Below are 144,179 nucleotides of genomic sequence, written 5' to 3' on the forward strand. Positions count from 1 at the left end.
TTGACAAAAAAGACATGATTAATCATTTAAAATCCAATTATTACAAAAAATATATGTAATTAAGTATAGATAGGTATATATTTTTAGAAACTTCTCAATTTCTTCAACAATAGGTTTCAAGAAACATCCTATAAAAAATATCTACTTAAATAAAGTTGGATTATCAACTTATCGTGCATCTTGCTAATAAAAATATATAAATTAATATACAGAAATATGATAAATTAATATGCATTTGTATGAAAAAACATGTATAACATCCGTAGTAAAGTTTTTTAGCCTTGTGGACATTTTATGCGGAAGATCGCACAAGTTATTATTTTTAATTAAAAAATATAGAACGGCGTATATTTTTTCATGAATATTGTAACATAATTAAAGAAAAACAGGAAAATTAATTTATATACTTTACTAGCACGACGCTATAAAGTAGCCTACAAAGAGCCGATTTTTCAATCCTTGGTTAAAATTTATACGTCCAATAAAGTTACAATATACGTCCATAAAGTTACAATATACGTCAATATACGTCCAAAAAATTTTTCTTTTTTTTTTTCTTTTCTTTCTTTCAATAAAGTATTACACGAACATATTAAAATGTCTCCTATAAACTATCCAATACGGACAATAATTACAATACATTTTTGAAATGGTAGTTTAATACGTTATTCGATGAATAAGTTTTAACCAAGGATTGAAAAATCAGCCCTAAGTAGACTCCGTTTTTATCTGAGAACTTTATTCCTCCTCAAACATTATCAAAAAATCTATAAATAAAAATAAATAAATTTTCCATGGACACAGCATAAAGATTTTATAAAAAGCTTTTCAATTTTCATCCTACCATTTATATTTCTTCTATAAAAATTAACCGCTAAATGTGCTGGTAAGCGCAAAACTCGAGAACGGCTGAACCGATTTCGATAATTCTCTTTTTATAATATTCCTTGAAGTACGAGGATAGTTCGGAGAGAAAACGTAAACATGTACCACGGGCGAATCCGGGGCAGATCGCTAGTTTATAATAAAATTAAAATCGCCTCTCTCCGTGTTGAACTATAAATTTACCATCAAAATGAACGCTAAACTGTGTCTCAATGTTAGTACTAAAATAATATATCATTTGCTGGTAATAGTGAGTCAGAATTGCGTCAAAATCCGGGTTAAAAACAATTATTATATCCTGAGCTTACTCATTGTTATAGGTCATCTTAAGTTTAGAATTAAGGCTACACTAAAGTGTATCGAAGTAGGAGGAACTAAGTAAAGCATGTTTAGGCAGACAGGCAATTAGTTTAGTTGTTTAATGTATGTCTAAAAACTTTATGGTTTTCATTTATGTAGGTATGTTTGTAAAATATTAAAGTATTAATGTGAAACTTTTAATACATCGTCTCAAACTTTTTGATCTGTGTAGCGCATGTCGCGTGACGCACGATACGTACGATAATTATCGTACAGATTCGATAATTTTTAGTTAAATGTCTATAGTGTGAAAAAAAGTTTCACTTTGACCGTGGTTTCATAAAACCACACAACATTTTTTAATTTTTTATATCAATTTATTGTTCTAAATTAAAAGAAAATTCATGTTTTCCTGAAAATTTTTTATTTGCCAAAAGTCAAATTCGTCAAACATAGTCGCACAAACTTACAAACTTTCTGGTAATATAAGTAAGTATCTATAAAATAGGATACAGGTTGGGAAATTTCATGTATTAAATAAATACATAATACCTATGTAAATATCAGTAAAGAGGATTTCTATAAGAATCACGACTATTGAATATTCATGTAAAAGTGAATAAGTAAAGGCAGGTACACATTTGCCCAGAATTAATTTTCAATTAATGATTTGATATTTATTACAGAATATTTTACATTTGAATATAAAGGTTTTCATAATCTAATTGTAAGAAATTAATTTTGATCATAACATGGATAAATTGATAATTAAGCTTATCGCTTCTTTTTTCTGTGCCAAAAGCCCTTATTTCAACGACGAAAACAAATTTGTATAAAATGCTTCCGAATACACATGCAACTTATCCCAGAAAACTATATTTAACAAAAAATTATATATTATATAAAAAATAGGTTAGCCAATTTGTTTCTTAATTTAAAACGAAATTATGAGTGGACTATAAACTGTTCAAATGCACGATCACCTTAACACGAACAAAATAATTTCAAATCCAATTAAAAATTATACCAAGTTTTAACATGTGCCCAATGTACGACCACCCTTAGGTACTTCATAACCCTTCACTAAGTTTAGTAACAGCTAACAGCATGAAAGCACATTCTTTGTGGATTCTTCACGTGAGCTAGCTTCGTGATAGAGGTGTGTCTGTGATGACTCAAATACTCTATAAACACAGAATATATTAAAGGACTAGTTGTGCCTCCCGGCTCTACCTGGGAAAAAAGCAAATATAACATAACTTGGTGAATAATAAACTTCCTGAAGGCTGAATAGTCGGTTGAGTAGATTTTTGTTCAAAAGAAAGATTGATTAAAAACTAACTAATTTAAATAATACCTGCTGAAAATTAACATGGAAATAAGGTACATCCTTATTATTTACACTAATAATATAAAGAGGAAAACTTTATTTGTTTGATTGTAATGAATAGGCTCATAAACTACTGGACCGATTTTGATGAAATTTGGCACAGACAATCTTTAGACCCTGAGAAAGAACATAGGCTACTTTTTATTGCAAAATATGTACCACTGGCGAAGGCGGGGCGGACCGCTAGTTCGTTATAGTATTCATTGGTATTCTGCTCAATTTTCTCGTAGCTTGATGTTATAAATATATGGTATTTATCGATTGATGACGTGTCCATCACAATTTTTTTTATGCAATTTCTGATATCAGCTCATACGAAAAAACTCTTAAGGGGCCGTAGACAAAGTAACAATTAAAAAACGTTAACGAAGTTAGAAAAGGAAAAATGTATGGGATTGACATTAGATAGACCACGTGATCTAACGCGGCGTTGATTTTTAATTGTTACTTTGTCTAAGGCCCCAGTTTTGTCATATTAACATTTATCATATTGTGCATCACTATTTACTTAATTTGCAATAAACTAAACATAAAATAAACTATAATATCGAAAGCACTCAAAACGTAATAAAATTAAAATTGACGACGTAATTTTGGAGTAGTGTATTTACAAACATCTAAACAAAGCATAATGTTCATTAAATTCTAACTTGAGCAATACTCCGATTTTATTGAACACTAAGTTAATTATTTAGAACATACTGGTATGTTGACGATTTTCATGACAATTTTTTTTTGCACGAGATAGAGCAAAATATATATTTCTCCGATGATATATTTTGCTCTATCTCTTGATATGATTATACGATGGATGTGTTTTTAAACACACACATCTTTCTCTTTCATGTAAATACTACTGAACCGATTAGAATAATTTAATAATAACTTGGATAAACACATATTTAGTAATAATTTGCATAACACAATAGAATAGGTTTTATCCCGGAAATCCCACGGGAACCGGTTTTTCTTTGATAACGCCTGCGAAGCCGCGGGCGGTAAACTAGTTATTTATAATAATAATTATCGATACATGATCAATCTTTTTGAACGTAAACTCAATAGCAAATAGAACGCATATGTAATACATGATTATATTACATAAGGTCCAAATGATTGTAATTTGCTTGAAGGTTGCGAGGGTCACTAGTTCAACGGATGATTTTGCAAGGTTAAGTGAAATGATTACGATTTAAACTGGATTATTTTTAACGTTGTAAATGTTAAGGGTATCTAGATATAATTGTATTATTAAGTATTCATACTTGAGTTACATTAAAATAAGCATATAAGGAGCATTATTTCACTTTATTACAATTTAAGAGTTCGCTTCAATACGTACGTATTTTAGGAACAAGTACTACATGAAAATTAATTTTTGTCTTTGTAAATAGCAATGCATATTTTCGTCTAGTTTAGTTGTAACTATTAAATCATTACTTGTTAAACAAACGGGAGCACAATTGCCGGAAATGTCGTTGAACTTTAAAAATACGTATAGACCTCTTCCTATTTGTTTTTGGAAGTCGATTAAAACATTGCGCGTTATACGTTTAACATACGTTTGTAAGCGATAAACTCAAAAACAACCGATTTTCATTATTTTTTTTAGAACAAGGCCTAAGCCGCGGAAAATAGGTTAGTTATATAATCCACTAGCTTACCGCCCGCGGCTTCGCCCGCTTTGTCTAAAACCTAATAAATTATATTCTAAAACCTTACTCTAGAATCACTCGTTCTATTAAAAAAAACCGCATCAAAATCCGTTGCGTAGTTTTAAAGATTTAAGCATACATAGGGACAGAGAAAGCGACTTTGTTTTATACTATGTAGTGATGTGTCACAAAGCGATTATGTAAGCATCGTTGTTTCCATATACCTACAATGCAGATTATTTTAATATCCTTTAGCTTTGCGAGCAGAGGAACGCAAATAAGAGTGATTACAATGATAAGGTCCTATTGCTATAGGGCGGTTCTTACTGATATAAATAACATTGGCATATTTAATTAACAGGCCGAGTATTATGTCAACACGAATTGGAGATGCTTTAATTTATAGCTAGCTACTAGCTTTTACTATTACATTGTATGTATACGTATTACGTGTATAAATAAATTACCATGTCAAAAAATTTTCCGGGATATAGAATCTGACCAGTGAGTAATAATGAATATAACACAATTTTTTTTTAATAATAACTGAACATAATTTCATACTCCACAATCAAACATTCTATTTTTCCCACGGATATAATTTTTTATATACAAAATCTTCAATTAGCTTTTTCTGAGATAGGTATATAATTCTTATATATAAAAATGAATCGCAAAATGTGTTGGTAAGCGCATAACTCGAGAACGGCTGAACCGATTTCGATAATTCTTTTTTTATTACATTCCTTGAAGTACGAGGATGGTTCTTATGTAGAGAAAACGTTAATATGTACCACGGGCGAAGCCGGGGCGGACCGCTAGTATATTATAATATTATTATCTAACTTGCATACAGTCCAACAGTGGCAATCAATCGCTATAAACATCTTCACGCTAAATCAAATTATAATAATCCATGCATAATAAAACATTTAATCACATGGAAGTCGTGATCGCAAATTATTGAATTATTTTAACCACTTTTACCGCTCTTCATGACTAGCAACTGATTGCAAGTCGAGCTTCTTTGCTTGTGACCTTTTCAATTGGCATCGGTTCAATCTTTTTAGGAATACTATACACGATGGAATATTATTATTTTTTTAGTAACCAATTTTTAAGGGAAATTAAAATGATAGTTGTGATGATGATACATTGGAGACGAGTTGGTGGTTTGAACTTAGTGGAACATTAGTAAACCGTTAAGATACAGAAGCCTTTCAGGAACATAAAATAGATAAATAAATAAAAATATATATTTCAATAACTTCTGATATTCAACGATGACCATACGTGAGATAAATACTTACAAGTCTAGTAGAGCTTTTCGTTGATTTTCATCGTAAAGTAAATAAAATCTATGCTCTTTAATTATTTTCATCATATTAATTCGATTCAATAACAAAAAAAAAAACATAAGTATACAGACAGTTACAAATCTGCTATAATTTTTATGTAGAGCAAACTTCGAGAAACACCATTAATTATTATTGTAATATAAATATAGGTAGGTAGGTATTACAATAAAAATTAAATAATAATAAAATATTACACACAGTTAATGCACATCAAGATAATAAATTCGTGTATAACCAGCCTTAAATATAAAGCAAATTTAGTTGCAAGTGAACTCTATTAAAATTTACAAGCTGGAACCTTGCACAGATTCTACATACATGTTACATAAATCCATGCGAAATAGTTGCGTCATTTTATCGATAATCTCCATCGATAGTCGATATTCAATAATGTCCAATGTTTATGCTATTGAAAGGAAAATTATACATCTAATGTAAATATATGAGATCTTAATAATCTCGTATATGTATAGTGTGGGTGTCATATTGTTTATTTTAGATCGATAATTTAAAGTGGGCTTGGTGTTTTAAAATGTAGCACATTAACAAATACATTTTTTAAACTGCATTTCGTTAATTGCCATAACCTTTCAGGACATAAAATAGTTAAAAGAATCTATCTTAGATAAACAGAGAAGATTGAAAATCTATGAAATATTATAATAACATCTATACAATATAATTTTTTTTATTTATTTATACGACCGTCTATTATAGCATAATATATTATGTAATGTTATTAATAAATAGAAATAAATAAATAAAAACATTAGAGCGTTTATAAGTGGCTATACTCATATCACATAATATATTATTATCTTAGAGAATATCCCTGACCGCTTGATGTCAAGTGTGAGAAAAACTTATGTAAAAAAGTAATTAAGCAGCAATTGATATACTTTAAATCCATTAATTTTTATATTTATAAGTACATGTATTTACAATAATATTGCAACAAGTAAGTCTAAGAAACATTGAAAGTTTCACAATTTTATCTGCATTATATTTTGTGTTAAGTTTAATATTTTATATAATTTTGATTCCTATTTAACATCTAGATAAGACAGTAGAGTACATTTTAAAATATATAATGCAAAAATCTTTAATATGAATATGTTTTAACAGCTCCATATAAATCCTGTCATACATATTTTCCACACCTACATTCCTAGTTCGAAGACGGCACTAAAACGGTCCATCGCACAAATTGCAATAATTAAACCCTTTATATTTGTGGATTTTCTGGTCACGATCGATTTAATGGTTCACCAGCTGTAAATAAGTAGTTGAGTTTGAAATTCTATTATAAGATATTAATTTTAAGTCGAAATACGATAATTAGTATTGACTTATTGACTGATTGTTTTAATAGAGATGTTTTAATTGTTATAAAGTGTGGTTTATTTATAAATACTAGCTTTCTGCCCGCGGCTTCGTCTATTTGGTTAAAGGAAATTCCTCATGAGGACATAGACACAAAAATATTTCGTAAAATCGCTTTTAACGTGAAAGAAAGACAAACAACACATATATTATATATAGTGTTAGTAGAATGACTGTAGTATAAATTTAAAGATATAAAAATTATCTACTGTTGAAGGAAAACGACTTTGAGGATAACTTTGTAGTTATTTTTTTTTTGTGTCCACTCACAATTGAAACACATCCAATTAATATATAATACTAGCTTACCGCCCGCGGCTTCGCCCGCTTTCTCTAAAACGATTTGAGATTTAAACTATCCTATCTCTCAAGTTGGATCGAACTGCACATGGTGTGTGAATTTTATTATAATCGGTTAAGTGGTTTAGGAGTCCATTGAAGACAAACATTGTGACACGAGATTTATATATATTAAAAGATAACAAGGTACAAAACTATTTTCAATGTGTGAATTATTAACCATTACGTGCTTTCTAAATGTTTCAAATTTCTCACCCTACAATTACGCAAGAATACGAATAAGGGCATAAACAGATTATTATTAAGATAATTTTAATTCATTTAAATACCATCTTCACGGATATCTTGAATTGCCAGTCATTTTAATTGCTCGCTATTATGCGTAATTAGGCTTTAGTAATTTATTGTGTATTAGTTTATGTGGCAAGCGTATTCAGCCGGGTTCAATATAATATGACCGCTTGTAATTTTGTAATTATTTTTGGTTATTTTAAAAGGTGTATTTATGATAAGAAGATAATATTAAAAAAAAGGATTTGACAAATGATAAAATCAACGTTATTTTGTGTAACAAAAAATGGTTTTACAAAGGCATTTACGATAATTATTTATTTCAAAGACTAGCTCCCACCCGCGGCTTCGCCCGCTTTGTCTAAAGCCTAATAAATTATATACTAAAACCTTCCTCTTGAATCACTCTATCTTTTAAAAAAAACCGCATCAAAATCCGTTGCGCAGTTTTAAAGATTTAAGCATACAAAGGGACATAGGGACAGAGAAAGCGACTTTGTTTTATACTATGTAGTGATAGTGAAGTTAGCGTTACGCTGTTGTATGTCGTTTTTATTCTATACTTACAATTAATAAATAATTAGTCATTAATTTAAACTTAAATTCCAAAATTTAATTTGTGAAAGCTATAGAGCTTTTAAGTTTTATGTTTATTTAATAATCCCATAACTCTAAAACCTATAGGTCAGTATTTTGCAACTTAGTATGCTCCCAAGAGAATGTGAAAATAGGTGAGCCATAAATGACGAATGCTAATTTGAATAGATAACTCCGGCTGTAATCGTAATTAGGATGCATCCATATCTAGACGAATATTATTTTCGAATGTTAAAGGTTTAAATTTTATGAATATATTATGTACCTATAATAATAATATTAAGGTGAAGAATTTGTTTGTATGGACGCACTGATCTCGGGAACTATTGGACGAAGCCGGTTCGGACTGCTATCATGAATTTAGCGCGTTATTGTAGGTTAGATAACTGATAAATAACGTAGGTATTATGCAGGAAAGAAATAACCATTTTTATTAACTACGAAAAGTCTAACCTTCACAGAGCTTTCAAATAAAAAAAATGTATTAAAATCATTCCACCCGGTAGAAAGTTCTGAGGCAATATACCTAAAACAATACAATTGACTTGAGAACCTCCTTTTGTTGGAGTCAGTTTATTTACGTCTAAATAACGTTTTTACCACTGCGTTCACATTTAAAGAGCCCCAGAAAACATTTGCATGTTTAAAGAGCCCCAGAAAACATTTGCATGATCCACTGAAGTACTAATGTCAAGGGTCAGGTCCTTTCTATGTTTCACAGTAATTAAACGAACAAAAAGTTTATTGTGCCCTCGGCGGACGGCCGACATTTCATACGTTGCAACATTTAATTGAATCTTCGTTATGAAAACATGTTTATTGCAATAGTAAATTGAGGATTTAGACTTGCCTATATGCCTATAGCAAGATTGATTTGTCTTAAATTTAGGCACAGTTCAATAAGTTTCAAGCAGCAAAGTTTTGATTTTTGTTATTTTTCCTCTTGAACCTAGCTTAGTAGAAATAAAAAGAGCGTGTGTGCCCAGCACATGTGTCAGAAGTTAAACTTCTTTGGCAAGATTCAAAGATATCAAATAATTGTCGTCTTATATGCATGATTAGATTTATTTATTGCCATGACACGATCTCGAAATTTTACTCTCAACGCACTTGAAGAAGTTTCATTTCTATAATGTCATATGCAGCAATATAAAAAGAGCAATTCAAGTTCAATGATTTCTATAATATATAATAATATAATGAATCTTCCTATTTTGTTTTTTCAGAATAATTTATAAAACATATCAATAAAAAATTAACATTGAATCTTATTAGTTCCTCCTGTGAGGTACAAAAAATAGAACGTCTACTGTCAGCCTAGACGTAGCTTAACTAAGTATGAACTATATCAAATTTTCTTGGGTTTTTTCAAGGTCGATATAGCGCTCATTGTCCATCCTCTTTTGGTGCATTTACATCAAACGAGCGAATGCTCACTCAAACCCCTACTATTTCAAATTATTTTAGTGTAAACAGGCGTAGAGCATTCTTTCGTTGTCCTTAGTTCGTTCGAAAAATATTATATGCAATGTTCTAATATTGAGAAACACTGATATATGAGTTCGTTTACAATAAACGATCACGAAAGAATTCTCTTGCTCTAGCTCTAGCTCTATGTTCGTTTGATGTAAATGCACCTTTATAATGATTCCAAATTGAACGTAGGTACTATACAAATAATTGTCTAGAGATTGTTCAAATTGGAAAAAAATATTTATTGTGAGACAAGCTATTCCACATAATTATTTTAAAAAATATGTAGTCATTTAGATTTCTATGATGTAGTCATTATACAATCCATTAAATGCAATAAAATTTTACTATATTCTATGCTTTTCCGGGTACCATTAACCCTAGTAACGAAATTAAGACCTAAATCATCAGTTGCTACGTAGTGACTGTGTAGTGTCACACCCCGGACACTCCATACAAAATTATCGTTTTGACAGTCACACTGTAGATACTGCAAATGTGTGTGTTAACGCTTTATGGTTGGCACATTTTTGACTAGCGTAAAAAAAATTCGCGTTTTTCTGTAGAAATACATCCGTAAACAGCACAATATCTAACCATTTTCTACGAAAAACGATAATCACAAATCCAAAATAATAAAATTACTTTAAGTCAATTTGATTAATGTTGTCAATCTTCGTTGCGTATCGTCCCTGTAGAAAAATATGGACCATTTTATGTCTGATCGTGCGGGGTGAGGTAAGTGTTTAATTTTGGCGGGAGGTGGAGAGTGTCCGTTCTGTAGCGTTTAGCTACTATTATGTATTCTGTGGTAGTGTGTAATCTAGACTTACTTTCTATCTCGAATGTCAATAGCTTGTAATATTATAGTTCGGTATAATTAGTGCAAATCGTCTGCATAACCTTGACGAACGCTCCCTTTAGTTAGGCTTCACATACATTCAATGCATTTAAAATTTAATACTACGACGTAATTCGATATGAAACTTGTTGATGTGAATTGAAGTGTAAAAATATTTTTTGTGATGATGATAAAACTAAAAATAATATTAAGGAACTGGGTTGATGTATGATAACAAGATCTTCAATTGCGGCTTCGCCCGCGTTTTCAAAAAAAAAAGCCGCATAGTTCCCGTTCCTGTGGGATTTCCGGGCTAAAAATAGCCTTTGTACTTACTATTTTGGGTCTTCAGCTACCTACATACCAAAATTCATTGTAATCGGTTCAGTAGTTTTTACGTGAAAGAGTAACAAACATCCATCACATCCATGTACAATATGGCAACAAACATGGATAATTTCCTTACCTGTAAATTAAAAGTGATCAATATTACATATTATTGATTTTATATCTAGGTATGTGTAATGTGCATTTCCCATTATTCTCAAAGTCTTTATAATTTATGTAATTTCTCTGTATTCTTCGTAAATAATACAGGGTGGTTCTAAATTACGTTGACAAATTTCAAAATAATAAATTTCAAAAATGGGACATGCTGCGTTGCTATTGTTTTTTAATTATTATTTTCACATGTTTTGGCACCAATTTAACGTTATTTGTGAAGAGAATAAATTTAAAATTAGTCATTTTTTACTATGTCTGCTCAACGAGGTGCAATGATATCCTTGTATGAGGCTGGTAAGTGGCAGTGCGAGGTAGTGCGACTTCTCGGTATCAGTCAGCAGTTATTTTCTTCTGCTATTAAACGCTTCGATGAGCTTGGCCATCTTGGTGACCGTCTGGGAAGAGGCAGAAAAATAACTGTGAGGATGCCTAGGCTTCGACATATCGTCAAACAAAGATTGACCCGCAATTCACAAGCCGAGGTAAGAAAAATGGCTCGAGACTTAGTTGTAAGTCATTCAACGTTACAACGAGTTGTTAAAAATGAGCTCAAGTTAACAGCATACAAGCTGCGAAAAGCACAGCGGTTGGATGATAAAGATAAAAAAACACACCTTGAAAGATGTCTCTTACTGAAAGCGCGCTCCGCTGGTGAAGCGTGGAAAAATATTTTTTTCACAGATGAAATTTTTTTTCAAATTGAGCAGTCTCATAACCGCCAAAATGATAGAGTTTACTCTTCTAGTTGCCGTGGAGCCACAGAAATTATCCCCCTACGGAAAAAACCGGATTCAGTCATGGTTTGGCGTGGCATTTGCTCAACAGGCAAAACTCCTCTCGTTTTCGTAAAAAAAGGTGTGAAAGTGAATCAAGAAATATACCGACGCGATTTTTTGGAGAGTGTAGTTCTTCCTTGGAGCCAGCAGCACTTCGGTGACCAACCGTGGACTTTTCAACAGGACTCTGCTCCATCTCACAGGGCCTCAAATGTGCAGTAGTGATGTATGGACCATTTCCTAGAGTTCATAAGTTCCAAGGAATGGCCTCCATTTTCACCAGATCTTAATCAAATGGATTTCAGCGTATGATCAATTCTAGAGGCGAGGGCCTGTGCAACTTCACACAGAAGTGTAGACACGCTGAAGGCAACACTTACTTGTGAGTGGGACAAAATATCTGAAGAGGAGGTACGGAAAATCGTCGAAAACTTCAGAAAACGTTTAAGCCTTTGTATTAAAGCTAAAGGTGGTTATTTTGAAAATAAATAGATATTTACATTAAAATAATACTGTATTTTTATTATTTAGTAGTCACCGTTATACTGTGTAAAAGAAAAATAAAATAAATCGTAAAATAAGTTGTCAACGTATTTCAGAGCCACCCTGTAATATATCATTAGTAAATAAGTGATCTACCAAATTACCCAAGTCATTTTACTGTAGATCTAACTACGTAGTTGTAATTTTTTAGGCAATAGAACATAATTATAGTAATCTATACTAATATTATAAAGATGAAGAGTTTGTTTGTATGTTTGTTTGTTTGAACGCGCTAATCTCAGGAACTACTGGTCCGATTTGAAAAATTATTTCGGTCTTAGATAGCTCATTTACATCACGCTAACACCAACAGGAACGGAGCCACGCGAGTGAACCCGCAGGGCGCGGCTAGTCTCATATATATGTAAGATAACTTTTGTTATAATAAAAAGGAAAGCTTATATTGGTTTATGTTATTAAATTAAAAATAAATACATATTAATATTTTATTTCGCACTAGCTGTGCCCGGCGGTTTTACCTGCAGTGCTCCGCTCCTGTTGGTCTTAGCGTGATGATATAATAATTATAGCCTATAGCTTTTCTCTATCTAACACCGAAATAATTTTTCAAATCGGACCAGTAGTTCCTGAGATTAGCGTGGTCAAAGAAACAAACAAACTCTTCAGCTTTATAATATTAGTATCAAAAAATGTTAATTTTCCAACAAGTGAATGCACACCTTTATAGGATTCACATCAGAAGCGACATTACGATCACTTAAAATGCGTCAATGATATCCAAAGGAATTCACTTAAATACGACACTTTTTATTTTAACCTTTACTTCGGAAACCTTTGATTTTGTGAAGGTATCATTTGCCCTCCAAAACTTCGTATCGACATTTCATTTTATCTGGATTTATAATAATGTTATACTTATACAAAATAAAGAAAAAATAATATAAATTCATGTTTTGATTTCAATTTCAATTCATTTCATAGATCGAATGTTAAATTCTCACATTTTTTTAGTAAGATGTGTTCCAACAAACACTTTTTACTGCTAGCCAACTTCAAGAGAGGACAAGATTTTATTTTCAAAGAGTATCTTCGGTTTGATTCCCGGTGGATACTTAACCGATGTTTAATGCATATCTATACCTGGTAATTTACGACAAGACATGTGATTAAAATCCCTTTAATATGCTTAACAAGCCGCGCTTCGCGGTTTCACCCGCGTAGCTCCCCTCTTGTTGGTCTTAGAGTAATGATATGTAGCCTTTCTCGATAAATATGGGCTATCTAGTCTATCTATACAGGGTGTTATCGTTAAGTGTGCACAGGCGATTATTCCGTTACTTCAGATTATTCCGTTATTGCAGATATCAAAAAACTTTAAACTGATATCGAAAGCCCTTTACCTAATGAGTAAAATAACAATAATAACTTTTTAAATTATTTGGAAAATCCAAAAGTGCATGACTCATAATGCTCATTTAATTATGAAATATAAAAAAAAAATATATATATATATATATATATATATATATAATTATATAGATATACAGTCTTGTAGTTTTCGTTTTTTATTAATTGCAATTAAACGACACTGAATTAATTAATCATTCGCATTCAGTGACCTACAATCGTCGATTAGAATATTTAAAAAAAAATTTAACTCAAATGATGGATTTTTTCACAAGTAATAGTGTTTTCAGGTTTCACACATGACGGACAGGAAAATTTTTTGACCTATTTCGGTGTTTTTTTCCAATTCTATTGAAGTAAATCAATTTTTAAAAAGTATGGGATTAATCTCCATTAAATTATCTCGACAATAGTATGCAAAATATCTTGATTCCGTGAACTAACAAGACTATAATAATAAGAATAGCTGCAAAAATTAACTGCGTTAAAAACAACCGACTTCAAAAACGGAAAAGTAAAAAATAAAAAAGATTTGATATTATAAATAACTACATATTATTTAGATGTGCTATTTATTAAATAGGTTTGATGTCGGTGCACGGGCTTAATACTAAGTGCTTAGTGTTTGGCACCGACTTCAAACCTATTTAATAAATAGCACATCTAAATAATATGTAGTAATTAATAATATCAAATCTTTATTATTTTTTACTTTTCCGTTTTTGAAGTCGGTTGTTTTTAACGCAGTTAATTTTATTTAATACTTTTTAGTGTAATTTTCAACACGAATCAAACGAGCCCAAACTCGATAAAGTTGAGTCAATATATTACTGAGTTCCTATGGCCACCTTCCGATTCCATCATCAAATCAGCTCTATGTCATGATAATGTTTCATCGCTATCCAATTTACATACGTATACAAAATTTCAGCTCAATCGGTTACCGGGAAGTGAATCAAAGTTACTTGCTACATTCCAATTAAGTCATCGAGTACAGACAAAAATGCTCATAAAATAAAAACTACTGGGCCTAGCCGAATAAAATTTTTATGGGACCAATTCGACACCATCCCGCATCGAACAAAAAAAGAATCACGTAAATCGGTTCAGAAACCTCGGAGTAATCGGTGTACATACATAAAAAAAAAAAAAAAAAAATATACCGGCCGAATTGATAACCTCCTCCTTTTTTTTGAAGTCGGTTAAAAATGAGGCGAAAAAAATTTTTCGATCGTAAAGCACTCTCTGATGCTTCGCATCGTCGTGCAAAATAAAACGGGAAATACACGATTACACCCTGTATAAATGGACCAGTGTTTTCTGTGATTAGCGCATTCAAACAAACAAACAAACTCTTCAGCTTTATAATATTAATATAGATTACTTACAAATTAATAGGAAAATGTAATATTTTGTTCTTAACCTTTTTGAGAAAGCAACTTAATGAAGATTAGGCAAACGAGCGTTTTGAGCTAATGACTCTACCTGAGGGCAATCAGCTAATGAAGGCTTTAATAAATAGTTTTAAATGCTACGTTACATCATATTACGCATGTAAATTAACCTATAGGTATTTGTATTATTTGTATACTAATGAACAACCGCGACATTTTTTTCTTATGTATAAGCTAAAAAAATATTAAATGGCCATCCAAACATTTATGCTCACGAACACGAAATTTATTTTAGTGTTCACCCTAAAAAATTAAAAATATTATCTCATCACTATTCATTACTTCATGTTAACAGGCATTATGTTACCTAACGCGAGATACCATTGCCTGAAATTCAAAAGAATCTTATCACTACATCTGCAACTTTCAATTAGCTAATGAATGTGCGATCGCAAACGCATTATCAAGTCCGTTGTGTACCTACAGTCAACAAAAAAGGTAACAACATAATTACAACCAAATTGCTGGACGCAACGTTGTAGCAACGTACATCGTCCCACGCGCACTTATGTTATAGCAATCTGACCTCTTACTTTCATCAGGCTTCAATCAGCTTAATCATCGAGTTAAAATGCAGGTCAAGATGTGTCTAGCAGCTATTTGGATTGATTATAGATGCGTTAAGTTTTGAGATATAAAAATAAAATAAATCTTTTCCACAAAAAATGTCGACCGAAAAGGTCAAAATCTAGACGACATCAATTTTCTATCTAACATAAAAATAATTAGGTACAAAAAAAGCATGATGATGTATGATTTAATTTGTTTAATTGAAATTACTGCACTATTAAACTAATTTCCATTAAAATTAATTATCTATTTAATGATCACCATCTATTGCAATAAAGATTGACATACATACATAATAAAAAGCTTCATCTTGACGGCAGTCTGCATTAATTGTAAGTTATTATTATTCCTGACTAGCTTTCCGCCCGCGGCTTCGCCCGCATTTTTAAAGAAAAACCCGCAAAGTTCCCGTTCCCGTGGGATTTCCGGGATAAAAACTATCCTATGTGTTAATCCAAGTTACCCTCTATATGTGTGCTTAATTTCATTGTAATCGGTTCAGTAGTTGCATGCATGCAACTAATTTATTATGCGAGAGTTTTCACGGCTATGGAAATAAATTGAAAAACAAAGGTTAAATAAGCCATTATTTTTTTCAAAATTTCTTATCTATTGGGTTTAAAAACGGAAACAAAATTGTTGAAGCCATTCGGGTTAAGACCTTTGATGCAAGTTTCACAGGCCTTAGATAAAATATGTTAGGTATATCTAAATAGCCGCTATAAAAAGAAAAAATCGTTCATCAAGTCTGCATTGATTTTGAATCAAAATCAACACAAACATACACAATCTTCTTGAAATAACCTAATTTGCATAAAATGCATTAAACTGGGTAATTAGGAGACTGTAATGAACAAGTTCACATCAAACATCCATACATGTAGCTCATGATTTATTAATGAAGACATCTTTACTCTGATTAGGTAAAACTGTAATAGTATTGCCATATCAGAAAGGTCGTCTGTTACCAAATGCAGTAGTGTTGACATGCATAATATAAACGCATATTGTTTAGATGCATCGTGGTATTTATTAGGTTTTAATTTGATTGAATTTTAAACTAAACTGATAGAAAAAACTGCACACTGCATTATCTTCCATATTATGGAAGCTTATCCAAATTTACGTAGTACGAGATAAAAAGCTAAAACTTGGTAAAGCACCTTTACTATTGGAAAGATGTTTCGAAGTATAATAGTACCAAATTAATTAAATATGTTTGTTTAATATACTCGTCCATTTACATTCGGTTTTATTACACGATTCATGGATTTTACATTTTACACTGATTCTTAATACATATTTCACAGCGAATTTGGTCCCAGATAGACTTCATTATCGAATGATGTAGAGCAATTTAAGTTTCAATGAGTGTCACGGAGATAATAAAGTGTTTTAGAGCGAAGCAGCGTGTGTAAAGCACAGTTATAATACTAGTGTTGATCTTGGAGCTAGAAAAGCCGTTTCGTTTTTCATCACGAGAAATTAATGAATGGAAGAAGAAGAAAAAAGAAGAAGAAAGAAACGTTTATTTAATGGCACATTTTTTTATGCTATAGGATAGCAAACGAGCAGACGCGTCGCCTGGTGTTAAGCGAAACACGCCGCCCATAAGCATCCACTCCACTGGGAAGAGGATGTGTTGCTGTCCTCAAAAAGGAAAGAGAGGGATATCACGGGAATTTATATTTTATCCACACAAGGACATTTTTGTATTTTTTTGTTTCTATTCCGAAACAATTTGGAATGAGGAATGTATCTACTAAACTGAAATTCTTAAAAATCATGCTTAAATATCCGATGAGTAAGGAATAATAAGGGACTGGGTTGAAGTAACTTTATAAAAACCTTCAAATCAAAGGCAGAAAGAAGATCACGTCATCGATGTAGTTTTAAACCATTTAAAGGCAGATAAATTGATACCTTGAATTATCGACAAAAAAGACATAAGTTCTGAATTCTGAACATTTAACGGTAAATCGATTAGTTTCATTTAATTTGTCCTTGTTACTGCCAATTTTATATGATTAACCAAACGATTTTAATGACTCAAAAGATTCTCAGCTCTGATTTCAGATACATTTTTGGAATGTTCTTTTTTTTTTTCATTTACAAATAGGCAACAATTAATTTATCATGCCAGTAGTAACAATAAATCCCAGACTAATACTGACTAATATATGAAAAAATAAATAATAATTTTACACTTAATGACTGAGATTTGGTTAATTAAAAAATCAATTTTATCTATCTATATTTTCTTTCAAATTTGAATTATAAAATTAGGTATATAAGATTGAATTAAAAATTGTTTTTATGCACTTTATATTATAAGACTAGCTGTGCCCGCGACTTCGTCCGCGTGGAATAGCGACTGCATAGTAGTTACTACTTTACATACAATTATTTAGTAAACACGTACTACCATTAACAATTCATAGAATTGTTAATAGAATTTATTACTAATCTAAGCTAAAAAACTTACGTACTTTCCGGAAATCTGGGGATATCCGGAAAATGCCTGTAAAATATCTGGGAAATCCCCCGGAAAATGTGTGAAAATGTCCGGGAAATACCCGGAAAATATGCGGAAAATATCCGGAAAATGCGTAAAAATGTCTGGGAAAAGCGTGGAAAGTGCCTGGAAAATCTCCGGAAAATGTCTGGGAAATGTCTGGAAAATATCCGGGAAAAGCGTGGAAAATGCCTGGAAAATCCCCGGAAAATGCGTGAGGAATTGCCCGGAAAATGTCCGGAAAATATCCGGAAAATGCGTGAAAATGTCCGGGAAAAGCGTGGAAAATGCCACTTCAAATTTGCGAAGTAATTAAAGCAGACAACCAAAAAAAGAAAAAGAAAGCTAAAATCTTTCATATTAAATGTTTAAGGGATATTCATATTTCATATGTACTTAATGTAAGGGTTTAAAGATATATTTTTTGATATTTCTCGATTTATTTAAAAAAAAATGATTACGGCCATTATTAGGTTAAGTACTTTCGATATCAGTTTAAAGTTTTTTGTTATCTGTAATACTTACAAAAAAAAAATCGCCTGTGCACACTGAACGATTACACCTTGTACATGAATGCCTTAGCAAATGTTCGCCGTGATTATTTAAATGATCATAATTTTTTTTTATTAATGAACCAATTGACATGAATTAAACACTAAATGACAAAAAAATTAACTACAGTTTTGGGTTCGGGATCAATTTAATAATTACACCTGCTAATATTTTTTTACATATTTTCATTGTATAAAATCGTAACATAACTTCCTTTATGTATTGTTCTATTAACACATAGATAATATCTTCCCAAGGTACTAAATTTTAATAAAAAAGTTGTTTTTGTTATTTATATCTAAAAAAGAGTAGTTATATTAGACAGAGATAAACATAAAATTTTTATAAGTTTTATGGAAGCTGAATGTAATGCAAATGGGCAAATGTAAAAGTAAAATTAGGTTTTTAAAATAAATAAATGAAACAACTACCAATTACAGAAAAACTTCTTTTTCGGTTGAAAATTGCTGGATCATGAGTATAATTCTTTATCTCTTACCTTGGGCAGTCTGGAAGAGATCGCTAGTAAGCGATAAGACCGCCTTATGTACATACCGTGTTAATCCATTTGGTATGATTGTAAATATTTTACTTGGTGTGGTACGTATATTAAATTGATAAATAATATGTACTCTGATCCCAGTACTATCTGTACCGCGAAAGCCATAACGATAATAAAACAACAGTAAAGCACGAATAAAAATCATACTTGTACAGTAGTTGTGAGTGCAATATTTACGTTGCAAAATAACATTTTTTTTGGTACTAAAACGTAGATTCTCACGCACGCACGCTGATACGTGGTTGGCTGCCCCTTTTCTCATTCCCGAAAAATATCCTCTAAAATTACCCAAGATTCTTCCAATGATTGTACCATACGTTGGAAATTAACTTTAGTCAACAATTGACCACGCGCCAGGATACTTATTTCTACTACATCCTCACGCAAATCGTTAATTTTTTATGAACATTGAATCTGTAAATAAAAAAAATGAAAAGATTACTTTACCTTATTTTATTAAAAAGCTACTAACAAATAAAATTCTATCAAGAACTTAAGTGACCTTCTTTGGGCGTATAATATAGTCTTGTAAAAGTTATACATAAAAATAAAATTTCATCATTTTCTTATTTTGTCGTAACTTCAATTCTAATTAAAAACATGAGTCTAACTATATAATTAATTATGTATAAAGAATAAATATAAAAGCCACATTTTACCTTTTGTGGGAACGCAAGAAGGATTTTTTAAAATGTCACAATTAACTGTTAATGGTGTCTTGTTTGACATCAAATAATAAACATCTACCCTCACTTGTAAAATTTTATTTAGTATATTCACATCATATAAGTCACAAAATATAAGCACCTGAAGTGGACTCTGGGAAGACATGGGTTAAAAAGTTAAATAAATAAGTACAATTAAAAACCCCACCAACATCATATTATTTAATTCTTAATTATAAATTTGCAAGAAGCGTTAAATATGTAAATTGATTTGATTTTAATGAAGTCTCATAGATGGCGCTGTTTTAAATTTGTCTTTATACTACTAAGATTCATTAAACTGTTTCTCTGCCAAAATTACGTAAATGACGTAGTTTTTATAGTGTAAAGCTAGATAATAGCGTGGCTTACCCAAAAACAACATTTAAACATGAGTCTTTAGATTGTACGCTGTGTAATAAACGGAATACGTTAGAAAAATAAAGGTTCACAGCTCCTCCCCCGGAGGTGATAGCATGATAATGTGTATATAAAAGCCTCACCCGACCTGTTAGTAATATTCATGCAAAATTTGAAGTCAATCTATGCGGTACTTTTCGAGATTAGCTCGGACAAACATACAGACAAACAGACAAACAGACAAACCGACAAACAGACAAACAGACAAAAATTCTAAAAACTATGTTTTTGGCTTCTATATCGATTATAGATCATGGATTATGTATTCTTTTAAAAAAATATTCAATGTACAGTTTTGACTTTCCTACGATTTTATTATATGTATAGATTTATGTTAACAGAAAATCTAGAATATAATGACCTACAAATTCATGGCGTTTTGCACTCATGCCACGACTTTTGATAAGCTTAATCTGTAGTTAGGTGTTATTATAGTATTAGTATTTGAACTATCAGATCACCTAGGACACCATTATTTCTTTATAGCCCTTTGTTCTCACATGATGTGTAAAATTGTAAATACCAAACGTTTTCGTAACGTTGTCAATATTTTAGGTAATTTTACTATAAACGATAATTAATATATTAAGGACGACAACAGTAATAAAATATGTCATAAAATTTAATTTTGAAACATAATTTAACTTTAAATTGAAGTAGTTTAACTTTCAAACTACCGTTATGTTTTCATGTTCAGATTTTCTTATGATTTTTCATTTAGAATTAACTTTTAATTTTCCGAGAATTCTCAGTAGTAAACTGTCTGCTTGTTGCCTTTCGATGACACATAAACCGCTTAACGGATTTCGAAGATGGAGATGGATAGACGTTATAAGATATTTCTCGTTAAATTCAGATAGGATTAAAAATAACAGAAATTAGGTACTGTCGTAAGCTTTGTAAAAAGCTCGATTGATTCTAAAAAGTGTTCGTAGTTTTCTAAGCCACTAGTAGTGCCTGTATGTAGTTGTCTAAAATTTAATATATTAAACTAGCTGACCCGACAAACTTCGTACCGCCCAGTAAATAATTGTTATAACAATAAAAACATTTACATTGCTTTGTCGGTTTTATAATAACTTGTTGTAGACGTTGTTTAATGGCATTTCAAATACAAAAATGAAGAACATATTTTAATGTTATGTCACAAACATGGAAGTCATGTTCTTTATAACCTTCTACAACTGATTCGCGGTATTCAGTCCAAATTCCTTAAGCACAAAGCGGATAGGTCAAGTACCCTGATGTACCCATTTGGGTAACAATACATTTATTATACCACAATCGATAGACCTTGGTATTTCCTTAAATACGTTTTGATTATTGTTACTGTCATACATATAATGTTAACGCTTCGTAGCATTTTTGATTTGAAAAATTAGAACATGGTGTTCTTATTTGATTATGTGGTTATTATTGAGATTAATAAGATTGAACGGATCTAAAATGTGATTCATTGCTGCGTTCCCAGTTTACTGTGATTTTTTGGGAACGATGGTATAAATTTTATGATGAACACATTATAACTGGCTAAGTCTTTTATTTCATTACTAGCTTTCCGCCCCAGCATCACCTGTGATAAATATAAAAACTAAAACACATACTCATAATTATCGTAACGTATACATCCAACGGTGAAAGAATTTTTGAAAGTTTAAATGTTTGTCCAGTAGTTTCTGAAATTAGCGTATTCAAACAAGCCCATTAACTTTATATTATTTAATGTATCTATAGATTCACAAATATGATTTTTCTCCATGAATAAAATATTATTGTCATATTAAAGCAGTAGTGTTTGAAAAAAATAGGAACTTCAACATCTCAATCAGAAGAACTGTGTCTGTAAATAAAAAATAAACTACTTAATTATAGAAACAAGTAACCTTAATAATATAGTTTTTTATCGAATCACACACAAGTAGTGATCTAATCTAATTGCTCGAGTGTTTGTAAAAAAGTGAAGTTCTGTATTATACAGGATGTTGGTTACGTAATCTATTTAAAAATTGTTAGATATCATAGAAATGATTGATAGATATCTATGAGACTAAAATAAAAATAAAATTGAGAAAGACAAGTCTAAGGGCTGATTTTTCAATCCTTGGCTAAAACTTATTCATCGACGTATTAAACTACCATTTCAAAAATGTATTCTAATTGTCCGTATTTGACAGTTTACAAGTGACATTTTAAAATGTTCGTGTAATACTTTATTGGACGGATAATTAATTATAACCAAGGATTGATAAATCGGCCCTTAGGTATTCAAATTTTATTTTTTTTAGTTTGCAAGAACGAAACATTGATGAGAGACTTCGCATTCCTAATTAAAAATAAATTAATATGCTATGAATTAAAATGAAAATTAAAGCAGTAAAGTTTTTGTTTTACACGTATTAGGTACATTTATAATGGTATAAATATATAGTTAAATAGATTATATATTTTTCCCATTTCTGTTATATTTTATTTTTCACTTCAATAATTACCTACCAGACAAAATAAATAACATATAAGGCAACTATGGAACGATAAATATTTATAATATTATTATGACTATAAGTCTATACCTAACCAAATTAGAATTCTTCCTATATTACATTAGGAAGACTACTACTTTTGTCGAAGACTTCTAAAGAATTTTAAATCGCATTGCATTCATAAAAAACAAAGACTATTTTTGGCATCGTCACAATCCATACTAATATTATAAATGCGAAAGTAACTCTGTCTGTTACTCAATCACGCCTAAACTACTGAACCAATTTGCATGAAATTTGGTATAGAGATATTTTGATACCCGAGAAAGGACATAGGATAGGTTTTATCCCGGAAATCCCACGGGAACGGGAACTATGCGAGTTTTACTTTGACTGCGCAGGCGATGCCGCGGGTGGAAAGCTAGTATCATAATATTAATTAAAATGTTAAAGCGTAAGTTGCACTAAGCAAAGAGCTTTTACATAAATTTAGTTCAGCGCCATCTTTTGGTCGTTGGAAGCGATTTTACGCTCTCTATAAGGTAACTAAATAGTACCGATCGATATTGGAACATTATCAATCGATATTTGTATCATTCACTAGATGGAGTTGTTAATAATTTCCATCAAATTTAAATCTACGTATATTTTACACACAAATCCTGAAATTTAGTTACGAAAAATTCATTGAAAGGTAAGGTAATGTTACTATGGTAAGGTAAAGTTTTCTAATAATAAGTCTATTTCCCTAAAACATTAATAAATTTGCATCTATAAGTATAAACGATTTAATTTTTAGAAGTGCATGCAAATGGAAAAAAACGTGTTTAGGAAAAGCTCACCGAAAGGTCGGAGATTTAATAGGATAGGAAAAGAAAAGCTCATGTTGTCATAGAAAGTATTTATATTTGATTCAACAACAATGAATAATATGTATTAAGATTACAGTAAACAAAATAAATTATAATTCTCGATACTTTATTATTAATTAATAGTAATATCCCGTATTGGGATCAAAATTTTGATTTTGATTTGGACCACTGAAATCTTCTCTAAATGAGTTCCCTTCAGTAGGAGATCTATCAGGGAATTCAGATATATAGCTCTCGGTTCCTGTAAGCAATGTTGTTGTAACTGGTGTTGTAAAATATTCGCTTGTAGTTGACTTATAGATATCATCTTTGGGTGTGTTTGATTCATCCGAATCTGCTAAAATTCTAGAAGTATATAATCTTGTCACGAACGTAGCAGGCGTAACATAGGTTGATTTAACAGGAGAAATTGTGTTTTTATAGCCATCAGGGCTTGAAACAGTGTTGGACGTCAAAGAAGGAGTAGAAGTTTCATAGTTGTAATTTTGACTCGTCTCATGTATTGGATTACCAGAATATGCGTTATTACCATCTTCATATGTCGGATTTCGTTCAGTACTAATTTGTAGACGTCTTTTACCATATTCTGTATCCATATCTTTTTGTGGTGAATTACCAATTTTAGAGCCTTTTGCTTTGTGTGTCAAACGAGGCATGTATTTCTTGTAACCATACTTTTTATCATCGTAAGACCCTAGAAGATAATAAATTGTGAGTTATAAAACATACAACAAAAAAGAGCGTGTGCCGAACACACGTGTCAGAAGTGAAACTTCTTTGGCAAGATTCAAAGATACCGAAATCGTCGCCTTATTCAATGACGTGACAGTATTGCCGTGACGCGACCTTGAAATTTTACTCTCAATGCGCTTAAAGAAGTTTCCCTTCAAGAAGAACAATTAATAAAAAACTATCTTACCATCATCAAATTTTCCAGCTGCTTTATTTTTATACGCCTGTTCAATAACTCTTTGAATTTCCTTAGGTATAGGTGGTGAAGTTGGTAAATGATTGCCTCGAGGTTGAAATCCATTCTCATCAGCAGTATATTCTATTTTATATACCATACCGTCATCACCGATATACGAATACGATCCTTTTGCTTTTACTCCATTGTCAGCTGTTCCGCTTTCATCAGCATGAATGCCATTCGATGTATCAAAGCTATATGAAAAACCTCCTGGTATGTAATTGTTTTCATAGTTAAATGTTATTGCATTTTTGTCAATTGCATCTCGGAGTCTTGCTGGATATTTCACAGAAGTATCAATTCCCTGTGATGTTTGTATGGGAAAGACCATCGATTTCAAAGAATCTTTACCAATGGCAGAAAAGGGCATTTTTTGCGTGGAGGAAATATCGTAGTCGTGAGGTATTTTCTCAATAAAACCCTTTTCCATGCTATTAATCATCTTAGATGGTTCTATTTCTTTATCCAGGTCAGTACTAGTAGATTCATTTGAATGCATAGAAATTACTTTTGTTACTTTAGATGCAGCTTTGGGAATGGAGACAGATTGAATTACATCTTGAATGCTCATCCTAGGATTTGAGATTACGACAGGCTCATGTAACTCATGGTTGTATTGATAACTTGTTGGTGTTTTTGGAGTGCTAGTTCTATATTCTACAGGAATATTTGTAGTTTGAGTAAACATAAGCGATGGTATTGCTGTAGAAGAGGGATTATTATAAGTATTATGAAGAGATCCCGGTGTTGAAGTTACCACTTGTATATTACCGTCATAAATAGTATTTCTGTCATCAGGTGTAGTATTGAATGTAGATTCACTATCAATTGATTCATATGCATCGTTGTGGTAGTTATCCTTTGGCAATTGCAGTTTATCATCTTCAAATACACCTCCAGATAAATGAGCTCCAGGGGGTGGAAGGTAGCTTCGATCCAGCTTTTCTCCACCAGACAGACTAACAGCAACCAAAATCTAAAAAAATTAAACATGGTTTAATACATTATCGTTTCTTATGTAATAATTGGGTCGATAGATTTCTCCAGGGGAGATATTATGAACATTTTGACACAGTCTTCCATTTTTTTTAGGATTTTCAATTTCTTTACAAGGATTACAAACCAATAGAATCTTCATCTTTCCTCGATGCATTGGCATCAGATATCACGATTGATATGTGCCTAGTGTGATCGAAAATTGATATTTATAGTATCTTAATCATCTAATGTCTATGGATGCATTACGTGACGGACAGACAACGTGACAAAAATCTAATTTTAGCCGTCATACCTATAATGATGAGATAATTTTACTATTTCGTCAACGCATTGTCGTGATCATGAAAAGATGAACCTTGACCTTTTAATTTTTGTTCATTAATCTCGGATAAAAATTGTTTAATTGTTACACTAGGCGCTGATAATAATTAATAAAATTTTGTGTTCACCAAGACTTAGAAATCTCCTATGTGTAAAAGTTTAATAATAATTACAAGAACGACCGACGAAGCTTTGCTTGTGAGAAAATGTGCAAAAATTGTTGGAAAACGAGAATTAGCTGAACTATTTTTTTTATAATAAGGAAAATTCAGCTAAAGATTACAGGTCAGTGTTTAGTATTCTCTTATACATGATTAATTTTAATGTAAGTATCTAACATATTAAAATGTTATAATACAACAGAAACAAGTAGTAAGTGAATTAATTATTGAAAGATATTGAGATAAAACTGCAGATTAGCAGTTTTATTCGTAGCCTACATACTTTTAATACGTTTATTTAAAATAAAATATTGGATCAGCATTATTATTGCAATAACGGGCATTTATATATAATTGAGGTCAATTTAAGCACGATAGCATCAAAAGTTTCGTATTGTCTCCAATCATTATATTTTCGGCTGTTGATCTTTGACATGTCTTGGAGGCAAATTTCTTAATATTGAAATATCGAACTTATTTCGTCTATTGTTTGTATTTTTTATTATTTTAAACAGGTGGAAGCACAATGTAAATGAAAAGTGTTATTTACTTAACACAATTGTATGTACCTACACTGTACAGGTTCATGTAAGTGGTCGTTTTTATATTGGAGTAGGTAAGTAAGTGGTAAGTTTTATATAGGACTAGCTTTCCGCCTGCGGCTTCGCCCGCGTTTTCAAAGAAAAACCCGCATAGTTCCCGTTCCCGTGGGATTTCCGGGATAAAACCTAGCCTATGTTACTCGTGGATAATGTAGCTTTCGAATGGTGAAAGAATTTTTAAAATCGGTCCAGTAGTTTATGAGCCTATTCATTACAATCAAACAAACAAACAAACAAAGTTTTCCTCTTTATAATATTAGTGTAGAAGAGGGATACAGGGTAATCTAGATATTAACCAGCAAAAGAGCGGCCGGTGCACTTGATGTTGACTTGTCACTTGATGTTAGATGAAGTCTATAAATTAGAATATAATGTCAGTCTTTATTTTAAAGCATTGCTAAAAATAAATTATTAAGGTTCAATTGAACACAATTTGCACCTACCTGAATGGAAGATTCAAGTACAATATCCTTAAATATAATTATCATATTAATATAATAGATTTAATAATACAATTAAAAAAACATCAGCGTTCGACATATCGCACTATTGTTATGTAATCAAGCTAATATTGAAGAAACATACCATTTAAGTACATGTTTTGTAAAAAATCAATCTAATTATTAAAAGAAGATGTAAAGTTTACAAACTTTCTGACGTTATCGTGATCTTTCTGACTGAAAGGTTGATTTGACTAATTGACATTAGATAAAGCAAACTCAGCATGTTCATGAATATTTGTTTGACAGTCGATAATAACTTATCATTGTTCGCTGAAATTATCAGAAGTAGATCTTGAAAGCATGTAATGATGTGTAATTTTATACAAGTTGTATAAAGCCGGCTACTCACGTACCTACCGCTGGGGCAATGTTGGAACAATCTTGGTTGCACGGCGGTCGCAGCAATTTCAGCTGTTCTCTAAATCGTCCCTGCTTGCCTATACACAAGCCAATTAAGGGTGCAATTCCAATATTGCCCCTGCTGCAGATAGGTGAGAAGTCGGTTTAAATAATATAATGTTGATTCTACCAGTACTGTTCGTTAAAATTATCAAATCTGGTGTAATGTTTAGTACGTATTTGTTGTGTTACGAGTTTCTATGCCAATATTATCAAGATATATTTGTATTTTTGATGTTTGTAGTTAATAATCTCAAAAACAATTAGATGGTATTTAAATTTTCTTTCTCCGATGGATAGAGACAGTTTTTCTAAGGAACTATAAAAGCTGTATTTTTTTATCCGGAATCAATCTGAAGCGTTCAAAATTAAACTCATTTTGAACTATTATTTTAATATTGCAGTGTAATTTTTATGTAAGTTACTATCGGATTAGGTATACCTAAAGACAATAATTGTGATGAACATGGTGTGCTTAAAAATTAATTTAAAAAATGCATAGAGAATGTTGCAAGATATTAAAATTGATGCTATTACTTATTATTTGAAGGCGTATAAATGTAGTTACGTATGATGAAGTGCATGATTATCGGCCATTAACAGCGGGGTCAATTATTTTAGTCAATCATCTTCAATCTATTTTAGAAGAATATATTAAAAGTCTAATTAAAATTAGAATTAAAATCCAATTACCTAATCTACCTGCATCCTTTGGAAATATTCAATAACACATTTTATGGCTAAGTTTTATGGTCATACAATTTGGTTAAGAAAATAAAACGAAAAACTCTAAAAAATATAATTTATTAACTCTAAATCCGTGTCAATTCCAGTCTATTCAATATCTGTATCTACCACCAGCTCTAGGAGGTAAATAAGTCTTGGCTCCAGTCACCTGGGGATTCTGGAAGTCCTGTTCTGGAATACCATTCTGGGTTCTGAACGCAGCAGAGTCAGTGACGATGGTGTCGTCATTTTGAGGAATGTTGTTTATGGTGTTAGCGTTTGAACCACCGTTGTAGTTATCATAGACTTGTTGGGAGTCGTTCTCGTATTTACCTTCAGTGTATGAGCCTGAAAATAAATATGACGATTAGGAATGTGAAGGATATATTATTATATTTAGAATAGTGATTGTTTATGAATGTATTTTTTTTTCATAAGGAAAGAAAGACAGAAAGCTATATTAGTTTTCAGTGGGTATAATAGGGTAACTAATTCGATGAAGCTTAATTTCAAAAATTGTGTTTTGTCTACTGTTGCTTTCACCATTCGATTTAATAATTGTGTGTTCCATTAATTATAATGGTAGATACTGCGTAAGAATTTTTTTTAGATAGCAAAGATTTTAGATAAGTAGTTATTTTTACGAAAAAAAACATTTAATTTCATAAAAGAAAGAAACAAACCATCGTCATAGATGCCAGCGGCTTCATCTCTCGCGTTTTGTTCGAGAGCCTTTAAGATTTCAGCAGGGATTGGTGGTGGAGTAGGCAGATGGGCTCCCTCAGGACGGAAACCATTTTGGTCAGCTGTGTACCTGTTATTAAAAATAAGTTAAGACTTGAAGCTTTATTTACTGTACCGCTAGATGATTGTGACTAGACTTCTTCTGGAAGCTCTTTTGAACCGTCATTATATCTATAGTTTTATTTGCCGCCGAGAAGATAGAGATATCAAAAATAGTAGAATTCATTGATTACTGAAGTTATTTATCAGATAAAGTACAGCAATTAAAATTCTAACTGCAATGCAAAAATATATACAAACCTAATGCTGTACTGCACGCCATCATCACCAATATAAGAAAAACCTCCCTGCGCCTCTACACCATTCGTGGCTACACCATTCTCCTCAGCAGTGATCCCGTTTTCAGTTTCAAAAGCATAAGAATACGAATCTCCATCATTCACATTTTCCTGACGAAGAATAGCGGCATTCCTTTCAAAAGCCGCTTGTGTTCTTTCTTGTTGTCCAAATGCATTGTAATTGTTACCATCTCGGTTAATATTAGCTTGTTTGTTATCATAAGTGTTGTATTGACCGTTATTGGAAGGACCAAAGTTTGCGGAATCAGAAGATCTCAATCCAAAGTTTGGTGTATCAAGGAAGTTGGCACCGCCAGAACTTTGGGCGTAGGAAGGGGGTAGGTAGGTGTTGTCTAGCTTGTCACAGCTAGACAAGGCTACCACAGCAAGTACGATGAACTGTAAATAAAATAATAAAGTTTAGATTTCTTGGTTATATTATTAAGTAAAAGATGGGCACCGAATAGAGCAGGATGTTTATCAAGTCAATTTTTAAGAAATATTTCATGAACTTTCAATTTTCACATGAAGAACATACCTAATATAATAATCAGAAACTAAAATCCTTTATGGATGTAAACAGATATCTATAATATATTAATTAAATTTTACCAATTTGGAAACGATAGTAACATTAAAAACGAATATACAATTTTAAAATACGCACAGTACAGAACTACTTTTAAGTTTTATGCGTAACAAACAACTTAAACAATTATAAACAAATACTGCAATTCACAGAGCCACAAATCGCAAAGCATCCACAGTACCAATAAACTAAACAATATTATCCATATTGAAATAGAAAGCTTAGAAATTACCAGTTTCATGGTGAAGAAGTGACTAGTTGCTACCTGGTAAACGTCTATAGACAGAATGTTGTAAGAAAAAAATCATGTGCTTTATTTATAGTTGATGCTGATGTTCATATCGATCTATATTAATACGATGCTCTTTATTAAATCGTGCTTCGATGTTGTAATCCAAATAATACGCGAAATGGACGCATCACTACGCGGACGGTGTTATGCAAGACAGTGGAATATAGTTTATTTTCTATCTTTCAGACATTTGCTTATGATAATATTATGCTGTCAAATTGATAGCGATCTCAATTTTGCATGTGAAATAAAAATCTTAAATTTAGATAGCTTTACAACTTTCAGGTATTGTTTATTCAGTAAGTCGAAAGTCTTCAACTGCGCTACCAGTGGAATGTCGGCTTGCTCCGGAATTAACATAAAAAGATCATACATAGTTGTCCGATGATCTGCCTCGTTTTTTTGAGAAACAAATTCCTTACCTATATCATAGATCCGTCCGTCATAGATCATGAAAGTTACTCGAAGTTTACCACTATACAATAAAGACATTTATTTCTGCATCATTGTATTATTAACTATTATAATTATCAAATAATTTCAACATGAAAAAGGTTTAGTATACTAAGATTAAAAAAACGTAAGATTTTATATTTCTATAATAATTTAATTGTATACAATTGCATGTTATAAGTTGAAGATGGTGAAAGTTTTCAGTCAGCCAAAAAAAAAATTCAACTCTTAATTTCTGATTTGTACCCTTCTGCATAACACCATCTCCTAACAAATGTAACTCCTATGGTACTATTCAATGGCGACCTTGCCAATGTTCAAGCGACCTCAATCTAAAGCTCAAATTACATTAGCAATTAAAAGATGCACTCGTGATCTTAAAATGCAGTTTATTTGTAACAAATACTGTTCGCTATTTTTTAAGCTGACATTTGCATTAAATAGATATGATTATTTTCGTAATCAGTTTTTGAATGTCGGAATTTTAATGTTTTATGAAAAGGTTTATGCTAAATCGTGTGATTATATCAAGGTTTTTAGTTCCTGTCAGGACAAATAATAATACAATAAAATCATTACTATTTTTGAATCTGATTATCACAGTGTAGGTACTTAAATGTTTAACTATACTTTTCTGTATGTGTATGTTTATATGATGCAACTCGCTAACAATCCTAGCTAAGACATTTTCTCTACTAGAGGACTTTAAATTATTTCTTTCTTTCAATTTTGCACTAGGTCTTAAACTAATTTGTGATTGGAACACTGGAGTGCTTACTTGGAAGTAAGCAAATAAAATGCTTGTCATGAGGTTCTGTTCTTCCTTAACACTATTATAGAAATAAAATTATAAATACATACCTTAAATATAAAAGAATATCGAGATGTAACCTGTAATATATTTTCTACTTCAATCAAATATACTTCTTCAATAAAATATACTTTCTGTACTTCAATCAAGAGAAACTGAGAAACGTAAAAACGTACAAGAAAAGAGAGCCGTTAAGTACCTAATACATACATTAGATCCTGATTGAGTAATCCATACATTCGTATCCCATTAGTATAAATGTGAAAGTTTGTTATATTAATAGTAAATAATGTGTGAAGGCCGTTTCCAGCCTAATTCGTGACGACCTATGACAAATGAAGGGACGACACTATTTCGAGAACCGCATTACGTAAATATTATGTTTTTCAGTGTTTGTTTGAAGACGTTTAATCTGATAAACTTTACACATGTTTTCTTGTTATGTATCCTCATTATTATAAACTAGCTGTGCCCCGCAGTTTTACCCGCATTTCTCCGCTCCTGTTGGCCTTAGTGAGGTGATATACATCCTATAGCCTTCCTCGATAATATAATGGGGTATCTAACTCCGAGACAATTTTTCAAACCGGACCAGTAATTCCTGAGATAAGCGCGTTCAAACAAATAAACTCTTCAGCTTTATAATATTAGTATAGATACTGTAATATTGAGAAAGATTTGAATTAGACAAGTTAATGTAATAATGTACATGCGGGTCAATAGGCCCTTATTAACGTTTAAATTAAACTAATTTGTTTTGTTCATCTTTATGTCGTATTTCTTATAATTGTGAGAGATAGCATAGTTATACATTCAGTTATTTAGTCTTTATTATTAAGTCATTAACGATGGAAATATTATAATTATTATAATATACCAACTGGGCACTTTTTTCATTTAAGGTTAACATATCTTTTTTAATTGAAAATATCCTAAAATGCATCCTAAATGTATAATAGTATCCGAATTGAAAAAAAATAGTACAGTATTAGTATATACTGAAAAGCTTTTCTTTTAACTTCACGTGAATTATGATAACGGAACAAATAAGTAAATTAAAAACTTTAATTTAATAAATACCCAGAAACGCAAATGAACATTTAAACGTCATTAAAGCTAATATAGTAATCAAATACAACCAAAAAGTTCAACATGTTTCATATACTTAACATTAAATTGAACATCTAACAACTTAATTTGGTACGGTGTCTCAAATGTGCCCCCTTGGGTCATGGTAAATTATAAAGTTATTTATTTCTTTTTCAATTACTTTAATAATATTAAATAAATAATTGAAGCAATTTCAGAACGTACGTTGCGTCAAATATATCCTTAACTAGGTTTCCGCCCGCGGCTTCGCCCGCGCAGTCAAAGAAACCCGCATAGTTCCCGTTCCCGTGGGATTTCCGGGATTGCGTCATTTTCCCGGGATAAAAAGTAGCCTATGTCCTTTCTCGGGTATCCAAATTTCATGGAAATTGGTTCAGTAGTTTAGGCGTGATTGAGTAACAGACAGACAGACAGACAGAGTTACTTTCGCATTTATAATATTAGTATGGATGTGCAAAAACGTGTAATCCATCTTACACATATTTTAGAGTTATATAATTTGGCCTATATCTATCAAAATATGATGTTTGATGTTGTTTGCTGAACATTTTGAACTGTTTATTTTATAGTAACTACGCTGTACTTGAACTGAAATTTTAAAATGAAAGGATTTGGTTTATCGTGGCTTATTAGATTAGCATTAAAATAATTTAACCATTCAATAGCATAACTACTGACTAACTCGGGTAAGCCGCGGAAAGTTTCTATAACATTATAATAATATACAAAATGGTGGTAAATGTAAAAAAAAAATGTAAAGACGAATCAAAAATACTTCCAGTTAAAATGTAGAAGCCCTTCTGGCTAACATTGAGAGACACCACACAAACAAAAAAGCTTCTAGATGAAGAAGAAGTCTAATTGAATAAAAATAAATAAATGTCTAAAGAAGTCTAATAAAAATTTGTTACTAGCTTTCCTCCCGCGGCTTCATCTAAAACCTAATGAATTATATTCGAAACCGAAAACCGAAAAAGCGAAATTTTAAAGATTTAAGCATACATAGGGATATAGGGACAGAGGAGGCGACTTTGTTTTATACTATGTAGTGTCTAGCTGTCCTGGCAAACGTTGCTCTTATCACTTAGGCCTTAGGTGTATGAAAAATAACGCAATTGACTAAAAGTATAGCTAATATGATAACCAGGAGCATTGTACTATTCTTTTAGAATATTGATAGTAAGTTAGAATTTAAACGTAAGTATATCGATCCCTCAAACTTTATACATATTGAATTATTTTATAATAAACCGTAGAAACGTTATAGAAATATTATGTAAAAAGATCTGGAACGCAAAAATCACACAACCTTCGCACGCAAGCTGGATAGAGCTTAAAGTCAATGTTACAATCATTTCACGAAAAATCACGAACACGGCTACTTAACACATAACGAGCTCATTACTTCCACGCGTGAAGTTTTGAAACAATTTAAATTGCCGTTTTGTAAGCGTAATGTAATGCGATGGTACATGATCGGTAAAGTTATAGCCAATTTAAAAGTATTCAAAATTATTTATCATTACATAGTCAACAGTCAACAAAGTCGCTGTTGCTGTCTGTCATTCGCTATGTATGCTTATAGTAGGGGAGCCCAAGAGGGGATTTTGGGATTTACTCGAGCGCGTCAGATTACTATAAGGGACGGTACCTTAGCTATTCATTAGTACCTCTAGTCAATATGAGCAGTTATGGTTGGTGGGTGCGCTCAGGGGCCCCGCTGGAAAATTTGAATAATCCATAATTCCCTAAGGTTGAGCTCGAATCGTCAGATTAGCGAAATGGGGACTTCTTATATTGTAATTAACCCCCCCATATATTAATCTGACGCGCTCGAATAATATTACTTTAATTTTTTACCCTTTCTTCATAGCGATTAAATCGCCACTTAAATCGTCAGATTAACGTATACTATTTTCCAGTGACGTCCTGGAGCATGCAAAATATCAATATCTAACGCGCTTGAGTATTTCCAAGCCAATTTTTTTCTTTTTTAAATTAAAAAAAAATCAAAAAACCCTTCCCCACCGCTAAAAGTGAAAACATTATAGGACCTTTTTTTCTCGCTATGGTCTAATCTACCAATTCTAATAGGTTCCCGTGACGCTCGAGTAAATCCACATCCCACCAAAAACATAAATGTAAAAATTGGAGCCGAGTTCAATCGTTGACTTAATTTGCCAAAAAAGAAATGAGATCTAATTAATGTGTGCCAAGTTCTGCAGACAGTCCAGAAATTTATTTATAAAGATGTATTAAGTTCTTAAGTTGACTGAAAACTCAATTGTTTTATTTTCCCTTAGAGAACAATGTTTATTCAAAATATAACTTTTTAAATTTGAATAATATAATTATTTTCACAAAGCAAACAACTAATGACCTATTGAACCCCATAATTTGATGAGGCTAGTTTTTAGAACTTCACAAAATATAAACAGTATGTAAAACTAGCCTCATCAAATTATGGGGTTCAATAGGTCATTAGTTGTTTGCTTTGTGAAAATAATTATATTATTCAAATTAAAAAAGTTATATTTTGGAATAAACATTGTTCTCTAAGGGAAAATAAAACAATTGAGTTTTCAGTCAACTTAAGAACTTAATACATCTTTATAAATAAATTTCTGGACTGTCTGCAGAACTTGGCACACATTAATTAGATCTCATTTCTTTTTTGGCAAATTAAGTCAACGATTGAACTCGGCTCCAATTTTTACATTTATGTTTTTGGTGGGATATCATTACTTTTTGTACAGAAAATTACTCTGCAAATTTGATTTAGGTACTTTATGAATATAATACTTTATAAATACGATTTTTTTATATTTTTTCTTGCGGATTCTTTGTATGGTTTGTTTAGTATTATTTTCTATATTTTCTTGTATGTTATGAATATCAGCGCACATTGCCCCGTCATTATCTGCAATTTTTTAAACTCGTTTTCTGTTTAAAAGATTACATGATTTTCTAAACATCCAGCGTGAATATGTACACACACTATTACAAAGATGCAAAGATCGTTGTAGAAGAATCGTCGCTTTACTCCATGACGTTACGGTATTGCCATGACGAGATTTTGAAATTTTACTCTAAACGCGCCTAAAGATGTTTCACTTATATTAATATTAATATTACGCAAATTAAATCATTTCGACCTTCGACAAAGCCTTCTTCCATTACACTGAAATTAAAAATAAACTAAACACTCATAAATAAAGAATAAAGAAATGTGAATTTGTAAAATTATATGTTACTAGCTTCCGCCCACGACTTTGTACGTGCATCCCCGTTTTTCCCCGTTCCCGCAAGAATTTCGGGAAATCCTTTCTTAGGGGACGCCTACGTTATGACATCTACCTGCATGCCAAATTTCAGCCCGATACGTCCAGTGGTTTGGGCTGTGCGTTGATAGATCACTATATCAGTCACCTTTGAGTTTTATATATATAGATTTTTAACTGTATGAGCAATATTTTTATTACAATTTTCTTTTATTTTACGTTTAATAATAGTTTTGAATAAAGAAATCATGCAATCGAAGTAATCCGCCCTAGCGATACTAGCACGAGTGAGTGTGATGTCAGAGGCGCATCGAATCTACAGATGTTTCGCGCTAAAATATGTAAACTTCAATAATCTATATCTCAGGCATTTATTGATGGATTTCAAAATTTTTTTCGGCCACTGACTAGTTTTGATCTATTTTTTAAGACTAGTAAGGTGAATATACTATTTTCTATTTTTTTAAACTTTTCCATTTTTCCATACAAACAAAATTAATGTCATTGAAAAAAAAAATTAAATACAAATAAATTCAGTATTTTCTGATTTTTTCCTTTGTACACTCGCTATTACCTAGTTGATTACAAAATTTGAACTTTCTAGGTCATCTGGAAGTTGGTTAGGTTTTGTATATGTCTATAAGTCAGTCAGTCTTAAAAATTGCGATTTTTGGATATTAATATCTACGCAACTGTTTAATCTGTATTTATGAAATTTAAGGTTCTTGTTTATCTTGAGGTCCTCTTGATATGTACCAAATTTGGTTTATTTAACTTAAATAGTTTTCGAGTTATAAGGGGGTGAAAAGTGGCTCGAAATGGTTCGTGTAAATATACACACGGCTGCTGCTCGCCAGTTCTCTTCGCTTGAACTCGGCTTGACACGCTGCCGCGTGTCTAGATTTAGTATCCTGGGCTCCCCTACTATAAAACTAAACAACAGATTTTGATACGGTTTTTTCTAATAATGGTTCGCGAGGAAGGATTAATAATTGTACAATTTGTTAAGTTTTAGACATAGCAGGCGAAGCCGTGGGCAGAAAGCTTGTACTTATAGTTGCAATATGAGTAGGTAACTAATTTTCTTAGAAAAATATTAGCTAGCGGTAAAATAATTTTATTATTCAATTACCTATGCCAAATATCCATGCCGATTTACACAAATGAACTTCATAGGCAAATGATAAAATTTTATGTTCAATTATGTTCGTTAGAACGAACGCTTTGCGTCCATTTCACTATATTTCAGCTAGCCATTTATACGTACATGCTAGGCCTATTCATAAAATTTTATAGATTAGCAGCATTCCTATAATCAATTCATTTTATTAGAAATCCTTAAAGTATGTTGATCATCTCTATGTAAGTACGCAGTGTAAATGAAAGTGGTTTCTGTTGTTTGAGTAAATAGTCATTATATATTGGTCTATTTTAGATTTAACTTCGATTTTGATGTGCAAATTTTAATTGTAAGAGATTTTTTTTATATTATACTGTATTACTTTATTTGCTCAAATGCTCAATTAACTAAGTATAACAATTTGTAATATTATGCTGATACTAAAACGATGATTAAAATAAAAACGGAAGTAGGTATACTTACCTAAAATTGTATCGCACTTAAATAAATAGCATTTACAAGGTTAGTATGACTGTTTTTTAATCGGTTTAGACAGTCACTTAACGAGCACTTAATTTTTTTTTATTCTACATTAATTGTGCTCCAAATATGAGAAAATATGTAAGAAATTCTCATGAACAACAAAAGAGTCGTTCTTGAACTGTACGGTCAGGTCGTGTCGAAATATATTATGTTATATTCATATAAGTTAATTTTTAAAATAAGACACTAATACTTATAATAATAACATACTAGATAATTACATATAATTCTCTAATCTTCATTATAATATCATTATGATTGAAATAGGTAATTTTAATAAAACATAAACGGTTCATTTAAAATTCATTTATTCACTCGATCACATAGTGATCTGTAACACAATTCTATACACAATGTACAAAATATCTTAACATTTTTTTTTTACTTTTTACAATAATGCCCAGTAACTAAATTTATTCTAATATCATTTATTTACTAATACTTATATCCGTCCTGTTCGTTGAAGCTGGGTGGTTGACGAGGTCCTCCGAATTGTTCAGGGGTTTTAGCTCCACCTGATGGCCTGTTGAAGCCAGATTGAGATCCTTGACCTTGGTTAGAGTTCAGGCCTTGCGCTGGTCGGTTGTATTGGTATGGAGCTTGAATTGCTTCCTTGCCAGAGCTGGTAGCTTGGTTTTGTCCAGGTTTGTATTGCTGGTTAGCTCCAGAGAATTGGTTGCTGCCTTGGCTGCCAGGCTGGTTTTGCGAGCCCTGTCCGTTGAATCCGTTTGGTCTGTTCTGTTGATATTGCGCGTTTGATCCTTGGTTTTGTTGGTTGGAAGCGGGTTGGTATTGATTCACAGGTGCTTTTTGATATTGCTGGTTTGAAGGGCGATAAGAGCCGTTGCCCGAACCTGGCTGGTATTGACCTTGGTTACCAGACACTGGCCGGTTTTGTGTCTGACTTGAACTGGGACGAGCCTGTCCTGAAGATCCAGTAGGAGCTTGATAGTTATAACCTTGGTTTAAACCTTGTTGGTTTTGCCCTTGATTGGAACCAGATTGATATTGATTGCTTTGTCCGGAAATTGCGCTTGAAGGGCCAGTAGATCCAAAAAATGGCGATCCTCGATTAGGAGCGGAAGATCCTGATTGGTATTGCGAATTCTGTCCTGAAGGGCCGGAAAATCCGTTGGAAATTGAACCAGTTGGGCGACCATTTGTTCCTGGGAAGCCGCTACCGGATGTAGAAGGCTGATTATTAAATTGAGGGCGAGATGAGCCGGTGGGACCTTGACCATTAGAGCCTGAGCTATATTGGTTGTTCTGGGGACGATTGTATTCATAACCAGAAGCACCCAGTCCATTTTGACCACGTGGTCCATTATTGTAAGAAGCACTATTTTGAGCAGCATTGCTTTGTCCCTGGTTTTGTATTCCATTTGAACCAGCGTTTGATTGTGGATTTAATGCTTGATTTAAAGCGTCGCTTAAGCTTGGTTTGTTATTTTGTCCAGATTGACCAGATGGAACATTTTGTCCGAAACCTTGGCCTTGTGATCCGGATTGCTGATTGTTCTGTGGTTGGAAACCGAATGAGCCGCTTGTTGGTCTTCCGTTCGATGAAGGGGTGCCGTATTGCTGACTGGGACCTTGACCCTGGCTTTGTAACTGAGGTCTGTTGACCGGGCCGGAAGAATAACCTTGAGAATTATCTTCATTTTCATACTCTTCGGGTCGGTAAGCACCTGAAAATTAAACATTGTTATTCTTTTCTTAATTCATTTTTCTCAAAGTAATATTAGGCAACTGCTTAATTTATAAGAAAAAACATTTGCGGATATAAAAAATAAAATGGTGAGCACTTGAATTTATATTTTTTGGTTTTTATGGCATTCAAATGCTTTATATGGTGAGCACTTGGCAACTGATATATTTTATTTTAAAAGTTTATTATTTAAGTATTTGATAACAATTATTTTTCTTACGCATTATTTTCTGGGTAATATTAAACTATTTAATCTAATTAGATATATAGAATAATATAGAATAATAGTGATTTAACACTGAATCAATAATTAAGTTTTTAATTGTAATAATAAAATAATTTACCTTCTTGTGTGCCAGCTGCGGCAGCCTGAGCATTAATCTCAATAGATTTTAATATTTCTTCGGGAATCGGGTGCGGTGTTGGTAAATGTTCTCCCTGTGGTTGATAACCATTTTCATCAGCGGTGTATGTCACTGTGTAGGCTTTGCCATCATCACCAGTGTAAGAGAAACCACCTTGAGCTTTCACACCATCAGTAGCTACACCTGATTCTTCAGCAGATATTCCGTTAGAGGTTTCAAAGCTGTATTCGAATCTTTCACCGTCATTTTCATTAGTGTACTTCAAGATTTCAGCGTTTCTATCAGCGGATGCTTGAGCACGTTCGGGGGCAAAGTTCGTAGAGCCTTGTCCTTGAGAAAATCCTGCTCCCTGTTTAGGAAAGCCTGTTGATGCTTGTTGTTGATTGTAAGCATTATTAGAGGGTGACTGACCAAATGTATTCGATGGCGCAATATAGGCATTGGAAGGTCCAGATACAGCGTTTTGTTGAGGTCCAGCATTACCGCCAAAAGCAGCTTGATTGTAGGAAGGTCTGTTAGGAACAAATCCTTCTGAGTCAATTACAGATTGAGCTAGTCCATTGCTTGTAGGTCCTCTACCAGAAGCAGGTCCGTACACTGCGCTAGGTTGGCTAGGACCAGATGGAGCTTCGGAACCGATGTTAGCAGAAATCTGTTGTCCGGAAGGTCCAGATGCTTGAATTTGTCCGAACGGCTGCTGTCCAAAGGCCTGTTGACCGAAAGAGCCTTGAGATGATGGACCAGGAGCAGTTAGGGCACCAGGGCTACCTCCAGCTGTGCCAGCATTAGGAGGTGGAAGGTACGTCCTGTCCAATTTATCTCCATAGCAGTAAGCTACGATTGAAAGGAAGATAAACTGAAAAAAAAAAATCTTTTAATATTTCACATTTCAATTAATAGTAGCGTAGCACTAATTTCGTAGCTATGTTTGTAAACACTTTTAACACACTGAAGTAATATCGTGAATAGGTTCAGTAGTTCCCAAGAACATCGGCGCAATCCATAAAAATATACAAAACATTGTATAAATTTCGTATCCATATACAGTTAAAGTTAACAAATCGATAGTGGTATTTGTTTTAGCACCATAATATTTAGCTACGGCATTAAAATGTATTTAAATGTTTACCAGCTTCATGTCTGCTGTTACAAGTAAGGACAGACTATGAATGTACGGTTTCTTTGGAGGCATCCTATATTTATATCGTGAAATTCGTTCACCTTAGTTACTAAAGCGCTCACGGACCTAACCTTTGACTGTTGGTGAATCTTCATTTCGCTGTGTGAGTGATTGCACAAGTAACGATCGATTTTGTCGATACACTAATTATTGTAATCGTCAATCTGTGTGTTTTGTTACATTTAATTTTGATTTTTATTTCATGTGAAATTATGGATAATGAATGTCCAGTATACAGTCGCTAGTTGGTCTAATTTTGAAATTTCATGTCACTTCCTTTCATCATACACTTTTTTCAGGTATGGGTTAATCGGTACATTCTAAAACAATATGATATTTTATGAGTATATAGTTAATATGCTTCAATAATTATTGTGAAAACTGTTATCTTGTGTTTCTTTTTACGAGGAAAATAATAAATTTGAAAGTAAATTAAACCGATTTTATAAGCGCTTTCATTTGGTTACCTTTATCTCACATTAAATTCTGTTAGTATTACATAAAAACGCTGTAAGTGTTAATAGTCAAATAATATATTTTTATCTTCACATATAAAGTAAAACCATCGATTTTGTTGACTTACGATAAATCGCAGTTTTATCTACCGAAAAAAAACTCACTCTACATGACAAGAAAGCTGTGTATGAAACTTTAAAATATTATAATATTATAGCAAAAGCTTTAAGATGGTAAATATTATGAAGATCATATTATGTATGTAATGTGTATTACTGTAGGTGTAGAGAATACATTGTTATGTACCTATTACTCATAGTTATGAAAGTGAAGAATGCACTAATATTAAGTAGGTTGGTCGCACTGTGCGTGCAATAATCTCATGTTATTAACTTAACTTACAACTTAACAATCATAGAGGGCACACAAAAGGATTGCGTCAAATGTTGTTCCATTCATAGTTTTTATATACTTATATTCAATGCGAAAATAACTCTATCTATTTGTCTTTCACAATTTTAATAATTATATAAACGAATGTTTTGATTGATACGTAGATATATAGAAAAAATCTTGAAGATACGTTTCGTCGAAAAAATTATTTTATTTATTTTATTAATTTATTGTTTTATCATAATTCAACCTCTATTTCATTAGCTGTTCGTGTGAGAACCAAACATTTCATGATATCGACTAAAGCCGCGGGCGTAAATATATTAAAAATTATACCAAGTTCACACTAGTAATAACACTAATAACTGCTTATAAGTTATAATAATATACGTTCACTAATACCCTAAAGGCTCAGTGGTGTGAGCATTGCGACAATTAGGTTCAGAGTTCAATATATTCAAAGCGATAGAAAATAACAGCCAGTTTTATGTTTAAGATAAGAAATAATCGATAATTATTAATTTGTAGAATCACCTGTATGAACATAATATTATTGGGAAAGCGCGTACCATCAGACCACATCTTAGCTTTCCATCTATCAGGCTAGATTGTGGTCAAGCGCTTCCCTATCTACAATAAAAAAAAACCTATATGCATCTGCCGTCATAATAAGTGAATTCAAGGTTAAACTTAATATTGTTAAGTTATTAATATCTTAAATATCTTTCAAACTAATAAGATGAAAAATTCAAAAAACTTTTGAGTTTTTTTCTGAGCTTAATCCAAGATTAAGAATATAAGAAGGTGCAAATTGCATCTAGGTACTTTTGACAATATACAAAAAACAAAAATGAAACAACATATTTTATGAATAGGTACCTGGTATTTAATCATGTAGACCGTATATTTTGAAGAACATTGTTTTCAGGAACTTATTATGACCGGTGCATACCGATGTTCAAAGAACACGATCTTCAATAGAATAGTTTTCAATAAAATGTAATAAATAATTTATAATAAATAAGTAAGAACTACCTATCTACAAAACATAAATAGGTACCTAAGAACTGAAAAAGAAAAAAAAAACACAGAAATTTAATTCAAATTGATAGCAATTGCATATTTCAACCTATTATAATTTACAATGTGTTCCATGCAGTATTTGAATTTAAAATATAATGTATCAAAACCATTATTATCTTTATTTTTATTTAAACTTTAACTATTACAGATGGCTGTTTATGGAAGACATTACTTTTACAAGTTAAATTCGATTGAGGCCTTATTTGGTGTTGAACTCATTTAGATGTAGGTACATACATGTGTAAGCAGATGCGCTAGGTCAATCTGTCAACTAGTTTAATATTATTATTATTATCCTGTATTGAAATATATGGATTAACGACTTAAAATAAATTCGACGAGCTTATTCTCAGAATAAATTGAATTCAGAACAAACAAAACATATATTAATTTGGTCATTGTTTAAAATAACATAAGTTTAATCACATTGTCTTCTTTTAGAAATGAATAACCTGTTACTCCTATATCTTATATTAGATAATCTCGTGATATGTGTGAGTAATAGCACCTACCTGTAGTATTATTATTATTAAATAGTATGATTTCTGTGTCTGGAGAGTCTCATTCCCTTTGAATACACGGGCGAAGCCGCGAGCAGCAAGCTAGTGCTATTAATAAACCCATTAACGTACAGTCTGCAGTAATCACCGATTTTGGTATACAATTTGTCTAAAGATGTGATTAATCTAAAAACCAATTATCTCCACGCATGCTACGCTGGCTCATTAGACCCTGGTTAGATCGTGAGACCGCCTCCTTGGCATAGTGGTTGACGCCTGAGCGTAGATCCGAGAGACCTGGGTTCGAATCCCGGTGGAGACGAAGCAGAAAAAAATGTCTCGGTCTGGTAGGACACAGAAGGATGATCACCTACTTGTCCCTAAAGAAAATCGATCAGTGAAACAGATGTACAGGGTGTCTCAAAAGAAAGTTTATATTTTGTGGATGAATAAAAAGTAAGCGGTGTATTGAAAAAATGTTTATTAATTATTAAAGTGCATAATATGGGAATTTATTTCTTAAAAATAATATCGTCCAAATGCAGTCCATTGCGTTCACCATTATTCACGTTTTGAGACACCCTGTATAATGAATGCATCTGCCCCTTACCCCACTAGGGGACATTGGACTTCACGTTAGATCGTGAGAAAACTGAAATGAATTTGAAATCGCTCCCGACAAACATAAATGTCTGCTGCTTTATTATCCTATTGTTTGAAGAGATCATAATTTTCATCTTATTGATTTTGTAAGATAGGTATTATTTTTAAAGCGTTTCCACTGGCATAGACGAATATTTATAGCTTTGCAGTAGTTATTTCACCTGCCTATAATCGTTTCTATTAGCTATTGTACCTACATTTTGAATATCAACCTACACTGGCTGTGCTCCGCGGTTTTACGTGCACTGCTCTGCTCCTATTGGTCTTAGCGTGATGATATCGCCTATAGGCATCACCTATTAATGGGCTATCTAAATTTGAAATAATTTCTCAAATTCGACCCTTGGTTCGTGAAATTAGCGTGTTCAAGCCAACAAACAGGCTTTATAATATTAGAATAGTCTTTAGCCTAGCCTTTTTGCATGGCAAATTAAAACCCACCAAATAAAATGCGACCATAACAATACCAAATAGTTCATATCAAAATTAAATACTCCTACAGATCCGGTTATGCAGATAAGTGACAGATTTTCCATCAATTTTGTCATAATAGAAGCTTTTAACAAGAATTGTCTCGAAACAATTTAACATTATAATATAATTTATTATTCAATAACACTATTATAGTTAAGATGATGATATAAAGCGTTAAATATAGCATTTAAAGTGTAGAGAACGCAATTTAATAATATTTTAAGAACGATTAAAATTTTACGCGTTTAAGCTCATTACCGAGCCGTTAATAGCATATTTGTATCTACTAATTACCTCGGCTTAAGATATTTAATGTATTCCGAGTGCATATTGTAATTAATTTTTAGGGTTCCTCACCTTTGTATTAATAACCATTTTTTAATTTATCAGTTTTCCGGAAGAATAATGTAACGTTACAATTTTACGTAATCAAAGTCACACGCATAGTTTTCCTGTCGTTAATAATTAATTCTGTCGATAAGAATTGATAACCCAAAATTGCATAGAGCATCTTCCAATGGTTGTTTGTTAATTGAAAAGTAAGACGATTTTTTTTCTCTTCCTTCTACTCAATAAAAATTAAATTAAGAGATTGTACTTAAACTAAGTCGAATGAAAAATAAACAGTCACCTCTATTTTAAATTTTAAAAGCTCTATTTAAAATGCAATTCAGAATCCGAATACTTATATTATGTCTAAAAATATTTTTACGTTGTTCGTTTTTGAATTTAAATTCAAATAAAAACAAAAACAATTTTAACAGGCTTTATTTTTATTATACATACTAATACTTACTAATACTATAAATGCGAAAGTTTGTGAGGATGTGTGTGTGTTTGTTACTCTTTCACGCAAATACTATCTACTGAACCGCAACGCAATTACATTGAAATTTAGCACACGTATATATTATACACGTAGGGTAACACATAGGATAGGTTTTATCCCGGAAATCCCACGGGAACGGGAACTATTTGGGTTTTCCTTTAAAAACGCGGGCGAAGCCGTGGGCGGAAATCTAGTTATATATATTAATCTAGTAGATCAATCATCTAGTAGATGATATATTCAACAGAATATTTAATTATTTATAAGGAATAAAATAAAACATCAAGAGAACAGCAGCACTTTGAACAACTAAAAGCTCGATGACGTAACATTTACCAACACGCACTTAACTTAAACTATAGACCTTTTTATTTGTATAAAAATCTCGCATAGATATCCACGCCCCGCAGGGAAGAGGCAGCCGTGGGTTATATCGGACTCCTACCGACTAACCCCACTGTGTATCGTCGAGCTGTTTTCATGATGCGCCTGCACTAAAAACAATATTCATCAAACATAGAAAAAACTTTTCCCTGGTTTATAATAATATTTATCTCAAAATATCAAAACTCTTGAGCGAATTTAACCAATATTCGGTTTAATTTAAGCAAATGTCACTGACATTGACCCCAGGGCAAAACGTTACGGCTAGATTGACGTACCTTACACATCAGGTCGAGTCGCCCACGAGATCGTGAATTATCAAATTATAATGAAATTTCTTCGTGACCCCCGAGATTAATAATCAGGATCGCAATCATTGATTGAAATTTGACATTTATTGTGTGTTGGTATAAAGGTCATTTTGTTGTGGGGATGATTTTGAGAATTTAAGATAACCTAGATAACTGGAACCCCAGTTTTAATACGTAGCTGATCCCTTTACATCATAGTTAAACTACACATCAATTAAACGAAAGAATTAAGATTTGACCAATATATTAAAAAATGTAAATTACTCAGTTTTGAATACTTATCACATACCTATATTTTCATCTTAAGGCTATCATTTTCATTTCATGTGCGTTATTGCCACGTATAATATTATAGCCAGCTAGTTATCGCATCGGTTGAAGCACCTCAATGGTATTTTCAACCGACTTTATTAAAAAGAAGAGATTCTATTTCTATCTCCACTGTATTTTTTTTGTTACCTTTAACTTTCGACTAGGAAGGTGAACCGATTTGATGATTCTCTTTTCATTTGAAAACTGGAGCCTCCATTTAATTTGGATCTAGTTCTAATAATTTAAAGGCGATTTATTTTTTTGTGAACAATAATTATAGCCACCTATGTCAATAGTGTGTACAAAAACGAAAACCATCAAACCCACGACCTTTTATTAAACCATGCCATAACATAGGCGTATGGGATCACGCAACGTCTGTAATAACTATAAAAACTATAATTGAATTCGTAATAAATTACCCAAGTAAAATATTATAAAATAGCCCTTGACCTTCAAGTGTATCAACTTGTGTATTGTTAATGTGTTGTTTTATTGTTAAATTAAAATAAAAATAACTGCGTTAAAAACAACCGACTTCAATAAATACCTATTTAATAAATAGCACATAAAAATAATATGTAGTAATTAATAATATCAAATCTTTTTTATTTCTTACTTTTCCGTTTTTGAAGTCGGTTGTTTTTAACGCAGTTATTTTTATTTAATACTTTTTAGTGTATTTTTCAACACGAATCAAACGAGCCCAAACTCGATAAAGTTGAGTCAATATATTACTGAGTTCCTATGGCCACCTTCCGATTCCATCATCAGATCAGCTCCATGTCATGATAATGTTTCATCGCTATCCAATTTACATTCGTATACAAAATTTCAGCTCAATCGGTTACCGGGAAGTGAATCAAAGTTACTTGCTACATTGAAATTAAGTCATCGAGTACAGACAAAAATGCTCATAAAATAAAAACTACTAGGCCTAGCTGAATAAAATTTTTATGGGACCAATTCGACACTATCCCGCATCGAACAAAAAAAGAATCACGTAAATCGGTTCAGAAACCTCGGAGTAATCGGTGTACATACATAAAAAAAAAAAAAAAAAAAAATATACCGGCCGAATTGATAACCTCCTCCTTTTTTTTGAAGTCGGTTAAAAAAGCGTGTGTGCCGAGCACCCGTGTCAGAAGTGAAACTTCTTCGGAAAGGTTCAAAGATACGAAAATCATCGTCTTAATCTATGACGTGACGGTTTTACTTCAATAAATGGCCTCTATATTAATTGTCCGAATTGTTTAGGTATACTTTTTATACATTTCAGTAAGTCGTGTTACTAACACCACCTGTAAGTTAAGAACGGCTGAACGGATTCTAATGATTTTTAATTATTGAATTATTTATTTGTTAAAAATTAGCAAACCTCCAAATCTTTCAACACAGATGGAGTTCGGGCAAGCAGCTTGGTTCATTAAAATAAAGATAAAAACAAAAAGTAATACTTTTACATTATATTATAATATGTATTATTACCCGGAAATAACACTGGTCTTGTTCTTACTGGGGATTTGAGGTTCATTTAGTAAATAATTTATTATAATACTTTGATTACTTTAAATATAATTCAATTATTTTTTATGTTTATAGTAAGTACTTCTCGTTACCACAGTTTTGTATTATATCCTGTTGATATACCCCTTTTATGAAAACTATACAAAATAGGAAATTTTGAGTTATTCATATTCGAATCATGAAGCATTTGTTTTCAAGTAATATATATAAATTTTTTTTCAGATTAATCATTATCAGCTGATTTTTTTTTAATTAATTAGCTTCGTAACTATCAACATATTATAATATTATGTCATTTTAGGTAATAGCTCTTATTTATAGACTTAAAACCTAATTTTTGAACCCATTTATTTGAAGTAACTTAATTGTCAACCTATTATAAAATAGTTAAAAGCAAGAATTTTTAAGATAATGATTGACATCATAAATACACGACAAAAACGTTAAAGAATATTTTTATAAAAGCTTCTGTATTGCCATTAACCAGCTACCATTTTCAATTATTTTAAAACTACATAATATAGTATGTGATTTTAAAATTAATATAACAATAAACTTGAAAACATAAGTGCTCATTCAAAAAATTATAAATGGCAAGTGAGCAGTGAACGGTTTACGCATTGTTTTTGTATTACCTTAATTAGATCAAAACATACTTAAAAATAACCTTCGGAAAAATGTAACGCTATTATTTCCACGTTTTATTATAAGTATACAATGAGATCGTACATTATAAACTTACTAGCTTTGCACCGCGGTTTCACTCGCGTAGGTTGGATGGACCAAGGATAATGAAAAAAGTTTAAACTGTTTTTAAATGGGGTATAAATTGAGCTATTCTAACCCTATAAGGTTTTGAAAAAATCAGCCTATGTTTAATTTTGGGTCTTCCACTATTTTCTTTACAAATTTCATACAAACCGAAGTTTTGTGTTAGCTGTGAAAGCTTTAAAACAGACAAACTCTCTAATAAAAAAACAATATGTAAAACACTGCTCATATTCCTGAATTAAGGTTTTATAAACAGAAATAAATGTTCAAACTTATATTAATTATAATACGATTATGTTCAAATCATTAATATTTAACCAATGAATGATCTATCTATTATTACGAGCTATTATTTTAAATGACAACGAGGAAATTTAATCCTAATAAAATAGTATGTCGTAGGTACCATAATTTATGATTTATATGATAGGAATGTACATAATATTATTATAAACCTTAATTTAAAAAAAGGAGAAAAGTATGTAACAGTTTCATTTACTTACTCATATTACAATATGTCATATACTATGTATGTTCTGTTTCAGTATCTACTCGTATTAATTACGAAAACGCACATTCCAGCAATTTAATTGACGTACGGTAAGCGATCGTGATTGATGTGTGAATCATTTCTTTATTGTTATGCCCGCAAAATATTCTCTTTAGATATAATGATGGACGAAGTATTTATCAAGGTGAAGTGTGTATTGTACTGCATTACTACATTTTCTATTATAGCTTTGCAAATGTTAGTAAGATATATATAAACATTTTGATGATAACTTGTCTGATAACTTCGTTTTAGTTCACATTTTTGTGTGAGTGATTAGTGACTAGTATGTGTGATTATTATAGAAATATATTTTCGGTTCATGGGCTGTACTGCGTGAGATGGGCAATGGGCGACTTTTAGAAGCGTAACATAATATTATAATATTATGCTTATAAGGTCTAATTAAACAACTGATTGTATTTATTTACAAAATAATTTATTATTTATCATCATCCCAAAGTTTATTACATAATATCACGAAATATCTATACAATATTAAATTAAACTATTCAATTAATGGCACTCAGTAATGATAACCTGTGGAGTCGAAACTGGGCGGTTTTCTGTTTATTTCAAATTTCTCCGGACCTGTGAAAATTTGACTTGGCTGTTGTTGTCTATTAATAGTTTGAAGTGAGTTGAATTTATGGTAATTCTGAGTAAATTGAGCGTGGCCACCGCAACATGCGCTACCTAAAATTGAGGAGCCTAGCGGTAAAGTGTAATGCTTCTGACCTGAAATTCCTGCAATAGTATTTCCTTCGGGTTTTGAGATAGCTCCATTTTGTGGTAAAGATGATGACGGCTGTTGATTTGTGTTTTGCGTTGGTAAGGCAGCGAATGTATTTCCAGCTTGATCTCCAGATCCTTCTTCATTACTTTCAGATGAAGATGTGGAGGGGAGAGATTGTTCTGGCTTGTTGTATTGGTATATTTCACTGTCTGTGTTTACTGGCGTTGCTGCTTCGGAATTAGTTGTTTGTCCAAAACCCTGAGGAATATTGTTTTGTTGCGACGCAACCTGTTGGGTGTAAGCAAAAGCTTCCGCAATTGAGCCCTGGTGGGGGTTTCCTTGTTCACCAGCAAATTGAGTATTTTGGTTGAAAGGAAAAGATGTTGGTGAAGGCTTATTGTTTATGGAAGAAGTTTGAGCGCTCTGTCCAAATGATGAAATAGTGGCTTGAGTTAATCCGTTAATAGGACTTTGGAATGTATTAGTGCTCTGTCCCGTCACTAACATAGACGGCACTGTTGGTTTTGCAAAGGCATTAATAGGTTGGCCGGAAAATTCAGGACGTTGCGGTATTTTGTTGAATTGATTCGATTGTGACGGGAATTGAGGTTGATTAAATGGCTTGGCTGGTCTGTCATAATAATATGAACCATCAGGTCCTTGAGGTTGCGTGTATTGATTTTGAGTTATAGCTTGAGTTTGCAGGAACGCTGGAGATGTTGGTCGTGTCTGTTGGAATGAATTTTGCACGGGCTGCTGGTTTGCTTGTGCAAAAGGATTTTGGAAAGAAGGCACTTGAGTGTTGAAAGAATTTTGAGATTGTGTGTATTGGTTAAAACTTTGTCCTTGCGTACTTGGTTCAAATGTAGCGTCAGTGGGAAGTGTTTGTGCGAACAAATTTGTTGTAGGTTTATCACTTTCTAGATTCTCCGATTCTGCAGTGTTTTGCTCTTCAGAAGTTGTGAATGCAGTTTCTGTCTCTGTCTGTTCATATTGATTGTTAGTGGTTGTCACTGGTAATGAAGCATCCGTAGGACGGGCTTGAATAGAAGATATTTGGATATTCTGATTTCCAATAATAGGTTTCTGGAACGGTTCAGATATTTGTACAAATGCGCCATCTGGACCCTTGTTGTAATTTAAAGTCACTATGTTTGATGTTAATGCCGCGTCTGTTGGTTTTGGTTGTGAATCTGGTTTATTATAATTGTATATTTCTCCTTCGTATGTGTTTGAAGGTTGATTTGCAGGTGCATTTTCTTGCTCTGGAATTTGATTCAGCGCTCCGGTTCCTTGTGAAGAAGTCACTTGACTAATTGATTGAATTTGGAAAGAATCACCTGTTGATGGAACTGTGTTAGTAGTTACACGCTCATCATCGATATTAGTTGTCGGATTCATTTCAAATGGTGTTGTCAATTCTTTAGAAGGCTGGTTTGTGGGGACAATTGTTTGCTGATTGAATGAACTGGTAAACTGTTGTTGGAAAGAACCATCATTAGGTGAAGATGATATTTGAGATACGGTTGTAGGCAACGAACTATCTGAGCTTTGAGAACTTCCGAAACTATTGAATGCCCCTTGATTAATTTGAACTTTATTAAAATTCGATTGAGGTTTTTGTTCAACAGTTTCTTTCTGTGCATTTGAACTGGTTGAAACACTATCACTGATTGACGTATCGTATGAACTTGGCCTTGACGATGAAATAATTACACCTTGATCTTGATTTTGCAAATCTTGTTGTGATAGTGGAATATTTGTTGTTAGTTTATTTGAATCCTGGCTGTTCTCAGTATCGTATGAAGGTTTAGCTTCACCGAGGGTTTGTTGAACAAATTGTTGTTGTGGTGGTAAATATTCATTTGAGAAAGAGCCTTGAGGTATGTTCTGCTGGAAAGAACCTTGATGTGTGTTCTGCTGGAAAGAGCTATGAGAAGGTATATTTTGCTGGAAATAGGTATGAGAAGGTATGTTCTGTTGGAAAGAACCTTGAGGTGTGTTATGCTGGAAAGTAGCTTGAGGTACGTTCTGTGGGAAAGGACCTTGAGGTGTGTTCTGCTGGAAAGTAGCTTGAGGTGCGTTCTGCTGCAAAGAACTTTGAGGTGTGTTCTGCTGGAAAGCAGCTTGAGGTGCGTTCTGTGCGAAAGTACCTTGAGGTGTGTTCTGCTGGAAATAACTGTGAGAAGGTATGTTCTGCTGGAATGCACTTGGTTGTTGATTTCCGACACTGAATGAACTCTGACTGAAGCTTTGAGTTGGTATTACATTGTTAAAATCTCCTGAATTGCTAGACGATAGTGGTTGATTCTGCTGTTGAGATCCAGTAAACCCTTGTGGAATATTTTGCGAAATTTGAACATTGCCAATCGGTTGTCGCGTATCCTTATTACCGCTGATGAACCCAAATTGCCCATTATCGTTTGGTTTTAAAGCTTCATTGTTCTGATTAATGAATCCGCCGCTTATTTGAGCACTGGATCCAGGTCGGTTCGCAAATTTATTTGATTGACTATCATTATCACCGATCGCAGTGTAATCCCCGCCTGTATTGTACTTCTTAGCGTCGTACGAGCCTGTAAATAGAAAACGAAAGTTGGTCGATAATTTGTCAACGCCTCCAACTACTATTTATCAGGCGGTTTGCATTCATCGAAGCTTACAATGGGATTGAACTAATTTGTCCTGTCGCGGTTTTGTATGAATTTGTGAAGTATTAAATGTATTTGTTTCGGCTATTTAGCATTATGAAGTTTTGAATTGAATTATGTGTGCTAAATTGATGTCAATATTCAATTTCTAGCATTTTAACATGGTTTAAGTAGGTAACTTGAAAACGAAATCGAACCTTTCAAACGAATTCTCTTATCTAAAATTAATTAAATATTTTAATGAAATTATTCTGAACAACCGAATATTTTTCCGTTCATATTTACTTTGCTTTCGCTTAGTTGTTTTTAATTTCGTAGGTATGATAAGAACGCAAATATAATATGAAGAGTATTGAAAAAATCTGGGATTCTCCAATGAGGTATCGATTTGCGATAATACAAATATTTTATCCTTTAATTAGTTTCATTGATGTCATTAAAGTAAATAACAAGGTTAAATAAGGCCTTTCACTCAATATTTTTACCAAGATTTTTACCGACATATTACAAATTACGTCTTGACAAAACCTTATTGCGATAGTTTTTTACTAAAAATTAAGTTATTTATTAAATTGTAAATATGTTTTTTTTTTATTTTAAAGCTGTTTTAGCGCATGTTTTTTCGATAAATAGTGCAATTGATTTATTGATAATTATGTTAAAATATATGGAATAATAAAATATATGGATTATATGGAATATTTTATGGAATTAGTTCCTGATCATGACTATTTATTTGTTATTTCTTTATTTAACTCCTTAATAGTTGTACAAAATAGGAAACGTTATAACTACTTACAGATAGAACAGAGAAAAACTATTTTGGCGGCCTTATCACTTAATATTTTATTTTGACTATTTCTTTGAATATTTTAAATGCGAAATAAAATATATCTCATTAAGACGATTTACCAACTTCAATAAAATTAAAAAAATGAAGCATTCATGAAAATAATATAATAATCTTATCTAGACTTTTACCACACAAAAATAATTAGAAAGCATAGATACAAATATCTAAAACCAAATCTGTTAGACGATCTAATAAAAAATAACGATGTTACATCAATAGAATTCAATACAGTTACCTTTATAACCTAACAATTAATCTAACCGAAAACCGATTTTATCATGAAAACAATTCCGATTGCATCAATACAATAAATATCGGAAGCTAATGCTGCGTACACATCAAGGTAAAGAAGATCAAGGAATCAGCGTATTAGATACGCCCAAATCGGAAACCAATGAAGGTACACTAATAGCACAGTATAGTATCGAATGCGCGGAGGCTAACGCTGAGTACCGTTCGGCCTTCACTAATTAAGTGTGCACTCAGCCTTAATAAAATCGATCATATCTTAGAGGTCAAAAACCTTAAGCGTCATTAAGAGATATAGAGAATCGGTAAAATAGTGAATTTAACAAATAGCCTCAACAGTTATGGTTGAAATTGAATAACAGGTTTATTTTTGTATCGTATACGCATATCACTTTACTTTATTTTTTGGTGCAGTTTGTCATTGTTATTTTTAACCGAGGACCTTTCGCTGTGTATTTTTTTTTATTTAGTGCAATATTGTTTTACTCGTATCTTATTACATGTACGATTAATTGGAAGTGCTTTGTCTGAAACAGTACACTGTTCATAAACCTATGAAACAACATAAAAAATGAAGAATAAAACTTTAAGCTAAGAATGTATTGATTTTTTTAAATATTTATAATGAGATCAGATCAAAATGGAATAAATTTAGATATGAATTTACGATTTACATGCAGTATACACTATTATTTTGTGAGTATTTTAATACGTCATAGGACAAATTTGTTCTGAGAAATATAAGTTTCTATTGCATAAAATAATATGATGTACCAAAATTCGACAATAAGAAACCTGTCCTAACTAAGAGTAATAAATTGTGTCGTGTATATTGTGTTGATTTTAATGATAAATTTAATGATAAAGAAAAAAGAAAGAAACAGCAATTATTTGATGTAAATGACCGGACACAATACACTTAAAACATGATGAAATGATAAAACTACATAGGTAACTGATTATGCCAAATAAAGGACCTAAAATATCTGACTAGAAATAAAACATAAAATCATGCTCACCATCATCAATAATTCCAGCTGCTTCGTCCTTTGCATTTTGCTCCAACGCCTTCATAATCGCCTCTGGCACAGGAGGAGGTGTAGGCAAATGTGCTCCTACAGCTTGATATCCACCCTTATCCGCAGTATACATAACAGTGTACACTTGACCATCGTCACCCGTAAACGAGTATTGACCCGTGGCTTCAACCCCATTCGTAGCCACCCCAGTTTCACTGGCACTTATACCGTTACTCGTTTCGTATCCATAGTTAAACATGTCAACTCCCAAATCGCTTTCTTCTTTCACTGTCCTTGCTAAACTGTCACTGCTCGCTTGGGCACGCTCTGGTTTAGAGAAATCAACGAAACCTTGTGGAAGGAAGCTGGGACCACCTTGAAGGTGTTTGTCCCTGAAAGCGGCGTCTCCTACTCTGGAGTCTTTTGATCCGTAGGTAATTCTGGGTGCTCCTAGACCAGATTTGCCAGGATTCGAAGCTCTGGTACCAACAGCGGCATCGACTATGACGCCTTGGTGATCGTTCAGATAACTGCCAATAGGAAGATCTCCGGAAACTTGGTTATTTGTTCTAGAAACTGGTACTTGGAGTATGTCTGATGTGCCACCAGCGGTGTCAGCGTTTGCTGGTGGAAGATATGAACGATCTAATTTTGCAGCGGTGCAAACCGCTATGAAAGCGGCCAGGACAATCTGCAATAAAAAAATTATAGTCAATAAGGTCAATGATCAACAAAATTATTGATTTATCAGACTTATTATAACGTTCTTAAAATACTGAAAATATGAAGAAAGCATTAAAAATAATAAAGATCTATTTATTCAAAAAAGGAGCCTTTACTTATCACTTATTACTAGATACTATAATCAGACTATAATTATTACTTCTAACGTATATCTAATCATTAAAAAATCCTGATATCGTGCATTTTCGTAAACATTTAAAACACTTTTTTTAAACTGTTAATTAAAATCTAGATTTATAGCTTTTTAAGTCTCATTTAAATCACTGAAAAAACACGTATAAATATCACAGGACATTACCGCTTTCATCTTCCCGATTGGATAGTTCTACAATGATGGGGTATCACACACTGATGCCTTAAAACCCGACTTTTGCTTTTTATACCGAAACAAAACACATCTAAAAAACGTGCTTACAACTTTTCACCAACGCAGCTTTGCGGCTTGAATTTACCAAAATAGATTTATGCTGTCCTTGCTGCTATGTCGATAAGGTATAAAATTGATTGAGGATAAATTTATAAATATTCCGATAACGTAGCATGATGCACGCATAGATCCCAAGTTCAAGTATCAACAAAAATGCGATTTAAACACGATTTAATTGTAAAAGAATCAGTTTATTTCAATAATGAAGATCGGTTATGATGGGTGTCGTGAAATGTTACACTAATGGGTTAGCTGCTTGCTTTTGTGTCAAGGAATTTGTACGCATTATTAAGTTTATTTTATAGTTCAACAATAATTAGGCTGAAAAATGTTTATCATGTTTTTACAGGCATAGGTATTCATCATCTGTAGCATAAATTAATTAGATAGGTTGTCATTTTTATTATTTTATTAAAAAAAAAAACTATTATTTCTAGTTTATAGTATATGGTTTTCCTATAAATAATCCTATAAATAAAAAAGAGTTTTAAAATATCGTCAATATTAAAATAATAATAGAAACAAAACTCATTAGGTGGTACCTACAAAGTTCACCAGGTCAATTACAAAGGTACAAAGAAATATATCATAATCAAGAAGCTTCACAACCGTGTCAGATCAATATTTTAATTATCTTAACAAGGTGCTATCCGAGGCCTTGTTTTAAAAACTACATGGTTTAAATTGCTCGAATACACTTTTGTTGAAAGTTCAATTAAAGTTATACTAAAAGTGGCTAACGAGACGATCTGTCAAGTTGTGAAAATTAGAAGTTAATTGTACAATTATTATCTTTAAATTACTCTATGTCTCTTAAATAATATGAGGAATATAACATTTTGCCAGAATTTGTATATCAAAATTTACGCTCGTTCATTGTTAGTTTAATCTGTTTTTAATCTATAATTAAAATTTATAAAATTATGCGTGCAAAATTTTTAACACTTTGAACATAGAATAAATGTTCTTTCCTTCTTTCTAAATAAATATTCATGTTGATATTAATATTTCAATGCACAATGGAAACAAACAAGTCAATAACTGCGTTAAAAACAACCGACTTCAAACTTGCACTTGCAACATTTACAAATATAGACAAAAATGCTCATAAAATAAAAACTACTGGGCTTATCCGAATAAAATTCTTATGGGACCAATTTGACACCATCCCGCATCGAACAAAAAAATAATCACGTAAATCGGTTCAGAAACCTCGGAGTAATCGGTGTACATACATAAAAAAAACATACCGGCCGAATTGATAACCTCCTCCTTTTTTTGAAGTCGGTTAAAAATGCTTCATACTTTACGTTAATCTTTTCATCTCAACCGTTAAACTAGATGTCAGATATAAATTGCAAACGATGGTGCAATTAAAGATTTTTTGACTCGCATTAACTAGGTATATCACGTATAAGTAGTATTTTTTGTGATAATTGTATGACATTATTTACCTTATAAACAACTAGCCGCTTAGCCCGGGATGTCCCGGGATAACTATAGTAGGAGCTTGGGTCAATATCGGTCAATTAAGCAAAGCTGGCATGTTCACAGTACTCACACTTATGCAATTTCACTTACAGTATGTTCAAAAATAAATGCGACTCTAGTTTCATTTTAGAAAATATTCAAGTTTTAGACTGGCTTGCATATTCGCTCGTCTTTTAATTCTATTGAATATGCTTAGGATATGTCACAACTAAGCGCTCTAAAAGATTTTCCGCAAAATTTAATTACGGATCAACAACTTTACGAACACTTCCAAAGAACACATACCGCAATAAGACATTGGTATTCAATTTTAAGTAAGAACAACCGATATCGTTTGTAAATTAATGTAAATGGTGATAACTCTGATTATTAATTAGTAATTTGATTTTTGAAAAAAAAAATGCCGATTTTACTAAAAATTTATATTTTTCTAACAAGATCCTTATCATCCAAATTTCCACCTTGGTGAGAAAAATTGACATTTCTAATGAAAATGAACAAAAAATTAAATGATTTTATTAAATACTGTAAAATAGTATATAATTCTTCCATTTACTGTATCACAAAATTCTTCATAGATTTTTAGATATTCGTACTACACCAATTACATCATCCTGTATTTATAAACAATTGCAAAATATGACACATACATAGGCCGGGAGATACTGACACAAAATTTCGGGTCAGTTGTAACAGAATGGCGGTTCTACAGAGGTCTTATTACGCAATGACAAAAAGAAAAATGATGGTCAGAACGCTGGTACCGGCGGACTAGTCGCGTGGGCGTAAGTCACACTCGTCGGATAAGTAAGACCCCTCTAGACCGCCATCCTGTTACAAATGACCCGAAATTTTGTGTCAGTATCTCCCGGCCTAACATGTGCAATGTGTAAATGTGTTGACGTTCCAGCTCTTCTTAATATACTTATACGTGTAGGTACGTAATAAATTATGGTGTAAAATAAATAATATATTATCATTAAATATAATAAGCGTAAATATGTAAACAACAAATCAATGCTAATGGACAGTTCCGTATTTTTTCTTCTTATTAATATTTTTGCTACGAAAGTGACCGTAATATATTTTAATCTATACATATAATAAATCTGTAGAAGGGTCAATTCTGTACATTGAAAATATTGAAAAGCAAAATAGCAGGGGGTGTTCCTGGATCGATACCAAACCCAAATATTTGATTAAAAAATTTTTTGTCTGTCTGTCTGTCTGTCCGTCTGTCTGTCTGTCTGTCTGTCTGTATGTGAAGGCATCACGTGAAAACTAGCGGTTAGATTTCGATGAAACTTGGTATAATTATACCTTATTATCCTGGGCATAAAATAGGATACTTTTTATCCCGGAAAAATACTTAGAAAAAAAATTAATCTTAATTTTTCCGCGCGGACGGAGTCGCGGGCGGAAGCTAGTATAGCATAAAAATCTGAAAAATTAATACTTCCCACATATTTTGGAAATTCCACTTGGATATCTTTGCTTTTGAAAAATATACTGAATCAATTATTATTTATTAAATAAATTATGAATATGAGATCCGCAAGGGTACACTATTTCACAGATATTTTTTTTGTATCTATATAGAATAGTAAGGTATGTTTTTGTTAAAAAAATCGTTGTATTATATTATTTTCTCCATAGGTATATATTTTCTTATCCTCTGCTCTTGTAGCTCTATATTATTCCGAACCCTATATACATTATACATTATCATCAATATCAATAAAACACTAGGTACAAATATAGGTAGCTTATATTAAATAAACTGCAAATTTAAATTAAACTTTAATCCAGAATACATTTTATTAAACTTTATAGTAAATACTTAGCTAATTACTTTACTAGCAAATTTGTCTCTACCGTAATCACATTTCTAAAGACCTTTTACCCGAGATGCGGCACCACTTAACAAGCCATTATAGATAAATATCACCAATACAAGAACGAATATTCATCATTCTTAATAATTTCTTGGGGTTCCCATACCTTTTACCTTGACGGGTCCCGGATGCAAAAAGACGACAGAGTGCAAGCTCTGGTGCAAGTATCTGCAATTAGCTCGTACAAGCGTACAAGCTGTCTTGACATTTAATTGCTTGCTTTTTTAAATAAAAAAATAATAAAATAAAAATATCTTTATTTCACAACCTCAATTACAAAGTATAGAAAAAACGATGGTCCCGTACTAGACTATAGTCTGTATTACGGGTACCGATGACCTTCCAATGTTATAGTTGAGAAATATGTTGACGTACCTAATTTAAACAGAGATCCAAAAAAATAAAAAATAATATAATGTAAAAGTTTGAGTTTGTTTAAGTTTGTGTCTGTGGGTGTGTTTGTGAGTGTATGAGTGTGTGAGTGTGGGTGTTTGTGTATCATGTCTTTATGTGTGTGCATGATTGGATGAGTGTGGGTTCATGTATTGGTAAAGAGTATGAGCAGAATTAAACTCTCACGTTAACAGCGGGTTCTAGAAATTAATTACATTTTCTGTGTTATAGTAATTCTTCGAGAGCAGCCACTTAGTTATAGTTTCTCTACATTTGTATCTAGATAAATTAATTATTCTCAACTCCCTATTTATCACATTATATAAGTTTTTACATTACTTGTTCGAGTGTTGGTTATAATAATTTATCGGATTTTAAATGGAGCATGAATCTATTGATTGAAAAATAGTTAAATTATTGTAGTTTAGTATGACTGTTTAGCTGTTCTCCTACTTTTTTTAATTAAAATTTGCTTTGAATTGATATTATTTTACTTTAGTAGTATAATAAATATCTATACTTTGATTTAATATTCTTTTTGATTGAATAAATATTTACATATTTTTTTCTGGGATTTGTTTCTGCAAATGATAATATTTAAAAAAATGATGTAGATTTAATATTATACCTAAGTGCCTTCCAGATTCTTAATGTTTTTGTTGCTGTTCTACCAGTATAAAATGTTATCTTACACTAATGTAATGATGATAAAGAGAGGCGTATTGTGCCTATTAGTTACCCATAATACGAATTTAACATTACCTGTAATAGTAGTTAATTTTTACATACAGATAAATAAATAAACCCTTAATCACGTGGCTTGATTAAATCTGACAAGCGTTAAATTCGATATTATCGTTTCTAGTCATAAAGATGATTGCAATTCCGTAGTATCGTCATAATCCTAATTACTTTATTGTTAGAATTACCTCATGATTGAAGTATGTATTTTTGAATAATCAAGGATAAAACTAATCTTTAGATTGGCGTCAACCAATATAGTTTATTTTTGGAAAATTATTGTCACAGAAAAAATGTTTTAATACTTCGTTGTAATGGGCTGCAAGTTGCAACCCTAAAGGTATAAACTCTAATGTAAAGCATTGGCACAACTAAAGTGCAGGGTAAACGGTGATTCGCTTTCCGTGTAATAGCATTTCTTATAATATATTCTTTCACTATTGAAATTACACCATGGATTCATTAGAACTCGTTTTGTTTTTATAAAGTCGTTTTGCACTTTGTTGTTATATAAATTAGGAAGAAAGTTTTGATAACAATGATATTTAGACTGTATTATTAAGAGATAGCAATCTTTTAAGAGACGTTAATGGCTAGAAAGTATTTTTAGAATGCCTCCTTGGTACAGTGGTGAACGTATTTATCATCTACTCTGTGATCCTAGATTCATCATTAATCTATTCCTAGAGTTTAAACCGCGCTTTGAAATCGTCATAATATCTACATGTAAATTATAAACTTTGCTTTAAAACGGCACTGGTACCGTTTCCAAATTATTATAATAAATTATAATATTAACTTATAATTTTCTCTGCACACTGTCATATTGTTATAAGGGTTGCTTGCAATAAAAATATTTTAAAGCAGACATTTTTGTGGGCGTTACATTACAAGATCAAGAAATAATAATAACATCAATAATCATCCACACATGCCCGGGCGCATCCACACATGCCCGGCGGCATTTTCATTTCTTTACATGCGGGCACGCGCGGCTTTTGGTTGCCAGCGGCAGTTTGCTTGCGGCTTCGATACGGAGTGGTAGGAGTACGGAGTGGCAGCCGCCGGTAAAGCCGGCCGCGGCGGCCTGCATTCAGCGGCAAGGCGGTCTGAAACCCGGCGGCATAAGCCGGCAGCATGTGTGGATGCACCCTAAGACCACCTACTTACTACAATAATTGCTATAATATTTAAATTCATCTGTACATACAAGCTTATCTTACTACGAACAAAGCCAGGTTCAGAACTTGTCATAAATATCCTCTTTAATAGAGTGAGTGGGTCAAATCAGTTGACCAATTACTTTGTCATAAACAGGCAAAGTTATGAGTAAGTAATATATTTAAAACTTCAACATAGTAAGTTTCGTATTTAAAATATCCGCATTCTTAAGGTATTTAGCGAGCTTTAAAGGTCTTAAGTCCAATTTATAAAAAAGGAGAACAGAAGATAACTGTTAAAATCTTTTTTTTGGGCCTGTTTTTCTGCTTTAAAAAAAAACAATTTTAATTGGACTTGCATTTTGTAATAAAAAAATACGACTTTTACAAACTGTATATTTTCTTAACTTAACCATGTATCGTCGTTTCTACTACCTAATTATCTTAGAGTGTTACCTCCACGTATGGCAATGTTCTAATATCTTGGTAATGGTTCCTTATTACAACACAGATAATGTCAAATATTATATATATGTTTCATCGCAACACATGTAGGTACCTTTAAAGCAACCCAGATGGGGTGACGTACAAAACTTTAGAATAAAAGGTGTCCAAGGAACCTAATATACATAAGTGCTTGGATATATTATATAGTAAGGATGTAAACAAAAACATAATATTATCATTCTAACTATTAGAACATATTTTATTATAGTTAATAACACGCGTTGTACATTAGGATCTACGCATATTATTTTAAAGTCACGATTAATCTCAAATATTATTATTTACTTGGGTCACTGCATATATGCATTTAATAGGTGTATTTGGAAAATAATATATTAGGACTAATAAATATGCTTCGATGTTGAAGCATTTAATCGTTTGCAATAAACAACGGTTTAAATAGTTCTATAAATGTTTTTGTTCAAAAAATATACAAGAATTAATGCGTGCAACGTGAGTGCGTCTATTATTATGTAGATATCCTAGAAAAAATATAATTGGATAAAAAAAAAATAACAGTAAGGTATCAAAATAAAAATTATAAGTACCTACTCAATTCCTTTCTTCTTATCTAGAAATGTTTATTATGCAGATATCATATAATTTTCTTGGCTTTTACATTGCTACATTTTCAACAACAAAATAAACGTATCCAAATAATAAAATACATAATACATCGATGTTCACCTTTTGCCTTCTCCAAAGCGTAATCGTGGGCGGTCCACATAATGAAAGGGACATGTAACCACAGATGTAACTATTAGTATGTCCTCTGACTGACATTTGGCTGAAGAAATTGACTGTCGTGCGGTTGACGTCAGTTGCTATCATGTTACATAGCGCTGTGATCTCTATATTTTATCGATAGTTAAGAATGACCATTCATAAGCACTTGTGAAATGTTTATGAATAAAAAATGTTGAATTGCTCAGTAACTGTCACTCACAGTAGCCTATTGAGACGGTGTGGGTTCGCTGTTATCTCATGGTATTATAGGTAAGTAATTTTTGTCTGGTGTCTGGGAATATACCTACCTAATAAATGCATTTCGAATCAGTTTCTCTGATCGATTCTAATCACGAGCTATCAAGCGCTCCCATATTATAAACTTTTATTGATTTCATCGAAGAGCAAACCCAGAACCTCTGAAATATATTTGTAACTCGTAATCACTGTACTAACGCGATCTTCTGCAAGAGTGTGGTAATTTTCCCAATTCAAAACAATTCTAGTTCAACACCCACTCCCGCTAAACCACATTAATATTATAACATTACCGTGACTAAATCTTTAAGAAATCATACATCATGCTCAGTAATTCATAAGTCCATAGATCCATTAATATTATTATACAAATTACATCACATTGTTTGAACGTTAAGTTTGTCAATTAAAATATGCACGCTTGTCCTGATAATCATCTGACGAATACCGTACTAACGGATCTATGGTTTGACAAATTGGACAAACTGAAGTTCAACGAACTTTACTACAGTTTGATTAACTAGCTGATATATCGGGTGATACTACTACGTGCATCTATGTCATAATATTATTTTTGATTTGAATTATGTTCTAACTCCGCAAGTTCTAGGGAGTCAGTTTACTATACTGACAACACTGGTGTCTAACTCCGCAAGTTCTAGGGAGTCAGTTTACTATACTGACAACACTGGTGTCTAACTCCGCAAGTTCTAGGGAGTCAGTTTACTATACTGACAACACTGGTGTCTAACCCCGCAAGTTCTAGGGAGTCAGCTTACTATACTGACAACACTGGTGTCTAGTTCTAGGGAGTCAGTTTACTATACTGACAACACTGGTGTCGAGAAAATATTATATCTCTTGAGTCTTGAATCTTTGAGATATATTGAAAATGATGATGAATAAGCCTGATATTTAATTTATAAGATACCTTCTTGTTGTGGATATTTAACAGGAAGCTTTTCGCGTTGTCTGGGCGACGCAAACATGCTTATCAACAACGGACAATCGATATTGTGTATTTAAAATGGTACCTAATAATATTATAAAGATACGGAATATAATTTTTCAATTTTTATAACTTTGTTATATCTTAAGGGTAATCGTATAATATCTTAATTTCCTTGTAGGAGACATGGAATTTGGCCGTTAATCAACGCCTTTGGCAGTGTGGAAGGCGATAAAAAAAATTGATCATCATTATGCAATTGAATCCAATTTTTTAAGTGACAATGCACCAACGAAATATATTTTACGCTATCGTTTATTTTCTAACCTACCCTCACAATATAAATATAAATATTCCAAACATTTACTTTCCGAAACTAGGGCATAAATATAAGTACTAAGAATTAGGTCTAAAGCTACGTAATTTTGTGACTCACGTAACCTTACCTGACGGGCGACTCACGCTTCACTAAGTAGCGATTGATTTGAATAAAGCTTAGATATGACAGCCCATTACTGTCAATCTTAGCATTACTGAGGATTGAGGTGTGGAAAATATTTGAAAAAGGCTGCAGCCTTTTTCTACAGTTTTGATATATCTATTCATCTTTTAACATGATGTTTCAGAATTAATTACAGCTTTAAGTATTTGAACAGGTTCAATTAATATAAAGAATATAGAAGCAATGAAGTTATAAAAAACATAAAGAATACAAAAATATTGTTCACGAGGAGTGCAACCCATAATCAGCTAAACAATCGAATCTCTAACATTTTGGTTTTAAATGTTTGTACTCTTATACATAATAAAAATCTAATTACAGAACAAATCATTGATATAATATACCTCAATGAAAGCTTTCTGAACTCAATAAGTAATAAATAAATATTTTTCAGGACAATTTTCACACACGGCACGATCTGAATTCTGATCCCATACTAAGCTTTTGCTTGTGTTATGGAAACCAGATGGCTGATAAACATACGTATATAATTTTAAATAAATACTTAATGTAGATACTTAACACCCAGACACAGAGCAAACACCTATGTTAATCACACAATTAATATTTGCCCCGGGTGGGAATCGAACCCACGACCTCTGGCTTGGAATGCAGTGCGACTACCAACTAAGCCAACTGGTCAGTAATCAGTAATACAAACACATATTGTGTTGAAATCTTAATTAAAATTATGTTGTTATTTTAATTAGCCCATCTTTTGAGTTTATTTTTAACTTTTACATACCACAGGGCATTTTAATCAAGGCATTTTAATCGTGATTATTATATTTGGTATTGTAAAAACGTGACATTTTTAAATATATATATATATTGTTTCTCACTAAATATTATGTACTTTATAAAATAAAATAACTTTTAACACTTCATAATTTGCTCATATTATGTTAAAAACATTAACACGTTTATTGCATTCTTGGATTTCAGAAATATAATATGGCGCCAACATTCCATTCGTTTTTTATTTAATTCTTGTGATCAGAATATAGATTAAAAATGATTTGTTGAGAGCACATGCCTAACTTCGGTGTATGCTTAATTAAATTAGATAAACTACAAAACTGGTTTGTGGTCATTGAACGGTATTATATTTTAAATTAATGAGTTTGTAAATGATAATATTTATTGATTAAGATGAGTTATAGACTTATAGATTACGCAGATTCACAGTCAGATAAATATTTACAATAATTTATTATTTTAATAGAACAAAGTATCTAAAAGTAGGTACGTCTCTCTATTCTACTCATATTCAAAGGAGAAATGCAGCACAACAAGTTTGTATTTCTGTTAAAGCTTACACACGTACAGAAACCCAAATGCCGGCAAACATGCTGAAAAACTGAACTATAACACACCATATATTATATACATACATACCATGTTTACTGACAAATAAATTAATTTTAATTTGAATTTCCTATATAAATAAAATATTATGTCCTCAAACCAGAAGACTTTTAGATGAGAAATGAATTTATGATGTAAACTACCCTACCTTAACCATTTAGAAATCTAATGTTACCTTTAATATAGATATTATGTTTTATCTTTGAAGTTTGAATCCATGTCCTACTAAATACTAGAGATAACTAGCAAGCCACAGAAGCTACCATTGCACAGATAATGCATTTACATTTTCACGAATTTAATTAAAATTAAAATAGTTATTTAACGCAGTTTTAGGTCAGGGTTCACAAAGCTTCCGTGGAGCGTGATTGGCCATATTCTCACGGCGGACGATTGTAAATCGCACGTTTTGCTTTGCAATTGACGTTTGCTTGATTTAATTAGGTACTGGGTCGTTGGTGATACAGTTTTGGGAAATAATTTGACTTTTTTGAACTGTTTAGTTAATAAGCTGGTTGCAGATTTGCAAAGGAGACGCTTGCAATGTTTAATACTTATAATATTTTGGGGCTCTTGATCAAACATTTTGATAAATCCTTTAAATACAAAGCCTCTTGTATACTCTTATAATCACCGTAAGTAATGCGTTAATAATATTACATAACCAATTTCGAAATAAAAATACGACATAAAACTATTTGTATTTTTTTATCCGTTTTGACGGAATACTCAACAATTTCCTAAATTTGTATTACAATTTGTATTACAATTGTAAAATTCCAAGAACGTTATTTTTATCATACCTTGGAAGTTAACCTAAGCTCTCTTTTTTAACCGACTTCAAAAAAAAGGAGGAGGTTATCAATTCGGCCGGTATATTTTTTTTTTTTTTATGTATGTACACTGATTTCTCCGAGGTTTCTGAACCGATTTACGTGATTCTTTTTTTGTTCGATGCGGGATGGTGTCGAATTGGTCCCATAAAAATTTTATTCGGATAGGCCCAGTAGTTTTTATTTTATGAGCATTTTTGTCTGTAGGTATTTGTGAATTTTGCAAGTGCAAGTTTGAAGTCGGTTGTTTTTAACGCAGTTATCACTTGTTTAATCTAAATACTAACCACTCGACCAAAAGCTAGTTAGATAATATTGTATAAAGAGCGCTCGCGAAGACGCATCGCACGACGTAAAGTTATAGCGACAGTTGCTACACGCTAATCATAAACAATTCTTACTCTGAACGTGATGCTGAGCTTTTATAGAATGGATTTTCATTATTATCAACTATTTATGATGTAGGTACATGTAATAGAACTATGATCGATATTAAGAAAGTTAAAAGCTACTATTGAATTTCCTTGAAGTAGTAGACGATAGGTGAAAGAGGGTACCTAACGTAAACTATTTATTAAGTGGGTTCAATGAAAATTCATACATTATACGATGGAGGAAGCGCGCTATTTTCTAGCATTGTTACGTTACCTAAACTAAGTATGTGGGTATCTATGACATTGTGGACATTTCTTCTGTATTCTTAATTTTTTATTGAAGCATCAAAACACAAATCTTGGCTCTTTAAATAATATTGAAGAAATTACTTGATATGTATATAATATCGCATAAATTATGTACACTTTGCAAAGCGTTTTAAGTTCCCCTTAAAGTAGAAAATAGAAAAAAAAAGTGTGGCTCTCGGGGACTGCCGCGGTTAAGCTATTGCATAGCATGCCTTCAAGCCACACCTCCGCCCGTCGAAGTGGGGAACGTGAGGTTTTTTCGTTACGGAATTTCGGCCTGCGATAGAAGCTATGCAATAGCTTAAAATCGTAATAAAAAAATCTACGATAGCAAAACGCGAGTACCTACGTCATAACCTTTAAAAAGTACAAGTACAGTCAAACCTACAAATTTTCACTACCGCAATACAAATTCACACCCGCCCATAATTTAGTAAATTACATACTTTTAAACCAAATTACGTTATTAAATCGATGTATCGGTTTCGTGATCGAATAGAAACACTTAAACTGAGCGCATGTGACCTTAACCTGACAGCTTTTGGACGCTCATTCAATACTAATCATCGTGAATAAATACTGGTGTAATCATAAATTATATATATTTTAATCAACGTAATTATATCTTCCCTGATTATTTCATGTTCAACTTTAAATCAAAAGGTCGTAAGGTTACATTTTGTTTTTGGACCTCGCTAGATTTGATCAATGGTTGTCCGCTTGATATTTTTTATTGAAACTCAAATCAAAATCAAACTACTGATAACTGCACTTAATGACTCGCATGACAAAGTATAAGTATGTTATTTCAAAAGAAAAAGCTAATAAAAAGTGTTTATTGTGCTGCGCTTTTTAATAGAGCTTTTTTTGTTCGCATTCAAAAGTTCAGTAAAGCAGTTCTAGGGGTTGAAACTATATTATGACGTACCTAAGTACCTAACTTTTAGAATTTTACGTAAAATGAGTTCCAAACCAAAAATAAAATCGTACCGAAGAACTGCACTTGACTCGCATGACAGGCGAAAAATGCATCGCGTTCTATCTGCACTCGTTTGGAATTTCTAAATGCACTTTTCCCAACATTCAATGGCCTTGATATTTAGATCATTAGCTGACATCATGAGACCAGGATCCCTTTAATTGTAATACCATTATTAATGTGGACCATCGTCCTTGTGCGAATTTACGATGGGAAGGTAATTTTGTTACAAAATTGAAATCACGTCGTATGATTATGCAAATATCATGATTGGTCATGATGAATGTTTGTTTGAATCGACGATTTAATGTGAGTCATGTTTGTGAATAATTTATAATCGCGATGTTTGGCGCTGAAGTATAAAGTGCATTAATAAAATTTTAGTACAGATCATAATTTTTATGGTATTGTTGGAATATGAGGAATTATTATTGAAATATCTCACCTATTCAAATTTATTTTGTAAATATAGAGGGAAATTAATGCAACTCAAGCTTATCCCGATATAAGATGGGGCGAGTCGTAAGGGTCAAAAACGTTAACGTCCAAGGTAAAGTTGGTAACTAGGTAGGTACCTAAGGATTGAACTTTGTAAAAAAATTTATAGATTAACAGAGGTAGACATATGAATATTTTCTAATAGAATTATGTAACCATGTAAGTTCGTAACGGACGAATGTTTGTTACTTTTTCTCAAAAAAACAGGTGATTGGATCTTCATAATATTATTATATGAAATTGTACACAGTCTGAGTTAGAACTTAGAGATACAAAGTCTCGTTACATAAAGCTTGAGTCAATGTTATGTAAACATTATAACGAATTCACGAATTCAGTTGATACCTAGAATGTTATGCAATATACCTACCTAACTACATACCTAAAAATTAAATTAGAACAGCGCAAACAAACAAGAACATCTACAATAACGAAAATAATATTCTCGATTCAATACAGTTAATTAATAATGACATCATTTTAAATAAATACGGCTAATTAGTTATAAGAATCAATAATATTATGTACCTAGTTAGATATTTTGTATAGAATTCAGTAGTCACTTTTTTGTTAATGATGATCGAAATAGGATAACACGGATGTTTTCATTTAATTCTATTAATCTATACAAATATTATAAAGAGGAAAGGTTTGATTTTTTGTTTGTTTGTTTGTTTGTATGAATTGAATAGGCTCCGAAACTACTTGGCAGATTTGAAAAATTCTTTCACCATTCGAAAGCTACATTATCCACGAGTAACATAGGCTAGGTTTTATCCCTGAAATCCCACGGGAACGGGAACTATGCGGGTTTTTCTTTGAAAACGCGGGCGAAGCCGCGGGCGGAAAGCTAGTATTAACTATAGTAGGTACGTAGTTTCACGATCGTAGTATTTTTTGTATTTTTGTTTAAAGAAAATGATAAAAGGAAAAATATTGAAACATTAGGACATGTGAACGTGGCTTACGATGGGTTTACGCGTTTTTCTCAGCATCTGCCTCGCGAGGCTCTGGCTCGCTCTGTGGGGACCTGTATAATTTTAGGAATGTTTTATCAAAACAAATTTTAGAAAAACAAACTAATAATTGGTCTATCATAAATCGCAGACAGTTTATTAATATTTAGGTAATACAATAATGCCAATCATAATCTTTATTTTAGTCTTCTCTTAATTTTACTCTAGATAGGTACGGATAGTACCTACGGATACCTACCGACGAATCGAAAGTGAAAACATGTAAAAAAAAACATGTAACCTCTAAAGTATCGATTGTACAATGTACACGAATTATTATTATAGCGTTTTTTAATATAAATATTTTGCAAAAACATTGCATTTCTAATAAAATGACCGTAGTATCGATGCACGCTCTAACAATAGAAAGCCGTGGGCGCTAAAAGCTATATCGATATTCTTTAGTTAAGACAGGTTAGGTCATGTCAGCTAATAGCAATCCTAGATATTGATCTAGTCAAGCTTAATTTGAATACATAATGTGTTGAAAGTAATTCATTTTATCGACGAATTATCGTATCGTTCAAGCCTAACCTTTTCATCGAAGATAACATTTATTAACTATAGATTTAATAGACGAATCAATATGTACTTATGTAACAATATTATTACTTATAATAAATTAAAATTACTTACTTAAATTAAATAGGTAGGTAGGTAAGTAGGTACAAATTTACAATGATGTAAGTAGGTACTTACATTAATCCAAAAGGAAACTTCTTATATTGTAGGTAAATTATTGAATATGAAAATATTGGATAACTACCTACCTAGGTATTATGAATTCGATTTTATTATCTTATACTTCTCGACCTAAAGCCCCAAGTACGAAATAAGTACCTAATTATGCGCATGTGATGCATACTTACAAAGTCGTAGTAGTGGTGAGAGTGGAAAGAAAACTATCATTATCAATAATAATTATTACCTAATGCACCACACAAATTTTAAACAAATTACACAAATTATTGATTTAAACAAACAAATTTTAAACATCTTAACTAGGTACTTACTATAAATCGAAAACGATTCTACAGAAGAAATAAGAAAAAAAAAATTATCTTAGGTAGGTAGTTTTAACTTTAAGGTTTTGGCGGGTATTTTGCCAGTTGCCTACAGATAATAAATTATGTCCTATACTAATGGTGGGTCCACACAACACAAACATAATATTGACGCGAAAGTTTTTATTAATTTATAACATTTTGTATTTCTCATCAAATTAAAACTCGTTGCAATTATTATTATATAAATTTGTTTATGTTCAGAAACTGTTCTGAAAGCACTTTTGGAGTAAAAATGAAATAAGGTCTGCTAATAAATTACTAAATATTCTTTATAGTTGAATTTATTAAATTATGTCAGTCTTTACTTGCTGGTCGGATAAATAACAGACTTTTAAGTATGTAAACTTATTTAATTATTCTATGTTTGGTGTCGTGTGGACCCGGATAAGGTATCAGTAGGTATTTAAATAAATGCTAGGAAACTAGTTATCAATAATATTATAATAATATACGTTACATTATTTAAATATATTTTTAATAGCTAATGTGCTGATAACGCTGATAATAATATGTAAGTTTCTTCAAAATAACATAAAATGACAACTGTCAACTACAGAACGACTAGGTAGGTACTTATTTCTGAACGTAACTTCAATCAGTTGTTACTAGCGCCATGACAACGTGAATTTTGTTTTGGGGTTGAGGTTGACAACCGAAAAAAATCGATCAAGCAGGTAAAGAAACCCTTTTTTGTTGCAATAGAAATGGAAAAAGCTTTCGAAATACAAAGGCAGGCCAGGGATAATGTGAAATCTTTACAATCATATCTAACGGACCTCCAAAACTGGGAAACTGAGATGAAACGTAAAGAGGCCGCACTAAACGGCGAGTTTGAGCAGGTTCATTGTAAATTATGCTCGTATTTTAGTCTTGTTTCGCACTCTGTACGTGTATAGTATTAAACAGAAATTGAGAACTAGTTTTTCGAGCCTAGTACACAGTTTTATAGTAGTAAAAATGTATCTGGTATTCTCTTTAAGTAAGTGGATGTTTAACGGTGGTTTGTGTTTCTTTATCCTAGTACTTTTCTATTTATCGACATTAGTAGGCAATAATAGGATAAATGTTAATAAAGTTTAACATTTTTGGACTAGGATCTTCCTCCTGTGAGGAGTAAAGTCCGAAAAGAAAGGCCAGTTGTGTCGAAAAAGAAACAAGAAAAGAGGATTCCCGCGGCTGACTACAAGGCTTGGGAAAAATTTGATGTGGTATGAATATTAATCGTAATACTTCATTGTATGTATTGTATTGTAATTTCAATATTTGTTATGCATGTGAATAATAATCAAGAGTGTCTTTTAATAAAATAGGTAGCTTATTTTTTCTTAATATGGAATTATTAAAAACTTCCGAATATCTCTGAAACAATTGGTATTCATTACGGAGAGATTTTAATACAAAACTGAAACTGATGATTGCTCTCATAGAAAGCAAGTCAGCTCAAGTTTTTTTACCACATTTATATGACAATTCCAAAAACCTAAATATAACCGAGACACTTATAAATCAGATATCCATATTTACAGAAATAAAGAGAAGTTACATTTTTAATTCCAGGAAAAAGCATGTGAAGAAGTAGACATGGCGGATGTGGGGCCAGCGTCCCTCGATAGCAAGCACAGTGAGAAAGACAAGCAGGAGAAGCTAAGAGAGGAAGCGCAGTATGAGAAAGAGAGGGTAAGATATATTACTTACTAGCTGCGATCGCCTCCTTGGTACAGTGGTGGACGCGTGAAGGTAGCACCGAGGAGTCTTGGGTTTGATTCCCGGTGAAGACGAAGTATCAATATGCTATTTTCATGTATTTCTTTATGTATCTATGCGTTTAATCAATGTGGTTACCTAGGCAACAAGATTATTGAGCAAATAAGATAATTAATTAGTCTTTATAACATTAATGTATGTAAAAGAGAGCTATTATAGTTAATATGTATATGGGTCATTATACAAAAATGGGGTAACTCAATGTCACCAGCCAATTTATACAAAGTCCTATTATATTTTAATCAAATAACAATCTATTTTAAAACAATAAAGCGTCCTTTATTTGGTCACTCACTTTCACTTCTTTATTTAAAATACAAATTGATAAAAAAACAAAATTAATACTTAAATAATCAGTACTTTGGCATGTCACAACTCCGAAAACCAACAATCAAGTGACTATTTTATAAACATTATCATTGATTAGAGAAAACTTACTAATTCAGGACAATCTTTGATATACATAGTATTATATAGTATAACTTTCATAACGAAATGTTTAACATTTTATTTAAAAAATAAAAATAAACTTTGTCATCGTTTTTATTGGTCAGTCCGTTGTGTGTTTTTTAAATTTGAAATTCTCGCTAAATATCACCAAGTCGAGGTCAAATCCCTGTCTAAATATTAATGTTGGTAATGAAGTTACTTGTGCATCCCATATTTTGATGGCCGTCATAACTGTACCAGCGCTAGGGTTGTGTTTGTCCTCTAAATTCGTGCTGCGCCAGTCAACATTTCAGTCCTATGGTGAGTCGTTATTTTATTGTTAAACTGATTTTTATTTTCATTCATACATGGTTAAGTATGATTTGTAAAAATATAGTTTGTTGATATAAGAAATAAGGCAAAAAAACATAATTTGTGATTATAATCTCATATTAAGTCCCTTTTTATCAATCCGCTGGCATCAGTCCTATGTCAGATATCGCGCCAGTGGACTGACGCGACCCCATAGTACTGATGATTCTATCGTTTTTGAGAACTTTTATCTTGATTGCTATTGGTATAAGCATTTCTATTTGATATTTCAGTTTAAAACATCATGCGCCACGCTAAAAGAAACTGAATTTGACTAGGGAAGAAACATTTAAAAAAGAGTAGCAAAGAAAAGAGCTATTGAAACAAACTACTAATAATTTTATTTAAAAGATCTTATTTTATTTTAATTATTGATTTTGATGCTTTCAGGGCATAGCTTATTATATGTATTTATTAGATAAATACGTAAACGTATAATATTGTGAAGTAAAGTTACAAGATAAAAGAACATAAAAGTTAATTATTTTAATAACATTATAAAAATGTCAAAAGGCTCTTATGAAAACTCAGATGAGACTTTCATTCAAGCCTTTGGTTAAAAACCATGAACCAATTTATGAAAATTAGTACTTTTAACATAAATAATGTTAGATTTTTAGGGCTCCGAACCTCAAAAGGAAAAATCAGAACCCTTATAGGATCACTTTGTTGTCCGTTTGTCTGTTAAGACGTTTTTTTGAAGCGCGTGGAGGTATCAATTTGAAATTTATATTGAATACTCAAGATTAAGAACCCTTGGGGCTGTAAAAAAATGAAACTTATAACGCAACGCAATTAAAAGATGAATTTGTGGACCCCAAAATACAGGCTGTCCTAGTTTGGGGTCCAAATGTTACATGTTAGTACCTAACCCACAAATTGATCAATAAATGATTTTTTTTTTTTTTTAAAGATACCTACATCCGTTAATACTGCAAATTTCCGCAAAATTAAATATTCGCAAGGGAATAAAAAATACACAGGATGCTTGCCGTGTATACAGTCTTAAAATATGGTAAAAAGCAACGTCTTATAACACAGATAAAGGAAAAATTGCTAAAAGTGTAAATTTTAAGTTACAAACATAATAAAAAATAGGTTTGTTAGGAGTCCAACTCGCACTTGGCCGTTTTTTTTGTTTCTATTGTTTGTGAATTACTTCAAATATTAAGTAAAACTAAGTCAAAGTAGTAAGTTAAGTAAGAGAGTAAGAATATTCACGTTGCGTTAAATGTCAGAAGGCTGTTTTGAAAATTGAGACATTGTTTTTTCCCAGTATCACAATATATTATCAATTATCATTTTTAAATGTAACTAAGTGATTTTAATACTTAAAAGACATGTGCCATTATTAAAACTGAGAGATTTGTAGTAATTTTCATTGAATTTCTTTAAGAATATTACAAAATTGTGTTTTTTATCAGTACTATGTTAGCCTTGTCAGTCCCCTGGAGGCCAAATCCAGAAAATTTAAAATATCTCACAATCTACTTAAAAAAGTGGCTGGCCCGATTTGGAACAATATATTTATTAGATTAGCTATCATATACACCCTAATTTGTAATAATCTGATATAAAAAATATAGTAAACAAAATATCCTTCAAAGTTACCCCATTTTTGTATAATCACCCATATGTATGTATATGTATACATACATATACATATTGTATTACAGATATATTTAAGTTAAATAATATGATAGATTCAAAGTTAAAAACTTTATGTTACTTTACATAAAGATATATCTGTTGATATAAAATTCTCATGGCATTCAAACTTTTAAAATTTTATTTGTAAATATTCTGCGGATGAGTAATAATTTTTTTATATCACCAGTCAAATAGTAGGTATACTATTGTTGTATTCATGCCTTTATATTTAAATATTTATCTATAATTTGTGAATTTAAATTATTTAAATTCACAAATTATATATATTTTTATTTCTAGAGTAATTAATACCATAATTATTTTTTATATAGTTTAAATTGGCAAATTTAGATACTTTTATCAATATTTTTACGACCACAGCAGACATTGTTCTGCCCTATTGCCCCTTCTTCGTGTTTTCTCTTCATAAGAACCTTGTTTGTGCCTTAACAAAAACATTTAAATAACTAGCTTTCCGCCCGCGGCTTCGGCCGCGTTTTTAAAGAAAAACTCGCATAGTTCTTGTTCCCGTGGGATTTCCGGGATAACACCTATCCTATGAGTTAATCCAAGTTACCCTCTGTACGTGTGCTAAATTTCATTGCAATCTGTTTAAAAGTATTCGCGTGAAAGAGAGACAAACACACACACATCCTCACAAACTTTCAAATTTATAATATTGCGTTTGCGTTTGCGTTGCATGCGTTTTACTATTAGTAACACATTTGACGATTCCTTTGAGGTTTCTGGATATTCTCTAGCATTTTGTAAAATACAATTATTCATGTTCCAGGGTAATACATTTGTGAAACAAGAGAAATGGTCGGAAGCCATAGTTTGTTACTCGAGAGCCATTGAGCTTGTGAAAGATGACGCTATTTATTACGCAAATAGAGGCTTGTGTTATCTCAAAAAAGACAGGTGAGTTAGATTGTAATATTCTTTTGACGTGACAACGTCTTATAATTCGATAGAGCCGGTTGCACGCACGAAAAAACATGACTCATGCGGCGTTACCTCGCTCTGAGGCGTTCCATGTAAGGCTTGAAGTGCAAGCGAGAGCGCGGAACGAGCGACAAAGAAGCACAATCGGACGTTGTCACGTTCTACTATCGTCAGTAAACCGACTTTACAGACAACCAATTTTTTAATATAAAGTTACTCCTAAGAGATAAAATTAAATAATATCATTTATTTACATTAATGAGTTTGAAATACATCTTTGTAAATAAACTACTGTGCCCCGCGATTTTACCCGCAGTGCTCCGCAGCTGTTGGTTTTATATGCAATGCGATGTGCCAGTTATTTCAGTAGTAACTGTAGTTATTAGAACAATTTCATTTTAAATTATGCACAAATTTATCTTTTTCAGCCTCCATCAAGCCGAAAAAGACTGCACCGAGGCACTAAAATTAGACCCCACGTATGTGAAAGCATTGCAAAGACGGGCCACTGCGAGGGAACGGCTAGGCTCGTTGAGGGCCGCTTCTAGTGATCTCAATGAGGTTGGTTATATTGTTTGAAGTGTGTAATTACATTATTGAGAATTAGCTGCGCTTCGCAGTTTCACCCGCGTGGCTCCGCTCCTGTTGGTCTTAGCGTAATGATATATAGCCTACTAGGTTTCCGCCCGCGGCTTCGCCCGCGCAGTCAAAGAAAAACCCGCATAGTTCCCGTTCTCGTTGGATTTCCGGGATTGCGTCATTTTTCCGGTATAAAAAGTAGCCTATGTCCCCTCTTTCGGGTATCAAAATATCTCCATACCAAATTTCATGAAAATTGGTTCAGTAGTTTAGGCGTGATTGAGTAACAGACAGACAGACAAAGTTACTTTCGCATTTATAATATTAGTATGCATAGCCTTCCTCGATAAGATTATGGTGACCTTATTTATTTACCGTATCATATATCCACAAATTATATTTAATATATTATTTTTAATTGTATTTAACATGCAAAGCGGCTGACAATCTGGATGTCAGAAGGGTGTCACTGAAAATCAGTGCTGAGGCGTTATTGCTCAGGTATCCTGAGTGGCATCCTTTTTTGGCGCACGCAACCTCACATATTTTGATGGTTTTATAATTATTTTGTTTTACTTTACTTTAATTTTTTTTTCTTATTTTTTAAACTTCGTACTTTGTAATGTTTATTATGTACTTGTGAGTTGTGTGTGTTTGAAATAAATGATTTCTTATTCTTATTCTTATTCTTATAAGTAGGCTATCTAACACCGAATGAATTTTTCAAATCGTACCAGTAGTTCCTGTGATTAGCGCGTTCAAACAAACAAACTCTTCAGCTTTATAATATTAGTAAAGGTAATATTAGTGAATTGATGAGCTGTGCTGCTCAGAAAATTATTTCTAAAATTTATGAGTTATGTGTTATTTTAGCACATAAGCAACATCATTACATACTTTCGCGTTTATGTAAGTAGGATAGGATATTATAAAAGGGATAACTTGACTTTCCTCGTTTGTATATTTTTCTTTTCAGGTTTTAAAGCTAGAACCACACAATGCCGCAGCAAGACGCCAGCTTGAAGCTATCAAAGCTAGAATGGGAACCAAAGGAGTGAGTAACATGCTTTAAATGAATACATATTTCTGTTTTTATTATTATCTTTTAGTTTGATAAAGCAACAACAGTCTTCAATATAATATGATGATGTTTAAAAAATCTGTTTAAAATGTAAAAGTTCAAAGCAATTATTTCATTAAATAGCATTTTATAAATTAAACCAACCCTATTATTATGGTTAACCAAGAATGAAAAAACTTTAATATTAATTAATGTGTCCAAACTTAAATAAATTAAACAATTGTGCATGATTTCAGGCGAAGTCTAAATCATCTCCATCCACCACGCCAACCATAGAATCGCAACCGATAACAAAAACCGCTCAACCGAAAGTGGTGGAACTAGAAACGATTGAACCAACCCCACTCGAGAAATGGAGGGATGGTGTCGGAGAGAATATTACCGTTATCAAACCTGTTAAGAAACCACCGCATTTGAGATCTAAGGTATTGAAAATCTGTGTTATTCTGCTCAAAAATTTAATGTTCGTTAACTTCTTTATTCTTAATTCTATCATACCAAATAATAGATACTTACAGTAATCTGTTTATTATTTCATGGTCCAATATTTGAAATAATTTGGTATTTTATAAACCTTTTTGGTAATTTTACGATAATGGTCAAAGCAGCAGGCAAAAGGTATGTTCAAAATCTTTGAATATACCTTTTGCTTGCTGCTTTGTTCAAGTGATTTCTATATCCTACTAATATTATAAATGCGAAAGTTTGTGAGGATGTGTGTGTGTGTGTTTGTTACTCTTTCACGCAAATACTACTGAACCGATTACAATAAAATGAAGCACACATATAGAGGGTAACGTGGATTAACACAAGGGATACGTTTTATCCCGGAAATCTCACGGGAACGGGAACTATGCGGGTTTTTCTTTGAAAACGCGGGCGAAGCCGCGGGCGGAAAGCTAATTAGTAATAAATATATTATTATGTGTAATCTCATGCTATACATATTATATTATATAGACCGCCTCCTTGGTACAGTGGTTGACGCGTGAGCGTAGAACCGAGGGGGTTCGATTACCGGTGGAGACGACGAAAAAAAATGCCTCGGTCTGGCAGGACACAGAAGGCTGATAACTACTACTTGTCCCTAAAGAAAATCGATCAGTGAAACAGATGTATAATGCATCTGCCCCTTACCCTTCTAGGGCACATGGGACTTCACTTCACATGCTCTATATAAAGTACCAAATTTCAACTAAATCAACGCAACAGTAACATGCCAGGATCAACATAGAATCCAAAATATAAATCACAACTATTAACTACATACTATTTATTTCAGAGAGCGCTAAAACATATCCCCATACAAGAAATACCATTGGGCTGTAGTAAACCAAAAGCAGTATCTAAAATAGACCTAGACAGTCTAGCTCAAGGCGATACTAACAATAATTCGGATACTAAGCTAGATATATTGCCAAAAGAAGACGGAGATATAATTCATAATGTATCGGTGGATAAAATGATCGTTCCGGTAAATAGTGTGCAATTTATGAATGAATGGAAATACTTGAAGGGTTCGCCTGAAGCTAGGGGGGATTATTTGAGTGTAAGTAGCTTTTTTATTTTTTTATATGAATAAGTATGTAAATAAGCAGTATGGTGCAGATAGTTTAGATATTTAGTTTGAAAATGATATTGCATTAGGGTACTTTTTCAGCAATAATGTGTGAGGATGTGTAGCGAGAATGTGTTTGTAAACAACTAATTATATCACTGATGGGTTTTAGACCAGGGTCGATAATTTTTGAAACAAATAAAATAGTAGTAGGATGAAACCCATTAGAAAAGGAGGGGAATGTGATAAAAATTAAAGGAAAAATAAATTACAGACAATCCGAGTTCGGGAAGTGGGAAGGGGGGAGCTTTTAAAACTAAAAAATGGTTTCTCTTGATTTCCGACAAAAATACAAGTCCTATGGAAAAAAGTTCAATGGCAAAGTTGTAAGTAATAAAAAGTTCTACAACTTTTGCATTCACAATTTTTTCACATAACCTCAAAATTTAGGTGAAAAATTCAAAAAACCATGTTTTTGGTTTTTTATTTTAATCTACTTCAAACAATTTTTTTTTGTACGAAATTTGGTGAAAACTTACTTTATTATGTCCCAAATACACTATTTTTTTTGATTGAAAATATTTGAATGCAAATTGGTTCAGTAGTTAAGGCGTGATTGAGTAACAGACAGACAGACAGAGTTACTTTCGCATTTATAATATTATTATGGATTAATACCAAAAAAAAAAACACCTAATTTTCAATCGAAAAGTCACCCGTCAAAATAACAGCTTTTTTCAAAAACTTGGGGAGCCTATTGTTTATTGAAATCTCTACTTTCATATTGTGTAAAAAAAAATAAACATTACCATAGTAAATGTTCTCAGGAAATGCATACAAACAGTGAGATAATGAGCTTTTACTAAATCAGGCACACTTCTAGAACTCTATATTTTCTCTTGTATCGGCTTTTCGGTAACATTTCATAACTGCGTTAAAAACAACCGACTACAAAAACGGAAAAGTAATAAATAAAAAAGATTTGATATTATTAATTACTACACATCAATACGACACTTCATTGTACGATATACGACACTTCAAACTCGACACTTCATACGCGACACTTCTAACTCGACACTGCATACATGACACTTCATACACGACACTTCAAACTCGACACTGCATACACGACACTTCAAACTCGACACTTCATACGCGACACTTCAAACTCGACACTGCATACACGACACTTCAAACTCGACACTTCATACACGACACTTCAAACTCGACACTTCATACACGACACTTCAAACTCGACACTGCATAAACGACACTTCAAACTCGACACTTCACACGCCACACTTCAAACTCGACACTGCATACACGACACTTCATACGCGACAGTTCAAACTAGACACTGCATACACGACACAAAAAACTCGGAGCTTCATACACGACACTTCCTACACGACACTTCAAACACGACACTTCAAACTCGACACTTAAAAACGACACTTCAAACTCGACACTTCATACGTGACAGTTTAAACTTGACACTGCATACTCGACACTTCAAACTCGACACTTCATACACGACACTTCAAACTCGACACTTCATACGCGACACTTCCTACACGACACTTCAAACACGACACTTCAAACTCGACACTTAAAAACGACACTTAAATCTCGACACTTCATACACGACACTTCATACGCGACAGTTCAAACTTGACACTACATACATGACACTTAAAATTCGACACTTCATACACGACACTTCAAACTCGACACTGCATACACGACACTTAATACACGACACTTCAATCGACACTTCAAACTCGACACTTCACACGCCAGACTTCAAACTCGACACTGCATACACGACACTTCATACACGACACTTCAAACTCGACACTTCATACACGACACTTCAAACTCGACACTTCCTACACGACACTTCAAACACGACACTTCAAACTCGACACTTAAAAACGACACTTAAATCTCGACACTTCATACACGACACTTCATACGCGACAGTTCAAACTTGACACTACATACATGACACTTAAAATTCGACACTTCATACACGACACTTCAAACTCGACACTGCATACACGACACTTAATACACGACACTTCAATCGACACTTCAAACTCGACACTTCACACGCCACACTTCAAACTCGACACTGCATACTCGACACTTCATACACGACACTTCAAACTCGACTCTTCATACACGACACTTCATACGCGACAGTTCATACTTGACACTGCATACACGACACTTAATACACGACACTTCAATCGACACTTCATACGCGACACTTCAAACTCGACACTTCAAACTTGACACTTCATACATGACACTTCAAACTCGACACTTCAAACTCGACACTTCATACGCGACACTTCAAACTCGACACTTCATACGCGACACTTCAAACTCGACACTGCATACACGACACTTCAAACGACACTTCAAACTCGACACTTCATACACGACACTTAATACGCGACACTTCAAACTCGACACTTCATGCACGACACTGCATACACGACACTTCAAACTCGACACTTCATACACGACACTTCAAACTCGACACTTCAAACTCGACACTTCATACGCGACACTTCATACGCGACACTTCATACGTGACACTTCATACGCGACACTTCAAACTCGACACTTCAAACTCGACACTTCATACATGACACTTCAAACTCGACACTTCATACACGACACTTCAAACTCGACACTGCATACACGACACTTAATACACGACACTTCAATCGACACTTAATACACGACACTTCAAACTCGACACTTCATACACGACACTTCAAACTCGACACTTCATGCACGACACTGCATACACGACACTTCAAACTCGACACTTCATACACGACACTTAATACGCGACACTTCAAACTCGACACTTCATGCACGACACTGCATACACGACACTTCAATCGACACCTAATACACGACACTTCAAACTTGACACTTCATACACGACACTTCAAACTCGACACTTCATACACGACACTTCAAACTCGACACTTCAAACTCGACACTTCATACGCGACACTTCATACGCGACACTTCATACGTGACACTTCATACGCGACACTTCAAACTCGACACTTCAAACTCGACACTTCATACATGACACTTCAAACTCGACACTTCATACACGACACTTCAAACTCGACACTGCATACACGACACTTAATACACGACACTTCAATCGACACTTAATACACGACACTTCAAACTCGACACTTCATACACGACACTTCAAACTCGACACTTCATGCACGACACTGCATACACGACACTTCAAACTCGACACTTCATAAACGACACTTAATACGCGACACTTCAAACTCGACACTTCATGCACGACACTGCATACACGACACTTCAATCGACACTTAATACACGACACTTCAGACTTGACACTTCATACACGACACTTCAAACTCGACACTTCATACACGACACTTTATACGCGACAGTTCAAACTTGACACTGCATACACGACACTTAAATCTCGACACTTCATACACGACACTTCATACGCGACAGTTCAAACTTGACACTGCATACACGACACTTAAAATTCGACACTTCATACATAACACTTCAAACTCGACACTGCATACACGACACTTAATACACGACACTTCAATCGACACTTCAAACACGACACTTCACACTTCAACGACACTGCATACGCGACAGTTCAAACTTGACACTGCATACACGACACTTAATACACGACACTTCAAACTCGACACTTAAAAACGACACTTTAATCTCGACACTTCATACACGACACTTCATACACGACACTTCAAACTCGACACTTCATACGCGACACTTAAAACTCGACACTGCATACATGACACTTCAAACTCGACACTTGAAACTCGACACTTCATACACGACACTTCATACACGATACTTCAAACTCGACACTTCATTCGCGACACTTCAAACTCGACACTGCATACACGACACTTCAAACTCGACACTTAATACACGACACTTCAAACTCGACACTTCATACGCGACACTTCATACGCGACACTTAATACATGACACTTCAAACTCGACACTTAATACACGACACTTCAAACTCGACACTTCATACGCGACACTTCAAACTCGACTCTGCATACACGACACTTAATACATGACACTTCAAACTCGACACTTCATACACGACACTTCAAACTCGACACTTCAAACTCGACACTGCATACACGACACTTCAAACTCGACACTTCATACGCGACACTTTAAACTCGACACTTCATACCCGACACTTCAAACTCGACACTTCATACGCGACACTTCAAACTCGACACTGCATACACGACACTTCAAACTCGACACTGCATAAACGACACTTCAAACTCGACACTTCATACACGACACTTCAAACTCGACACTTCATACACGACACTTCAAACTCGACACTTCATTCGCGACACTTCAAACTCGACACTTCATACACGACACTTCAAACTCGACACTTCATACGCGACACTTCAAACTCGACACTGCATACACGACACTTAATACATGACACTTAATACATGACACTTCAAACTCGACACTTCATACACGACACTTCAAACTCGACACTTCATACACGACACTTCAAACTTGACACTTCATACACGATACTTCAAACTGGACACTGCATACACGACACTTAATACACGACACTTCAATCGACACTTCAAACTCGACACTTCACACGCCACACTTCAAACTCGACACTGCATACTCGACACTTCATACACGACAGTTCATACTTGACACTGCATACACGACACTGCATACACGACACTTAATACACGACACTTCAATCGACACTTCATACGCGACACTTCAAACTCGACACTTCAAACTTGACACTTCATACATGACACTTCAAACTCGACACTTCAAACTCGACACTTCATACGCGACACTTCAAACTCGACACTTAATACACGACACTTCAAACTCGACACTTCATACGCGACACTTCAAACTCGACTCTGCATACACGACACTTAATACATGACACTTCAAACTCGACACTTCATACACGACACTTCAAACTCGACACTTCAAACTCGACACTGCATACACGACACTTCAAACTCGACACTTCATACGCGACACTTTAAACTCGACACTTCATACCCGACACTTCAAACTCGACACTTCATACGCGACACTTCAAACTCGACACTGCATACACGACACTTCAAACTCGACACTGCATAAACGACACTTCAAACTCGACACTTCATACACGACACTTCAAACTCGACACTTCATACACGACACTTCAAACTCGACACTTCATTCGCGACACTTCAAACTCGACACTTCATACACGACACTTCAAACTCGACACTTCATACGCGACACTTCAAACTCGACACTGCATACACGACACTTAATACATGACACTTAATACATGACACTTCAAACTCGACACTTCATACACGACACTTCAAACTCGACACTTCATACACGACACTTCAAACTTGACACTTCATACACGATACTTCAAACTGGACACTGCATACACGACACTTAATACACGACACTTCAATCGACACTTCAAACTCGACACTTCACACGCCACACTTCAAACTCGACACTGCATACTCGACACTTCATACACGACAGTTCATACTTGACACTGCATACACGACACTGCATACACGACACTTAATACACGACACTTCAATCGACACTTCATACGCGACACTTCAAACTCGACACTTCAAACTTGACACTTCATACATGACACTTCAAACTCGACACTTCAAACTCGACACTTCATACGCGACACTTCAAACTCGACACTGCATACACGACACTTCAAACTCGACACTTCATACGCGACACTTCAAACTCGACACTGCATACACGAGTCACGACACTTCAAAACTCAACACTGCATACACGACACTTCAAACTCGACACTTCATACGCGACACTTCAAACTCGACACTTCATACACGACACTTCAAACTCGACACTTCATACGCGACTCTTCAAACTCGACACTGCATACAAGACACTTCAAACTCGACACTTCATACACGACACTTAATACACGTCACTTCAATCGACACTTCAAACTCGACACTTCATACACGACACTTAATACGCGACACTTCAAACTCGACACTTCATGCACGACACTTCAAACTCGACACTTCATACACGACACTTCATACACGATACTTCAAACTCGACACTTCAAACTCGACACTTCATACGCGACACTTCAAACTCGACACTTCATGGACGACACTGCATACACGACACTTCAAACTCGACACTTAATACACGACACTTCAATCGACACTGCATACACGACACTTCAAACTCGACACTTCATACACGACACTTCAAACTCGACACTTCATACGCGACACTTCATACACGACACTTCAAACTCGACACTTAAAAACGACACTTCAAACTCGACAGTTCAAACTTGACACTACATACACGACACTGCATACACGACACTTAAATCTCGACACTTCATACACGACACTTCATACGCGACAGTTCAAACTTGACACTACATACACGACACTTAAAATTCGACACTTCATACACGACACTTCAAACTCGACACTGCATACACGACACTTAATACACGACACTTCAATCGACACTTAATACACGACACTTCAAACTCGACACTTCATACACGACACTTCAAACTCGACACTTCATACACGACACTTTATACGCGACAGTTCAAACTTGACACTGCATACACGACACTTAAATCTCGACACTTCATACACGACACTTCATACGCGACAGTTCAAACTTGACACTGCATACACGACACTTAAAATTCGACACTTCATACATAACACTTCAAACTCGACACTGCATACACGACACTTAATACACGACACTTCAATCGACACTTCAAACTCGACACTTCACACTCCACACTTCAACGACACTGCATACGCGACAGTTCAAACTTGACACTGCATACACGACACTTAATACACGACACTTCAAACTTGACACTGCATACACGACACTTAATACACGACACTTCAAACTCGACACTTCATACACGACACTTCAAACTCGACACTTCATACGCGACACTTCAAACTCGACACTGCATACATGACACTTCAAACTCGACACTTGAAACTCGACACTTCATACACGACACTTCATACACGATACTTCAAACTCGACACTTCATTCGCGACACTTCAAACTCGACACTGCATACACGACACTTCAAACTCGACACTTCATACGCGACACTTTAAACTCGACACTGCATACAAGACACTTCAAACTCGACACTTTATACACGACACTTTATACACGACACTTCAATCGACACTTCAAACTCGACACTTCATACACGACACTTAATACGCGACACTTCAAACTCGACACTTCATGCACGACACTGCATACACGACACTTCAAACTCGACACTTCATACACGACACTTCAAACTCGACACTTCAAACTCGACACTTCATACGCGACACTTCATACGCGACACTTCAAACTCGACACTGCATACACGACACTTAATACACGAGTTACACGACACTTCAATCGACACTTCATACACGATACTTCAAACTCGACACTTCAAACTCGACACTTCAAACTTGACACTTCATACTTGACACTTCATACATGACACTTCAAACTCGACACTTCATGCACGACACTTCAAACTCGACACTGCATACACGACACTTCAAACTCGACACTGCATACAAGACACTTCAAACTCGACACTTCATACACGACACTTAATACACGTCACTTCAATTGACACTTCAAACTCGACACTTCATACACGACACTTAATACGCGACACTTCAAACTCGACACTTCATGCACGACACTGCATACACAACACTTCAAACTCGACACTTCATACATGACACTTCAAACTAGACACTTCATACACGACACTTCAAACTCGACACTTCATACACGACACTTCATACACGATACTTCAAACTCGACACTTCAAACTCGACACTTCATACGCGACACTTCAAACTCGACACTTCATGCACGACACTGCATACACGACACTTCAAACTCGACACTTAATACACGACACTTCAATCGACACTGCATACACGACACTTCAAACTCGACACTTCATACACGACACTTCAAACTCGACACTTCATACGCGACACTTCATACACGACACTTCAAACTCGACACTTAAAAACGACACTTCAAACTCGACAGTTCAAACTTGACACTACATACACGACACTGCATACACGACACTTAAATCTCGACACTTCATACACGACACTTCATACGCGACAGTTCAAACTTGACACTACATACACGACACTAAAAATTCGACACTTCATACACGACACTTCAAACTCGACACTGCATACACGACACTTAATACACGACACTTCAATCGACACTTAATACACGACACTTCAAACTCGACACTTCATACACGACACTTCAAACTCGACACTTCATACACGACACTTTATACGCGACAGTTCAAACTTGACACTGCATACACGACACTTAAATCTCGACACTTCATACACGACACTTCATACGCGACAGTTCAAACTTGACACTGCATACACGACACTTAAAATTCGACACTTCATACATAACACTTCAAACTCGACACTGCATACACGACACTTAATACACGACACTTCAATCGACACTTCAAACTCGACACTTCACACTCCACACTTCAACGACACTGCATACGCGACAGTTCAAACTTGACACTGCATACACGACACTTAATACACGACACTTCAAACTCGACACTTCATACACGACACTTCAAACTCGACACTTCATACGCGACACTTCAAACTCGACACTGCATACATGACACTTCAAACTCGACACTTGAAACTCGACACTTCATACATGACACTTCATACACGATACTTCAAACTCGACACTTCATTCGCGACACTTCAAACTCGACACTGCATACACGACACTTCAAACTCGACACTTCATACGCGACACTTTAAACTCGACACTGCATACAAGACACTTCAAACTCGACACTTCATACACGACACTTTATACACGACACTTCAATCGACACTTCAAACTCGACACTTCATACACGACACTTAATACGCGACACTTCAAACTCGACACTTCATGCACGACACTGCATACACGACACTTCAAACTCGACACTTCAAACTCGACACTTCATACGCGACACTTCATACGCGACACTTCAAACTCGACACTTCAAACTTGACACTTCATACATGACACTTCAAACTCGACACTTCATACACGACACTTCAAACTCGACACTGCATACACGACACTGCAAGTTACACGACACTTCAATCGACACTTAATACACGACACTTCAAACTCGACACTTCATACACGACACTTCAAACTCGACACTTCATACACGATACTTCAAACTCGACACTTCATACGCGACACTTCAAACTCGACACTTCATACGCGACACTTCAAACTCGACACTTCATACGCGACACTTCAAAACTCAACACTGCATACACGACACTTCAAACTCGACACTTCATACGCGACACTTCAAACTCGACACTTCATACACGACACTTCAAACTCGACACTGCATACAAGACACTTCAAACTCGACACTTCATACACGACACTTTATACACGACACTTCAATCGACACTTCAAACTCGACACTTCATACACGACACTTAATACGCGACACTTCAAACTCGACACTTCATGCACGACACTGCATACACGACACTTCAAACTCGACACTTCATACACGACACTTCAAACTCGACACTTCATACGCGACACTTCATACGCGACACTTCATACGCGGCACTTCAAACTCGACACTTCAAACTTGACACTTCATACATGACACTTCAAACTCGACACTTCATACACGACACTTCAAACTCGACACTGCATACACGACACTTAATACACGAGTTACACGACACTTCAATCGACACTTAATACACGACACTTCAAACTCGACACTTCATACACGACACTTCAAACTCGACACTTCATACACGACACTTCAAACTCGACATTGCATACAAGACACTTCAAACTCGACACTTCATACACGACACTTAATACACGTCACTTCAATCGACACTTCAAACTCGACACTTCATACACGACACTTAATACGCGACACTTCAAACTCGACACTTCATGCACGACACTGCATACACAACACTTCAAACTCGACACTTCAAACTTGACACTTCATACTTGACACTTCATACATGACACTTCAAACTCGACACTTCATGCACGACACTTCAAACTCGACACTGCATACACGACACTTCAAACTCGACACTGCATACAAGACACTTCAAACTCGACACTTCATACACGACACTTAATACACGTCACTTCAATCGACACTTCAAACTCGACACTTCATACACGACACTTAATACGCGACACTTCAAACTCGACACTTCATGCACGACACTGCATACACAACACTTCAAACTCGACACTTCATACATGACACTTCAAACTCGACACTTCATACACGACACTTCAAACTCGACACTTCATACACGACACTTCATACACGATACTTCAAACTCGACACTTCAAACTCGACACTTCATACGCGACACTTCAAACTCGACACTTCATGCACGACACTGCATACACGACACTTCAAACTCGACACTTAATACACGACACTTCAATCGACACTGCATACACGACACTTCAAACTCGACACTTCATACACGACACTTCAAACTCGACACTTCATACGCGACACTTCATACACGACACTTCAAACTCGACACTTAAAAACGACACTTCAAACTCGACAGTTCAAACTTGACACTACATACACGACACTGCATACACGACACTTAAATCTCGACACTTCATACACGACACTTCATACGCGACAGTTCAAACTTGACACTACATACACGACACTTAAAATTCGACACTTCATACACGACACTTCAAATTCGACACTGCATACACGACACTTAATACACGACACTTCAATCGACACTTAATACACGACACTTCAAACTCGACACTTCATACACGACACTTCAAACTCGACACTTCATACACGACACTTTATACGCGACAGTTCAAACTTGACACTGCATACACGACACTTAAATCTCGACACTTCATACACGACACTTCATACGCGACAGTTCAAACTTGACACTGCATACACGACACTTAAAATTCGACACTTCATACATAACACTTCAAACTCGACACTGCATACACGACACTTAATACACGACACTTCAATCGACACTTCAAACTCGACACTTCACACTCCACACTTCAACGACACTGCATACGCGACAGTTCAAACTTGACACTTAATACACGACACTTCAAACTTGACACTGCATACACGACACTTAATACACGACACTTCAAACTCGACACTTCATACACGACACTTCAAACTCGACACTTCATACGCGACACTTCAAACTCGACACTGCATACATGACACTTCAAACTCGACACTTGAAACTCGACACTTCATACACGACACTTCATACACGATACTTCAAACTCGACACTTCATTCGCGACACTTCAAACTCGACACTGCATACACGACACTTCAAACTCGACACTTCATACGCGACACTTTAAACTCGACACTTCATACACGACACTTCAAACTCGACACTTCATACGTGACACTTCAAACTCGACACTGCATACACGACACTTCAAACTCGACACTGCATACACGACACTTCAAACTCGACACTTCATACACGACACTTCAAACTCGACACTTCATACACGACACTTCAAACTCGACACTTCATACACGACACTTCAAACTCGACACTGCATACACGACACTTAATATACGACACTTCAAACTCGACACTGCATACACGACACTTCAAACTCGACACTTCATACGCGACACTTTAAACTCGACACTTCATACACGACACTTCAAACTCGACACTTCATACGCGACACTTCAAACTCGACACTGCATACACGACACTTCAAACTCGACACTGCATACACGACACTTCAAACTCGACACTTCATACACGACACTTCAAACTCGACACTTCATACACGACACTTCAAACTCGACACTTCATTCGCGACACTTCAAACTCGACACTTCATACACGACACTTCAAACTCGACACTTCATACGCGACACTTCAAACTCGACATTGCATACACGACACTTAATACATGACACTTCAAACTCGACACTTCATACACGACACTTCAAACTCGACACTTCATACGCGACACTTCAAACTCGACATTGCATACACGACACTTAATACATGACACTTCAAACTCGACACTTCATACACGACACTTCAAACTCGACACTTCATACACGACACTTCAAACTTGACACTTCATACACGACACTTCAAACTCGACACTGCATACACGACACTTAATACACGACACTTCAAACTCGACACTTCATACACGACACTTCATACACGATACTTCAAACTCGACACTTCATACGCGACACTTCAAACTCGACACTTCATATACGACATTTCAAACTCGACACATCTAAATAATCTGTAGTAATTAATAATATCAAATCTTTTTTATTTATTACTTTTCCGTTTTTGAAGTCGGTTGTTTTTAACGCAGTTATTTTTATTTAGTACTTTTTAGTGTATTTTTCAACACGAATCAAACGAGCCCAATCTCGATAAAGTTGAGTCAATATATTACTGAGTTCCTATGGCCACCTTCCGATTCCATCATCAAATCAGCTCAATGTCATGATAATGTTTCATCGCTAGCCAATTTACATACGTATACAAAATTTCAGCTCAATCGGTTACCGGGAAGTGAATCAAAGTTACTTGCTACATTTCAATTAAGTCATCGAGTACAGACAAAAATGCTCATAAAATAAAAACTGCTGGGCCTATCCGAATAAAATTTTTATGGGACCAATTCGACACCATCCCGCATCGAATAAAAAAAGAATCACGTAAATCGGTTAAGAAACGTCGGAGTAATCAGTGTACATACATACAAAAAAAAATATACCGGCCGAATTGATAACCTCCTCCTTTTTTTGAAGTCGGTTAAAAAGAAAAAATTTCATCTGATCAAAGTAACGATACCACAGCTAACATTTAACAGCATGTTAATAAACAAAATGATGTCGATAAAAACATATCAGGTCGTTTGAGAAATTTGCCTTTGCCAAAAAAGCTCATTATCACACTGTTTGTATGCATTTTCTGAGTAAATTTACTATGGTAATGTATATTATATTTTACACCATCAGAAAGAAGATATTTCAATAAACAAAAAGCCCCCAAACTTTTTGTAAAAAGCTGATATTTTGACGTCAGAATTTTCGATTGAAAATTAGGTTGTTTTTTTTTTATTAAGTTGAAATAAGGCGAAAAAATAAATGTTTTCAATCAAATAAATTACAGTGTATTTGGGACATAATAAGGTAAGTTTTCACCAAATATTGAAGAAATTTTTTTTTTCTGAAAAAGATAAAAATAAAAACCAAAAACTTGGTTTTTTGAATTTTTCAACAAAATTTTGAGGTAATGTGAAAAAATTGTGAATACAAAAGTTGTAGAACTTTTTATTACCTACAACTTTGCCATTGAACTTTTTTCCTTAGGACTTCCCGAACTCTGATTGTCTGTAATTTATTTTTCCTTTAATTTTTATCACATTCCCCTCCTTTTCTAATGGGTTTCATCCTACTACTATTTTTTTTAGGCTTTTATCATTTTGGAAGGGATTGGCACCGGTGTATTTAGTGTTTAAAGCGATACTATTGGTTATATACAAACACATTCCTCGCTCTATAGCACCCTTATGATTATACAAACTTACCCTATTAAATAATATAAATTTGAAGAATTATTTCATTCGACAATAAAATCAGGTACTGCCGATTGCAACTGAAAAATAATTTGTGTTTATACTCGTATGGTATATTTACTAGTTATAAGATATACCAATGATAGCGCGACAAGAAAGAAACATGTAAAAGCAGCCAGCAGCTCGAGCAGTTAAAGGCTGAGGGAAGTACAGGAACGGCTCGAGCTGTCGCTACAAGCAGCGCAGTTGAAGCGGTCGCGACTGCTCGAGCAGTCCCTGTACGGCAATGAATGAATGTCTATAGTTCACCGCGCGGTCGCGGCTTCAAGCCGTCGGTCTCAACTGCTTGAAGCGGTCCGTGTATGGCCGCCCTAAAATGTCGAAAATTACTTCAGCAGTTTTTTAAGCTATTGCATAGCTTCTATCGCGGGCCTTGAGCGCGGGGACCGAATCGAGAAATTCCGTAACGAAAAAACCTCACGCTCTCCACTCCGACGGGCTCGGAGGTGTGGCCAGAAGGCATGCTATGCAATAGCTTTACCGCGGCAGTCCCCGAGTGCCACACGTTTTTATCATAATATAAATTAATCTACTTGCATAATATACAAAAAAAAAAAAAACAAATAAAATTGCAATATTAAAGTTATTAAATATTCACAGATAATAGATCCATCAGCGATACCATCGATATTCGCGAACGCTCTAGAAAGCGACGTACTATCTCAAGTGCTTCACACACTACACGACTATAAGGGCAAGTTCACACACGCCGGCCGCTACTTGCACGCGTTGGCGCGTGTGAAGAGGTTCTCGGCGCTGGCTATGTTCCTGTCGGATGGCGATAAGGAAGGTTCGTGTGTATATATAAATCGTTCGTTTGTTTATAGTTCGTTTGTCTGTTGATAATCTTCTTAATATATATAAATCTCGTGTCACAATGTTTGTCCTCAATGGACTCCTAAACCACTTAACCGATTATAATAAAATTCGCACACCAATTGCAGTTCGATCCAACTTGAGAGATAGGATAGTTTAAATCTCAAATCGTTTTAGAGAAAGCGGGCGAAGCCGCGGGCGGTAAGCTAGTATAGTGGGTGTTTCACACTATAAGGGCGAGTTCACACACGCCGGCCGCTATTTGTGCTTGCTATTAAATATTTCTATCAATTTATGGTGACTTCATTTGAGTCCCGGAAGGTTTGTTATTGTCTTACTTACTTACTTACTTACTACTTCAACGGCGCAACGACCCAAAGAGGATCTTGGCCTCCGACACCAAAAGTTTCCAGGTTTCGCGCCTTAGCGCCCTGGTGTTGAGGTCTTCTACTTGAAGGATGTTTGTTATTGTCTAGAAATTTAAAATGTTAAATTTCTAAATTAACATAGATGTTCTTAGTTCTAACCATATCAAGTATGTAGAGTAGGAGAAATAATTCATTGTTTGGTTCTGTGTCCCAAATTTCATTTTCTTTTTAGAGGATTCAAACATCCTCCAGTCGAAATATAATTGAATTCATATTATATTAAAGACTAGCTTACCGCCCGCGGTTTCGCCCGCTTTGTCTAAAACCTAATAAATTATATAAGTACTAAAACCTTCCTCTTGAATCACTCTATCTATTAAAAAAAAACGCATCAAAATCCGTTGCGTAGTTTTAAAGATTTAAGCAAACAAAGGGACATAGGGAAATAGGGACAGAGAAAGCGACTTTGTTTTATACTATGTAGTGAAGAATCAATGTAAAATGTAATTTATTTTTATAATAGTGTATAGTGTAGTGCTTAATATATTCTTAGTTTTAGTTTTAAATTAATATATGTATGTTAGTCTGTAAGGTATTTATTCTATGATTCTGTACAATTTATTGTCTGTACCTGAATTAAATATAATAAATTGTGAACCTTTTTTACAAAAAGCAATTTAATTTTTACATACTTTTGTGAACAAATGCATAATATTTCTTATCTGTTTCAGTGGTGAACAAACTGCTGGTGCATTGTAAAACAAAAGAGGGTCTCGCCGATGAAGAAATCGAAGAACTGAAGAAAAAATATGAGCTTTAAATGGAGAAGAGTATTTGTATGAAATATCACTATTAATAAAAATTATTAAAGAATTAAGAATAAATATATAGTTAGATAAGAAACTTGTTAATTTTAAATGGTAGATTTCAACCGACTTCAATAAAGAAGGAGGTTCCAGTTCGACTACTTGTTTTTTTTCGTTTGTCACCGTTCGTCTGGATGGACTGACTTTAATGATTCTTCGGTTTGTTTGAAAGCTGGGTCTGTTGTGTGGTCCTAATTTAATTTTGTTTAGATCTGATAATTTGAAGGTAGTTTCGTTTTTTATTAAAAATAATAATTATTAAACCTTATTTTTAACTTTGTTTTAACTTTTCAAAGTATGTATAGGTACTTTGTTGTAACTTTCAAAATAAATGTATTCTTGAATGATTTATCCAATTGCCTCATTGATTTAGACGAATTGTAATAAGCAGATAGAATGATCAGAAACGGATGTAATTATATTTACTTTGTATTGCTACTTAAGAATCACTACATAGTATAAAAAAGTCACTGTCGCTGTCTGTCCGTCCGTATGTTTGCTTAAATCGCTATAAATACGCAACGGATTTTGGAACAGTATTTTTTAATAGATAGAGTGATTCAAGAGGAAGGTTATAGTATATAATTTACTAAGTTTTTTTACAAAGCGGGCGAATCCGCGTGCGAAAAGTTAGTAAACTCGAACTCAATATATTTATTCAATTAGTAGAAGCACTTTTGAATCGTCATAACATATTTTTAGCATTTACCACCGATTCGGAAAGCAGTATCTATGGAGAAGAACCGGCAAGAAACTCCATATTACAGACTAGCTGCGCTCCGCGGTTTTACTGGCTCTATTTCTGTTGGTCTTAACGTGATGATACGATAAATGGCCTTCCTCGATAAATGGGCAATCCAACACCGAAAGAATTATTCAAATCGGACCAGTCGTTCATAAGATTAGCGAATGCAAACAAACAAACTCTTCAGCTTTATAATAATATGAAGTATAGATAAAAGTTAAAACCTTGTAAAATTGCTACCCTTTATGTTTTTGGCTTTTTTTGAGTAATTTTATTAATAGTGATATTCATATAAAGTTTAGATAAATGGAATTTAAATGCAATTTTTGTATCTAGGCTAGATTAGGATATTGGATTCTTTATCGAAATATTACTAAATGTTTCACTTAGAATGTGTTTTATTTTATTACAATATTGTTACAGTAAACATTGAGATAATATTACTACGTATGGAGGAGACACCACGAACAAAATCTGTGCGCTATTTTTTTGCTCTAACTAAGTTTTAAAAATTATTATCTAGTTAGGTACTTACCGATGAAAGTTATTCTTTTGCACTTTACTGTATTAATTGTATTATTTGTGCAATGTCGTAACATACACGAAGGCATATTTGATGCGTTTCACTTTAGATCAAATAAAAAATGAGCGTGCAGTTACGCCATATGGCGTATGTTGGGCGGAACATAAGTGATGTAGGCGGTGTCTCCGTATGTATATCTCAATGACAGTAAATGGAGATTTTTAAGTTATTATGTATTTAAAATATTTTTTTTATTTCCTGTAAATATCCTTTTCTCTAAAGGTACAATTCCGAGGTACAATTTACGTCTATGAAATTGATTCTAAGCGCGGCGACACTGCTGCCTGCAGACGCAACGCGCAGCGATTCATAGATTTTCATAGAAACAAGTGTTGTCGCTTGCAGTTTGCGGTCTGCGGCCCGTCTCGGACTTGTACCTTTATGGAATGGTAAAATAAAAGCAAATATATTTAAATAATGGCTTTTTATTAAAGACATATCGCTGCTTTGCACGAATAACCGCACAAACCAAAATTTTGAAAATACTGGTGTATAACACAGTCACTTGCAAAATAGTCCGTATTTTATGGTCAGTAAGACTCACATTCGTAACGACAAAACTGACGAAGTGGCGCGTAAAAATGTCGTTATGTGATTGGTTGATTTATCACGCCATATTTGTGCAACAGTCGACGATCGCCAGTTGCTATTATGGTTTTCGCGTGTCCACATCAAAACTTTCGGGAATAATAGCACATTACCAAATAATCGTGTGGTTAAATTGTAAAGTTTGATAATATTTTCTGCAATATTCCTTAATTTTGAGTTGATTGATTATTTAAGTTAAAATTGTGACTGTTTTCGATATTTTTTTTTGTTAAAAAGTGCTGCATTTAGTGCTACAACATTCTTCACGAAAAAGTAAGTAAGACAATAATACTTAGTAAGTTTTATTTGTTTCTTCAAGATAGAAACCACAAATTTTTTTAACATGTTTTTGAAATAGTTAATTATTGCTTAGAAATAAAGCTAAACAGTTTAGAACCGAAAGCAAGTTAAGTTACTTTTAACGATATAATGTAATTAAAACGTGTTTTGTTTTTTTTTGCTGCCTCTTACGTGGCTTATTTAACTGCGATGATCCGGGTTCGGTGTGGTGTGTTGTATTGTGATGTTGATCTGGCATGACATTTCATGGCACAGTATGGCGTGGTTCGTTATTTTATGAAATGTTCTTATTATTTACAGTGCCGAATCCCCGTACCCTACAAATAATCCGGAATCTCAAGGAAGATAGTAAATCTGTTATAGAAAATGAAATAACTACGACTTCAACTTCCATACAATTCACTGAAAAGGAACAGTTCATTTTATCTCCGAAGCCTAACGATAATATTGAAAATAAAGATTTATCTAACATTAGTGAAGACTTTTGCTCAGATGATAGTGTGAAGGATCCTGACTATATAGATACACCCTGTTCTACAAAGAGGTCTCTTTTGAAAAATAAAAGCCGAGAAGTTTTTAAAAATTTGTTGAGTGGAGTAGATTTAAATGAAAAACAATATGACAATTTCAGTAACGATGTTTCCACCATAAATCAAACAAGTTCACCTATACCTATGCCGATAGCCCCCATGCAAACTGAATCTAGTAGCAGCTCAAGCGATGGATCTAGTTCCTCAGATTCCGAGAGTTCATCAGACGATGAATTGAATAATGAACGTTTAACAGCAATGGTTCAGTCAAGGGTAGACAATAACATATTTCCTACAAGAGCTACCTGCATCGAAGATGATATTTCTCGCAATGATTCGATTGAGCCAGTAGCTTCAACTTCACGTTCTACACCTCCAACTTCTTTAGAACTTACTGCTAATACCAATTCTACACATCTTGGTTGTAACGATAATATCAGCTCAAATAAAGGACGGAAAAGAAAATCTACACCCAATAACTGGTTGCGTAACAAGGCAAAAATCCTAAGAAACTCTGGTAAGTCCTATATATCCAATTCTAAAAAGGGAAAAATTGTTGTGCCTGCAAAGTCTCTAAAAACGCCGTGTACTGATAAATGCAAACAAAAATGTACACAAAACATTACAGAATCACAGCGCAAAGAAATTTTTGAAAGCTTTTGGGGCATGGGAGATCTTCAAAGGCAAAGGGAGTTTATTTTACGCCATCTTTCCGTCATTCAACCACGATACTCATACAAGATGCATAACAGTAACCGAGGGAAAAACAATGCTTTTTATTTGACTATTAATAATGAGAGAATTCGAGTGTGTAAAGTATTTTTTAAAGCTACGCTAGATATAACTGATACCTTTATCCGAACTGTTATTCAAAAGAAGCAGAATTCATGTGGCATGTTAGATTTGGATAATCGTGGCAAACACAGTCAACATTTCCATTTAGATCCGGCTATTAAAGAAAGTGTAATTCAACACATCAACTCAATTCCAAAAATTGAAAGTCACTACTGTCGTGCAGACACAAAAAGGCTTTATATTGATGGTGGGAAAACTGTAGCAGACTTACATAGGGATTACGAACTCGACTGTCAGTCTAAAAGTCTACCAAGCGCCAATTACCTTATGTATTACAGGATCTTCAACAACGAATTTAACATTGGCTTTTTCCAACCAAAAAAAGATCAGTGTGAGGATTGTACATCATACAGTAATGCCACAGAAAACGATAAGGTAGAACTGAAAGAAAAGTTTGATAGGCATTTAAAAGAGAAGGATTTGTCAAGGCAAAACAAAGAAGATGACAAAAAATTTACTCCTGATAATTGTATTGTAGCAGTTTACGATCTTCAGGCTGCAATGCCTTGTCCTAGAGGAGATGCATCAAACTTTTATTACGTATCAAAATTAAATACGTATAATTTCACAATATGCGATATAAAATCTAAAGATACTGCATGTTATGTCTGGCATGAAGGTGAAGCTAAACGCGGTGCTATAGAAATAGGATCTTGTTTGCTTAAATACATACAGAATTTAAAGCTTAAAGCTGAAGAACTACATTCAAAATTAGATATAGTTTTTTATTCCGACAATTGTTGTGGTCAACAAAAAAACCAGTACATAATAGCTCTTTATGTATATGCAGTTTACCATCTCGATTTTATTAATTCAATAACCCACAAATACTTAATAAAAGGGCATACCCAAAATGAGGGTGATAATGTCCACTCCCTTATTGAAAGAGGAGTAGGTAAAGCTCTAAAGTCTGGACCCATATATACACCTGACCAGTATGTGCACATTATTAGAAATGCTAAAAAATCTGGTAAACCCTATCAAGTACATGAATTAATACACGAAGATTTTTTTGACATAAAAGCGTTGGCTTCATCGATAGGCAAAAATTTTTCTAAGAATATGGACAAAGAAACTTTAAAGCTAGGAGACATCAAAATTTTAAAGGTGGAAGCTAATGACTCTAATTACTATTTTTCCTATAAAACATCGTACGAGAACACAGAGTTTAAAACAATCATGATAGATAAAATTGGAAAGACAAGAAACACTGCCAATAATATCACTGTTAAAAAGGCATACAGAGAAAAAATTCCAATATGTGAGAAGAAGAAGAAGGGTTTGCTAGAACTTATTAGGAAAAATATTGTACCAAGATTTTATAAACCGTTTTTTGAGAATCTCTAATTTTGATTATTTGTGTACCTGAAGAAGACTGATTATGGGGTAGTTGTCCAATGTTTGATAGATTTTTTTTTTATTGTTTTTAAGGAACCGAATTATTTTTAAAATAAACACAAGTTTGTTATTTTTTTATGTTTAAGCATGGTTCATCATGTTCCTAATTATTTTTAGTTTGTTGATATTTTTTATGTTTATGGTGCATAATTATTTTGCTAAATATTTTTAAAAAGCAAAACTTTGTTAGAATTTTATTTATGTTCATGGTTCATAATGTTATTTTTATCTAATTACTTTTAAGAAGCGTAATATATAGGTATTGTTGGTTAGAATTTTTTTTTATGTTTGTGATTCCTAATATTTTAATTTTAACGTGATTATTTTAATCTGCGTACTGGTAGCTACCTTGATGACAGTAATAGACATACTGCAAATTGTTATAAAATGATATATTTACTATTTGATGTTTCTATTAATTTTTTACGTATATTTTGTATGACAGCATTATCTTCTAATAATACTTTAATTGTACAGGTTTGTTATATCTCTAAAATATATTATGATAAACAGAAATGTGTTACTCTACAGAAAAAATCGTTCCGACGGCTTCAGAATAAAACAAATAAATTGATATGTGTTTAAACACACTTTTCATTAATATTATCTTTATCGTAATTGTGTCATTATTACATATTTTTTTTAATATCTTGTAGATCATATTACCAGTTATGCCATTCTAAAACTAAAATTGAGAACTATTTGTATGTATTATTTTGATTTATGTTTCTATTCATGATATTATACCAAAACTCATTATGTAACAAGTCGAATAAGTCATAGTTTTTAATTATTGATTAAGGTATTCGCAGCTCAAAACCTGCATTTTTAGCAATGCAATCAAACCTTGATTAATGTCCTTTCGATTTATATATTCTACTCTTCTAATGATTAAAAACATAAAAAGTTATGACAGTAAATATTTTGTTTAATTTTCAAACAGCTATCCTGTAAAATGTGTGTTTTTGGATTGTGCGGTTATTCGTGCAAAACAGCGATATGAAATACTGTAAGGTAATGTTTTTTTTTTGAGGTTTTATGTTATTTGAAAAATTAGGAATTTCATATGAATTTTATTTCTTTACAGTATTGAAATTAATTATCTTTTGTGTATTTTTTCTATTTACTGTAACGATATACACTCATTATAGTAGAACTATTTCTGATGTAATGATAACAGCTTTATTATAGAAAACATTGCGTATTGTTTTTATTTAGAATCTTCTTAAATAAAAATGTCTTGGTCCTTTGACCATAATAATAATATATTATCAATTAAAATGTGAATTACTTTACATTAAAATTGTCAACGTATAGTTGCTTCAAATCATGTAAAATGAGTAAAATAATTCTAAAATTAATGTATAGTTTTAAAAATTTAAAACTAATTTGTCTATACCTCTGGAACTAGTAAACAGATTGTGATAAAGATAAAATCAATCAGAAGATACATTATGCTCAATAGTGTCTTTCATTGTTTTAGACTGCAAGTAAACTTAAGATATCTAATGAAAGGAACTTTATTTTTATAGTAAAGCTGTTAATGTCGATTTTTGTTTGGCAATTTTAAAGTTAATTTATCCGGCCTTTGATTGTTTTTGTACACCTCTAATTGTAAGCTAGTGTACTTAGCTTATTATACCAAAATTTAGTCAACTTGTTGATATTTGTTATTAAATTCTTCTCTGTAATGTCCATATTTGTGTAACGAAATACTGTCAAAATATGGAAACCATATTTTTCAAAATTCTGGCCTCACAACTTCTAGACTATAAAGTTCTTCTTCTTATATTGTCTGTTAGTTAAAATGACACAGAATAAAATATGTATTAAATAAACGTCAAAAAGTGTTAAATAGCATATCAGGGACATTATCAGTGAGTCGTGAAAACTATGTAAATACCCTACATGTATTAAAAAATGTATAAATTATTTTAAATTGATTATTTTGTGAACGAAAATCGACAAGTTCTTAATATTACCTGATACATCATAAGGCTTATTTTCCCACTCAGCATTGTTAACACATAGCTATGTGTACATTTTTGTTTACTCTATATTGTACAGTTGGCAAAACACATTTTTTAAATATTTTATGTTATACGAATTTGAATCTTATGTTGTTAGTTATAGAGACCAATTCATTTGTGTTTCTTGTTATTTTGTGACGTTCTCTTATAACTATAAGTAATAATTATTTTTTGTTTTAATGCCCCGTGGATGTGTATAACATTTTTGAGTGTTTCCTGCATGTGTAGACCGAATTTCCAATCTTATATCTAAAGTCAAATACATAATCTTAGTATTTTCTAGTGTTTGATTTTACGCGAGTATTATACGTTTCGAAATTAAAGATTTTTTAACGAATTTTAAACGCAATTTCTTCATTAATTATAATAAATTTAAATAATATAATGAATAAATCGCGATTAAAATCCGTTAAAGAGTCTTTAATTTCTACATAATCTTGCAAAAATGATCGTAGTTATAGAGACCAATTCATTTGTGTTTCTTGTTATTTTGTGACGTTCTCTTATAACTATAAGTAATAATTATTTTTTGTTTTAATGCCCCGTGGATGCGTGGATGTGTATAACATTTTAATTTGTCGTTGGCAGAATCAGTTTAAAAAAAATTGGTTGTCTGTAAAGTCGGTTTACTGACGATAGTTGAACGTGACAACGTCCGATTGTGCTTCTTTGTCGCTCGTTCCGCGCTCTCGCTTGCACTTCAAGCCTTACATGGAACGCCTCAGAGTGAGGTAACGCCGCATGAGTCATGTTTTTTCGTGCGTGCAGCCGGCTCTATCGAATTATAAGACGTTGTCACGTCAAAAATTATTTACCTTTGATAAGTCTACAATAATTAATTTGCTTACACATCTGAAACATACCACCAGAAAGATACACCCGCACTCTATAGCTTGCTAATGTATCATCGGCCTAGAATAATATTTTGTAATATGTATTTACTATTCAGGAAATGTTTAAAAAATAAATATCGTAAATATCTACAAAGTAAAATAATAAATTATCACTTAATTATATATTTTTATATAAATATAAGAAGGCGTATTATATTGAAAATATTAATTAATCTGTTTTGTCAACTGTACCTACGTATTGTTGTAAATTTAACTGTTGTAATATATTATCATGTCCTCTCTATGGTGCGAAAGTCAGTTCTTTTAATATAAAATTTTAAATAATAACTAGTGTTTTATTGTTCCCTAGCTCCTGTCCTCTAATTTTATTTTATATAACTTACGGAAAATGTTTTATTTCATCTTCATTGCGATTTTTGAGTGTTTCCTGCATGTGTAGACCGAATTTCCAATCTTATATCTAAAGTCAAATACATAATCTTAGTATTTTCTAGTGTTTGATTTTACGCGAGTATTATACGTTTCGAAATTAAAGATTTTTTAACGAATTTTAAACGCAATTTCTTCATTAATTATAATAAATTTAAATAATATAATGAATAAATCGCGATTAAAATCCGTTAAAGAGTCTTTAATTTCTACATAATCTTGCAAAAATGATCGTAGTTATAGAGACCAATTCATTTGTGTTTCTTGTTATTTTGTGACGTTCTCTTATAACTATAAGTAATAATTATTTTTTGTTTTAATGCCCCGTGGATGCGTGGATGTGTATAACATTTTAATTTGTCGTTGGCAGAATCAGTTTAAAAAAAATTGGTTGTCTGTAAAGTCGGTTTACTGACGATAGTTGAACGTGACAACGTCCGATTGTGCTTCTTTGTCGCTCGTTCCGCGCTCTCGCTCGCACTTCAAGCCTTACATGGAACGCCTCAGGTGAGTCAGAGCGAGGTAACGCCGCATGAGTCATGTTTTTTCGTGCGTGCAGCCGGCTCTATCGAATTATAAGACGTTGTCACGTCAAAAATTATTTACCTTTGATAAGTCTACAATAATTAATTTACTTACACATCTGAAACATACCACCAGAAAGATACACCCGCGCTCTATAGCTTGCTAATGTATAATCGGCCTAGAATAATATTTTGTAATATGTACCTATGTATTTACTATTCAGGAATATATTATATATTGAAAATATTAATTAATCTGTTTTGTCAACTGTACCTACGTATTGTTGTAAATTTAACTGTTGTAATTATATTATCATGTCCTCTCTATGGTGCGAAAGTCAGTTCTTTTAATATAAAATTTTAAATAATAACTAGTGTTTTATTATTCCCTAGCTCCTGTCCTCTAATTTTATATAACTTATGGAAAATGTTTTATTTCATCTTCATTGCGATTTTTGAGTGTTTCTTGCAAGTGTAGACCGAATTTCCAATCTTATATCTAAAGTCAAATACATAATCTTAGTATTTTCTAGTGTTTGATTTTACGCGAGTATTATACGTTTCGAAATTAAAGATTTTTTTAACGAATTTTAAACGCAATTTCTTCATTAATTATAATAAATTTAAAAAATATAATGAATTAATCGCGATTAAAATCCGTTAAAGAGTCTTTAATTTCTACATAATCTTGCAAAAATGATCGTCGAGGGTGTGTGCATAGCATAGAGAAAATATGTACTGTGCATAGGCAGAAATTTACACTAATAATTTCAATTTCTTCAAATAGTGATTTGCTTTTTCGCATCAAAACTAAGAGTTACTTAATACTTATAATACCCATAGTAGGTACACATTTTTCTATTGTATTCATATTTTCATTGTAAAAAAACATTCACATTTCTCCAACTACTCCATAAACAAAAAAACATTTCTTTGTCTCGCAAATCAAATGACGAATTACGAGGAAACAAGATTTGACATTATATCAGTGGGACGAAAAACAGAAAAATAATAACATTCCGGCACAATACAATTTGGCGGGAGGAAATTATTTGTGAGGGGAGGGGGGGAGGCCAATTAGATCGCACGGGTCAATAGCAGGATGAGCGTTAGTCTAAGAGCTGATTAACACGTTAAACGCTTTAAGAAAAATCGAGTATTTCCATTGAGGCCACAAGGCTTTTCGGTGAGCCTTATCATACCGGACCGTTCGAGCCATGGTGGTCACCCGTGAGCCGCGTGACAGCCTGACAGGTCCAACGTAAACGCTTCCCACAAGCCACAGACTGCAGCTATGAAACAAAACGCGTATGGAAGTGAGCCGCGAGGCCCAGTAGCCGGTACGGACTGCGTGGTTTTCAAATCCGATGGAAACTTACTAGTTTTATCCGGGTTTTTGTAAGAATGCTAGGGTTGTTGTTGTTTGCGATGCTTTCTAACTGCGTTAGCTCCTATTGAGTTAGTTCAAAATCATCAAAATCATCCATTTTTGAAGAAAAAAGCGTAACCGATCCTCACTACTCGACGCGTAGCGCACGGAAGTGTCGCGCGTGAGCGTGAGGCGCCGTGGGCCGTGCGGTGACCCCGCGCCCCCCCCCCCCCCCCCCCAACGGAAAATACAAAATCCTTTGCATGAGGCCACGGGACTCACCCGTGAGCCTTTTACAATATCTTAAAAACTAGACGGTAAAAGTCGCTAGTTTTGATTTATCATACGAATTATCTACGTAATTTTATGAACATTGGGATTAAAATTTTAAGTTGATGAAAATTACCGATTATCTGATTACGGCTTGGCTCGAATGGAAAAGTAAGCTGGGCTCACCGGTGGGTCGTAAAGCGTGCAACGTGTTAATAAATCTATAAACTACACCGTTTTCGTGCATGTTCTTTATGTTTACGGTTACTAGGAAGAAGCCCACTTGTTGTACTCTTGCCATGTTCATGTTTTTCATCATGTTATTTTACCTTAATTCTTTTTCCACGTAAGTATTGTACATTGTACAATAATGTCACAAATAAATAACTGCATAATAGTTATATGAAATATTAGTTATAATATGTAGTTACCTACTTTTTTCTCTCTATAACTAATAATATTATTATTATGTAGTGATATAGCCATACATCACCTACATGGCGATGTGTACATAAATCACAATTTTGTTTTTATATATTTTTTTAACTTCGTTGATGCAACATGAGGTAACCTACCTAGATTAATTTATACATACATATTACTTCAAGAGAAAAATCCAATTTAGCTCTTAGACTACATTTGTGTACAAACTAAATAGATAAGCCAAACATAGTCGAGACGCTAAAGTCTATCGGAAAGAATAGGCTTTGCTAACTTTGTTGGTAAGTTTTAGTGTTATAAAAGAAATAATATGCCTATTTCTTCGTATACCTATGTACTAAGTTTACGTAGTAAGGCCTTAAAATTTAAGGCCTTACTACGTATATAAGGCTTAAATCATTCGATGTTACTATGTAACTAAATAAATTTAGTGATATCAATATAATCCAACTTATTTTCCAATAATAAAATAAGTAACTAATTAATTAATAATAATATCTAATTAAAACAAAACCAACGGAACATTAAAAAGAGCGTGTGTGCCGAACACACGTGTCGGAACGACGAACGATGTGTGAAGTGAAACTTCTTTTGCAAGATTCAAAGATACCAAAATCGTCGCCTTACTACATGACGTGACGGTAATGCCATGACGCAACCTTGAAATTTTACTTTCAACGCGCCTAAAGAAGTTTCACATCAATAAAATCTATCAAGATCAGGATCCCAGGAATTCATCACCCACACATTTGGCTTACAGCTGAAATCGTTCTTCGAAGATGACGTCACTCACCTATTATTTAAATTTCCACGATGATAAATACTTCATTATAAGTGGGAGTAATTAAGCTTCATAAACTTTATTACACTGTTACCTACTTAGCTAGTCTTTTTGTCTTAAACAAGACTAAAAATAGGCTATACGAAGAACAATGAACCAAGAAATGCCAACAAAAATATCTGATAATCCATTTACAATGAAACTCCAAGTTCCCTAATTAATAATTCGTTATGAGTATTGCTAATGGCATTTTAATGAATTCCTTTACTTTATTAACGGACCGATATCGAATACGAAATTAATTTTTGTTTGTTTATTATGCTATTGAAGAACAACAAAGCAAAATATGAGGTCTCCGGTCTTTTGAATTTTCAATTTGATTTTTAAATTGAATGAAATCATTTATTTGTTTTTATTATATTTCAGTCGATGTTCAGTGAAGTACCTGATTCAATTAAAAAACCTGAAACGAGAAATTTTGTCCAATTTCATACGACGTAGAAATTCATAGAAAGAAGGTACCTGGTGCATTCAATAAGTACCTAGCCTCATCACCAGGGGGCGCTATTGTTTCAAAATAGGTTTACCACAATGTAGCTCATTCTTTTTTAAGTATTTTTTTTAAGTTTCATTCCAATCCCTTCATTTGTTTTAATTTGACAACCTATGGAAGCGAACGTATCGATCGGTTTTACAAAAATGGAAAAAGAGCAATATCGTTCGGTGATTTGATTCCTATTTTTGGACGGGAAAGAGCATATCGAAATCAAAGGCCGCTTGGATGCTGTGTACGGTGACTCTTCTCCATCGATAGCCACCCTCAAGAATTGGTTCAACGAGTTTGCACGTGGCCGTACGTCGGTTTTTGATGAACCACGTCCAGGTGCACCAAAAACAGCTGCTACGGAGGAAAACATTAAAACAATCCATGATCTCGTATTGACAAATCGCCGATTGAAGGTTCGGGAGCTAGCTGAGACTGTAGGCATTTCAGAAGGAACAGTCAATCATATTCTTCACGAGGAACTCGGCATGAGAAAGCTGTCGGCGCGATGGGTGCCGCATTTACTCACACCGGAAAACAAGCGCAACAGTGAGCCCACGTCGGAGACGTGTTTGGCGTTGTTTAAGCGGAATCCAGGGGAGTTTTTGCGTCGTTTTGTGACAGTCGATGAAACCTGGATTCACTGGTACACACCAGAGACCAAGAAGCAATCAAAACAATGGATCCAGACCGGGGAACGTACTCCAAAGAAGGCGAAAACTGTAAAATCGGCCACAAAAGTTATGGCCACCATTTTCTGGGATTCACAAGGAGTTGTCTACATCGATTACCTCGAGAAGGGTAAACCAATTACAGGGCTTTACTATGCCAATTTATTGGACCGATTCGAAGCCGAATTAAAGAAAAAACGACCCCATCTGGCTAAGAAAAAGGTGCTGTTACACCACGACAACGCACTGGTTTACACGTCTGCCATAGCCATGGCCAAATTGGTCTAATTATGCTACGAATTGCTGCTTTATCCACCGTATTCTCCAGATTTAGCCTCTGGTGACTTCTTTCTGTTTCCTAATCTGAAAAAATCCTTCGTCGGGAATAGATATGGATCAAATGAGGAGGTTATAGCTGCCACGGAGGCCTATTTTACAGAGTTCGAGAAAACATATTTTTCGGACGGGTTAAAAAAGTTGGAGCATCGCTGGACTAAGTATATCGAACTAAAAGGAGACTATGTTGAAAAATAAATTGCTACTTTTCCAAAATTTTCGTATACTTTTTCTAGGCTAAGTATTTATTGAATCGCCCTCGTAAGTAGTGACATCGCATTGTAATATTACGACATATTATTAGGTACCTAGGTCCTTTTCCCTACAAAAGTGAAAATAACATAATATTTTCAATTAGTTGAGTTAGTAGTTACCTACATCATACATGGCAATGGTTAACGGATAAGTTTTACTTTGCTATTAGCTAACTGAGAGTTGAGACTAAATGCTGGTCTTCAAATAGGTACTTATTTTATTCCGGAATTTCATCCAAACAGCGCTGTAGGGAAACAGACGAAAAAACATACATTCGCACTTATTGTATTAGTATGGATAATCGTAAAAGGAAGAGTAATAAAATGATTCAAGATACTAAGTGAATTTTATTAAAGAGAAGTAAAATTTATTAACACCCTCGTGACACATAAAACAGTGGCGGCTGTTTGAATTGTGGGGCCCTAAGTTGGATATACTTACCTATAGTCCTTTGTGTCCTACTTATTTTTATAATGTAGGTTACTCAATACGCATGTATAGTAGCTGATTAGTTATTTTTTTACATAAAAAATATGTAAATGGAAGTCAAACTGAGAGTTAGTAGAATGTTTTTTGCGCCTGGTGGTGAGTTTTGCAGAAGAAGGCATAAAGCAGTTAAAAACATTATGATGAACTTTTTAATGTCTGGGATTTCATACAGGTATAATTATTTTTCATACCACATTACAAGATACTTTACACATTACACTACAAGATCGAGTTTTACATGCAGAGAAAATAGATTTAAAATTTGCCCCTTAGAAGTTCAAGGCCATACTTTCCCCTCTCTAAGGCTACTTATCAAAACTATACACAAATAATCCTAATGCTATATCGTATGCCAAAGCCAGCTTAATATACTTACCTCGTGCTATGAATAATTCATCGCCCCTACATGAAACTGTCTAGTTTTGTTACCAACTTGTGACCTACAAGTTTGTCTGCAAACTTCACATGTATTGTGTTTGGAGACAAATTAATTTTGCGTTTTGACTTTTGCGTCTCTTTGTTCTTTGAATACAACTTTAGTCGGTTGATTTAGCTGTTAATTTTAGCGCTGGCGCTACTTGAATTTTAAGTATGTTTATTGCTGCGTAGGTACCTACCTTATAAACCGAAAATAAGTATTTGCTCACATTATTATAAATAAATATATTATGTAGATCGAGAATTTGATTATTAATGCCATATTCATAACTCGCTTTCTGATCAATATTTTGCTCTCATAAAGAAATTACCGTAATAAAGAATAAGTATTTACCGCGGCCATAGTTACTAGTGTGATATTGTGACTGCGGTAAAAAATGGCTATTTCACTCTATCGCATCCAAACCATCTCCAGACACAAAAATCATATCACATCATTCGTTGCAACGTGAAAGAAAGTTAGACTACTTTGGCATTTATTTTGGTAAGAATTCAGCATCCTTGTTTTTGGAGTGTATACGTATCTAAAATTCGCAACACAACGTCATTTTATGAGATAAAATGTATCAAAAAGGGGAATATATCAATCAATACATCTATCTATACTCAGTTTTAAACCCAATCCGGTCGGATTCAATACACTCGGATTTAACATGTCTGCGCGTTAAATTGGTTTTATTTTTACAGTAATTGCGTTTCCCGTTCGCGTTTTGAAAATTATTTCATCCTTTTTGCTTTTTATAAATTTGTATTTGGTGTATTTTTTTCAAAAGTTTGTATGTATTTTGTTTGCCTTTTTTGTATAGTATTTAGTGTTACTGAAAGGTTTTGGTTCAATTTCCATTTAAGGGAAAAACTCTGTGCCTCCAGTGAATAAGGGAATAACTCAAAAACAGCACTTTTCAGGAGAGACAAAAAACTATATATCAACACTAAATCTTTATAACTTCAAATTTTTAAGCTTGTATGGGTAAGATATGATGTTAGACTTTAGTTTTACATATGAACAGATATTGTAACAACCCCATAAATATACTTTTTTCGTGTTTTTTTGTAGTTGTGGCCTTATGAACGAGTACTTCATGGAATAACTCAATGTATTCACATAATTTTTTTTTTGCTCTTTGCAATATAACGACTTATGCCCTAATGCACTATGTTCATAGTCGCATAACACGACTTAAATTATTGCCAGTTTTGGTTTTATAGAAATGATGCGACTTATTATGCTTGAAATTTGTGTACTTTATGACTCAATTGAGGCCTTTTAGTGGAACAACCGTGCATGTAGTTTGAAAAACGAATAAAATCAACGGATTTTTTATCGTTATTAAATATAATAAAAACAAAACAACATGTAGGTGTTTATGCATTTGACCCTAGAAGTCCAATCTACGTAAATTTAATGTACACCGCGGCGAAATAACTTTGTCTTTTCTATATTTACCATCGAATCGCTTCGAAATCCAGAAACAACTCATTAGCCGTCGAGACCTAGCAGTACATAGTTGGCTCATCCCGGTAAATTCCGCCATTTTGTAGTAAAGAGGATGTTGTACGTCATTTTGACGTATAATTGGGCTTTTCGTAACTTTTGGGATTGTTTAAAAAAAATATTTTGTGTTGATTTATTTCAATATTTTTTTTCCAAGTCACGTTTTACATGATATAGTATTATATACTATATATTGAGTATAAAATAGGATCCAGAAAACTTTAACACTAGGACGAAAAACCTTCAATTTTAGTAAATGACGATTATTGTCCTCCGCTGGATTTGGACTCCAAGCAAGAGGATTGGATGGCTGAAGATGTTGTCTGGAGAAAAACCGAATATGTCATGGTGGTTATATATTGAGGATACAAGCACTATTAAGAGATAAGAGAAGCTCGAAAACCATATTCCTGTAGGTATGTTCAGTTACCTTACAGGGAAAGTTATAGGTGGTCAGTGGCAATATTTTACGGCATGATATGGAATTTTAACAATTTCTATATCTTATAATATCAAAATAATATAGATAAATAAAGAAAAAACAATGAGCCGCAAAGATTTTATGAAAAAATTAAGCACAGATTTGAAGGTGCCTTGGATGCAAATACGACTTGAAGAGACTCTACGTGACAATATCCAAATTTTTTCAAAATATATGGTACCAGAGTATCCATAATATGTTTACGATAATGCAGGACCAAAATAGTTTCGATATTGCGGATTTTTTTCCTATAAAAAGGCAAATTACAGTGGCTAAAACGCTATATGAGAGAGAACACAATATTCATAATTGTCAAGACTGGTTATATTTTTTTTTTCTATGCGTCTATAATTATTATAGTATTATTGTAGTTAGATTAAATAAAAAAAAAGATTAAAAACTAGTTATTTTTTATAAAACTTATCCAAATATAAGAAGAAAATATTATAAGTTTAACATTTTTGTTGGCTTTTTTTAGATGATTCAATTATCGTTCTGTATTTATATAAACAAGGAGTATAATATTAGTACTTAATGTGTTAATTAAAACTGTATTTTTAATATCTATTGCAAAAAATATTTAATTTCCATAGAAATATTATTAGTATCCCAAGTTAACTGATAAATAAAAAAAGATTGAAAAATATTATTAAGCAAAAAGGAATAGTGTCCGTTGTTTCCGTGCAGTATTCAAATAGACCAATAGTAACACGGCATTAATGCAAAACTGTCTCATGTCGTCACTTGAACCAATGACACTAAGAGTTGTTCCTTTATGCTCATGTTAGAAAAATGACACAACTGCGTTTATATTAAAATAGTGTTAGCACGGATGGAACAAAATGAATTAAGTCTTTATTCAAAAAGTATAACTACACATATGTCTTTGTGTTCGTGGGTTATTTTGACTCGAGACGAATAGTTCCTTTGCGATTGCCTAAAATGATGGATAAGGTAACTTATACCGTTTATCACACCCTACTTATACCGTTTGGGTCATTCGAAAAACTGGGTTAGGATGCAGCTAGAGATATGACCTTTTGATATGTTGTGTATTTTGACGAGCTGAATCCAATGGTGCAATAAAAACCAAAGGGAATAACTCGTCTTACTCCCTTATTCACTGGAGGCACAGAACTAATACCTAAAACCATACGTTCGTAACGAGAATCAATTAGTGAACTACACAAACGTGAAAGTCTTTATAATATAAGCCATGTTGTACATCTTCAACTTTGCATTTATAACAGTAGATTACTGCTCGCGACTGCACCCACATTGTCAAAGGAAATTCCAATGGGAATGGAATGTTTCAACGCGGTAAGAAGTAGCCTGATGTCTGATAGGTACTGTCTGAGTTCCTAACTATCTCCGTACACAAAAATCATACCTTTAAAGAGAGATTAGCAAACAAACAACAATTTTCGCATGCATGATATTAGGTGGCGACGCTACGCTAGTAAAAATTTTACGTGTGAACCATGTCCTAAAAGTTAGTCTATCCTCTTAATGACGGTTCATGACGGAAACCTATGAAGCAATTAGGAATGACTGTACATTTATGTGCGAGGTTAGCTGTAATTAATGATGCAGCTACAATGTCTTCATGTCTGTCGGTACATCATTAAAATTGCATTAGCGCGCTTGTTTACACCGTGCGACACGATAAAAATGTCGTTAGGTGTGATGTACAAGTTTTGTGTGATTGTGTTGTGCACTTTACATGTAATTTGCGTTGAACTTTTGAATAGAGACTAAATTGCATTTAGAAGTAGAGAGCATACTTCTTCATGAATTAAGCCAACCAAAACCGGAAAAGTTATAACATTTTATAGAAAATCGGTGAAGCAAGACTTAAAAGATAGAGTTATTAAAATCAGAGACATCGTACCGCGTAACTTATTATTTAATTAGATATTTATGTACAAGTCATACAATGCTGTCCAAGTATAAACACAGCAATGTATGTACAATAGAACCAAGACTAAACTAACAATATCATACTACTTAACGATGAATAAAATTTAGCGTAAAATTTGTTCTTCAAACCTACAGTGAACGGATTACAGTTTCATTATTCATTAAACAAAATATACTTTAATAACAACAAAGCAAAGAATTATGAAACCAACTCACTACAACAAAAACGCAAAAGAATTAAACATCCATGCAACCTCATAAACACTAACAGGATACATTTGAAATATATCCGCAAATGTGAACCACAAAGAAAATATACTAGCGGAAAACTCCGGACTAAATTGTAGAAAAAAATACTATGAATGCGTAATCCAGTCGTTTGTGCTGCAGCCGGACGCATGTTTCGCTTCACTTAACTTCAAAAAAACCCTTTGTAGACCTTTATATTATAATCTGTCAAGTGCACATCGGACACGCTACACTATGGGTTCCATACAAATAAGTAAAATGACAACTGCAAAAAATTGGTCACACATATATTTATGGCCGTGCCAGCCATTAACTTAGATTTTTTTTGTTATTTGTTTTTTTACCGGCATCAGAAATACACCATCTCTTGAAAATTTCACCTAGGTACGTTTCACAGTTCATGAGATACAGCTTGATGACTAATGACTGATGGCATCCGGACGAACGAACGGATAAGTCTTAGTAATAAGGTCTCGTTTTACGTTTTACCCTTTTTATACGGATTTCTAAAAGACTATCTTTCATCCCGCTCGCACCCCCGCGTTTTTCTGCCCATCTCCCTCCCTCATCTATGTAAGTGACGCGCTAAAACGGGTCTTTAGATTGATTTTCCGGTTGAAAAGAACTCATGTGAGCAATTAACTGAGTAAACATGGGCGCTGTTTGTTTTGTACTAAGATTTAGGTGCTCCGAAAACAGTCAGTCAACTGCAGCTTAGTACGTATTGGGTTCTCTTTATTTTTTATGCGAAATAATAAGGATGGCTTTCCGCCCGCGTGATTATTTGTATAGGTACGTAAAATCTACGTGCTCGTGTATTAACGTTCTAGTTACTACTACATAAAACAATCACTACCCTAGTTAAAACGCCTTAAATTTTAAATTTTGCCACAATAAGAGAGCCGACAACGTATCTTTCAAATGTACAAAGTTATTTAGCATAAGTATTTATATTAACTTTTTTTTGTAAAACTATGTTAGGTATGTCCATTTAAAAGTACCTACTTCTAGAAGAAATCTGATTGAATAATAGCTAATTTGAGTTTGAGTTGAGTTTTGGGTTTATTTTCGAGTATTCAGTATATATTAATTATTAATTTTAATGTCTTCTTTGTTAGTTTTAGTTACCTAATTATAACCTTGGTCGTATGGGAATTGATATCAATCTCAAAGTCAATGTCAAGGAAGAAAAGATTTTCGTACTGTTATATATTATTTATGTACATAATTCTTGTTTTTATACAACATGGATGCAAAAAGCTCTTCACTTAGTTTCCTCTAACATCAATCAGAAGTAGACATTGAATGAAGATCGACGTTTAATGTGACAATAGAAAGAGGAATTTAGATATTTTATGTTAAGAGCTATTGTAAGCCTTTTAAATGAATACAACATGATATATTAGGAGTACATTAATCAATGTTTCTTTCATCATGTTGTTATTAACTCATTTGATGCTATATTTAGAATGATGTACATGTATTTATCTCTTAGTACTATTTTTATTAACTAACCAGTTTAAATTGTTGTTAAATGTTCAATTAGTTTGTTATTAATATAATAAGTACTTTCGGGTCTATATGCAAAATTGTCTAACATTTCAGCTCTTTTAATCTTTTAATATCCAATTTAAAGAAAATCATTGAACTTTAAATTCTGGTGTCTGATTCTGATCAATTGAAAAGGCAGTCTTATAAATGATTATTATAACCTACACCTGACCTCGGATACCAAATACCAATCATACACAAATGCTTTAAAAGTAATCGTCTGATATCACTAATCAAAACCTTTTCTCTAGTTGTAATAGTCATGATTGAAACCGCTATTAATCCCCAGTCTCCTCGACCAGTGACAAACTGACAATACTTTAGAGTGCGATTTTCACATTCGAATCAAAAGAATAAAACTAGTTACTACAAATTCGTGCAATGAACCCAGTCCAGTGATATTGGGGTAAATTGCATCAATCCAATTTCGGGGACGACTGAAATTACGGCCATTGTCAGAATTATGGCTGATAGCTGATGGGTCCTTTTGAAGGATCGCTGTAGTATGGACTAAGAGGATATAAGTTTAGTGTATATGTCGTGGCCATATCGTAGATTTGCTCATTTCATGAAATGGCCAATTTAGTTTGACCAGATCGTTAAATCGTCAACGTTTCACGATTTGGTCATCCACATTTGACCAGATCGTCGATCTGGCCAAACGTGGATGGCCATTTCACGAAATGCGACCATTTTTGTTTCTTTTTTAAAAAGCGATTCGCTTCTGGCACTCGCCGGCCACTGCCGCGGCACGCTCAATTTGCGCGCTCGGCTCGTGCTTTGTTTATTAAAGTCTAACCTAACCTATATTTTATACGATCTGGCCAAATGTCGATGACCAAATCGTGAAACGCTGACGATTTAACGATCTGATCAAACTATGTTGGCCATTTCATGAAATGAGCAAATCTACGATATTGCCACGACATATACATGGTATAGTGTCTTGGTTATTGAAAGAAGCTTACTGTTTTGAATTCTGTGCGGAAGGAACGGCGTAGGAAAATTATTACAAAACGTTACGTACTGATTCGAGGTTAGTGGGAGAAAGTATTTCTGTTTCATTGATCGATGTTTCTTTTATGTGTAATTGTGTAAGGGCCTTCTAACTTCTTTCCTGTAAAAACTTAAAAGCATCGATCCCCTGATCAGCGATCTACAACTCTACAAATATAGTGAAAAAAATGACGAATATTCGATGCAAATTTAATTGAAATGTTTATATTCTAAGTAAAACGAATAAACTTTCGAAAAATTCACTCATTAATAAAGTTGGAAATTGGTAAAATACATCGAATAATATTAGGTACACGTGTGAAATATTTAACTTACTGGAAAAAATAATTTGGTAACTTCTGATTCTTCGAAAAAATAACAATATAAATCAAAATAGGTTTTGTTGATACAATCATTCAACATGTATCATGATTTTAGTATATTTTGTAAAACATTGAATACTGAATTAGTTTTCAATCAGTTTATAATATAAAGGTTATTTCACAGAACTAATCAATGACAATAGGATTTTGTTGTATCGATGATTAAGTATATTATATTCCTCGTTTGAATGATGTTTAATACATTTAACGATTCTATTGTGATTCATTACAGTATTACATTATTATCTGTGGATAACACTATCTATGTATCCCGACGCGACGTTTTGAACACTTTTTATCGATACTTTTTTCACGGGCAGACTATATACCTATAACATATTGTCTTGGGGAGATTCCAAACTATGTATATATTATAATATATGTCCTCCTATTTCTGATTGTTATAGTTAATTGAATACACATTACATTATAATAAATTTACCAAAGCTTCGAGTGCATTCGCATCTAAACGATATTACGATACAATTCCACAAATAGTCGCGTCAATAAGACGATTGTATCAAAAAGACGATCGGTTCAGTTTACTTCGACAGCGTGTCTAATGGATTGTGAGACGCGCTTGGACGGATCCGCCCTCGCTTGTTCTGTGGACGCTGGTGTGTGTTATAAGCGATAGCGATTTATATAATATCTTGAAGCTAGTGCGAAGAAGTTTAAGCGATAGCGATTTATGTGTACTTAGAGCTGAGATGAAGTCTACATTGGTATGCTAGGTCGTATTCAAAATTTATAGAGCTGTGAACTTGAATTTACAAATTTATATCGACTAGATTCCCGCCCGCGGCTGTTTTATAGGGATGAAACCTATCTACGTAAATCATACCATAAAATCGCTTCATAGAAATGTAAAAATAAGCAAACAATCAATGCTTTTTTCATTTATCGTTACAAAAAGATTAATTTAGATAAAAGGAAAAAAGCATTGAACCCGACTACCGAGAATTGATATTTCCAAGTATACTCGTATAATATTATATCGTATGTATAGGTAAACATTTTGTAATCGGAAAGAGGATTATTAATTTTATTTTATTTTAAAACAAAATACAAATATAATTTCTCTTGTAGAAAATGTTGACTCCCACGAAAAAACTTTATTTTTCCATCGTTATTATAAACAGACAGATAACTTAATTACTTCCGAATAAAAACCCATATTTGAATAATCCATAGTAATTCTTACAAAAATCGCTGTTTCTCATAACTTACAGCACAAACTAATGCTCACATTATTTCCTCTAAGCAGGATATTCCTAGTCATGCGAAACTGACACTTATTTTTATCATGCCCTAAGCACTATATTAGTATTTACAATAATCTAATTTTAGTACATAACAATGATTCGGAAACGAGCGCTTTCTTATATAAAGAGGTTTATAATGCCATTTGGTTTTATTTAAAATTCTCTGTAATTATTATTCGAGCAGAAATAATGTGGCTGTTATATTGGATTATGCTCAATAACCATAATAATAAACGTCAATCTTACCAGAAAGTAAAATATTTGAAGAACTTTATGGAGACATTGTGTCGTAAATAGTTCAGTTACTGAATTTAAACTAATAATTATTATCTATACTGAATATTATAAATCTGAAGAGTTTGTTTGTTTGAATGCGCTAATCTCAGGAACTACTGGTCTGATTTGAAAAATTATTTCGGTGTTAGATAGCCCATGTATTGAGGAAGGCTATAGGCTCATTACGCTAAGATGAACAGGAACTGAGCGACGCGGGTGAAACCGCGAAGCGCAGCTAGTCTAGTGTCTAGTCTTAATAATAATAAATCATTTATTTCACATAAAAAAAGTACAAAAATTAAAGTGACCCAGGCTCCTAAGATACAGGCTTAGAAGTTAGATATACTCAATTAGACTACCAGATAGAATGACTTCAGGAGGAGATGAGAAATTTGTATCATTTTAAATTAGTAAGAGTATATAATATATATTATATATTGAACATTACCATTATATGAGCTAAATAACATCCAGAAAACAGTCATTAAAAACATACAGTGAATATTTTAACTGAGAATCAGCATATTGGAGCTACATCATTACTCAGTGTCGCAGGGGATCTAATAAAGGAAACCTGACGTCGCTATAGACGGTCACTCTATTATTCCACTAATGTATTTTTAGCGAGGAATATATTGTATTTTAAATTTAGTTTCTATTTTAAAATATTATATTCTATTATAATATTAGCCTGTAACATAAGTGTGGTAGCTGAATTCGACACTGTGGTGCACGCCTCCTCGCGTGGTATCTGGGTAAAAAGTAGCCTATGTACTATTAAATTATATTCTGTACCTATGTGCTTATGTGGTACTATACTACTACTATACTCTATACTCTATATCTGTGACATATTAAGCTATTGCATAGCTTCTGTCGCGGGCCTTGAGCGCGGGGACCGAATCCAGAAATTCCGTAACGAAAACAAACCTCACGATGGGCACGGAGATGTGGCTTGAAGGCATGCTATGCTAAGCTTTACGGCAGTCCCCGAGTGGCACACGTCTTTTTTTACAAATATACTACACAAGTATACTACAATTTGAGCAATTGAACAAAATAAACTATTCTTATGTTGTTGGATTGAAGTGAAGATTCAACCATTCAAAAAATAAATATGTATTTCAAAAAATAAAAAATATTAAAAATCATCACTGATATTTAAAAAAATTGTTACATTTCAACGTTATCAGCAATTTTTTCCCACTAGGTACATAAACAAAACTCCTATGCTGTGATTAAACACACACACACACACACACACACTTCATGTCTCCATTTATTCCTACACACATTAGGTCGTATACACACAGTATAATCCTTCAGCGAACGATAAAACAAAGCCACAGATCTGTGTGAACCAACCCCATCATATCGCAGAGCATGTAATGAGACCCAGTAATTCAAAAGCAATTATTGAGAACTGTTGCATTGAGAGTGGGAAATTAATTAATAACCTGATAGATTATGTGTTTGTTCCACTTGGCACTATTATTTTTGTAGATTATGTTGATTATTGTTAATAGATAAAGAAGGAAAATTAGATTAAAATTTCAATGAATCGAGGACAATCCAATATCTATACTTCTATACTAATATTATAAAGCTGAAGAGTTTGTTTGTTTGAACGCGCTAATCCCAAGAACTACTGGTCCGATTTGAAAAATTCTTTCGGTGTTGGATAGCCCATTTATCGAGGAATTCTATAGGCTATAATATTATATTATCATCATACTAAGACCAACAGAAGCGGAGCCACGTGGGTGAAACCGCGGAGCGCAGCTAGACAAATGTAAAAATTCAATAAAAATCATTTTATCTTACTTACTTACTAAGAATAGTCTTACAATTAATTTTTGTACTTACGTTATTTTTAGAACTTAATGCTTTTTATAACACTTTAAGTTGACATTATCAATTACCTATATGCCGCGAGAGCCAATTTAAGTGAAATATCGTTTGTAGGTAGATTAATTATTGCCTGATTTGCATATAAGCTGTGATTAATCCGATAATCATGTGATTTATGGCACACCCTCAGTTGATACGATATAATAAGGCTTCATTATAGTCTGATTTATAAGAAAGTCGTTCTAGTTATACCTTCCTATAAGAGGCTGAGCGTATTTAAATGATTTTTGATGAATTGGATCTATAATATAATCTCTAGAAAATAAGGCTAAAATAGTAGGTAGTAGTAGGTAGGTCTCACAATTTTTCAACATCTTGCTTGCAAAATTGTGTTATATAAATTACATGTAATTGTTGCATTAATTTCAATACCAACTATTGTGTCTTAGAAAATTATTAAATAAAAGATTAAATTTTTTTAATGTACTATTTATTTTAGCTACAAGTGGAACACACCAATCGAAGCCGTGATTGAAGTAGGTAAAGTGTATGGTGCGGGTCGAGTAATTTTCACTACTAATGAAAGCTTCGGGATACGTCCGCCTTTTGGATTATTCATATTTAATTAACATCGAGTAGATAATAGATTATGGACTAATATTGATTGTAATATATTTTGTGTTTTCTGCGGGTATAAACTAGTAAAAATATGGAGAAAGATTTATGACGAGTTTATCGTGATATATTTCAAGTGTTATTAAAATATAATTTCGCTGTCGTTCGTAGCTTGTTTGAGTTACACCTTTTTAATCCTACTAATATTATAAATGCGAAAGTTTGTATGGATGTATGGATGTTTGCTACTCTTAAAGGGGTGACAGACGTACGAGTAAGTACGCGAACTTGTGGCTCGACGACCTTTTTCGCTCGTGTGTCACCCCAAGTACGCGTACTTAAAAACCGTCGAGTAAGTTCGTTGACGATCCAACATGTTTGAAATTTTACTCGAAGCCCGCCTTGGCTCGCACGTCTGTCACCGCCGCGAGCCGAGTAAGTACGCGAACTTTAAAACCGCGACTTTAAAGTTCGTACGTCTATCAGCCCTTTTACATGTAGGTAAAAACTACTGAACCGATTACAATGAAATTTAGCACACATATAGAGGGTAACTTGGATTAAAACATAGGATAGTTTTTATCCTGAAAATCCCACGGGAACGGGAACTATGCGGGTTTTCCTTTGCAAACGCGGGCGAAGCCGCAGGCGGAAAGCTAGTTCTATAAAAAGCAAACTATTATTAGGTATTTATTTATTACCACGATTAGTATGCAACGGCTGTAGTACTTACTAGCGCAGTGGTTAAAACTTCTGATTGCAGTTGAAAAGTCCAAGATACTACATACACGCATCAATTTATCTGCTCATTATTCACATCAACACTGTCTCTATCAGTAGAAGAACGTAAAGAAACCAGCATGCCTTAATACTATTAAGATACACGAGGTATCAAGTCATTCTGACCTTGACCTTGACTCTTATACAGTGGGAAATAAAATTATTTTGTAAAGTTTGATGACAAAATTTATTGTACTTATAGGTAACTACATAGATAATGAATTAAATTTTCGATACTTTTCCTATTACCAATATTAACCAACGCGCTAATTTCAGGAACTACGTGTACGATTAAAAAAATATTTCAGTTAACTATGTCACGTTAAGAACAATAGAAGCGGAGTAATACGGGTGTAACCGTAGGGCACAGTTAGTGTTGAACATTGATTCAAAAGCAGTTTATTATGGAATGAGAGCAATTCTAAATCCGACTTTCTTTGTTATGAAGGAAATAATAAGCCATCTATACATATGTATAAAGCGCGTCTGTACCGAGCACACGTGTCAGAAGTGGAACTTCTTTGGCAAGATTCAAAGATAACAAAATCGTCGCCTTTCTCCATGACGTGACGGTATTGTCATAACACGACCTTGGATTTTACTCTCAACGCGCCTAAAGAAGTTTCACTTCAAATAATGATGATGATGATCTTAATATTATATATAAATCTCGTGTCACAATGTTTGTCCTCAATGGACTCCTAAACCACTTAACCCATTATAATAAAATTCGCACACCATGTGCAGTTCGATCCAACTTGAGAGATAGGATAGTTTTTATGAAAAAAAAAACGTAAACATGTAGGTACCACGGGCGAAGCCGGGGCGAACCGCTAGTATTATATAAAAATATTGACAGTAAACGTGTTTTTGTTATGCTATGGAATCCCGTAGACCTCACTTTAAGCAGGTCCATTGAAAAGCATTCAGAGAAATAATTAATATTTTAATTACTCAATTCATTCTTGCGTAAACATGTTTATCGATTCGCATAATACTAATATTATAAATGCGAAAGTAACTCTGTCTGTCTGTCTGTCTGTTACTCAATCACGCCTAAACCACTGAACCAATTTGCATGAAATTTGGTATGGAGATATTTTGTTACCCGAGAAAGGACATAGGCTACTTTTTATTGCGAAATATGTACCACGGGCGAAGCCGAAGCGGACCGCTAGTAATTTATATATTTTCCCGTTTCATCATTATTTCTTGGTTTTGATTGGCTAATGATTTTTTATTTATTTATTTATTTATTTATTTATTTATTACAAAGAACATGTTACATGCGTTTCAGTAAGATATATAGGTACATAACAATTATTACACATAAACATAAGGCATATAGGTACATAACAATTCTGTGCCTCCAGTGAATAAGGGAGTAAGACGAGTTATTCCCTTTGGTTTTTATTGCACCATTGGATTCAGCTCGTCAAAATACACAACATATCAAAAGGTCATATCTCTAGCTGCATCCTAACCCAGTTTTTCGAATGACCCAAACGGTATAAGTAGGGTGTGATAAACGGTATAAGTTACCTTATCCATCATTTTAGGCAATCGCAAAGGAACTATTCGTCTCGAGTCAAAATAACCCACGAACACAAAGACATATGTGTAGTTATACTGAATAAAGACTTAATTCATTTTGTTCCATCCGTGCTAACACTATTTTAGTATAAACGCAGTTGTGTCATTTTTCTAACATGAGCATAAAGGAACAACTCTTAGTGTCATTGGTTCAAGTGACGACATGAGACAGTTTTGCATTAATGCCGTGTTACTATTGGTCTATTTGAATACTGCACGGAAACAACGGACACTATTCCTTTTTGCTTTATAATATTTTTCAATCTTTTTTTATTTATCAGTTAACTTGGGATACTAATAATATTTCTATGGAAATGAACTATTTTTTGCAATAGATATTAAAAATACAGTTTTAATTAACACATTAAGTGCTAATATTATACTCCTTGTTTATATAAATACAGAACGATAATTGAATCATCTAAAAAAAGCCAACAAAAATGTTAAACTTATAATATTTTCTTCTTATATTTGGGTAAGTTTTATAAAAAATAACTAGTTTTTAATCTTTTTTTTTATTTAATCTAACTACAATAATACTATAATTATAGACGCATAGAAAAAAAAAATTTATAACCAGTCTTGACAATTATGAATATTGTGTTCTCTCTCATATAGCGTTTTAGCCACTGTAATTTGCCTTTTTATAGGAAAAAAATCCGCAATATCGAAACTATTTTGGTCCTGCATTATCGTAAACATATTATTGATACTCTGGTACCATATATTTTGAAAAAATTTTGATATTGTCACGTAGAGTCTCTTCAAGTCATATTTGCATCCAAGGCACCTTCAAATCTGTGCTTAATTTTTTCATAAAATCTTTGCGGCTCATTGTTTTTTCTTTATTTATCTATATTATTTTGATATTATAAGATATAGAAATTGTTAAAATTCCATATCATGCCGTAAAATATTGCCACTGACCACCTATAACTTTCCCTGTAAGGTAACTGAACATACCTACAGGAATATGGTTTTCGAGCTTCTCTTATCTCTTAATAGTGCTTGTATTCTCAATGTATAACCACCATGACATATTCGGTTTTTCTCCAGACAACATCTTCAGCCACCCAATCCTCATTCGTCATTTACTAAAATTGAAGGTTTTTCGTCCTAGTGTTAAAGTTTTCTGGATCCTATTTTATACTCAATATATAGTATATAATACTATATCATGTAAAACGTGACTTGGAAAAAAAATATTCAAATAAATCAACACAAAATATTTTTTTTAAACAATCGTAAAAGTTACGAAAAGCCCAATTATACGTCAAAATGACGTACAACATCCTCTTTACTACAAAATGGCGGAATTTACCGGGATGAGCCAACTATGTACTGCTAGGTCTCGATGGCTAATGAGTTGTTTCTGGATTTCGAAGCGATTCGATGGTAAATATAGAAAAGACAAAGTTATTTCGCCGCGGTGTACATTAAATTTACGTAGATTGGACTTCTAGGGTTAAATGCATAAACACCTACATGTTGTTTTGTTTTTATTATATATCTAATAACGATAAAAAATCCGTTGATTTTATTCGTTTTTCAAACTACGTGCATGGTTGTTCCACTAAAAGGCCTCAATTGAGTCATAAAGTACACAAATTTCAAGCATAATAAGTCGCATCATTTCTATAAAACCAAAACTGGCAATAATTTAAGTCGTGTTATGCGACTATGAACATAGTGCATTAGGGCATAAGTCGTTATATTGCAAAGGGCAAAAAAAACCTTATGTGAATACATTGAGTTATTCCATGAAGTACTCGTTCATAAGGGCACAACTACAAAAAAACACGAAAAAAGTATATTTATGGGGTTGTTACAATATCTGTTCTTATGTAAAACTAAAGTCTAACATAATATCTTACCCATACAAGCATAAAAATTTGAAGTTATAAAGATTTAGTGTTGATAAATAGTTTTTTGTCTCTCCTGAAAAGTGCTGTTTTTGAGTTATTCCCTTATTCACTGGAGGCACAGAATTATTAGGTACAAACAAACATACTTCCCTCCGTGCTAGTCGCTGACGCCACTGTGTTACAGCAGGGAAGTTTATTATTATTTTAATTTATTTATTTACTTATTTTTTGCAAAATGTACACTACGGTTTATATAATATTATAAATGTTCTCGTTATACAAGTTCTGATGCACATATAAAACTAATGAGTATAAATAATAGTAAGGTAACTTTAAGTAATAGGTTCTAGATGGTACTAGCCACAAACAGTTTTTCTGTCTCGTTGTAGTCGAGGCGAAGCAAAAATTTGTCCAAAGATTTACTGCAAAGGTATCTACTCATGTCTTTTATTTTAATTTTATTGTTAATATAATTATACAAATAGGGAGCAATATAATATGCAAAATTTTTCGCAAAACGAGTTTTACAACCCGGCACACAGTAGATCTCTTCAATGCGGGTTTTTCTTTTTGTAACAACGGTAGAAGATGGAAGAGCTTTGTGCTGCTCCAGGACTATTACTTTGATAAACAATTGCCTCACAGTCAGAACGCGGCATTCGTTGTACAAGAGATTTGTTGGATATCTAAACGGCTTAAATTGCAGTACTTTTAAGATACATCTCTGTGTGCGTTCAAGCTTAAGAAGTGTTGTTTTATTTGCGCCACCCCAAGCCGAGATACCATAATTAAGGAGTGATTGGCATAAAGACTGGTAGACGATTTTGTTCGTGGTTTCATCTTTAAGTCGTCTTATTTTTTTAAAAATTGGGATAAGTTTACGTATTCTACTTTTTAAATCATCTATTTGCGGCTTCCAGCTTAAGTTTTTATCTATTGTTATCCCTAAGTATTTTATAGTATCGACAGGACAAAGAGTATAGCAATCGCAGTTTCCTACATTTAAGCACGTATGCGCCTTTATGGTAAAATTATGGGGAGGTCTGGTATTATTTTTAAGAGAAAAATTTATATATTTAGTTTTTGTAAAATTTAAAGTTAAAAGATTATGATTTAGCCAATTTATTACCAATCGCATGCCTGATTCAGCTGCCAAACGAGCAGATTCCCATGTCTCCCCTTGAAAAACAATAACAGTATCATCAGCAAAACTTATTATCTTCGCGTCAGGTATATGTAGATTACATAGGTCATTTAGGTATATTAAAAAGAGCGTAGGGCCGAGTACCGATCCCTGAGGAACGCCAAAATTTATGGACCGCTTTTGGCTCTGTACATCACCAATTTTAACAAATTGAGTCCTATTTGATAAATAATCTCTAAACAATTCTAGCGGAGTACCACGATTGTATTGTGGCAATGAAAAGAAATTTAATATATACTAATATTTTAAAGCTGAAGAGTTTGTTTGTTTGAACGCGCTAATCTCAGGAACTACTGGTCCGATTTGAAAAATTTTTTCGGTGTTAGATAGCCCACATAAAGAGGAAGACTATAAGGCTAGGTATATATCATCACGCTAAGACCAACAGGAGCGGAGCAATGCGGGTGAAACCGTGGAGCACAGCTAGTTGCTTATAATTTAGTACTTACTAGATTTCCGCCCGCGGCTTCGCCCGCGTTTGCAAAGGAAAACCCGAATAGTTCCCGTTCCCGTGGGATTTCCGGGATAAAAACTATCCTATGTGTTAATCCAAGTTACCCTCTATATGTGTGCTAAATTTCATTGTAATCGGTTCAGTAGTTTTTACGTGAAAGAGTAACAAACATCCATACAAACTTTCGCATTTATAATATTAGTAGGATGAGCAGGGAAAAAAATACTATTATTGCTAGTTATGCCCAGCGGTTCTGACCGCAAATCGCTACGTCATAACAACCGATTAACTTATCCCTTTGGGGTTCATAAATAGTCTTTTCTCTTCCGGGGTATTGGGCAGATTTCGATTTTCTTTATGAGAAAATGATCAGTGTAAGTTAGTTTTCCATCGGGAATTGAATCCAGGACATTGCGTAAAATGTAAAATAAGCATGTTTTGCAAAATTGATGTAATTATAGTTTACTAGCTTTCCACCCGCGGCATCGCCCGCGCAGTCAAAGAAAAACCCGTTCGGCGTTCCCGTGGTATTTCCAGAATAAAACCTATCCTATGTCCCGGGGTAAAAAGTAGCCTATGTCCTTTCTCGGGTAGCAAAATATCTCTATACCAAATTTCATGCAAATCGGTTCAGTAGTTAAGGCGTGATTGAGTAACAGACAGACAGACAGAGTTGCTTTCGCATTTATAATAATAGTATGGATTATTATAGAAATTGTTTTTTAGTGATAGTTAAAATTACGTAAGTTATGGATAGGTAAACAATGTTTAAAAAAATGTTAAATTGAAATAATATATTTTTAAACATGTTAAAATTAAACTTAAAAATGTACTACTGAACTATTTTTTACCAATACATATTATTTATATTCTAGAAATATCATATATATTATGTTGGTATTGTATAGGCCATTTTGTATTTCAATATTATGATTTTATTCGATAATCTAGAAGTAATTTGTGTATTAAAAGATAAAACTTGTAAAAATACTTATTTATTATAAAATCACTTACCTATCTCAATGTTTTATAACAATAGATAACATTACAATGGCCATGCTTCGTCTATTTCTTTACCTCATTAGGAAGGATTATCACGAGTTTCCGTCAGGCTGGCTTTTTGTAATTACCAACGATTGCATGCGGAATAAATTTCTTAACTTCTCGGAATAATTATCGCGAATCTGTATACTAATTTGTATATTGTTGTCGTGGTTTAAAAAGTTATTATCAAATTATAAAATTTCTAGGTCGCGTCATGGTAATACCGTCACGTCATGGACTAAGGAGACGATTTTGGTATCCTTGAATCTTGCCAAAGAAGTTTCGCTTCTGACACGTCTGCTCGGCACACACGCTCTTTTTTATTATGTTTTGTTATATGGGACTAGGTTTATATTTTGAAGATCGGATATTTTAATTTTTTCGCTCACAGCTGTTGTAAATATATTATGCTAGTGTTTAATAGTTTAAACATTGCAGGACATACATAAAACAAACAAGTATATTTTAGTAACTACGATTAAAAAGTTACTCTGTTTTAGGCTTTATCTTACAAAAAAGACGTGTGGCACTCGGGGACTGCCGCGGTAAAGCTATTGCATAGCATGCCTTCAAGCCACACCTCCGAGCCTGTCGGAGTGGGGAGCGTGAGGTTTTTTCGTTACGGAATTTCTCGATTCGGTCCCCGCGCTCAAGGCCCGCGATAGAAGCTATGCAATAGCTTAAAAATATACATTACAATAGTGTAGTTTGTTTTCAAGCAAGTAATCCAAGTTTAAGTAAAACGCCTGTCTCATGTCTGATTAAAGTCGATTTAACACTATATGTCGAAACCTCTCGCCAGCTATGTGGAAATGCTCAGCGAAATTGTTCAGAAGTTTACTACGAGCTTGGGATAAATAAATCTATCAAAACAACAGTCCTGTTGTTCTAGTTTATATAATAAACTAGCGGTCCACCCCGGCTTCGCCTGTGGAACATCTTTACGTTTTCTCTCCATAAGAACCATCTTCGTACTTCAAGGAATATAATATAAAAAATAAATTATCGAAATCGGTTCAGCCGTTCTCGAGTTATGCGCTTACCAACATATTTTGCGATTCATTTTTATATTATAAGACTACTAGATTTCCGCCCGCGGCTTCGCCCGCGTTTGCAAAGGAAAACCCGCATAGTTCCCGTTCCCGTGGGATTTCCGGGATAAAAACTATCCTATGTGTTAATCCAAGTTACCCTCTATATGTGAAAATGCTAAATTTCATTGTAATCGGTTCAGTAGTTTTTACGTGAAAGAGTAACAAACATCCATACATCCTTACAAACTTTCGCCTTTATAATATATTATATTAGATAATAGAACGATAGTATAACAAACGTATTATTACAAATATTAGTGATATTAATATCTAGGCAAAAATCGGCTCCTTATTGCTGAAAAATCAAAAAGCATGCTTGTTGTGCACAGCTAAATGCTAATCTATACTAATATTATAAAGCTGAAGAGTTTGTTTGTTTGTTTGAACGCGCTAATCTCTATATATCATCACGCTACGACCAACAGGGGTGGAGCCACGGGGGTGAAACCGCGCGGAGCTGCTAGTATTATTATATTAGACTAATGGCCCGCTCGGGCTTAGCTCGTGATACATGAAGCATATATAATTCAGGAATTACGTACATATCAATCGGGGAAAAACATAAAAAGTAGTAGGTAGTTCATGATATTAGGGCGTCCAAACAAACAAACTCTTCAGCTTTATGTTTTTAGTGTAGATATCCACCATTATTTATAAAAAAAACGACGTGTGTCACTCGGGGACTGCAGCGGTAAAGCTATTGCTTGCTATGCCTTCAAGCCACACCTCCGCCCGTCGGAGTGGGGAGCGTGAGGTTTTTTCGTTACGGAATTTCTCGATTCGGTCCCCGCGCTCAAGGCCCGCGATAGAAGCTATGCAATAGCTTAAAAAAATGCAATCTTACCCTAGTTATACTACAGATTCTCTTTTTCATTAAAAGGTCCCCAAGGAATCTTCAGCATAATATGATTGTCCGACGATATTTTTTATAGTTATTATCGGTCACAAAGGAACACTTTACTTGATATTGTTTCCGTACGAGATGTTTCTCCATTTTTATTATTTTGACTTTGAGAGTTGAAATCGTAACGGGCCTATTATATCCAGTGCAAGCTGGAAAGAGATGCCCTTTGTACGTTTTGTAATGCGTGTAAACGGGCGGTTTTATACGTATTTTGTATTATACTTTTTTAAATATATATATTAGTTTCAATATATTTAAGTAGTGATATTATGCTTTCTATGTCTTTATGAAATGAGAGATGAACTTATTATATTGTTAGATTTTTATAAAATTACACAAAACATTAACGTTACGAGTCCTTTTTCTAAAAAAAAGTAATAATAGAATAGATAATAATGATGGTATAGATAATAATATGGTAGGTGCCGTAATGAAGCATTAAAACAAATTTCCCCTTAGTTTTTATCTATATAATTATTAAATATCACACACCAAATAGAGTAAATATGTTACATACATTTCAATCTGTTTAAAAAAAAAAAGATCATACATTCGTAAGTGTATAACAAAAAGAAACGCCGCGTTCGATCCGCTCGTCTATACGAATCGTATTTATACTAGGTATACAGTTGGGTGGAACATAATGGGCACGATTTCGCTCTTATGTTTTAACGTGTGGATAAAAACCGAGCTTTTATTGTCACATTTGGGGAACATAGGATTACAGCGGCGATAACAATACTTTGAATCAACTATGGCGAATATATTTTGTGTTTTTGTTTAATTTTGTAAATGTATTGGATTTTGTTTTCATCATATTATCAATTGTATTAAGTTCTTGTTTGACAAATATATTTTCCTCACAATAATCTGTTGTTGCTCCTATTATTTTCAATTGTTCTGTACTATTTGTTCTACTATAAACTTTTTTGGATTGGAAAGATATTTAAAAGATTTTAATAAGTCATATATTATCATTAAATATGTATTCAGTGAATATTGATCTAAATCAGGATATGCGTAAAAGATTCACACTAAAACACCTATCTTTTTAACTTCAAATATTGAATTGATGCTACGCCGTAGCAAACGTCGTAGATGTAGCTGAGAGCTACGTCGTAGACTGTAATGAAACTAAACGGAGCGTTTTAGGCGTTATCTAGTTTATTATTTTAAAAGTATACGGAATTTAGAAATTGTTTTTTGTTTACAAAGCGTGTAAATAACTTGTGATGAACAAAGAGAAGATTTTTGCCATGAGTAGAAATAAAAGAATTGCAGCAATATACAGATGAATTTCATCATTATAATATTATTTTATACCGACGGTACAAAATATGTTTTGCAATACAGAAAAACAAACGGTTTAAAGTTGGGAAGTCGTAAATACATAAATTTATATTAAAATTCTTCTCAACTTATGATGAAGTCAAAGATTGAATCCCCTTTAGCAGTCACAAGAATTGTTCACTAAAGTTTAAGCAAGAATCAAATTATTAAGATATCGATCGTACTTAGCAACTTGTTTAATTACACATAACATGGAAGAGGCATATTCATTTGTCTTGTAAACGCGAAATGAACCTAGCTATTCAGAAGAATATAATACAACATACACAAAAGGATACGAAGATACAAAATTGTTCATTATTATACACAAATATTGGAAACATTTTTAAGAAATTGACGTCTTCTTAATAAATAAGGACATAATTTGACATATTGAATTTATAAAAGATAAAGACGCACACGCGCTCTTGGTGACATAGTTGGTCATATCTACGTAGAATTGTTGACGCTTATCTTCAGGACCGGTTTATCTGCTACGTGACGAGAGGCGGACAGAATCACAGAAGAAGAACAAGCTGCGGGGTTCCTCAAGGGTCGGTACTGGGCCCAATGTTGTGGAACTTTGCGTATGATGCTGTGTTACGAGTGGATCTGGCGAGAAGCGTCTCTGTAATTTGTTATGCAGACGACACTTTGCTCATTGCTGATGGTGAAAGTTACCGAGAAGCCACTAATTTTGCAGAACTTGGTATTTCACGGGTTGTAAACAAAATTCAAGATCTTGGCCTTAAAATAGCACCTCATAAAACTGAGGCGCTGTGGTTCCATAAGTTACCGAGAAGAATAGAGCCTCCAAGTTCAAGTCTTAGAGTGGGTAATGCCAACGTCAATATAGGCCTATTTGTTAAATATCTCGGTCTCACTCTAGACGGGCGCTGGGACTTCGGGGAACATTTTAATAGACTGGTCCCAAAATTAAATAGATTTGCAGGCTACTTGCAAAGGTTGCTGCCTAACTTAGGGGGGCCTAGCGAGGAAGTTCGTCGCCTCTATGCAGGTATTATCAGGTCAATGGCCCTCTACGGTGCACCTGTTTGGGCGAACAGACTTTTGCTACAACGTATAAGGCGAAAAGTCTATAGTGTACAGCGCATAATCTCCATAAGAGTAGTAAGGGGCTACCGTACAATCTCTTATGATGCATCTACGCTTCTTGCTCGATATCCTCCACTGGATATCCTAGCATTAATGGACGCAAGAATCTTCTGTGAGATTAGATCTGACTCCAACATTTCTGTTGATATAACGGATCTTCGAAGACAGGCTCATGCTGATGCGTTAGAGACCTGGCACTACCGCCTTACACAGCCAAAAAGCGCTAGACAGCGGGTGGTGGCGGCAATCTTACCGAATTTCCATTTATGGATTAAAAGACGCTGGGGGACAATTACTTTTAGGATGACCCAAATATTCACAGGACATGGATGTTTTGGTGAATATTTACATAGAATTGGACGGTCTTCGCAGGAAAATTGTCATCATTGCGATGCGATCTGTGACTCGGCTCAACATACACTCGAGGTATGTCCTGCTTGGGATATGCAAAGAATGGTACTAATCCAAGAAATTGGATCTGATCTATCTTTGTCAGCAGTAATTAATGCTATGCTAAGCAGTAGATCTGCATGGCAAAGCGTTCAAAATTTTTGTGAATGCATTATGCTTCAAAAAGAGTCAGCGGAGAGAGCTAGAGAACGAGCTAATGCTGGACGACGTTCCAGGTGATATATCACGACCACTATCGTTGATAAGTTTGGATTGAATAACCGGAAAAGGTGCTTTCCTTCTCCGATTTTGCGCTATACACTTAACTACACTGGTAGTTTAGGACCGAGGGCGGTTCAAGGGGGTATTGAGCCGCCTATAACATCTTCCCGGTCCTGTGACTGTCCTACCCACTCTGGGTAGTTGATAATGAGGCAGGGAAGCCACATAGTCTGGCATATAGCTGCGGGAGCTCTGGTGCGTTCTACGAGAGATCCCGGAGTCCCCGCTACCATGCTTTGGGTTTGGCCATCGAGGAGGTTTTAGTGGGTAAGAATCCCACATGCTCTCTTTTTCCCCAAAAGAGAGTATCTTTAGAAGATTTCCTCCCCGTTAACAAAAAAAAAAAAAAAAAAAAAAAAATGGTGACATAGTTGGTATTAAAAAATAAAATGTTATAGTTATTTTTAATAAGATATTAATATGTCGTCTCTAAGACAGCGTTGTTTGAAATTCGACTTCATTTACAAAATACTACAAAATACGACAAAATATGTGAAAATGCGACTGGATTAGATTACTTAATACGCAGATTATATAGAACAATGAAAGGGTTGTTTTTAGATTGCGGTTTATGAATAACCAATTATCAACTAATAGGGCAACGCTTCAGCTTAGCAATGAAGGCAAAGTAAAGCTGTTAATTTAGCCCCGTCATGTCGGCATTCAACGATCCGATGTTCCAACAATTTCATTATGGAAACGCGAAATGAGGACTATTTTCCTGTTAATGAGAGCACGCTTGACACTATTTCAAACACTACATATAAAGTTTAAAGTGAAAAGTAACACAGTGAAAGCAGGAACGTTCATTTTTTATCAAAGTTGCGAATTTCACGTGTAGAATATAAAAGGCAAATGCCAGCGTTTCTATCTATAGGTAGTAATATTAAAGTTAACCAGTTTCCATAAAATTCTCAAAAATATTCGAATTTGATAAAAAAACTGTAGGTATATGTAGATGCAGATATCCATGAATGTGCAGAAGAAAGAAATCTTGAATATTCAACACGTAGTGAAAAGTCTCAGCGGATCAGTATTACAAAAGATCTAACTTTGGCGTACTATCAAATGCACAGGCCTCAACACGAGTGCTTATTTCCCTGCGACAAAGCGTCAGTATCTTATCTCGACAATAAAAACACAATTCCGCGTCGAGTTGAATGCAAATCTCTTTAAGGTGGAGTCTGCACATTCGTCTCAAGTTTTACAATTGTTTATTTCGTATTGCCCACTAAAAGGGGCAAATTGCTTCATTAAAAGATCACGAAGACTGTCGCAGTAAATTGCTTGATGCTTTATGTGTATTACATAGTATTAAGTATAATAATTCATAACATTTCCAAATGGAGATATTACAGAAAGTAAAAGAGACTAAAAAGTAATCAAAGATTGTGGCAGTAAGCATGTTTGGGTATTGTTAGTTATAATTTAGCACATCATTATTAAAGTTAGTAGAAAACTCGACCCATAACTTTTGGCTTCAAATAATACTATCATATTATCCATATTCAAACTCAAACATTTATTTATTCACCTAATCTTGTATTAGAAACGCAATTGTATTATTCCGGTTAAGGTAAGCATATTATGAACCGTCATCTAATATTATGCGACATGTTAAAACCCGAAAACGTCAAAACTGGACAGAAAATACTACGGTCGGTATAACAATATTAAACACAATAGTAGAGATACCATTTTGTGACAATTTACTTTCGATTAATTTCGTTTAACATCATAAACAGGGAAAAAGTTTAAGAAAAGGATACAGTGTATTAAAGATAGGTATATTATACCCAGATTTGTTTAAAACCTTATCATACTAAACGCAGCTTTCTAAATCTAACCACCTTCACCACATAATATATATATATACACAAATCCAGTCATCAATTATATAAACAGTGTCATTGCTCCCAAGGGCCGACCTCGCTATAATTCAGTTCGTGCCAAATGAGCGGGAAGCTCTTGTGGGTGCCACGGTGGACACAGGACAACACGTCATTTTACGAGACATTACACCTTGGTCCGATGCGTATTTAGTTATATACTAGTTTCTATGTAGTCCCGTATCTATGTTATGTACTTTGAAGGCAGGTATATAATATGGATAGGTATTTGCTATTTGTAGTGTCCCTTTAAGACAGGTAAATTATTACATTAATAATTCTTTAAGAATGTAGACACAAAGTAAGAAAGAAATGGAAACTTAACTAATATGGCAAGACAACTTACTAAAAATGCGGCAGTCCTTTTCTGCCAAAAATGTTTAAAAAGACTTATTGCGTAGTTAAATTTTTTTATGTGTTTCATTCGGCTTTCATTGCTTGATAGCTAAATTTATCGTTCTAATAACTAAATCCTTACTACCTTAAGATAGTAATTTATCTCTGCTTTCCATCCAAATTCATTCAACCGTTTTGGCGTGATTGATAAATAATGAACGTTATAATATTATTAGTAAGAAGTTGAATAAAATATTAACATACGGTACAATGACTAGGTAGTGTCTATATAATTAAACGTTAGTTATATGTGGTTGAGTAAAAACCGTACCTTACAAAAACATGAAGAAGAAAATGATTGAAAACCATATTGAATACCATAACTCAATCCACTTAATATTTTTGTGTATTTCGTCTTACCAATATTTTAGTTAGAGGTTAAAGGCTACTTTGTATTCCAGTCCGCATGAAGGGAGGTTAAAAGCAAATCCTTGACGATGTAGCGCCTACGAGTTCATAATATTTATTTTATGAACAATATAACATGTTACAATCTTATAAAAAAGGAAATTCAGGTCACATGGACGTTACTACAAATTCTGAGTCAGAATGCCTGTTAAAGCATTCATTTATGAGGTCATTTATATAAAACGTTAAATATTATGATGGGCTATACTCATATTATTAAGATATATTAACTACAGTGTAGGACAATCTTAGTGACCTTAAAAAAGTATACCTACGTCACTAAAAAGTTTATCAATTCCAAATTATATCCTACAATCAATTTTTTATCCGAATTCATTACTATTTCATAATTATTATTCCACTGAAAACGTTTCCTAAATTTAAACTTGAAAAAAAAAACCTCTTTATCTTTCAAAACTTCAATCAAATCAACCAATCCATACTAATATTATAAATGCGAAAGTAACTCTGTCTGTCTGTCTGTCTGTTACTCAATCACGCATAACCTACTGAACCAATTTACATGAAATTTGGTACGGAGATATTTTGATACCCGAGAAAGGACATAGGCTACTTTTTATTGCGAAATATGTACCACGGGCGAAGCCGGGGCGGACCGCTAGTATTTACATAAATTCTCAATAAAGAGTCAAGTTTCAAAAGGTACATGAACCCAAAAGAAAACACTATAAACAAGACCTCTGTAATCTGTCCGGGTTTCACAATTAATTAACCCGTGACCGGCCCGACCTAAACCTTAGGTTTATGCGTGATCAATGACGATGAAATGTAGCCTTTTATCTAGACGAAGGTTTGTGTTATTTTATCTAGACTTAGTATTTGGAAATTGTAAGGAATCTGAATGGTAATATTGATTTAGATTATTGTTACATTTTGTTTGTGGTTGCCAAATCAATACATACTAATATTATAAATGCGAAAGTAACTCTGTCTGTCTGTCAGTCTGTTACTCAATCACGCATAACCTACTGAACCAATTTACATGAAATTTGGTACGGAGATATTTTGATACCCGAGAAAGGACATAGGCTACTTGGATGGATGGATGGATGGATGGATGGATGTGTGTGTGTGTGACAACTGAACCGATTACAATAAAATTTAGCACACATATTATGTATAGAGATTAACACATAGGATAGGTTTTATCCCGGAAATCCCACGGGAACGGTAACAATGCGGGTTTTTTTTTGAAAACGCGGACGAAGCAGCAGGCGGAAAGCTAGTAAAACATAAATGTAAGCTTTTTGATCAAACGTTTCTAAGTGCTGTAGTACCTAAGCCTTTTTAGTTTGATTTTAATAAATATATAGACTACAAGCCCGCATAGGAAAAAAATATGGGTCAAATGAACCACCAGGGGACATATCTAGAACGATAGCAGAGCAAAAAATAATAAGATTCATCACTATGCCGTCACTTGTAAGCTGTCCAACTGAGTGCAGATGAGAATTGAAAAGTACAGGTAGACTCGGTAAATTTTGGTCATTTGACCATTTTCGGCATTCTTAACCATCGATAGATTCATTAAAAATAATAAGAAACCGCTCAGTGCCGTACAAAAATGGTGGTCCACAAAGTCGGAATTTTTATTTAATTTCCGAGAGTTACCGGGGGTAAATTTGGTCATTTGACCATGTACGGCATCTGTGTCATACTATGGCTATACTGCTTTTAATCCATTATTCCGCAACGCCGTACAAAAATCATGGGGACAAGGGGAAAAAATCGAGAGTTGTAATCCCCTCTCTTTCCCCACTCCAGGGGGTCATTTGACACAACACGAAATAAATTTATTTTTAAAGTATTTTATGCATAGATAATATTTTTTCATGTGCCGTACATTTTCGTTGGTTCAAAGGGGAAAAATCTGAAAAAGAAAAAAATCCATATAACGAAATGTTTGCTTTATATTTTGATAATAAAATATAAATATACATTAATATTAAGAAGCTCGAGGTGGTTAATTATCACCTTGGAAAGTCGGAGTCAGGTGGAATGGACTCCGTTAAATTGATGAAGTAATAAAGAAGCTATGAACGAAAAGATGTGAATTATATGCAATCAGCCCATGAATACAGGTAAAGTCACAAGCAAATGCTAGTAATATATACATATTCAAAATGTACAAGTAAAGCGCTTTCAAATGATACCAAACACGGCATATTTATCTTAACTTTATTTTTTTACTCCGTATGTTTTGTCCGCTAGAGGGCGCCACATTAGATTTTGTGAAACCCCATATAGCCTTTAGCTAGCTGGTCGCTGGTTATCCAGTGAACAATTCAGACGCTTCTAATGATATGTCATTTGTCGAATTCTGATAAGTAGTTTAGAAGTTACGAGGGAATAGATGAACATACATACATGACCTGTCAAAATCATAACCCTCCTTTTGCTTTGGGTAAAAATATGTTAATGCCGTACTGTATCAAATGGCCATAAAGCACCCTTAAAATTGTAGCTTTCGTCGCTTTCATCAGCCTAAAAGATGTGGTCTGCACAAAAATGTACGGCATCGTTTTTTCCTAATTTATCTATGTTAATACTATTTAAAACAACGAATAAAGTGTAGAAAACTATTATATTTCATTAATCTACGATGTTTAAACTTTTACAAAATTTCTGTTTTTGCATTTCTCTATAACTTTTTTTAGAACGGTTTCTTTTGAACGGCAATACTATACAACAATTGAATTTTACAATATCATGTTAAAAAAAAAGTTCCCGTACAGGGTCAAATGACCTTACAGCTCTTTATATCAAGAATTCGATGAAATTAAGATGATTATTGGTATACATTTAAAAGAACAATTATTTTTTGACGGCATTGCTTTTAATAGTACTTTTGAGTGCTAGATAATGTTTTGGAACCGAAGCCGTACTTAGTCAAATGACCCCCTGGAGTGGGGAAAGAGAGCGGATTGCAACTCTCGATTTTTTCCCCTTGTCCCCATGATTTTTGTACGGCGTTGCGGAATAATGGATTAAAAGCAGTATAGGCATAGTATGACACAGATGCCGTACATGGTCAAATGACCAAATTTACCCCCGGTAACTCTCGGAAATTAAATAAAAATTCCGACTTTGTGGACCACCATTTTTGTACGGCACTGAGCGGTTTCTTATTATTTTTAATGGATCTATCGATGGTTAAGAATGCCGTACATGGTTAAATGACCAAAATTTACCGAGTCTACCTGTACTTTTCAATTCTCATCTGCACTCAGTTGGACAACTTACAAGTGACGGCATAGTGATGAATCTTATTATTTTTTGCTCTGCTATCGTTCTAGATATGTCCCCTGGTGGTTCATTTGACCCATATTTTTTTCCTATGCGGGCTTGTAGTCTAATAATAAAAACGTCATACCTACGTCTGCTTGGTACGATTTTATAATATGTATCACTCTATATGTATAATGTATATGAAACGGAATCACCAAAGGGGAATTATTGACCAATTTCAGATATTTTTTGTTTCATATTTCTATTGAGGTAAATTCTTATTGATAAAAAAAACCTAAACATTATGAGGAAAATAGGTAGATACGTTTATTTTCTCGAAAAACCGCTCTATTTCAAGCTGTCAAACATTTGACATCATCAAAGCAAAAGAAAGCCGCGTTAGAAATGCCTTAGATTATGACAATGGCTGATAAAATGTGAAAAAACGTCCTACACAGTCGGAGTGGCGAGCAGCTAGTAAATAATAATAATAATCATACACTTACAGATTCGGCAATATTATAACGCACATATTATTATCTTATATAATATGTTACAAAAAATATACTGTATTCTACTTTTCAGCGCGTTTTTCCTACTTAGAACTGATTGTAACAAAGTTTAGTTACAACTAAGTTCTAAGTGTGGAAAACTTGTTGTAACAGAAAAAGGGGTTTAACTGTAACATACACAAAATTATCGTGTCGCGGTGTTTGTTACCAAACACATGCTAAACAACAGGACCAATCTTTATGCAATTTTGTATGGATATGGTAGATAGGACGTGGTAGGTCTAAAAATCGACAAATTTTTTCATATTTTTAAATGATAGAGTCAGTTCGAACAAAGTTATATATTTATACATTTACCATCTATTAGGAGACGCTGTAAGTCTTTTCAAACACCACAGCATTTAACAATACTCTGAACACTTGATGTACGTCGCATTTTAATTGGGGAAGTTGTCGAATGAAAACCAGCTACATAATACTTCGTTGGAGGGCTCTTGTGCGCTTGTCACTTGTCACAGGTAAATAACTAGGTACCTGTCTTATATACAGCGATTGACAAGCTATGTTTGCTTTAATTTTTTGTAAGAAAATAAACATTTGACTGCATGTAATGGAGCACATTTAATACAATTACAAAAGGAGAATACAATTAAAACAGAACAGTTCAAATAAATAAAAAAACGACGTGTGGCACTCGGGGACTACCGCGGTAAAGTTATTGCATGCTATGCCTTCAAGCTACACCTCCACCCGTCGGAGTGGGGAACGTGAGGTTTTTTCGTTATGGAATTTCTCGATTCGGTCCCCGCGCTCAAGACCCGCGATAGAAGCTATGCAATAGCTTAAAAACGTCATCAACAAGAAATAAACTTAAAAAAAATCAGACGAGGTGATGCAACATTTTTCATTGATACTCCGTTCCTAGTCGTTTTGATTCGATCTATTATGCCATACTAATATTCAAACTATTTTGTCTCTACTAGACTCTACTAGACATATTTTTTGTTAATTTACACTGGATAGTGAAAATGAAGTTCAATCAAAATACGTAATGATACACACGCATTTTGTAGCGCTGTGTAGGACAGTAAATTAACTGCAATGTTTATTTTATTCTGACTACACAAGTAATTCATACCGTTAATTATAAAATGTTTACAAATCAACTTCAATTGCAGTATTTTAGCCTAATTACACATATACTAGTAATAAATAATTATACTAAATGTTACACTCATGTTTACTTATTTTCATGCGTATGGAAATTACTGATTCGTTTTAATTTTGCTAGTATAGCACGTAGTTATCATCTAATATTTTTCTGTGATAACTTTTTCCAAAAACATTTGAAATATATTAATTATCGTCCGCAAATGATTTAAATCGCATTTATGTTATGCGATTAATATAATATTACTAGCTTACCGCCCGCGGCTTCGCCCGCGTTTTCAAAGAAAAACCCGCATAGTTCCCGTTCCCGATGGATTTCCGGGATAAAACCTATCCTATCTCTCAAGTTGAAACGAACTGCACATGGTGTGTGAATTTTATTATAATCGGTTAAGTGGTTTAGGAGTCCATTGAGGACAAACATTGTGACACGAGATTTATATATATTAAGATGTAAATTTATTTCTATTTATATTTCAATGAGATTTTTACGTGTATTTTTTATAATATCCATCATCGGACCACCTTTGTGCCAATACACAACTATAAATTGCATTATTTAAGCAGCTATTTATATAATGCAATTAACTCTAGCTAGCTTCACAATATCTCACGACTAGCTTCATATCTCACCCGTACCTGTAGCACTTGTATTTAACAAAACTAAAGAGCCGCGTTTCCGAGAACCTTGTTACGTATAATTAAGTACAATTTCAGTTATCGCTACAACTCCTATTCTCTGAGCTTGAAAAGATTTCTCGCTATTCAATTTATTTTACAATACTATGAATTTACGACTATTTTGAAAGTAGTTGAATAATTTTATGGTACAGATGAAATAAAGTAAATAAAAATTTTTAATCGTTTATTAAATTTTAGATAATGGCTTTCTTTGTGAATTGTTTGGTCTCTATAAATGGTATTATGTGGTAGATTTAATATAATTTGTAACAGTTGTAACAGGTGGCTATTAGTGGGAAGAATAGGGATGAATATGTCGGACGTCGATTTTATTGTAAACTTCGATAATGTTTTATGAGAGTCTATAATTAGCTTCCTTTTTGTTATTTATACCTATAAATACTAGCTGTGCCCGCGACTTCGTTCATGAGTGCGTAGATTCAAATTCGAATTAAGTTCTTCAAAGAAAATGATAGGTTATATTATGTGACCGAGGGCGCTAACAAAAAAAGCTAAGGAGCTAAATAATTATGCCATTTATCATAATTTATGATACATTATTCGTGGTTTTTATAAAAAAATTATAAATTTACTTTAATATTACACAAAAGAACAGACTTGCATTTCTATTTAGCTTTATTTCTCTCTTTGAAATCTATTAATACTGTCAATAACTGAATAAATTGCAAACATGATTGCGATAACATAAAAGCCAATAAATCAGAACACAAATTGATCAATCTTGACATAGTTTGCAAATATCAAAGATCGGGTCAACTTTGATCAACATTGTAAGCAGTAATAAGCTCATTAAATTATTTGTTGAGTTGACCTATTTGTGAATGATATATTTCAATTGGTTTCCGATGTTTTTCGATTGTACAAGTTCTTATAAAATTGTAAAGTAGATATTAGAGAGTTTAGAAAATTAGAGTTATAAGTTAATTTTATTTTATTTTGTGTATTAATGTGTATCGGTACAAATAATTGTATTTTCTTTCTGTCTAAGATTAGGAAATATGACTCGCCTTCACAAATTCCTATTTTTTGTGGGTTAGTTTAGCAATGACGATAGCGATTTCCCTTCAATCAATAAATTCAGTTTCTTTAAAATCTACGGGTTGGTTGTAGAAACATTGTGAGAACCAAGATGTATTATTGTGTATAGACATTAGACATCTAAGTAGATGCGGGTTGGTTGTAGAAACATTGTATATACATTAGACATCTTTGCGAACTTCCTTGCGAAGGAAATTAAAAAAGTTTATAATATGTGCACGCGTGCATGTGTCTGAAGTAAAATTCTTTGGCTAGATTCAAAGATACCAAAATCGTCGCCTTACTCCATAACAAAAATTGAAACCTTAAATTGTTGTCATCATCTACCATTAATTAAAAATTCTTATTCTTTTAATAATTAAAATAATTTTGTATTGTACTTACTCTTTTCTTAAGAGTAAGTACAATACAAAATTATTTTAATAGCTCTGTATAATTGGCGCATGCTGTGTTAACCTCTAATTATTTGTTACTTTATCGCAAGAACTATACGTTATATAATAATTATATTAAAGAATCATTGTAAACAAATGTTGGTTGACCAAATAAATTAATAAAATAAATAAAAATAACGTGATGGTATTGCCATGATACGCCCTTGAAATTTTACACTCAACACGCCTAGAGATATTTCACTTCAAAAATTGAATATTACGATTGGCGATTCAAAGAACTAATGTTGGAAAAAAATACTGCTGCAGCTAGATAAAATGGAATTAAATTTGCCTTTTAATATAAGTGACGAAATCATAAAATTAACTATCCAGAAGATCGGAAAAGTTTTCAGCACTAACTATCCTGTTGCTAACTTGTGCAAGAAAGTTCATAAATTAATAATCAAAGTGAGATATTACATCTGATTGTAGTTAACACTTTTAATAGATTTATAAGTGGTTTTTGGCAATAACTTATGTAGTGCTATATTGTTTTTTTATTATAAAACAATTGATAAAATGTTGTATTGTATTATATTATTATTAAAATGCTCAACAATCATAAATTATTTCTACAAAGTCTAAATTTTAAACTGAAGCTCTCCATTGTAGCCTTATGTACCTACACACATATAAATATATACTTGATAAAAGTAATTGTAATATTGAAATGATTTAAAAAAAGTGGATTTTCTTGCCAGTTCTTCTCCATAGATACTGCTTTCCGAATCGGTGGTAAATGTTTAAATATATGACGATTCAAAAGTGCTTCAAAAAGAAAAAAACATCTCAGATAATTATATACTTGTTCATTACTTGATTATTTAAGACGCTTATGTCGCTGTCACAGTATTTCCCACGCCTCTATAAAAGCGATAGGCCAGTGACCTTTCCCCAAATTTAAGCCAGAGATACCTTTTACACACCATAAAGATAAAGTAATCGATGTCTCACGCACCGTCGCACCCTTAACCGCTTCGGCTTAACGGCTCGACTCCGGAATTTATTCTCCTTAAGATCAGTTCTGGTTAGAGTGCCTTCACACTGACTGCGATGCTGTGACGTTTATAATCTGTGGTGTTTACTTAATTAAAGAGCTGTTTTTAGTATATATTATGTATTGTAGGTTGGACTGGTCAAACCTCAGAGCTGGCATAAAGACTGTCAAAGCCCAAATAAATGTAATATTTTGGCCTTTTACTCAACAATTTTCGTTAGTCGTTGTCTAGCTGAGGCGTCTTATGCGCATGCGATGCCTATGCTGCGTTCGCCTACACCCGAGACTGCTGTTGAATTCAGTCAATCGATTTTGTTATCTTGTTGACTAGCTTTCCGCCAGCGGCTTTGCCCAAGACAAACTTACATAGTTCCTGTTCCCGTGGGATTTCGTAGATAAAACCTATAACCAGGATATGACGATTTTATAATATGTATATA

The 144,179-nt window shown here is 33.5% G+C and overlaps 5 protein-coding genes across 7 annotated transcripts; 1 reads left to right on the plus strand and 4 right to left on the minus strand.

The window, feature by feature from the left end:
* Positions 1-23,909: 23,909 nt before the first annotated feature.
* Positions 23,910-25,901, minus strand: LOC123699324. Its single transcript, XM_045646251.1, has 3 exons — positions 25,887-25,901; positions 24,713-25,739; positions 23,910-24,487 (listed from the first exon to the last, which is right to left on the minus strand). Exons 1-3 carry the CDS (start codon positions 25,899-25,901, stop codon positions 23,910-23,912), a joined length of 1,620 nt encoding a protein of 539 aa, XP_045502207.1.
* A 2,635-nt stretch (positions 25,902-28,536) lies between these two features.
* LOC123699138 (cuticle protein 2-like) lies at positions 28,537-30,490 on the minus strand. The gene is made up of 4 exons (XM_045646015.1): positions 30,378-30,490; positions 29,519-29,955; positions 29,158-29,288; positions 28,537-28,822 (listed from the first exon to the last, which is right to left on the minus strand). Exons 1-4 carry the CDS (start codon positions 30,384-30,386, stop codon positions 28,587-28,589), a joined length of 813 nt encoding a protein of 270 aa, XP_045501971.1. The 5' UTR covers positions 30,387-30,490; the 3' UTR covers positions 28,537-28,586.
* A 7,556-nt stretch (positions 30,491-38,046) lies between these two features.
* On the minus strand, positions 38,047-40,998 carry LOC123699209 (translation initiation factor IF-2-like). The gene is made up of 3 exons (XM_045646107.1): positions 40,958-40,998; positions 39,808-40,684; positions 38,047-39,443 (listed from the first exon to the last, which is right to left on the minus strand). Exons 1-3 carry the CDS (start codon positions 40,964-40,966, stop codon positions 38,191-38,193), a joined length of 2,139 nt encoding a protein of 712 aa, XP_045502063.1. The 5' UTR covers positions 40,967-40,998; the 3' UTR covers positions 38,047-38,190.
* Positions 40,999-49,724: 8,726 nt separating this feature from the next.
* Positions 49,725-70,879, minus strand: LOC123699247 (serine-rich adhesin for platelets-like). 2 transcript variants are annotated; one of them, XM_045646157.1, is made up of 4 exons: positions 70,809-70,879; positions 69,892-69,953; positions 54,770-55,460; positions 49,725-52,573 (listed from the first exon to the last, which is right to left on the minus strand). In XM_045646157.1, exons 1-4 carry the CDS (start codon positions 70,846-70,848, stop codon positions 49,788-49,790), a joined length of 3,579 nt encoding a protein of 1,192 aa, XP_045502113.1. In that variant the 5' UTR covers positions 70,849-70,879; the 3' UTR covers positions 49,725-49,787. The 2 variants fall into 2 exon arrangements, with proteins under 2 accessions (XP_045502113.1, XP_045502114.1); XM_045646158.1 differs by lacking the exons at positions 69,892-69,953; positions 70,809-70,879 and adding an exon at positions 55,812-55,848.
* A 722-nt stretch (positions 70,880-71,601) lies between these two features.
* On the plus strand, positions 71,602-96,053 carry LOC123699183 (RNA polymerase II-associated protein 3). Of its 2 annotated transcripts, none has more exons than XM_045646077.1 (10): positions 71,602-71,680; positions 72,101-72,214; positions 72,564-72,683; positions 76,015-76,142; positions 76,595-76,727; positions 77,722-77,799; positions 78,063-78,251; positions 79,109-79,375; positions 93,928-94,117; positions 95,243-96,051. In XM_045646077.1, the coding sequence occupies exons 3-10, from the start codon at positions 72,588-72,590 to the stop codon at positions 95,329-95,331; spliced, it is 1,170 nt and encodes a 389-aa protein (XP_045502033.1). In that variant the 5' UTR covers positions 71,602-71,680; positions 72,101-72,214; positions 72,564-72,587; the 3' UTR covers positions 95,332-96,051. The 2 variants fall into 2 exon arrangements, with proteins under 2 accessions (XP_045502033.1, XP_045502032.1); XM_045646076.1 differs by lacking the exon at positions 71,602-71,680 and adding an exon at positions 71,688-71,845 and having other exon boundaries at positions 95,243-96,053.
* The last annotated feature ends 48,126 nt before the right edge of the window (positions 96,054-144,179 follow it).

This window comes from Colias croceus, chromosome 17 (assembly GCF_905220415.1).
Source record: "Colias croceus chromosome 17, ilColCroc2.1".
Taxonomy (NCBI): domain Eukaryota; kingdom Metazoa; phylum Arthropoda; class Insecta; order Lepidoptera; family Pieridae; genus Colias; species Colias croceus.

Coding starts and splice junctions, on each gene's coding strand:
- LOC123699324 (XM_045646251.1), bottom strand. Junction 24,488..24,712: donor AGCTGGAAAATTTGATGATG/GTAAGATAGTTT, acceptor ATTATCTTCTAG/GGTCTTACGATGATAAAAAG.
- LOC123699138 (XM_045646015.1), bottom strand. Junction 29,289..29,518: donor GGCGTGCAGTACAGCATTAG/GTTTGTATATAT, acceptor TTTTAATAACAG/GTACACAGCTGACCAAAATG. Junction 28,823..29,157: donor CGCTGGCATCTATGACGATG/GTTTGTTTCTTT, acceptor ATTTATTTTCAG/GCTCATACACTGAAGGTAAA.
- LOC123699209 (XM_045646107.1), bottom strand. Junction 39,444..39,807: donor CGCAGCTGGCACACAAGAAG/GTAAATTATTTT, acceptor TTTAATTTTCAG/GTGCTTACCGACCCGAAGAG.
- LOC123699183 (XM_045646076.1), top strand. CDS start 71,711: ATGGAAAAAGCTTTCGAAATACAAAGGCAGGCCAGGGATAATGTGAAA. Junction 72,684..76,014: donor CGCAGTATGAGAAAGAGAGG/GTAAGATATATT, acceptor TTCATGTTCCAG/GGTAATACATTTGTGAAACA. Junction 76,728..77,721: donor CTTCTAGTGATCTCAATGAG/GTTGGTTATATT, acceptor TTTTCTTTTCAG/GTTTTAAAGCTAGAACCACA.
- LOC123699247 (XM_045646157.1), bottom strand. CDS start 70,848: ATGATAGTTTTCTTTCCACTCTCACCACTACTACGACTTT. Junction 55,461..69,891: donor GAAAAACGCGTAAACCCATC/GTAAGCCACGTT, acceptor TTTTTATTGCAG/ATTGTCCTGGCCGCTTTCAT. Junction 52,574..54,769: donor AGCTGGAATTATTGATGATG/GTGAGCATGATT, acceptor TTCTATTTACAG/GCTCGTACGACGCTAAGAAG.